At 32.2% G+C, this 139,454-nt stretch overlaps 1 protein-coding gene across 1 annotated transcript; it reads left to right on the top strand.

Annotated features, from left to right (window-relative positions):
- Window positions 1–58,897: 58,897 nt before the first annotated feature.
- Window positions 58,898–103,410, top strand: LOC118197623 (uncharacterized). The gene is made up of 5 exons (XM_035369152.2): window positions 58,898–59,248; window positions 83,012–83,067; window positions 85,890–85,927; window positions 89,629–90,849; window positions 97,849–103,410. Exons 2-5 carry the CDS (start codon window positions 83,025–83,027, stop codon window positions 100,621–100,623), a joined length of 4,077 nt encoding a protein of 1,358 aa, XP_035225043.2. The 5' UTR covers window positions 58,898–59,248; window positions 83,012–83,024; the 3' UTR covers window positions 100,624–103,410.
- Window positions 103,411–139,454: the final 36,044 nt, after the last annotated feature.

The following is a 139,454-nucleotide window of genomic DNA, read 5'->3' as shown; positions in this document are numbered from 1 at the left end:
CGACTTGCACAAAATATCGAAATGCTTTAAGCCCTGAATGGTCTTCTTAGGGATCAGATAGGGTCTTAGGAAGATTGTGCTCAGATATTTCAGCACAATCTACGTTAGCGCTGATTAAATAATTTTGCACTAAGCAGAAGCAAATCATTCCGATAAATTTCCCAAAATAAAGTTATAATCCCTATTTATTGCAAACGTTTATCCCCAGCATGCTTTTGTGTCTTTTTAGCTGTGGGTCATAACTTTTCTTTCCGTTCGTGAGACGCAATCAAAGGTTAAACGGCTTTAAAAAAGTTCAGTTCCCTCCTCACCTAGGGTCGAAAGTATGCCAGGTGAAGACTTTTTTGAAAGGGAAATTATCGCCGGGTGCTATCATCTGGAGTTTCAATATCTAGGTTAAAAAATGTAGACACCCAGGCGCTGTGTCGAAATAGTTGACGAATTTTTCCTTATTTTCAACCCCTCCCTGACATACTTGGCCTCAAAGGTCGAGAAAATTTTAGAGTGATGTAACCACACACTGAATAGATGGTGAGAGAACCATAAAAAATTCTCCCAACTATAAAACTATTTTTGCTGTTATAATACCGAAAGCAAGTTTTCCAGAAATCAACATTATGATTCTTTATTAACAAAATTAATAAAACGGTAGTGCATTTTCTCACTGTAAATTTTGCTAAATTCTTATTCTAAATATGCTTTATTATTAAGAAAAAATTAATTTTTATTTTGTTGTTGTTTAACAAATATTCTTAAATATAAAAAGTAAGGGAGATAACGTAGATTTTGGAACTGTACGTAGATTTTGGAAAATTTAAAAGGGTGTATTTAAAGAATCTTTGAAAATGATAGGTTAATAATCTGTTATTAATCTTTCAAAATCTGTTATTAATCTTTTCAAAATCTGTTATTAATCCTTCACAATAAATAATTTATATAGTTTGAACAAGTTGATGGCTGTAGTTTAAGGAATAATTTACGGTTGGAAATCAGATTACATCCTTTTTGTCAGGTTTAATAAAAATATATATAAAATTTGAGATTCATCCACCAAGAATAGTCCACTGCGAAGAAAGCTCTGATTAATAAGTTGATTTCAGGACATTTATTGTCACATTATCTAAAAAATACTAAAACATGACAAATTAGTCATGATACCGTTGTCAAAATGATATGACTTAATGAAGAGCTTTCATTCGATGAAAAGAAAACGCAGTTCTAGCCATCGTTTAAAATCTGAATTATGCAACTTAAGCACTTCTCAGAATATGAGTTTCAAACTTTTACTTATGTATTAATGCCTTCATGCTCTCTATTTGATAAACGCAAGATATTGTTCGAAAATCTGCATTTGGAAATTTGATAGTAGATGAGTGTTAGCGTTTGTTGTTTAATTATATTTGCATTTCATTACAGAAATTTTAATTAACATGAACGAAATTCCCCTTTTCAGTTGGCCCTACATATGACTGATAAAATGTTTATCTTAAGTTTCCTGCTTCTAAGGTTCATGCCTTGACAATAATAAAAGTGTTTAATGAAGTTATGTTCTTAATACAAAATTTTGTTTTAAGACTTCCTAAGTATTCAAAATTAAAAATATTTATTCTTAGAAGCAATTTTTTCTTATAACTCGATATCTCATAAGAATATGCGAGGGGAATCTAAAGGTTATTATCATGCTGCAAGACTTCTGTTTCGCGGTCAATATCATGACTTCAAGCAGTCTATCAAATCCGATTGTTGATGCTTATAAAAGTTTCGATAATAAAAAATAAGCAATATATAAAATACAATATTTTATATTATTAGAGAATCCGAGAAGACTTCTTTGAATTGTTTATTGTTTTAAGTTCATAGATTTGGCATGCTGGGAGTGAAAAATATTGACTGCAAGCCTCGCAAGCGAAACAGTGGCATAAATGTACAGATATTACTGATATTATTGAATTAAATCTGCTTTGTATTAAAGAAGTGAATGTGTGTGTGTGTATTTAATTATGGCAAAGCACACGAGGGCTATCTGCCTAAGGGGAGGGATGCCTTTCGTGGAGGACTTTCTAAGGGAAACTGGCTCGTATACACGTTACACATGGGGAAAACCACGAAAACGCCCATGCAGCCAGCCCGTTCGCGGGATTCGAACCTCGGACCGAACTACCAGTGTTCAGCGACTTTACCGCTCGGCCGCTGGTGGGCCCCAAAGAAGTGAATGAGTTTCCACTAAAGCGCTTATTTGTGATGAAAGAATTTTTTTTCACCGCAAATCAAAAAATGAAGTAACATTTGAGTCTTTTCTCAGCTCATTATACTCAGCTCATTATTTCTCAGCTCATATAGTATAAATGTTTAGTTTTCTTAGTAAGATGATTTACACATCTTTTTTTGGGGGGGGGGTTCTATAATTAACTTTTTATATTTTTTAACTTTATTCATTAAACATCACTTTCTTCCCTCTTACGTGACAAAAAAAAAAAAAAAAAAAAAAAAAAATGCAACAGCAGCATCATAAAATATTTAAAGATCTTTAGAAGATAGATATTTATAGATATTTACATCTTTAGATATTATCTTTAGAAGTTCTGATAGAGTACTGTTGTAATTTTCTTTAAACTTTTTGTTATATTATTTCTTTAAAAATAATACGGGGCAATAATATCTGATGTCCTTTTATTTTTGTTGCTTACATTTTTTAATATTCATTATATTATTTCTTAAAAAATAATGCATAGCTACAACATTTGGTAGCAGCAATCTTTTATTTGAAAAGTGAGGATCGAGATTAATAGGACTTCTGGCACTTTAAAAAAAATTACATCCGTTAAATTTACACAGATTCAAAAATTTGTCAGTAAACCGCACAAAACATTTCGTCTATATCGAAAAACACTAGCATTTGAACAATGCATATATTATTTTGCGGGAATTTATTTATCTCTGTATACAAAGCGCTTAGTTTTTGAAGTACCGAAATCAGCATTTTCGATAGTTTGCTAATCCTGAAAAAAAAAAAAAAAAAAAAAAAAAAAAAACCAGATATCGCTCTCAATTTACTAGTAATTTTCGCGTGTAGTATATTAAAAAAATAAGCATTTATCTCCTAAACCTTAATTAACTTCCTATTATAAATTAAATGCTAAATTCTCTTCCTAATTTTACACTACTTCTTGTTTATCTGTTTAAATTGTTTCTTTTCTAAGTAATAAGGACAGGTACTATAACTTCCTGTATAAAAATCATAGCAATGAGAATGTTAGGTGTTTTTTTTTTAAAGTAATGGCTGTAATCGTCACAAGTGCAGATAAAAAAATGGCAGAAAATAAAATACATTGATATCTTAAAGAGTTTGTTTCCGGTGGTAAGGTAAAAATTTACCTGTTTTCAAAGAACTCACGTTGTAATAAAAATTGAATGGTATAGTAGGCGCCACTTAATTGGATCCCGTTAATTTTGATAACGGTAACCGAATGATAACATTAAATGATGAAAAAAAAGGTCCAACAAAATAGTAATGGAATACATCTTTTAATATAAATGTAAGCAGAAACATTTAAATAGGCACTTTAAAATGTTTTAATTACAACAAAGCAAATATTTTTTTATGAACTGTTCAAAATGTCTTTAATGCAAAAGCTCATTTATGAAATGTTCATAATGTTTCCGAAAATTATTTGACCGATGCTGAAACCCTAATCTTAATCTTTCAATTACGGCAGACCTGTTGAAAGAGAAAAGGTAAAGGCTACCAAGGTTAAATAAAAAATCTGATGTGTAACGCCACATGCGTTCCTGTACGTAATATTAAATTATACACATTTTTTCATGCATTTAATTTAAACGTATTTCCTCGAATTTCATTAGATATAGTTTTCATTCAATTAATTTAGTTCTCACTTCGCGACAAGGCAAAAATACATAAAACCTCAAAATACTTTTGTTGAAAATTGAAATATATAGAAAAATATAAAACATAAATACAGTTAAAACAATTAAATGAATAACTTTTACAATTAAAACTAGAGTTTCGACGCAAAAACAATCAATTGGGCCAGAGGGCAAGAAGGCAGATTTTTCAATGCACAAAACTGAAAGTTTACTCGGTAAAAAGACACTAAAGGCGTAGAAATGGAATTAATTTGTTGTGGACTATGAGTCAATATATGGGGTAATTTAATAACTTAAATTATAATTCCAGATGGATTAAGCATAATGTAATTCGCAATAATAAAAGAAGACTTACCTTTGTTGTTCCGAAGCTTAGTTTCTCTAGATTGGCAACAAATCCACTATTCTGCTGAGTTTCAAATGTAAAGATATATGGCTACTATAAACAAAAATTAATCTTAGCCACACTTAAATAACTTTTAAACTGTTGGTAATTCTACAGTTATTGCATGTAGGTTAACTAAAGGCATAGAAACCTTAACTGGAAGTAAGAACATAATTCAATTATTTTTAAAGCAAAAAATGCTCAATTTACCAACATAAAGAATAAAAAAAAAAAAAAAAAAGAACTGAGCTCACCGACCCGCGTAACAGAGTGTGTCACCTTGGGTGCGACAGCTTGCAATTGAACAGGGAGGTGCATAACTACATATTATAGCAGTCCTATATACAAAATTTCAACGTTCTGAGACTACTTGTTTTTGAGTTATGCAAGATACATACATACTTATGTACGTAAAGATGCCACAAAAAAATCTCATCAGAATCCATTTTAAATTAGTTTCATAATTCGTTTGGAGAAAAAGAGTCCTTTATTCTGTAAAAACATCGTTAAATTGCATTCGACAGCTGTCAAAATGGATATATTGTTGAAATACGGTACCCGGAATTTTTCGTGATTACAATTATTTCATACAAGCGTAAAATTTAGGCAGAAAAAGCAAACTTAGTAGATTTTTTATTGGATTTTTTTCCAGGAAAAAAGCATAGCGGGCGGGAGGGGGGTGAATTCTCTGGAATTTTTTTCCTTCGGAAAAAGAGGGAGCTATGTGTTACCGTCCTCAAAATCGGTAGAGTAATTCAAAATTTACGCCAAACTATGATTGCCTTTTTTGCTTAATGATTTTAAATTATTAATTAAAATCACAACCAAGCTGTTTGGGGTTTACTTGGCGATATTTCTCTATCACTTGCCAGTTTTTAAAACTTACTATGACCTAATTTGGTGACTTTATTTCAGTTTAAAAAAAAAATTATTCTATAACGTTTTGATCATAGTAACTCAATAGTTGATCTAAAAAAATGAAGTATTTTCCGTGTTTTCGTATACAAAAAGGTAGACTTTGGCAATTGAATAACAGCAAGCGAATGATGACATTAACCGCGACCACATTAAGTGGCAGCCATTGTATTCGTATTGGAAAAATGATTAGTATTAAACAACCTACTTAACAGTGTTTTCACCTTTTTAAAATTCAGCTATGATTTAAAACGCAAAATAAAGGACATTACTGTACAGAAATAGTTTTTAGATTCCAAAAAAAGTCAATAAAAATGAAGTCTATGTTAATAATTAAAGTTAAAAAATTAAAAGGAAAAATAAAATTAAGAAATAGAAAACGAAAAATAAAATATGTAACGGAAAAACTGAGGAAATCTGTTGCAATGAAGGAAATAAACATTCCCAGGAACTGATTAGTAACAGAAAACATTCAGGGGTTGCAAGTCTATGGTGAGAGATGCCTTCATAGAAATCGCTTTGAAAGGATAACTTAAAAATTCTATGAAACTAGAGTTATCTAACTGCATGAAACTAGGTCTCAGGTTTTTGACAAGCCATGAAAGACGATGTTTCGCATGAGAAATTTTGCTAAACCCATGATCTAGGAACTGTAGTATTGGTAGTAACATAAGTATTTAAATTAAATCGTTTAATATGGCAATAAACATAAACTAAATATAATTTTCGTCAAACTAAGATTAGCCTTGGAATACTGTTTATCCAACATGCTTTAATTTCTTTTCTGTAAGCAGACTTTAATTTAGGAAACTGTTTTAGGTACCTTGATGCCTAAATGGAAGATGCGGTTATTTATTGATAAATTCATTAGATTAAATGCAAAAATAACATCAGCTATTGTAAACTGTGAACAACAGAAATTACAAAGACGATGTGGTGTCCTTTTGTGCGTCTGAAGTGTAAAGAATGAATAAAGAAGGTTAAAAGTGTTTTTATTTATAAGTAGCTTTTATTTTGTTCACTCATGGTGTTTGTCACTGTAGTCAAGTTTGTCATCGATTATTTTTTAAATCTTTTCTAATAAACTATCGAACTTAAAAATCTCAGAATCGCACTGTTTGCGCTGTCGGATAGAGCGGAAAAATCTTTCAAATGAAATTTTGAGCGCAATTTCTGACGTTTTGACAAATTTTCGAAATTCATTCGATAAGCCAGCATATACGGGGGAGATGTGATTTTTATTTGAAGGCACGTGATTCGTCTGGTCGAAATTACCATGTTGTTATACGTCACACAGTATTTCTTGCTTTTGTATACAATTCTCTAATATTGATTTTATTCCTTTATTTAATAATCTCTTTCCCTTGAAAGTGTTAGAAAGCATTACTTATAAAGAAATTTAAAAGTGAAGTCTTCTGCGATTGTATAAATGCTATTTCCCCTCTTTCTTTATTGACAGATTTCGTATTTATTCAGTTCCTTTTATTAATCTAAAAACCAATAGAGTTTAACGACTGATTAGCATTTAAAATCATTTACAAAGCAATTTGTTGTGCAGTTTTTAGTTTTCTTCAGTTTATACCTTTCTTCTCAGAATTTCATTTAAAAAAACGATTTTCTTAATTTTATTGTGAAACGTAATATTATATTATTTCATGGAACTTTAAAATGCTAACATGTAAAATTGTGTCTGTTATAAAGATTTGGAATTTTCACCTGCTATAAAAGAAACTCTTTATCCTCTTTCGAAGCAGGAATTGACATTATAGAATTTTTTAGGCCCAATTTGCCCAGAAGGGCTTTTAACTTCGCTTTGGCATTTTGCGTTGATTCACTATAAACGGCGAATCACCTTTTAAATTGTTGCCACCAAATATTAGAGCCTTATATTATATTTAAAGAAATTAAATAATGAAGAACCTACATAAATGTAATTTCTCGCATTGTGATAAAACAACAATACCTAGAGCCATCAAATTTTGAATAACTTACGTCTCCACCCGAATATAGGCATCTGGAAGCCCAAATTTGGAATTTGTTTTATTATCTATTTCATATTTTGTAAAGCATTTATGAGTTTTTGATTAAGAAACTTAGCGATTTCAAAGTGAGCAATGGTAACACTGTACGGGGGGGGGGAATTCGTATCTTCAGCGCACGAGACTGTATATCAGAAATTCTAAAGATATGCTCTCTTTTAAATATTTTGTGGTATTGCTGTTGAATTGAATTTTATGGTTTAAGTGCGAAAAACATGATATTTAATAAATAAAGGTAACACACAAAACATAAAAAAAAAACGCCCCTTAAGGCATAATATAAACTCTGAAAGTTTTTTTTTTTTTTTTTCTTTTACATTTTTTTTTAACAATACGCTTGCGCTGCTAACCATCGGTTTGTCATATGTAACTCGTCAGACCAAATCCATGTCTGATGTCTTAATTTATCCCCCTCCCCAAAGAAAAAGCTTCAAAACAGTCAAGCTTACGTTACTCTTAGCAGAGTATGAAAGACTTAAAATTTGGGAGCTGAGTAGCACAAAGTTGGCTAAAAGAAAACCTCGTATAATAATAATAATAATGCATTAAGAAAATAGACGGAATGTGAGTACAGAGTCTTAGATAAGTCAAAGATCAAAAACACAAATAATTAAAGATTTAAAAAGAGAAAAATTATTTCCCATAAATCTTGATTGGGAAATAAAAATTAAATATTTTTATTTATAAAATTCATCTTAATTAAGTATTACGAAAAGTTAAACGTCGGTGCGCAAACAACGAAATTTAATAATCAAAATACATTGTCAAAAGTATTCAAGTCATTATCTTTCTAAATTTACCAACAGTGCCTCCTGCTGGTTTTGTTATTCGCGATATAAAATACTAGATGAATTGTGTAAAGAGAATTTTGAATCTTTTTTTCCCAGTGCACTACATGATACAAATTTCTTTTTTCTCATTTTAATTTATTAATTATTTTGCGAGTTGGAAATAAAAGCTTAAAACAATTTTGGAACTGTAATTTTAAAAATAAGAATATAAGTTAAAATTATATTCGTGCATATTCTTTTCTTTAAAATATGGACAGTTGATTCAGTGTCATTCAGTATAAACACACTATAGGAAAAACTCATTATAATTATTCGCAAATAAGATAATTTCACTTGAATAAACCCTCTTGTGTACTTGTCTTTCGTACAGATGCATTTTTTGACATGCGTTCTGTTGCAGCAACATCGACATTACGAAATAATAACAGTGTCTGCTAGTACGTAATACTTCATTAAAATTACGCAATAAATAAAGTTTTATTAAAATATGGATTCCTAATTGTTTCCGGATCGGAAGAGCCTTAAAATCCAGTTCTTTGAGAAATTATTTGCGCAAGCTTCATATAACGATATAGGGAAAAAATGCATCACACTTTCCCTCTTGGCTGAAGAAAGTAATTTTTCAATACCTTTCCCCTTTGGCTAACCTTACGTGAGCCCCTAAAGTGACCTTTCAAGGCCTCCTAGGCCTCTTACCTTGCAACTTATAGGTTTTTCCAACAATCTAAATTACATAGATAAGAAAGAAATATTAGCTAGAAGAGACAGTTCCCTTCTCTCGCAATACTTTAGTATTTGGGGCACTAGAAACATAAAGCTCGAGGGCTTTCGGAACGGAAAGTGATGGGGAAGGGGAGGAATAAAGTCAAAGGTTCAGCGGCCTTCGAGAAATATCCTAAAGAGCTATGTCCCATGGTGGACATGGAGAAAGCAGTATGCGCAATCCTTGTGACATAACTTGTTATGACGATAATGTTACAAGCTTTAGAATAGGTAAGGTAAAATCTGAAATTCCTGCGTATTGCAGAAGTAACATCGTTGATTAATGTCTCATAGTCATTAAACCAATGTACTCTGCTTTCACGACTAGGGCTATACTTTGAGGAGGCTTAGATAAGTAACTTGATGAACCTGTAATACGAACATCTGGTGACCTAGATCAATTCGTTCCACAGGGGCATTCGATATCGCTTGTGTTATTATTCAAAATGTAATAATGCATACCAGTTTTTTAAGGGGAAACATATGATTTGTTTATCAAACTGCGTAATATTTTTCAATTTTTATTGCACATTTCAGATGGATATATTTCCATGCGTTTATATTATTAAGAATATATGCAGCTTTATTACACATTAGAAAAGGCGTGAAAAAATAATGCAAGACATTTGTTTTTCTGTTAGCTCAATAAATGTGATTACCTATATACAGAAATCATTTTTCATGTTATTTATAAATATCTTGACACCAGCCTTAGAATACTGCTTATCATTATTTACAATGCTAAAGCATATTCTCGCGAATTTAAGAAAGTGATGATAAGGACTATCTTCTTCCATGTGATGTTATTTTCTTTAAAATCAGTTAAAAGAATATAAAATAAATAAAATATCAATTTCAAGATTGCAGATAGAGCACCCGCTCATTAATCGAAACGTCCTATATAAAAATTTCTGTTCAAGTGATCCAGACGTTATTAATAAATGCAAGCAAAGGAAAACGAAAGTATCGATTTCAGGGCTTGTATTCTTATGACATTATGGATGGTAAACTTCACTTGAACTCTTCCTTCTTCTAATGGCGATCCTAAATTGGTAATTTTTATAGCCTGAGGAAAGATGATAATGACTTGAAACAACAAATCTTTCATTAAAAGCAAATTTCCTGTTAAAACTTTTATATGACTTCATCCACTGGATTTGGTACATTTATGCACTTGTTTTTATTTATTGTATTTTAATTTCAGCAATTGTAATCATCCCATCTTGTGTTTGACGACATATAATCATCTTTGGTTTTGCGCCAATAACCTCACATTTACTCACTCACTCCTGTTAAAGCTAGAGGTAATAACATTTGAAAACGGAAAAATCTTGAGTTACATATCATTTGAAAATGCACTTCAAGTTGTACGTAATATTGATTTTACAAAAAGTGTTTAACATTTAGCAAACATATTAATATATTATTGATTCCTTAAACAATTTATTTTGTAGAGCTATTATCGATTGTGTTGAGATAGCAGGGAAACAAATGTGAGAAATTATGAAGACAAATGTGTAATGCATATTAAGCTTTGAAAATAAACTTTATGAACAGCATAATAAAGAAATACAGATATTTGCGTAAAACTGATTTACACGCAGGGGGTATAATACATTTTCTATTGCAATGTTTGTAATGGCTTTCTAATGCTAATTCCCTGATTAAACGGAAAATTTTAGCAATATTGATTTGGAGTTAAAATTATTAACTGAATTTTTTATAAACATGAAGAGTAATGATATGCATTCAAATAATAATGATTGAAACAGCATTAGTTGCGCCTTTTTAAAATTTCAGTCATTGCTTTCAATTAATGTAGAGGGAATTTCTTGCTTATGAATTTACAATGTAACACAGAAAAAGTTACCAATTTGCTTCTGTTTCCTCATCCGTTTTTTTCAAAAGGTTTCTTGAAACGTCTATGGTTCCTCTAGGATAAGGTCTGTGAAGCGCTATAAAAAAGAAATTACATTGAAATACTTAAATTTAGAGAAGAAATTATTTCATAAGAAACTGCTTTCTTATATCCCTACGACATTAGCAAGCAATTTTTCATGTTGTAGTTTAAGAAAAGTAAAAAGTATTAAAAGTAGTTTAAAATCCCCTATACGATTCATTATTTAAGAAAGTTGTCTAAAATTCCTTATATATTGCGTGATCAAAAAACCTTCTTAAACAGATAAAATTAAAAACATAATCGAAGTCATAAAAACGTAACCGAATAACAAAACATAATGAAATTTAATATTTAAGTGAAGAACTAAATTAAAATTAAAAACATAACAGAAGAATCTTTCGATATATACTTCCTATATATGATATAATAGAAAAATCAAAAAGGTTGTTTAAAATTTCTCCATGTTACGCAGATTTATGTGATAAAGTAAAACAGATGTATCATAAGAAGCATTTAAGCTGTATTTATATAAGTAAAGAGTCAAAATTTAAAGCATAACAGAAGACGCTTTCAGTTATGTAATATATACTTCCTATATATTATATAATTGAAAAATGGAAAAGGTAGTTTAAAATTTCTAAGTGTTACGCAAATATGTATAATAACTATAGCAGATGTAATATAAGAAGCATGTAAGCTGTGTTTAGGCAAGTAAAGAGTCAGCGAGAAATTCCTATAGCTAAAACTGATATTTGTTAGTAAATAGAAAGCACAAGTAAAGAAATAAAAAAGGAAACCCCGTATCTGAAAACTTCATACGACTGTCTAACACCTCAATTATTATTGTTAAATTCACCATTAAAATTTTAAAAACTTAAAAAGAAGCAAGACGTATACAAATCCTAAAATTAAAAAGACATTGTAGTCTGATCTTGATATACAGATTTTAATTTAACTCATGAAACAATGAATGGTTATGATAGGTCTAACAGTTTAAGAAGTGGCTCCTTAAAAGTTAAAGATATCTAACATTATATATTAAATGAGTTGTTCATAATAGCAAAATAAAATGAAGAAAAACTTGCAATGATATGCTTTCATTCTAAATTTTACGTAGATTTATGTACTTACTTAGAAATGAGGAAACTAAATTTTTTAAGGCACAATTGTCAACTTTTTCACGCAGTTGGACCGGTTGGACGAGAGGGTTCCAAGAAATATTTCGGAGAGTTGTGTGCGTACAGGATCGTAACAGATTGAATACACACAGAACCTTCTAGCTTGTTGTATTTGAAACAGTATGTTACATTGCATACTGTTGCAAATACAACAGGTTAGAAGTTACACATTTTTATCAATACAATTTAATTAGGATACCAAGTAGGCTATTTTAATTACCATAAATCACAGTAAATAATCTCACTCTTATTTCACTATTTATCAAATAAAGTAGAAGGCAAGAAGTATAAAATATACGAAGTGGTTAATAAATCAATCCAACTGAGCAATGAATTCGGTATATACTACGTATCAAGTAATATTTAACAAAAATATTAATACAAATGTAAACGTTTTGCAATAGTCCACACATACAATGCTCCCGCGTTATAAGCCACTGTCTCAATCAGTTCATAGCTTTGAAAATACTCCAGTACCTCTCCCAATACCTCCCAGTACCTCTCCAATATCTTTGTCTGTATTATGATTTCGCTAGACTGTAAAATTTCTTTGATAGCAGTTTGGCTCGTTTCATTGTTAAGTTTGTAATTTTGAAATCGTTTTATTTATATGTGTTTTTAAATAACAACTTCGTCACGATACAACATAGTCACGATACATTGAGCTTCTAATACTAGCCTGGGTTGCATTTTGCATATTTAAGCGAAAAAAGCATACATGTTTTAATGACAGTACCGTTTCTCCCTAACCTACAGCCAAATAAAAAGAAATTACCAGCCTATTTAAGGACAAACCGCCGACTAATGAATATACCATTATTCAGAAACGTAACTCCAAGGTTAAGGAAGGAAAGCATTTGAGAAGACTTAAAACGCTTCAGTGAAATATAACATTAAAAATTGAAAATGTTTGTGTTGCGGCAAATGGAAATTAGAAAATTATACCGGGGTTCAAGAGAATGTCTATCACGCGAAATTGGCGTACCAGAGTAACAGCAGGCAATTTTCAGATGATTAATGAAAGTGGAAACATACATGCCAACACAATATTTAAGAAAAACATAATCCAAAAAACTTTCATCTCTGAATTTTATTGTTCACAACAAGCCAAACAGACAAATCTGTAAACCTACCGTTTCGAGAAAATACTTTTGGAGCTCGACTTTCAGAAAAATGAAGTTATGAGGCCTACATAACTCCTTTTATGTAATCATTTCATGGCATAGGCATCTCTATTTTCAGCGCAGCCTAAAACATCGAAAAATGAAATAAAGAAAATTGCAGATTCGTGGCAACCATAATGTTCCGGTAACATCAGTATAACAAATAATTTAAACAAACACCTTTGAAGTTTTTTCTACAAATTTCATATCACAAGACGCTTCGAATCCTGAAAGCCTTATCAAAATTACACTACTTAAATAATGTTCACCTAATTTAAACAGATATGAAGTGATCAGTTTTGAGTGTCGTATAAAATTTAATCACATTAAATTTGAAATTTCGGAATTTAGCATTTCAGCAAACTGGGTTTGAAGGAATCATGTTTTCCTGACGTGTTTAGAAATAACCATTATACGTAAGCATTGGAAACTTTGTATATCTAGATAAACAGTTTTTAGCATTACTACATTGCAAATAATTCCCAGAAATTTTCATAAATCATATCTGAAGTAATTTTTATAGCATAAAAACAACTCTTTTTTTCAGATAATTTGCTGCAAATTAACCTTATTTGATTTGCTTTTCAAACTGGAATAATTTAAATGTGAGGTTAAATTATTTATTTTTAACTAATAGTTCATTTTAAGTTTGACTACTTTTTATTACGCTCTTTTCACCCCCCCGCCTTTTATGCTAGAATGTAAATGAGATAGCTAGAGTTTGTTCAGATTAAGGTAGAGATTAAGGTTAAGCAAGAGTTTCGTAAATTAGTTTTGAGTTATACAGCTTGCAGCTTTGCAAGCTAGATGCGGCGGCAACGGCAAAAGGAACGGAACGAATTAGTTTTGAGCATGTCTGCCTATTCCAGGCCACGTTGTGCTGTGATTATTAGCGATTTGGTATTTCTGTTAAGCCAGAAATGCTGGCTTCTAGTAACCCAAGTTGCGTCATTTGTTAATTTTATGCTTAAATAAAAGGGTCTTATACACCCTTCTTCTGATTTCTGTTTTGTTTCAAAAGGCTAGAAAATAATCCTTCAATAGTCCTTTTAAAAGTTTATGTTCCCAAAGAGACATAGACTTATCACAAATTATTTATAATCTTAATTTATAACCTTATCACAATAATTTATAACCTTACCACAATCACAAATTTCATTTCATCAGTTGATCTTCTAATGGTAATTCATATTCTGAATTTCTTCTAAAAGGATTTCTAACTTTACACTATGAAAGTGGAATCTATGTAATTCAGATGCATTTCATACGCAGTATTGCACCAAGCTCCAAATAAAATTTCATTTTTTTGGGCATTTGTGATCCATATTAATATGTATTTTTTGGTTATAATGGTAAAGCAGCACTCGAAGGCTATCTGTCTAAGGGGATGGATATCTTCGTGGAGGACTTTCTAAGAGAAACTGGCTCGTATACACGTTGCATGGTGAAAGCCACGAAAGCGCCCATGAAGCTAACTCGTTCGCCGAGATTCTAAACCCAAACCGAACTACCAATGTTCAGCGACTAGTGGGCCCTCCATGTTAGCATGATAATGGGACTAATATGAAAGGTAAACATTAGGAAAGTTATTGATATAAATTCTAAAACATTTTTTCGCTCACGTGCGACTTTTACGCTTAATTTCGTAATAATTTGTATAACCAAAATTTTTTCGAAACACTCAATTTTGTTTTGGAGTAATACAAGAACTAACAATTATTTTTCAGAATCTATGAAACCCTGGGCTGCATTAAAAGATGAAATTTCAATTTAAAATTTAAAATAGTGTTGCGTGCGTGTACGGGTTCGTTATGAAATGAATGCACAAGTCCGATGAAAAATGAACAAAAATTTATTATTATCACAACAAAAATGCTTACATTTTCTCAAATTATCATGCAGTATTACAATATCTCACAGTAGTTATCTTTTAACTACTCAAATATCCAATAGAACGTAATTCAAAACAGCTAAAGAACGCTAATCCGCGAACTCGCTACAATCAACAAGAGCAGTTTTCTAAACAACAACAAACTAAGCAAGCAACTACTACGAACTGAGATGTTTTCCTCCTTTTATAAGATTTTAAAATCACGCGCTAGAATTTTCCAGTACTTTCTCGAAATCAAAAAGAGTTATTTATTTATTTAACGCACGCGCTCTTGTATTTTTAATTTTTCCGGCTTAGCTTTCTTTTAATATTCGTCACGCGCTGCACTGCGCGAGAAATAAAACCATTTAATTTATAATTGAACTAACATTAGCTTTTTAAATACCAAATTCGTAACACTGCCCCCTTCCCAAGGACTGCACTTCCCGGGCAGTACAATCCCTGGACAGGAAGCTAAAATTACAACTTTGGCATAAATGCATTAATAAGCATTACATTACTATAATAAACAACATGAACAATAAATGCAATACATAAAACAAATCAAATGCTATCAAATACTAAATACAAAACAAATACTAAATACAAATCAAATACTAAATGCAAATCAAATACTAAATACAAATCAAATACTAAATACACATTTATAAACGAAAAGGACCATGGTCTGATACTATTTACAATTATTTACATTACATACTATGGCCATAGTAATGAGCTAACCTGTCGTAAGAGTTCGAAGACTCACGGATCCGAACCATGACGTCATTTAGCCTGTTTAGGATTGTGTGCGAACCATCCCAAGGTGACTGTAAATCAGGCCTGACTCCTTTTCGTCGAATCGGGTTCCACAACCACACCTTGTCTCCTTCGTTGGATCTATGTCCAGCAGCTCTCGTGTTGTATCTGGTCTTCACTTTCTCCGTCGCCAAGTTCACTCGCTTTCGTGCGGAACGGTGCATCACTTCAAAACGGGCCTTGACATCTTGGATGTGTTCCTCAGGCGATGAAGGCGCATCCGTACGGCGATGAAACAGGCGGTCACAAGGCAGACGAAGGTCTCGACCGAAGAGCATCTGAGATGGAGAGTAGCTGGTAGTCTGGTGTTTCTTTTCGACCCTAGCATGATTTCGGCTGTTTCTCGAGCTGGTTCTTTCGGACAAAGCGTCGGCATTTCCAGGTGAGGATCCCTTCTTAGGATGGATAGTCATGTCTTTAGATCCTGAAAGCAGTTTGTTGTTTTTCAAGTCTAAGGAAAAATTGTATTTCCTTAAAAAGTCCAATCCGAGTATGCATGGATCTGTAATATCCGCCACATATGCCGTGTGATGGTAGGCGGCACTTCCAAACGTGATGTTTACGTTTAACTTCCCAGTTATGTCGATCTTGTCACCAGACGCAGTCTGAAGGGTAACACAGGATGGCGTCCAAATAAGTTTATCTTTGAACTGTTCAGCTAAATCTTTCCTAATGATGGTAACATTAGCTCCTGTGTCAATGATCATACTGCAAGGAACTCCATCGATATTCCCATTGATGGACAGTCCGTTATTGTTGCCACTCACTGTATAAATTTTAAGAGCTTTAAAACAAGGTTTTTCACTATCTGGCAACCTCCGTTCCTCGATATGGTCACTAATTTGTTTACTGCGTTGTTGCTGGGAAATGGTCTTATTTTCCGTACCTCGGGGTGTTCTGCAGTTTCTGCGTATGTGGCCTTCAACTCCGCAGTTACAGCACTTTAGAATTAGTTTCTTTTCACTTCTGTTCCGTCTCAAGCCACTGACTTGTCTGGTAAAATCATCTGCTTTATATTCCGTACCCTGGGGTGTTCTGCAATTCCGTCTTAGGTGACCTTCACTACCACATCTCCAACACCTTAGAGCCACTTTCTTCTCGCTCCTACTCCGTATCAAATCTTCGACTTGTCTGGCTAAATCATCTAAACGAGCCATCAGTTGATCCACTGGCTCATGGACTCGCACAGCTCTAACTGGGTAGCGATCTCTACTAGTTGCTTGCTGGGCTGCCTCGAACTTCATGGCGTACAACAGAGCGCTTTTTATGTCCTTTACATCTGCCATTCGAAGAGCTTTCTGTATTTCAGTATCTCGGATGCCGTCGATAAAGTATTGTAAGGACAGGATTTCCCTTGTTTCTGTCGGGCATTCCGAAAAGGCGAGATGGGACAGCCTTTCAACATCCGCGGCGAGCTCCTGAAGTGTTTCGGTAGGCTTCTGTTGACGAGATTTTAATTGGAGCCTGCTGTAGTCTTTTAAACATTTCTCGCCGAAGCGCAGCTCCAATGCGCCGGATAGAGCTTCGAAATCTAGCCTTTGATTTTCGGGAAGCGTCTGCAGGATATCCGCTGCGTCTGCTCTCAGAGAAGCGGCGAGATGACAGGCCTTAGCTTGGGAATCCCACCCATTGGCATCCGCAACGATAGAAAATTGTGTCCTATACACCTGCCAGGAGGTCTTCCCATCATATGTAGATAGTTTCAGAACGGAACGAGCAGGCATCGATAAAAATTTGAAACCTTCAGAATTGTTTCCTACCGTCGCTATGCACTTCTTTAGGCTGTCAACTTCTTTGGCGACGGCAGCAGAAACCCTATCATCAATTTGTTGTTCGACGGCAGAAACTCTCTCTTCTATATGTCCAACTTTAGTTTCAACAGCGTCTATTTTGCCTTCCATAGCCTCAAATTTATTTTCTATTACGCAGGTAATTTCTCTTTTCATTTCGTCCTGACCTGCTTTCATCTCATTTTAAAGAGATTTCATCTCTTCCTTAACGGATTCCTGGCCCAATTTCATTTCTCCTTTGAGGGATTCCTGGCCCAATTTCATTTCTTCTTTAACGGACCTTTGACCAGCATCCATTTTCTCTTTAATTTCTTCTTTAAAAGATGTTTGGCCAGCTCCCATCTTTTCTTGGAAAGCAGCAAAAGCAGTAATGAGCTGTCTCAATTGTTCTTCCATCCCTCTTGTAATTGGCATTCAAATCCCACTTCTGACACCAAAAATTGTTGCGTGCGTACGGGTTCGTTATGAAATGAATGCACAAGTCCGATGAAAAATGAACAAAAATTTATTATTATCACAACAAAAATGCTTACATTTTCTCAAATTATCATGCAGTATTACAATATCTCACAGTAGTTATCTTTTAACTACTCAAATATCCAATAGAACGTAATTCAAAACAGCTAAAGAACGCTAATCCACGAATTCGCTACAATCAACAAGAGCAGTTTTCTAAACAACAACAAACTAAGCAAGCAACTACTACGAACTGAGATGTTTTCCTCCTTTTATAAGATTTTAAAATCACGCGCTAGAATTTTCCAGTACTTTCTCGAAATCAAAAAGAGATATTTATTTATTTAACGCGCGCGCTCTTGTATTTTTAATTTTTCCGGCTTAGCTTTCTTTTAATATTCGTCACGCGCTGCACTGCGCGAGAAATAAAACCATTTAATTTATAATTGAACTAACATTAGCTTTTTAAATACCAAATTCGTAACAATAGCTTTCTGCTACCAGGTGAGAAACCAGAACTGATATAACTGCTTAATATCAAGGCAATTTACCGTCCGTTTTAGTTATTATGGAAGATGATTTTAAAGCCCGCGATTCCAGAACTCAAATTAGTAAATTTGAGTTTAATTTAAAATTAATTAATTGTTCATTTAAATTTCCTTATTCAGTTAATATTTGCCACCGAAACTGAAGCACTGAAAGTACTGTAAACAAATAATGCAAAACTCGACTTTAAATATACAAGTTGTTGCAGGAAATCTTAGATCCTATTTTAATACAAAGAATTTGAAGACTTGAAAAACTAACCAACATTAGTTCTGCTAAAAAATATATCAAATGACCTCAGCATGAATCCCGTTTTTCCAACAATGAGAAAGCATTAAAAAGAGCATGCTCGACTAAGAAGCATCAAATAAATTTAATAAATGGTGCTAAGCAAACTTTTAAAATCTATTTTTTAAGCGATTTTAGACCCAACTATGTCATCAGTTACAAAGATGATCGGTATTTCTGATACAACACAGTGAAAATTTTAAATTTGTCCATGGCCAAAAGCAAATTAAAAGAATGGGATAAGAATGCTTCCTTATCAACATACATAGACTGGACATATCCAGTCCAAGTAAACTCAATTGATAAAAAACTTGCATTATCTTTTCTATAAACAATCTTTCTTTTCTTTTCAATATTCTTTTCTATAAACAATCTTTCTTCCCTTTCCAATATACTGATAGTAGATGGTCCTGCATCCATCAACTGTAAATCATCACTTTTCCGCTTAGTCAGTTTTAACCACTTTTCAATTTTAAAAATATAGTTTGTTTTATTATTTTTTCACAAATATTTAAATGCAAAATATATTGCTAGTTCCTAAAAAACAAACGACGATACACATAATGATATGCTAATAAATCGATTAACTCTAAAGGAATTAATGAGATACTATTATCTTTTTATAACAACTTATGTCTATCTTCTGTTAACTACAACAACCATTTCTAGTATTACCCCTTTTAAAAACATCATTCATGATAAATTTTATGTATATGACTAAAAGAATATTCGTGAAATAAAAACGGATTATTTTGCTAAAAGTCTATGAGCGGCTATTGATCTTGAAAAACGTCCAGATAGCATAAATTTATGGGTGCACGAGAAAAAAACTTAAGCCGGATGTTGGGGTACTTAATTTTTTAATTTGATAGTTTATTTCTTAGTGCACCACCTATTTTTCTCTTTCGTACCACCAGCGGTACACGTACCACTGGCTGAGAATCGCTGCTGTAGCTTATACTTCAGATCTTTCAGCGTTCCTTTCTATGACATTCTTGCTCTGTATTTTATTTTCAGCGACTCTTTTCTGTGACATTATCCCACGCACCCGGTCAGTTTGACCCTAATTTGTACGCTAGCTTCTCAGTAAGATATGGACATTTTAAACTAAAAATTATATTTAAACAGGTTATTTGAATATCTTTTTAAGCATCAGCGTGTATTATTTGTTTTAACAGTCAATTTTCAAAACGAAAATAATTAATTTTAACTTATCTTTGATTTTGTATCCCTTTTTTAACACTCATTCGTTTTCTACCATGTTAAAGTATTAAAACATTTCCTATATACAGTTGATGAATTTTTTATTGCAGGAAAGTGTTTAAATAATAATGAAATGAATATTTTTAATCATGTTTGTGTTGGAAACTTTGAGTAGAAAATGCTTAAAATTTCACTACTGAGCATTCATATTTTAGTTGGCAGATTTATTTAATGTTCTTGGTTATGCTAAAATTAATTTATTTATTCACCGGAATAGTTTTATCCCTTTTTTTATAAAAAAAAATTCCAGCGTATATGGTATTAAAGGGTTTTGCACAATGGTATATCACATCGTTTCAAAACCTTTCAATCAGATTTCTTTGGACATTCTTCACATCGACGACGAGCTGGCGATTTCTTTTATATTTGTGTTCTCTGATTTATCCAAAAAGATAAAAGATGTTCTTTTACTAAGTCAACGGTAAGTCTCTTCAAATAATTTCGTCGTGGCAAATGATTTGTTTCATTGCTGAATTTATAGATAGTAGTATAAGAACAATACTGTGCAAAAACATTTTATACCATATTTTGCTGGTTTACTCTTGATGCATTGGCGAAACTGGCATCTTCAGACTCATCATCCCGCAAAAAAACTTGTTTTTAAAGTTTCTGTTCTAAGGAATCCCGCTTAGATTATCCAATAAGGTTCCGGAGGTGACAGATGCAAGTTTTGAGAAATTCTCGAAAGTTCTAAGAGCATTAACAGATGTCGAGTCAAAAATACCATGTGCGTATGCTCACCGGTTAATTGATTAATTTGAAGATTGCAAACATAATAATAATGCATATGACAGGATACCTTAAATTAAATGAGCAGCATAATAACATAGAATTCATACAGTATATTAAACACACAGTATGTTAAGTACACTGCATGCACAGCTGATACAAAAATGCATAAGCAAATTGATAAATTATTTTCTTGATTATGTCAGATCGATATATACATATAATATATAACTGTCAGAATATATAATGGTCATTCTGACACATACTGTTAAATCCTAATTACGACTGGCGTTGAATACTAAATATAAGTTGATGCTAATAATGGTGACAAATTTCTAAAGATAAAAATACTGTATAAAATTAGTGTGTGGGAAACGCCATGAGATTTGCTAGTATAGGGTGCTCCGGAAAAGTTCATGCGGGCGACACATACTTTGGTATGCCTTCACTTTATAGGTATAGTAAGGTGCTATATGTGAAATGTCTATTAGAGTACAGTCTGCTTAGGAAGCACGGCTGTGCTACAAAATATATATGCTCTTGTGCTTTGTTTGTGCTTTGAGTTAAACTGTTATGAAGCGTAGTACAACTGATCTTGGTGTTGGGAGAGTACATCCGTTAACTTACAGATTTTCTATATTAGGTGTTTTCCTTAATTAGATACCTACTGAAAACTGTTACCCGGCAACTTAATAATGGAGCTCCTCTGTTTCATTTGGTAGTTTGATAAGTTCTGTGGTGTACTCAGTCCGCCACATATGCAGCGGTCTATATTTGGAATCCTAAAATTATAGATATACTTTTGAAAGGATTCGTGTTTCCTGATGAAATGTGTTAACAGTGAAATAGAGATTTTTTTAAGTATATTTATTTTTAGTATATTATAATGCGTGCATCAACTTTTTTCTTGGGTAGTCTACTTTTCTTGCCATTGAGTGTGTTCTTTGTTGTTGAGTTGAAGCTTTAGATAAGGACTTGGTAGATAAACATTTTGAATAACGGCGTTGTTGTTATTGGCAGCCAATCTGCAAACTTTTCACGTTTTCACTGCCAGTGACGCCTACACGTAATGGATTCTGTCTAATGGAGATTGATGCTTCTGCAGTTTCATAGGTTATGCTGGATTTCTGTTGTTATTGGTGACAGGATGAACTTACTGTCGCCGTGAGGGCACTGCACGTTTTTCACGATCTTGCATCGATATAACCTAATGTTTCTACAAAATAGGTAGAACTTTTGTCCGCACTCATTACTTATTTACTGCAGTTGTAGAGTCTTTTAAGTTTTTCGAAGTTTGTAACAGGAAAAATCGGCGATGTCCTCGCCAGAATTCAAAATCCGGTACATTCGATTGCTACCCTAATGGGCTTCCAACTACATTACGAAAACACGCAGTGAGGTAGAAGAAGTTCCTTTGTATTCTTCCTAACTTAAATGGCTACTGGAGAGGGAAGGGACCCCGTTGTCAAATCAGATAGTGAAGAATTATAGTGGCCAAAATTTTAATCAGGTCACTATAGTCTCTTAGACTTATCGAAACAGAAAACAAGAAAACCTTAGAGATGCCTTCGCCGGGATTTCAAAGTACGATACTTCCATTGCTTCCGACTGCTGTAGCGAGAAGCGCTTTCCAATTACATCACGATGGGAAGCAATGAGAAGGAATAAATTCTTTATATGGTTGCTTACTGCAGTTGTTTTATTACATTTGTTACTGCTATTTACATGGAATATATAAATTGAACGTAATTCCTTTAATTACTATTTTATTATTTCTTATAACTTTCATAAAAGAATTAAAACAAAAGTCGAACCGTATGATCTCTCTCTTGTTACGGGTATGTTATCAGACATGTTTACGCACACAGATAGGGTTCATTTTCGAGTGAAATTCCATCATAAATTTTTAGAATTAGGAGCTTAACAAGTTCACTTCAATTTTCTTTATTTTCTTTTTAAATTAATTCACACTCCGCTTGAATCAAAGTAGGAAAATTCCATCACCGCATCTTTCTCAAATCCTTGTTTACCGCGTTCTTCATAATTCGCAAACACAAGGGGGTGGCGTGGGGAGAAAGCCTATTATGTTGCATCTCAATCTTGATTTGAGATAAAAAGAAGCATAAATCAAACAAGTAGCAGGAAAAGTTTCTTTTTTGTATGGGAAAAAGATGCCACCGCCTGTGGCTGGAATTGTGGATGAAGTGAAGTAAAGAGGAAAGATGGCAGGAATGTGTTTAATGATTGCGTTAGGCTTTAGCAAATGGTTTTTGCTTAAGAGATCCTAATGGATAAAATCTTAAAAGTGTGTTGTAATTTGAAACTAGTTTGCGGATAAGTAATCTCCGAGTAATCTCCGTTTTCTTGAGTAGTTACACCGTGAATTAGGAAATTATTTACGATAAGCTTTCTGCACATTGTTAAGAGACAAACTAAAGCAATTAAAACTCAGTCATCAGCAAAAGACTCGGCCACATGATAACCCGCTGGACTGATTTCCTTATGCTTTTAGCTGAGCTTAATTTAAATTAAAAAAAATTTATTTGGTAAAGTATATGAAAATATCACTGTGCAGCTGAGGTACCATTAATTATGGAATAGGGTGTAGAGTCATTAGGATTTTTGGAAGCCAGAGGGACGAAAAATTAGCAACCGCCTTCGCCGGGAATCGAACCACGGACCTCTGGAATACCGGCTCAGCGTGTTACCGTTACACCACGAAGGCACGCTAGGGAAGTGGGAGAAATACCTTATATACTCCCCTTTTTAAAGGGCGACTAGGGTTTTAGGGGACCTAGTCGCCAAATTCTGGGTGCGGAGAATCATCATCCACAACCCTTTTATTTCGGGCGTCACTTGTAGAGTCAGTAGGATTTTTTGAGAGGCAAGAGAGATGAAAAATTAACAAAGCCTTCGCCGGGAATCGAACCACGGACCTCTGGAGTACCGGCCCAGCGTGCAGTACCGCTACACCACGAAGGACGCTAGGAAAGTGAGAGAAATACCTTATAAGGGTGCTCCGTGAGAGTCTAGAATTAATTAACAGTGTTAAAAGTTCACAGAAATTTGAGAACTATTGCAGTAATAACGTTAAAAATGCTTGGACGTTGTGGAGTTATTGTAGTAATAATGCTAAAAATTCTACGAAATATTTTGGGAGATAGTTGAACTATATAGTTGTTTTGGAGGAAGAATTATGCACCATTATGAGTGCTATGGTATTATGCTTTTAATTAGACTTAAATTTTCATTGAATTGTATGAAATGAATTGCTCGAAGAACAGATGAATCTTGAAAAATAAAAACACATTTTATGTGTAATCAATAAATTTCATGCCTCTCAACAAAATATAAATATTATATGAATGTTACTTGCTAAGCAACTATTTAATTGAGTAAAATAAAGGAAAAATTTAATAATGAAGACAAACAGGAAGTTGGTAATTATATATAAAAGGAGTGCAATAAAATGTTTGAACTGTATAATTAAAAAGGGATTTAAAATACGATGCAACTATAGTTAAAAGAAGAGAAGATTTCAACTACATTTGAATGAATTAACAAATGACCATATAGCTAGTAAAAATTTAATATCTTTATACTAAAAACTAATATTTTAATACTAAATGTAATATTTATTATATTGTGTTAAATAATATCTTTGTAATAAACTGATTAATATGGTTCTTTTAATTAACAGATTAGGGCAGTTCTTAACTGACGAGCTTTATTTTAATTCTTCAATCATTTGTCTCGTTTCCAATTCAGAATCACGTATGAAATGTCTAGCATATATGAGAACGCAGCGAGCGTCAAGAAGATACAGGAAATAATAATCAGGAATGTGACTCTCGCAAACTTTCTGCATCTAAACCCTGTTCATTAATAGATCAATAACACATATGGACAGATAAGATAATTTAAATTTATTAATTTTCACTTCAATTTAAGCCAATCTCTTGGTTGAAAACCGAATGTGCTAGAATAGTACTAATTATTTATTAGTACTTCAGTAGAGTATATATCAGTGAAATTGAAATCTGGATTTTTTTTATTTGCAAGCTGTAGAGTCATTAGGTTCTTTTTTTTTTTTTTTTTTTTTTTTTTTTTAAGCGGAGACGTGATAAGTATGTAGTGCCCTCGACCGGATTCCAACTCCGGATCTCCCGACTACGAGTAGAGCTTCGAGTTACGCTACGAAGGCACGAGGAAAAGAAGGAGAAAATAACTTAAATAACTTAAGAAGCTATAGAAATTTTTTAAAGTTGCTACATAATTTGATTATTTATTGTTTACAAGCATCAGATTTTAATAAATATATTAGCTTTGTCTTCTTCCATGAGTGCCATTTTGCTACATTAAAAATTGGAAATTTCTTTGTTGATCGCAATTTTTACCCAATTAGAGATTCTTGCGAGATAGAACCGAGAATAATGAAAAAGATAACTTAAGGAATTATAAAAATTGCATGCAAAATTTGAGCCCCGTAGCGTGTTAGAAAACAGTTTAAAAATTGATACCAGAGTTTTCACCATAGTGACAAATGGTTACAGCAGAAAACATCGAGGCAAAAACGTCGCGGAGAAAACTACGCAAGGCGAAAACGTTGACACAAAACATCGCGGGAGAAAATAAAGCAAAGAGAAAACATCGCAGTTCTAAAACATCGTGGTACAAAATATCGTCGTCGAAAATAAAGCGGTTCAAAAACTTCACAGTTTAAAATCATTGTCGTCGAAAATATCGTGGTAAAAAAAAATAAAGTTTCAGCGGACACCGGGACAAATACCATGACAGCGTTCAATAAAAGCTTATGAAAATGAAGCTAGTTTAGAAAAAATTCTAGAACGTAAAATAATTAAAATATTGTTATGAAGTTGTACATATACGATAATTTTAGTGAAATTATGTGTGAAATTGTTCTTTTTTTTTTTTTTTTTTTTTTTTTTTTTTTTTTTTTTTTTAATGTAACATGAAAATTTAGAAGGAAGATGCTCTACCAGAAAAATAAGAATACAGAGGCAAGTCTTTTAGCATTAAGTAAATGACTGTCTCACGAAACTGGCAAGAGATCGTCAAGCTGGCAACGGTTTTGGTGATTAATTTTAGTCGTCAGATTTGGCGCGAAATCCTTAGAAGTCGCCTAAACTTGGCGAATATTTGGCGACATTTTCACCCGGTCCCTGTTTCACCATAATAGGTATTGCAATTGAATAAATGTAATTGATCAATGTATTAGCTGTAACCGTAATTCGGCTCTAAAATGCCTTCCAGTAATTTTGAGAAGGATAAAGTACTAGAAATATCTCGGCGGCCGGGTAAAATCTGCACAAGGCTGGGAAGAGAATCTGTCCTTAGTTGTTGTTGAGAGTTATTAGTTGAGAATGACTTTGGAGTATCGACAGCTTAGCCTTTTAGATGCTCTTTGTATTGTATTGTGTTTAACATTCTTAGTAGTTTGAAGCCTAACTACTGATTGTACTCTTCGATATATTAAACACCTGTACGAGTATTTCTGTGGAAAGTTCCAGAACTCTGTTGTGTTTCTGTTGATAAAATAAATTTGAGCTTTATTGTTTGCTCTTAAAAAAGTGCTTTAGTGTACACGAAGAAATTCGAGGTAGACTTAACAAGCAACTCGTACAGACGACACACAATCAGAGCTGCTGAGATTTAGGAGTCAGTGGATCAACTGAGTGTTTCAAGCAAACAAGTCAATGCCTTGACGTGGAATAGAAGTGACAACAAACCGACACTGAAGTGCTGGAACTGCGGTTCTAAAGGCCGCGTCAACTGTAAGGATTCCCAAAGCACGGAAAATAAGGTGGTTTCCCAACAAGGATGCAAGAAAGAAATTAGTGGTCATCTCGCGGAGAAAAGGTTACCAGATATTGAGAAGCCCCATTTTAAAGCACTTCAGATTTCTGTAATAAGTGGCGGCAGAAATGGACTTTTCATCAGGGGACATATCGATGGAATTCCTTGCAATATAAACATCGATACTGGAGCCAATGTTAGTATCATCTGAGAAAATTTATCTCAACAATTGGAAGGTAAACTCATCTGTGTTACTCTCCAGAGCTATTTTAAATTTTTATATTTACATATTTGTGCATTATAAAATTTTATTTATTCTAAATTTAAATTTTAAATTTTAAAAATAATAAATAAATTTAAATTTTAAATTAAAATTTTTATTTAAAATTGCTTTTTTCCCTTTAGTCAACAATATTAGTCAATAAACATCTTTAAAGAAAGTCTATGCATTTGTTTTGTCTTTGGGTAGCGCCAGGATGGAAAGAAGACTTTCGTTGCATTCTGATGCAGCTGTTATTCAGTAGCCAGCAATCCATTCGGCAGACGCAATAATAAATGAAGGAAGTCCAAACAAGTTTTCATTCACTGGCTTTTAGGAAACACTGCTTTGTAATGAAATGACTCCCCCCTCCTTCCTTCTTGGAGCATCCGCCATATTCCAAGCTTTCTCTTTTCATTCATACCATCATTTGGATTTCGTGGTAGTTAGCAAGTTGCGTGCTTGAAATGGAAAAATACAGTAGCTATACAGCGGCTTTTAAACTGAAAGTTATAGAATTTGACAGGAAAATTGCAAAAGAGCAGCAGCAAGAGTATATGTGGTGGACGAAAAGTGTGTGCGCAATTGGAGCAAATAGCGTGATCAACTGGCGGCAACGAACAAAACAAGACGTGCGTTTCGTGGTTCACAATTAAGTTTCCGAACTTAGAAAAAAACGTAGTTGAATATGTTCTTGATATGCGTGCCCAAGGGTACGCAGTAATACGGGAAATGGGCTAAATAAGAGCTCTTGCTTACGAGAAGAAGACATTCCTGGATCGCAATTCAAGGCGAATGAAGGCTGGTTGCGGAGAATGATGAAACGGAATAGATTTTCATACAGTGCGTCAGAACAGATGTTTTTTAAAAATAATGTGTGCAAGATATTAAAAGAAACAACATTTATTTATTTGTGTAAAAGTAAGTATTAAAATTGCAAGTGTTGGTTAATTTGTGTCTTTATATTGTGCTCCTGTGCGAACTAATACGCGCCGAGCGTTGGCAATGCAAACGGGGTAAATTTTATTATATATGTGGATGGGAGAAAGTGAGTGTGTAAATTGTAGGCAGCTATTAAACAACATTAAATTTTATACTTTTATTACTTATGCCCATTTTATTCCACTTGGAACTTAACTTGGCTGTTTGAAATGAAATTTACACCCAAAATTACTCACGAGAAAAAGCGGGACATTTGAACGACCCGTGTAATGTCCGCACCAGCATTTTAGTAATGTAATTTTAGTAAAAAGAATGTGGACATTACGTGAGTGTATAACGGTAATAGCACTATAAATATTGTGCTTATTTTCAAAAATAGAGCTCGGAAGATTTTGCTCTATATTATTTTAAAAATTATTATTTAGTTCAAAATTCCATGACTTTTATTTTTTAAATAATATTTCCTTCATTTTCTAATGCATTAACGTTTTCCTTTTTTTTTTTTTTCCCTAAAAGGCCTTTTTTTTTTTTTTTTTTTTTGTCAGTCATAGCCTTTTTCTCATTTAAAGGGGTGGGGAAGGAATATATGTAACAAAATTAATATTTACATACTTTTTATCAAAAATGGTATCTATCAAAAATACTAACTTTAATTTGAAATAATCCTTTAACACTTCACTTTAATTTGGGTGTTTTTCCTTTCTGTTCTAAAATTAGTAGTTGCTTATAATAAACTTCTCCAAACTGCATCATCCTAAAGGTCATCATGACTTTTAAGATGATGCAGTGCATGCCTGTGCAAAATGATACGCTGATATACTCATGTAATTTATTTTAATAAAAAAATTTCTATGCCGTTCTGGGATTCTGCTAGTCTGAGTATCGTGAAAGTATTAGCAACCTTTCAGATATTCGAAAAGTAAGAATGATGTAAGCAAGCATTTTTTAATTGAAAATTTCAAATCCTTGTGCACCACGTAGTATTTAACAAGGCTTACAGAGGTAAGTAAAAAAAAAAAAAAACCAAGTACAACAAAACAACACAAAATAAAATAAACTTACAAATTCACAGATGACACGTAAGAGATAAATTTACAGAAGAAAGAGAAAGCCATTTTATGTTGGACAAATACGTGAAGAGGGGGAGGAAATATAATATTCACAGAGTTTAACCTAGAAATGAGTTCCTTTCGTCCTTCCTTGAGCTTTGAACAATAGAACAACAAATGTTCGACATTTTGCACTCCCCCGAAACTGCATGAACACAAGTCTGTACTAGATAATCTAAATCTCTTCAGATATGAATTGAATTTACCATGTCCATTTAGAAATTGAGTAACTTCAAAATTGCAGAAAAAATGTTTATTATTCAATCTGTGAGGAATGGAAGGAAAATATAGTTTAGTCAAAGAGGCAGTAGTAGAATTCCTGTATATTTCATTCCACTTGAGTATTGTATCATCCCTACTTTTGTTCTTGTAAAATGACTTGGAAAGTATCATTGGAGTAATTACATGAAGATGTGTAGCTTGTTTTGCCAACCAATCAGTCCTTTCATTTCCTAGATTGCCAGTGTGGCCACGTACATGAGAAAAGATAACACCAACACCTTTATTATTAAGGTCTTTAAGAAGAGCATGGAAAGGGACAATTAATTTATTATATGAGAAGATATTCAAGAGAATATAAGGATGAAAGAGAATCAGTGCGAATAAGAAATTTAGCACTTAGCAAACAGTTGTTAGATATTCACTTAATTGACTCACTAATGCATAGTAATTCGGCTTGGAAAACACTGCATTCATTGGGAATTCTAAGGAGTTTGAATTCCAGTTCAGAACCTTGATGGAAAACGACATAAGCTAAGCCAACTCGATTATTAATTTTACTGCCATCTGTATAACACACAACAGGGAAATTTTCATCAACAGAATTGTCATAAATGATAGTTTGAATTGGCAAACGATTGGCAGGATGAGAAAGATCTTCAAACAACACCTTGGTATCGAACATAAATTTGCTGATGGTATCTTTAAACTTTTTGTCATTCAAAACATGAAGGTCAATCGGAGGAAATCCTGAAATTGCGAAACGGCTTCATAGCTAATTGTTCTGTAGCCACGCACAACTCTTAGTAAAATTCTTCTTTGAATTCTGCGAAGTATACGGGAATTAATCTTCTTTTCTAAAGCTGTTACCCCCACTCTAAAAGCATAGCAAATAAAGGGGTGAATACCCTGCTTATAAATCATATCAATAACAATAGATTTTAAACCAAAAGTATTGCAAGAATTTAAGATACATAAAACTGGGACTTAGATGGTCTCACCATCACTTCACGTAGATGGTTTGAAACTCAATCAGCCAATGATAATTTTAGAGCGCTCTTAATTAGCCATTAAAATGACGTGGAAATAGAAAATAATTATTATACTGTTTTTCTGTTTTTGTTACTAATTAAACGCTGGCGCGCTGCTCATCTTCTTACCACAAAGATATTAAAAATATAAAAGTTCTGTAACAGGCACGTTAAATGTGCGAAATTATTTGTAGTTGCAAGTATCAGCTCAAATAATAAGCAATATTAAAATCTGCTCAGACTTAGAGTTTCTTTTTATTGCATTAATTTTATTTCAGTATTTATCTTCTTTTTATTCCAAACCATCATCATCATGCGTGCGTACGGGTTCGTTATGAAATGAATGCACAAGTCCAATGAAAAATGAACAAAAATTTATTATTATCACAACAAAAATGCTTAAATTTTCTCAAATTATCATGCAGTATTACAATATCTCACAGTAGTTATCTTTTAACTACTCAAATATCCAATAGAACGTAATTCAAAACAGCTAAAGAACGCTAATCCGCGAATTCGCTACAATCAACAAGAGCAGTTTTCTAAACAACAACAAACTAAGCAAGCAACTACTACGAACTGAGATGTTTTCCTCCTTTTATAAGATTTTAAAATCACGCGCTAGAATTTTCCAGTACTTTCTCGAAATCAAAAAGAGATATTTATTTATTTAACGCACGCGCTCTTGTATTTTTAATTTTTCCGGCTTAGCTTTCTTTTAATATTCGTCACGCGCTGCACTGCGCGAGAAATAAAACCATTTAATTTATAATTGAACTAACATTAGCTTTTTAAATAGCAAATTCGTAACAATATATATATGTAATGAAGTAATCCGTACTGAAGATAAAATATTCAATTTTACTTCAATTGACATCTGCAGCCACAATTTACTTGGCATTCTAATCGTGCCTATTCATGAACATTTACATGTTTATGCTTTTGTGATAGGCAGAGAGTAAAGCGAAATAACATCCAAGTAGAAACTAAAGTGCGCAATTATCCAGTATGGAGGCTCACAAAGAAAATGTTTTGGCTTAGGTTGCTTCAAGAAAAAGGTTTCAGTTCTCGAAATTTTGATTTCAATTTCCGAATAAGCTATATGGTCATCGTTATGCAAGTCATGTGACATAAACAGATCTAGAAATGAAAACAGTCCAGAAAAGTTATTACTATTTTTAGAATACAGAGAGGAAATACACAAATTAACAATGAAGTAGTCTGTTGTTAATATATAAATCAGCTTTGCAATTGATTTAACAACAGGCTGTTGTTAAATGCCCGCAGCTGCATTTTAGCTTCGAAAATATATAAATCAGCTCTACTTAAGTAGTTTACAACAAGCATCAGATGAGGTGAAAATCGTAAAAGGGGGGAGGTAGATGAAATCAGTATGAATAATCAAGATTATAAAAGATTATAAATAAAAAGCTTCGCTACTTACGGGGATGATTTTTAAGGTCTTACATGTAATTTTCATTGATCACATATCTCCCGTTGTTTGAGAAGTTGACAAGTTAATAGGTTTTACCTTAGTTGAAATACTTATCATTTGTACAGTTCAAGAAATCTTCGACAGTATTAATTTTCATATCGTTGTGCAGATCTGCTTTCAGGATATAATATGGTGATTAAACGAAGAACTTGCTTTTTCACATCTGGATTCGATATCATTCTTACTTTTTCGATATCTCTTTTGGTAACACTCGCCTGGGACAGAAAGGCATAGATGAGGAGCGGGCGGATTATCGTAGTGTCGATGAGTTTATTTTACTATAGATGTAACGAAGAAGTTTTGTGCAGAATTAGCTTAGGTCTGATGATAAGATCTATAGCCTTATTTCGAAGTTCATTTTAATGAGAAAAACCATGTGACATTCGTATCCAATATAATATTTAAGTATTTCGTCATATTTACGTTAGGAATATTTTTCCAGGAAATATTCGGAAAATGTGATAAAATGTGCGGAAAATGTGATAAATTAAATAAGATTTTTATTTTGTCACACGTCCTTTATCGCCTTATAATTAGAAGGCTAGATTTACCAAAATTAATATTGGTCTTTATTTCCCACACTGGTCCTCAGTGTTGGGAGAGTTCTTGAAGTATTTTAAAAGCAAAGTCTGGATGTCTGGACTTAACGAAAACTCCAGTGTCATTTGCATGACTGGCTAGGAAAGAGTAAAGATTCAGTATGTCATCAGGAAAATTTCACACAAAAAACTTAAATGTGGAACATAGCTCAATACTGAGCCTGGAAACAGTACAGATTAGCAAAGTCCTTGTTTTACTCAGAATTCTCTATTTTTGAAGAAAATGTTGATCATAAGAATATGTTCAGGTTCAAAATTCATCGCAGTGGGCGAGTAAAATATTCCTTCACGACAGACAGATTCCGAGACATAGGCAAAATATTTTCTGCATCTAACAAAATCAGACTAATGCTTTGCTTATAGCATGTAGCCAATTTTATGCATACGAGCTGTATAGTTTTAGAAAGTGCCTTTTGGCAGTTTACCACATGAGCATCTGTGAGGAATGATATGCTGATATGCTCATGTAATTTATTTTAATGTAAAATTTTCTATGCCGTTCTGGGATTCTGCTAGTTTGGGTATCGTGAAAGTATCAACAACCTTTCAGATATCCGAAAAGTAAGAATGATGTAAACAAGCATTTAAGATACTGTTAATTCTGCCAAAATCATTGTTGGAGAGCTGTTTAATCGTTGTGTTGGACATTTTATCCAGTACCTGAGCTTTCTTGGACATTCAATTAAACTAGTACAGTTCCTTATTAACGCGGCCGAAAGCCGATCTTTAATTTGTTAATGTCTTTAATTTGTAATAATAATTAAGTAAGGATGCGAAAGAAAATCATTAAGACTAAAGTAAGGTTGTAGGTGTCAGGCGAAAGCATCTATTTTTTTTCTTGATTTGAATGGGCATAATGATTGCCAGTTTCAATTGAGTAAATACACTGGACTACAGACGATTTTTCATTTTCCTTACAATGTTCCAAAAACGATCCATCTTTCGAAAATTTAATTTAGCCATATTCTTGTTGTATTTTTAATATAACCGTACTATAGATTCACTATTGGGTTCTAAATTTCTGAATTTATTCTTTAATAGCTTTGTTGAAAGTATTTATTTCTGTCCTGAAACTCTGATCCAGTTTTTATTAAATTTCTTCCTTAAACGTCCCCTTTTTTATATTTGTCTGGGTATATTGTGGAAGCTTCCCATGAAGATACTTTAATTTGATAAAGGAATTTACAGTCCTGAAAGCGTTATTAAAACCAGGTGTAATTACTTGGATTGTACGATAAATGCCTGTAGTAAGTTCAGCGAGCCAATATTGAAAGAATGTAGATTTAGAAAGTAGAATACAAGATTACAAGATGTTATGATGTAAGTTCTAGTGGGTGAAATTCCTAAGAGCAAGCGGCCAAGAAACAAAATCGCTGAACACTGGTCGTTTGACCTGGATTTAAATGCGGGGGGAAATAGTAGGTACATGGGAGGTTTCGTGGTTTTCCTATATATAACATGAATAAAACGAGTCAGTTTTCCTTAAAAATTCCTCCATGAAAGTGTCCTTCCTCTTAGCCAGACAGCTCTTGTTTATTATAATTCACATAACCCAACCCATGTTGCTTCCTTTAAGTTGCTAATTGTTTGATCAATTATTACTACAAAACCTGAAATGCAGTCTGCACAAGAAAATTAATATTTGAGACATTTTCACTTATGTTGTAGAGACATTAGGTTAATTGGAAGCAGAAAAGATGAAAAATATGCAACCGCCTTCGCCGGGAATCGAACCACGGAAATACCATCTCAGTGTGCAGAACCAATACACCACGTAGGCTAGCTAGGGAAGTGGGAGAAGTACCTTATAATGTGTTTAAGAAGCAATTATTTGTTTCTTATTGTTTAACTTTTTTCCCCCTCGAGGTAGGAATGTCTAATTTAGAAAACGGTTTTGAATAATCATGTACAATTTCAGAATCTCTTGTTTGCTTTATTGCTTGAACTTTGTTATGTTGCTTTATTGTTTTTGAAACAATTTAAATCGAAGTGTTACTATTAAGTATATAAAAGTCAAACGGTCAAAGACATTTTATTTTGATCTTGATAAATTAAATTTAACACAAAAGACAGCCAGTTTATTGCTTTGAGCTATTCTTGTTTTGGAAAACTTAATTTTACGGTTAAAAGCAAATGTCTCTTTCCTTACTATAATAGCTTTTGAAAGCTTATCTATAATATGAATACTCCTGGTCCTAATTTCTTGTTACTGTAACGACTTCTTTCAATATGCCAAATAAGGATGAGATATATTTTCAGGATTTCTGCTTTTTATTTTAAGGGTAAATGTAATGTAGCACAGTGTTAGGTGTTTTACATCAACTGAGGTTATGACTGGAAAATTTTCAGCACTCGTGACCTTAGCGATGACGAAACTAATGAAAAGGTTGTTTTAACTTTAACCTTTAACCGTGATGAGTATTGAACATCAAAATATTAAAGTTCTCTTCTTTCTTGAAGGGAAAATAAGAGATGGTGAAAGCTTCACATGATTGATGCCCATAATTTAGATACTTCTGTCGATCTGTCTTCATCAGTTCTAACTTAGCAAAGAGCCCTACAGATGTTTTCATGTTTGAGACCCTCAAGCAGGACATTAAAATTAAGATTTGAATAAACGCGGATATAAAATTCAGAATTTTAAATTTTTAGAAAATGAATGAGCGTAAATTATTTTCATAAAAGTGTCATGTCATAACATATAATTTTTTCACATAGTTTGAGAGTTAACAATTCTTGTCAACAATTAATTCTCTCGCTCGTAAAACTCCACAAGCGGTCGAGCGATTCAAACCGCTAAATACTAGTAGTTAGACCTGCTTTGTGATCGAACCTAGGCAAACGGGCTAATGCATGTACTTTTTTTTTTTTTCGTGTTTCTCTGCAAATATGATCTAGGTTTCCTCAAACATTCCTCCAGTAAAGCTTTCCTCTCCTCTTCTTAGGTAAACAGCTCTCGTCGTTTTGCCGTATTTAAATAATCTAACCTATCGTTGAACATAAAAATTTCTACTTAGTCTGGAAGAAACTTTTGTAGAGTTCTTTGGAATAGTTTCCTCTAAATTCGCAGAGGAATGATTTTTTTAGCTTTATTATAGGAACTCTGAGAAGAAATCATTTCCTTGCCCAAATATTCACAATTATACACAAATTTCGGAAAAATCAATTTCTCAGAGTTAGTAATTAAAAGGATTCCTTTCTAAATACCGTATGAAAGAAAATAATTTTAGATAATGTGCTATAGTGTTCTAAAAACAATTCATATAGACGCTTACGAAGCAACAATCATAATGCCCAATTAACTTTTAATTAGTAAAATGCTAAAAAAATCGTTTGCTTTGCAGTAAGTTTTGTAGAGTATTCTAAAATGCAAATTTTATAAGGATTTAAGCCCTAGGCATTGCGTGTTTCGTCATTTATAATTAGAGAATTCCTACACACGATTAAAAAATTTTAAATTCCTGAATGCTTTAATTTTTTATGTTAATATTATTATAAAGTTGATCTGTCTTGCGTGTCTTACGTGTTAAGAATATTTTACAGTTTTGAAAGGCACAAATTAGAAATAGGATGGTATTTCAAATGCTTCTTGAAAGGCACAAATTAGAAATAGGATGGTATTTCAAATGCTTCTTGTACATTTAAAAATTTTGCTCAACTAAGAGGTTCAGGTCCATAATGTTTTAAATAACTCATTTCGTTGCACTGCTATGCATTAAATTGTGAAAGATAAATAAAAGAAATAAAAGGCCTCTCTTAGCACAAGATTAGCTTTCTACTTCGAATATGTTCTGAGGGTCTGAAAACAGTAATTCCGAAAATAGTCTTTTAGATGTTAATAAATAACTTTTATTACTTTTCATCTTTAAAATGTACCTTCGTCTGTTTGGGAAAGTAATTGTCAGCAGGAAAATAAATTACGAGCTTTTAACAAATTCTTATAAAGGCGTATCTGCACGTTTAGAAAAGGCAATTAAATTAATACTGCCTTTCTTTTTTTGCGATGCAGAAGAATATTGTTTTCCTTTATAACGAGATTTTCCGTTACCGTCACAAAAAATAGACTACGGAAATCGCTTTTTTGCAAACTTGACACTATTTTAGTGTGATTGGTGGTGGGTGGGGGGTAGTGAAGTAATTAGTGTTTATTATCATTTTATTTATAATTTTTCTTTCCTTGATTTTACCTATTTTGCTGTATTATTATTGTGTGTATTCCTTTAAAATTTTGTGCCACATATATAAACTTTACCACTACGACCGCTTGCATTGAGCTTTTTGTTTCCAGGTAGATCAGCTTTTTGAATTGTCTCCTCGAACTAATGAATTAACATTTATAATGTTATAAGGTATTTCTCCCACTTTCCTAGCGTGCCTTCGTGGTGTAGTGGTTCTGCACGCTGGGCCGGTATTCCAGAGGTCCGCGGTTCGATTCCCGGGGAACGCGTTTGCTAATTTTTCATCTTGCCTCCTTCCAAAAATCCTAATGTCTCTACAATGTATTTGAAAAACTGTTTTCACTAATGCAAACTTGCTATTTTATTCCTTAACGTATTATTAAATATATTATTTCGAAATTGTTAATCGTTGGATTCAGGGTAGGGCGCTGGGCCCAGGCACTCGAATATCTAACACCGTTCCACATCAGCTGCCAGGAGTAGTGAGTTGTTAGATTAGAGCGACTGCGGAATTAAAATCCTCGCTTTTTAAATGCGCTCTGCTTGCGTTGTGTTTCATAGTCATGGTACTTTGTAATACTGTGAAGACGGGTATGAGTATTTCTGTGGAATGTCTCAGAACTCTAAAGTGTTTATTTTGATGAAATAAATTTTATCAAATAAAATAAATAAAATGAATTTTATCAACCCGTAACCGGAGCTGTGTGCATTCAATCTATTCCGAAATCGTACGCAAGAAAAAGAATTTAATAAATAGTTACTTTCGAATATTTTATTCGGCTATTTTATATTTTATTTTTTATCAAGTATCCTCTGCAGTGATTAAGTCTAGATACCTTGGAGAAGTTTTGAGTATTTTTGGAAAACTAACATGCAGCATGTTCATAACAAGAAATACTTAGGATCACTGTGTTAGTATAATTGTTAATTATTTTACAGGCGATAGTGTTGACAATTTTAAATTTAATTTTAAAGCATGAATAAATTTGTACTGATACCTTTTCAATAAATTTTATTATTTAACATAACTAGTTTAAAAACTTCATTTACAAATCATCATTTTATTGGACGAATAAACCTCATATTTCATTACTCCTCCTTCATATTTAACTATTTGAACATATTTAACTTATGTTATGCTAACAACGCCATATTTAACTGTTTTAACTTATTCAGTTTTCCAATTCTTCTTTGCGTCTTATCTGTACTAAAACCGGGTTCTCCAACAAGACATATTAAATGAACGATATTAAAACGACTCTGAAGAAAATTGTTTTCAACTTTGAAGACTCTCAGAGGCGCAGAAACCTCGTAAAATGTATAGTTTTGCATACGTGTACAAAAGGTATCTGTGGTCAAACTTGTATAAACTTGTCAAGCCTGAACATCTACATTATTATTTGATTATTTTTTTTTAAATTGGAACCATGGGCTTGCAGTTGACGTTGTCAAGATACTTAATTTTTGGAGGATTCTCAAAATTAATTAATTTAGGCATTTTGGAATACTTCCTCAAATATTTAAAAATCTTTTCAGAAGAAGTCTTACACAAATGGTAAGAAAACAACAATGTATGTAATGAATCTAAAATTCTGGATCATGAAAATCCCTAATCGAACATAGGAGCTATCAAACTTTGTGAATTATTCCAATCATCTGGAATCTAATTAACAACAGGTGAAATTCGTAGTCTGAAAGCAATATTTGGTTTTTATAAATTGCATTAAGTTCCTTCCTCTATCGAAAAGTTAATCTTATATTAGATATAACAATCGAATTTATTACTTCCTAGAAATTAAATGAATAATATATGCATCAACCTAAGCAGAGAAACTTCTCTCTATCTTGTGATGATCACTTGCGAAATTAATTTCCTTTTCACTTTATAAACTATCATTTTTTTAATTGAGAGATCGATGAGGAAGTTTCGAAATTTTACCTTAACTAAAAATATTTCAGCAGTTATGAAAATTAAGAAAGATGAGGAAGATCATGTAAAAGATGCCCAAACGGAAGCATTGAGTAATTAGGATTATTGTAACTGTCTGAGGTTTTCTTTATTAAGATAAACCGATGAATTAGCTTTCCGGAAATTAAGACGGAAATTGAAATTTTATTGCGTTAATATCTCTGTTTCGAAACTGAATTATAAAAGACTGAAATATTTATAATTAATTTATAGATAAACTCTTAGAAAATTTTAAATCTTAATTAATTTATTTATTTTTTAATTAGAAAATAATGGATTGTTTTGTAATTTATATTGAATTTCTAAAGAGAAAAAAAATGAATTTTTTATTGACTGTAGAGCCTTACTTATTAGTAAGCCAAAAAACAAGAATTTTTAAAGCAGCGCTGACTGGCTAGAAAAGCCCTGAAGTAAACTTAAAAGAAGATCATAGCTAGATCTGAAGTATCATAAAAGCGTGACATTGATAACTTTGAAAATTTATTTCTCTACCATCTGTGCAAAGAATTTTGGACTAATTGAGCGCAGTACTTGACCTTTCTTAAAATAGTTTTCCTTCTTCTGGTATTTTCGTACTTACGAACAGACACTGGAATTAAAATAATGCTTTCGAGTCCCGAGAATGTTGAAGAAATTAATGAATAATACGTAGGAAATAAATACTTTACGGTCATGTGACTAACTACTGTCTTAATTTTAAAAGAAGAAGATATAAATAAACGAAAGCACACTTATAAAAATAAAATAGATTTCTTTAAAAAATGCTAATACTATAGAGCAGCGGTATTCAAACTTTATGACAGCGAGACTCCATGAAAATGCGAAAGAACTCATAGCGTCGACCCTTAATTATTTACCAGCAATACCATCCATTCTTAGGATTTTTTTAATATATATATATAAATATATATATATATATTTATATTCGATATATATATTACCGACTATAAATATTCGATAACAAAGAGAAAAAATATCATTTTGCTGTGTTACACAATTTGACGATTTTTAAAATATCGTTTGTTGCGTTCCGATTCAAAATAGCGCCATAAATGCACATTCTGCATTTAGTATAGGTGAATGCTACTTTAGTGATATGATGTTTTCAATCTCTAGATAAAATATTAATTTTTGAGCTGAATATTTTATCTTTAAAAAATATTAATTGTGAGCGAAAGACTATACGAACACTCCAAATTATATTTTATAAATGCAGTTTAAAGCAATTAAGGTTTTTGCTATTAATTTTAGGAATCGCAAGTGTCTCATTACTTTTATGAGATATTATCTATAATAATAAAATCTGTGCACGTCTGTCTGTCTGTCTGTTTGTTTGGGGCATTATCTACTGCGGAACGGCGAGGAGTTGAATTTCGAGACAGTCCCCCCCTTCCGGATTCCAGAAATACGTGGGAAGCCATTTCGACCATTCTCATCCTCGTACGACTTTAATCAGCCGAGATATTAATTACAAACTGTCAAAATGCTAATTTTCGCACTCATTTTCCTGAGTGTCTGTGCATAAGTATTCGCGCGCTGGCGATAAAAATGCCTTATTTCCAGAAGTGTTGCTACTGCTTCCTTTCAAATGGTAGAAAATTGTATACAGTCACATTGTGACTTTGAACAAAGCAAGCGATTGCATGTGACGCCATTGTATGTCGAAAATGTTTCGTTAAATGTAAGCATTTTAAATAAATAGCTGTATTGGCACCTTTTTTGTTTCAGTTTAGTATAACTGACATGATGTGTTATTGCCAAGTTAATTCTTTTATTGATATTGAGAAAAAGTTGTTATATTATATTAAATTTAAATGACATCATACGTATTAACCTGAAACGTCAAACGATTTTGTTTCCTGCAGGAATTAAAATGTAATTTGCTGTCAACATCTAAAGCTACTGCAAATAATCGTTCAGTGATTTTTACAGAACGACATGCTAGAATAATAGAACCAAATGGATCTATACTAGTGCAGGCTATTCGTCATGGTGATCTTTATTATATACATCCAAGCACTGAAACAGCTGCAATAGCACAGGTAAGTGATTTTGTAAAGTGGCATCTTAAATTAGGTCATTTAAATGAGTCTGATTTGAAAAGACTTAAGTCTGATAACATGGTTAGAAATTTAAATTTTAATAACACTGAATCTCTAAAAGACTGCAAAGTCTGTATCCGAGGTAAACAAACTGTGCAACCTTTTCAAAAAGAATCAAAATTTCAAAGTGATGAATTACTGAACTTGATTCACTCAGATTTGTGTGGACCTATGAGAGTCCCATCCCATGCTGGTTAACGTTATTTTGTTACTTTCATAGACGACAAATCGCGTTATGTCGAAGTCAGTTTTCTTAAAACTAAAGATGAAGTGAAAAATGCATTCATTAAATACAAAGCTGCGGTCGAAAATCGTCTAGGAAAGAAAATAAAAATCTTTCGGACTGATAACGGTCTCGAATATCGCGGAGAAGAATTTAATAAATATATTCAAGAATGCGGGATTAAACGAGAATTCTCTGCACCAATGACTCCTCAACAGAATTCGAGAGCTGAACGCATGAACCGCACTTTAACTGAAATGGCCAGATGTTTGTTACTACAAAGTAATCTTCCCCAATCCTTTTGGGCTGAAACCTTGAACTGTGCTGTTTATATTCGTAATCGTTGCCCGAATCGAAACCTGGGAGTAAACAAAACACCTTATGAATTATTTTTTGGCATCAAGCCAACTGTATCTCACTTCAAAGTATTCGGACAAAGGGGAAATTCGATCTCGTTCAGAAGAACATATATTTGTAGGATACTCAAATGAATCGAAAGCATACAGGCTGTGGAATAAAAATTCCAGAAAAATCGTTATAAGCCGAGATGCTAGATTCATTGATGAATTTGAAAACTGTACTAATTATGATAAAGATTTAGAAGTTTTATTTCTGGAAAATATTCCTGATAAAAAGAAGGAAGAACCTCTGAATGTAAAGCAAATATCGGCTGATGAAATAACAGAAAACCCCTCAAATGTGGCAGAATCATCTGCTGAATCATCTGATAATGAAGATTCTGATTCCGAAGCACTACCTGAAATGCAGATTAAAAGGGGGCCAGGTCGTCCAAAGAAAGTCAAGACTGGGAAGCCAGGAAGACCAAAAAAGGAGTACCACAATATAAACATAGAAAAGGAAGAAGCACAAATTGCTGAAGAAGATACAAATCCGACATTAGAAGAAGCATTAAATGGAAGTTATGCTGAAGAATGGCATAAGGCTATGCAAATTGAGCATGAAGCACTTGTTAAAAATGGTGCATGGAAATTGGTAAAGCGACCACAGAACAAAAAGGTAATAGGATGTCGCTGGGTTCTTAGAACGAAATATAATGCAGATGGAACAGTTCAAAAGAGAAAAGCTCGATTGGTTGCTAAAGGATTTGCACAGGGACCTGGAATTGATTTTAATGAAACCTTTGCTTCAGTAGCCAGAGCAAGTTCTATAAGAACTGTGATTACATACAATGCTGAACAAGACCTTATGTTATATCAACTAGATTTTGTTATGGCTTATGTTAACGGTGATTTAAAAGAAGAAATTTTCATGGAACAAGCTAAAGGTTTTGAAGACCAAAATAATCCTGATTATGTTTATGCTTTGCAAAAGTCTCTTTATGGTTTGAAAGAAAGTGGACGACAGTGGTATGAAAAATTAGACAAAAAACTCAAAAACTTTGGATTACAACCATTACAATCAGATAAGTGTGTATACAGGATGAAAACATCTCAAGGTGAGTTAATTCTAATTTTATATGTGGATGACTTAATAATAGCAACAAATAGCTGTGATTTATATGCTGAACTTAAAGGTTGTCTTTCTAAAGAATTTCATGTTAAAGATTTAGGCAAACTTCATTATTGTCTTGGAATAGAATTTAATCAAGATGTAAATAATAATTCTATTAGTTTATCTCAGCAGAAATATGTTGATAGTATTCTACGAAGGTTTAATATGCAAAATGCAAAACCAGTAGCAACTCCTTTAGATCCTAGTGTAAAATTAAGTAAAGAAATGTGTCCTTCTGAAACTGAAAAGGAAGAAATGAACAATGTACCTTATCGCCGTCTAATTGGTTCGCTTATGTATCTTTCTGTGTTTACTAGGCCGGATATTACATATGCCGTCAGTCACCTGAGCCAATTTAATAACAATCCTGGAAAATTACACTGGTTGGCTGCAAAGCGCGTTCTTCGATACTTAAAAGGAACTAAAAATTATTGTTTAAAATTTCGAAAGACTGGAAAAGCACTTATTGGATGTACCGATGCCGACTGGGCGTCTGATGTTAATACTAGAAAATCGTATACAGGTTACCTATTCAAGCTAGCTGGAAATCCGATAACATGGGAATCACGAAAGCAACAAACTGTTGCATTATCAAGTACTGAAGCAGAGTACATCAGTCTTTCAGAAAGTGCCAAAGAAGCAGTTTATTTACGTCGTTTTCTTAAAGAATTAAATTTTACTGCTGATTATCCAAACATTATATATTGTGATAATCAAGGTGCACAGAAGCTTATGAAAAATGCTGTTTATCACTCACGCACTAAACACATAGATATTAGACATCATTTCATTCGTGAAATTTATGAAAGAAATGAAATAGACGTTAAATATGTGCCAACAGAGAAAATGCCTGCTGATGTACTGACAAAAACATTGACTGCTTCGAAACATTCTAAGTGCTGTAAATTAATTGGAATAACTGTAAATGATTAATGTTTATTTTTTTTCAGCCGCCAAACGTCGAAAGGGGGATTGTTGTATTATAAATTATAATACGACGTTTAGCTTAAGAGAGCTTCTCCTGACGCATGCGCCGTTCGCGTTTATCCGCACGGTGATGATGACGTAACTGTTTATTACGTATGTATGTATATGTATATCATTCTTACTTCTTCGCCTTTTTTCTCTGCTGTACGCAACTATGTTTAAGTTAATCTCTGTCATTAAAAATGTTCATTGATATTACAATCTATTTAGGCTCATTTATTTCTTCAATATATATATATTTATTTATTTAAGAACTGGCTGCTGCTTGGAAAGAATGAACTGATTTCATGCACATTGAAATGTTTTTATACATTTGATTTTCAGGGGTACATAAGACTTATAAATTTTGCTTTGGTTGCAGCCTGTTCATCTGGCGGGCTTGTCCGCTAGTGTATTATAAGCTTTGAACATTTTTACATGTTCCTAATTCATGTACTAGTCTCTTGAGCATCAGATCAATTTGAAACTTAGTTTAAATTAAAAACATAAATTAGGATGAGAGTGCAGGAAAATTTTATGCTTTCTTTTTGACTTTAAAATAAAATAAAAATCATATGCTATAATTTAGTAACTTTAGATTGGAGGAAACTTTACAACGTCAGAAAACTTGAATCTAAGCAGCAACTGTTCGTTAATCTATAACAAGAAAATTAAAAAAAATTATTTTGTTCATAGTATAGGTCTATAAAATATTATACGTAGACTTTACCCAGGCGTTAAGGCTTCAAAAAGGCATAACTAAATAACATTCACTGAAATATCAATTGATTATTTATCATAGTTTTAACATAATCCTTTAATACTTAATATTGTTCTAAATCTATGCATGATAACTTGATGATTAGTTAAATATACTGTTGTTATCTTTGGAACAAAAGATTAAGCGATCAAGGCGCAAATCTTCTTAATAACTTATATAGTGCAAGTAGAATTGTAGAACTGATAAAATTCCACAACTTCACTCAATTAAGACACCTCATATTAATTTAAGTCTCTTTATTTAGTTAAACCCTCTAAGATACCTCAAGTTAATTTAAGTTTCTTTATTTAATTAAACCTTCTGTAAATTAAAATTGTGCTGAAGCATTCATTTGCTTTTAAAAGAGTTAAAATTTGAAAAGCTCATAAAAGTCATTAACTATGTTTTACACAATACATTTTTTATGCTCGCACCAAACTTGTACCTACTGATCAATCTTCACATTGTAGTGATGAACGATGACATGATGACCTGGTAGAGATTCAGGAACTTCCATTAAGGTTTTGTAAATTAGAATAAGATAATTAGTAAATATATTTGCTCATTATTATTTTTTCTTTCTTTCATTCATTTGCTTTGCTACTGTAAAAGAAGTTCCAAAAATAACGAATGGAAAGGCGAGAAATTAGCTTCCTCTTTCCCCATTTGGAGCATAACTTCAGCGAACGGATAGAAAGTGACTCCATTCACCTCATTCTGACCTCTCGATGTCAGGGCGCCTTTGTTTCTGCAACTAGTCATATAACGTAATGACAGCGAAGGGGGGGCATATATAAATTAAACTGTGGTAAATGAAGAAGGCTTGAATTGATCGAGGGACTTCTTGTCTTTCTTAAACAATGACCTTGGATTTTGTGGCTCATCTGTGAATATGTCAACTGCTTAAATCACTCGGAGTCAATCGCATACCATGCAGATAGCCACAGCACTTTCTATTTTAAATTTTCTGACCTGATAACACTTTATTGCTGAAAGATTTTATTTTTAGTTATTTTTTTATTGAATTTATTGCAGCTGGGGAAAGTAAAAGAGTTTAATAAAAGCTCATACAAAATAATAAATATTATAAATTATATTATAAAATAATATATTAATTTTACATCGAAAAAGAATGCGATTCTTGTCTTTGATAATAACTAATGATATACATAATTGAATGCACATGATTTTTTGATACTGGTTTTAAATTTTTAATTATTATTATTATTATTATATTAACGTCAACGTACTACTGCAAAGTTTATACTTAAAGTAATGTACAGAAGACGTCAAGATGTGTTTTTATGGTTCTATTTATCTGTTCAAATTTATTTATTTTCTTTTTAGAAAATAATTGTTTCATACAAGTACGTCGTCCAAACGGAAGAAATAATTTTTAAATACGCATTTAAATCTGTAAATATCACATTATATCGGGACACACGTAATATGTGTCATTATAGAATGTCCACATATTCGCGACATACTGCTTTGGAATCACTGACTTATGGATTGAGTTACTTTGAAACATTTTGCCAGGAAGCTTTTCATTAACCAAAAGGGAGATGTGAAAAACACATCGCTACCAGATATTTTCTAGCCTCTAATCGTAAATTGTTTAATTCAGTAATATATTTATTCAATTTAAAGTTAAAGAAATTAAATTCGTCTTTTATGATGCGTATATTTAAATAGATGGTCAGTACCGAAAGCGATAAATTTCTGGTACTTACGTATTAGCGCAACCAACGTAGTTAGATGTCGCCACTTTTCCGAAAGAGAAAACTCTGAAAATTGTGAATATAGCAACCTTATGGTAAGAGTTTTTACGTTTTATCAGGTAACTTTTCATTTTCGTACGCATTCTTTTTATTTATTCATTCGAAATTCTAAAGGTTTTTATATATAAATCTTTTTTTTTTTTTTTTTTTTTTTTTTTTTTTTTTTTTTACATTAAACGCAATTTTAAAGTATGCACTTGTGAAATCTGTCTGCTTTCGAAGAAATTACGGTAAAAATTTTGCTAGAATACAGTAGTTCGCAGCAAAATCGCTAACTGGATTAATTGTTTAAATCTATTCTTAACGATTGCAACAAAATTTCTACCAGAATAAAAGAAACAAAACCGCCTATAAGTAGATTATTGATTGATTTTCAGAATAAATATATAATTATAAAGTAAAATATGTTTGTGATAAATAATTTTTTAACAGTTACAAGTCGTAATTATTTTTCTTCAATAAAAATTCTTCAACCTACATTAGATGGTTTGAACTAATACGTAAAGTACCTTAGTTTCTCCCTTGAATTCGGCATATGCAACGTTTCTCAAACTTTTCTAAACTTTCTTTGGACCACTTTTGTAAATTAGAATGTTCTGCAAATTACCTAACTCTTGTCCGTTTCGAAAGTAATTATTTTAACATGAGTTACTTCCAGTAGAAGATAATTTTTAATTGTTTTCAATAATTCAAGTTTATTAGAATTTCAATAATCTTTCTCTTATTAATTCAAAATTAAATAAATGCTAGTACTCACAATAATGAGATTCCTGCCAATTTTTTCATAGTTCTTCATTTGGATTTATGCTTTCAAGAAGCACCTCAATAATAGTTCTACAAGTCCCTCATTTGTTGCTAAAATTAGGGTGGAAAATTCGTAGGTAGGGTAATAGGTAATAAATTTCATAAAAATGTCAGTCTTCAGAAACAAAATGATGAACGATTATCATTTATAATTTCAAAACTCTGAGATTTTCTGTTACAGTATGGTATACGCAATAAATTTGAATTTGATTTTTTTGTCTTTCTTGGAAATTTAAGAGGACCACAAGGGTAAGTTTCGAGGGCTATAAAGGGGAAATGCTACTAAATATGATTACATTCAGTGAATCCTGCCAAGATGAACGCTCACGGTCCTAGTTAATTTCGGTCTTCTGTGAAGTTGGTTGAAATAGACTATTGATAATTATTGATTTGCATAATGGAATTATACTCTTCAAAGTTCTTCAAAGTCTGTTAAAGAAAAGTATTTAAGCAAAAATACGCTATATTGGTACATTATTAAAACACGCAAAGAACGTAGTAGCAAAGGTCACAAAGAATAATGTAGCAAAATAAAATAAAACAAAACTTAGCAAATGATTTAATTTCTACTAATTTTCTTGAGCACAATAAATCAATAATATTTTTAAATACAGGAAACTTATCTTAATACATATCTTCGGAGAAAATATTGAAAAAAACTTACATAATAAATTTTGTTTAGTATTTCAAAATTATTCACTTTTCATGTAATACAATTTGTATTTTCTATTCTTTTCCTTTTTTTAATTGCTTCCTTTCTTAAACGATTTAAACTTCGTAAATAATCTTATTATTTTTCTTTTTTCATAAATAGTCTCATTATTCTATAATAGTCTAAAAATAATCTTATAATTTTTTAAATTATGACCTACGTTCGTGTTTAGAAATTGAGTGATAATTTGAAAACTTATTTTCCAAGAGCTAAATGTAACGAAAAAGATTCTTGATTGTTTCGATTATGGTTTTGAAAATAACAAACTGTCATTGAGTGAAATAGAGCAGTTAATATAACTGTCTTATAACACCGGACTTAAAATTGAATTCCAAACAGAAAGTATGATTAATTTATGGACCTCATTACCCATGCAAACAGAATATGAAATACAGTGAACAGCAAAATGGTGCTTTAAGTTATAATCGAATTTGCTTGTGCTTAAGAAAGGTTTTTCATCACTAACTCAAATGAAAACAAACGCTTGAAATCGATTTGATGTATGTGCAGATCTCAAACTTAATCTTACCAGCATGCATACAAAAATGAACATCTGTGTAAGAACCGGCAGGTTCATTCATCTCTTTGTTTTGAGCACCAACATTTATTTAATTTTCAGGTAAGATAAAGATTATCTAAATTCTAATAGCTTTGAATTACTCAAAACAAATATATCTTTTTTTTTCTATTAATTTAATTTATTACAAATGAATTTTAACTAATTGTATTTTAAAAACATAAGGTTATCAGAACAACATGCTAAACATATGGTAAATTTATTTTTGAATGGCACAAGAATAAGGTGGTCCGCAGAATATTCTAATTTATAAAAGTGGTCCTCACTAGAAAAAAGTTTGAGAAATACTAGTGTAAGTAACTGAGAAGTATAATGAATCATTTAAAGTGTAGTGTCACAAACAAGATTGCAAGATATATTACATTACACTGAGATAAGAAAAAAATATGTTTTAAAAGGGAACAAATCTTCATGTTCCTTTCTAAATAGTTTGTTTAGCTTGAATAGATAGTTACAGAAAGTTTCTCTCTTGAGATATGTTTAATTTATAAAGCAGTTGGAAACATTAGGCTGGCACGGGAATGAAGATGTGTTTAGTGGTTGAGGAAAAATATATTTGATGGTCTCGTTTATGTTACGCAGTGGTCTCCTTTACAAAATTTTTATAAGATTTATTGTTTATTTATGCTGTCAAAAACTCTGGTCACTTTTAAAAAATATCATCTGCAGGAGATAGTGCCACAAGGAAGTTCACTGTAGTTTTATTTTATTGCATTAATAGTACAAGTAATCAAATAATTTTATGATTCCAAAATGATTTTTAAATTAGGCTAGTGCGTGTAAAATTTAATATCATGTTAAATAATAAATTTATAAAATATTCTTTGAGGTTTATATAAACTACATATTACCAGATGTCATTCAGTAGTAGAGACTTTTGCACAAGTCCTTTAAAATGTAAAATGTTATTCTCTATACTCGAATTTTAAAAAAGATGGTTTATTAATTTTATTAAATCTACTAGAAATTTTAAAATCTATTAAAAATATTGATAACTGTTGTATTATTCGAGCAGTATATAATGATTGTCATGCTGTGTTATGATTAACGTTAACAAATTAAAGCAATGGTTCTCAACCTGTTTTGCTTCATACATCCCTTTCATTGTTGCTAGGAAATCCCCTAACTCTCTGAAGAAACTCGAAAAATGCATGCATACCATTTATTTAAACTTAAATTAATTATGTTTAGCACGTTTTATAAATTAAACAAAAAAGTATAGGAAATGTTTATAAACACTGAAACTTGAATAAAAGTTTGTTTAAAAATTCATAACTAAAATTAACTTGTTTCTAAATTCATAAACTAAAATTAAATGCTTAACAGCTAAATAAAAGTCTGACCGTATTATAAAATATAAAATTATAAAATTCCCTCGTGCTTGAAAACCTGATATTATAGTTAATAATAAGTATCTAATATTAATAAAATATATCTAATAACAATATTATGATCAGTGCAATATAATTTATAACAAATAAAAAATAGAAAAGAAAGCATCTCTGAAATGTGTTTAGCGATTTCTGACTTTTGAGAAAATCGACTTGAGTTTAAATCATAGTTATAAAACATAGATATTCCTGTGTGTTTTTAAGAATGCAAGCGTTTAAATCCGTAGATATATATAAATTATATCGAGTTGATAGTGGTAGGGAAAGATGAGTAATTTTTTCACAGGGTGTTCATGATGAGAACAGAGATGCAAGTGTTCAAAGTTATAATGTCTCTTCTGTAGCTGCTAAAGAAAAAAAAATGGTAAGGAGACAGGCCTCAGCTATATAGTAAAAGGCAGACAGACAGATAGAGAAGCACGTATATAATAAATTAACGTTTTTGTGATTATCTAAGGAGTACCTCAGAAGTTAAAATCTGTCACCATTGTTTAATGAAAAATTGAACGAATAGCTCATTCTGACCTGCGTATCATGAGACGATCCACACAGTGAATTTATAATTAACCGAAACCAGATAGACTGGGAATAAGAATAATAATTTTACTAAAAATATTTGCCTTGAAAATGATAATAAATAAAATTAAAGGGTAAATAATAAAAACATTATTCTGATTTCTAACAAACATTTTGACTTGCTGTTAAGTAACCCACTACTGTTTTACATTGTTATACATTTGAATTGAATTTAACATGCAAAATATTCAAATAACACGCTATTAGCGTTAAAGAGAAGAAATCAAGAGACAAAATGAAACTTGCTCACGCAAAATGCGAATAATAATTTGGAGAAAGAAATGATTTGATGTCAGTGCTTTTAAAATCTAATCTTAAACTTAACAGACAATCTAATCTTAAACTAAAGCAGCAAACTAAGTGCAAGTATACACATCATTGAAGGATACCGTCCTCATAAGTATTGCTATGGGCTGGCCTTTGCAACTTTCACTTTTCGTTAAACCACACTGGATGAACACACAGATTTTAAGTAGCTGGCATATAAATTAAAGTAAATGAAATTTAACTTAAATTAAACGTTTGACTTCCCCGTTACAGAGGTTATCAAAATTATCAAAGGCTTTGTTACTTTTTTTGCTATGCAAACCTACTATGGTCACGAAAGTGATGGACGATAAAGTCTTTGTAGCTCCACGCTTAAGAGTTTATCTCTTCCTTGACAGCTTATAGCAAGCAGACAGCAATTTAAAGGGAAAGTAGATGGCAATCAGGGATTTTAGAATTTATATATAAAAATACTGAGTTGTAATTTTAGATAACTTGAGGTATCCATACGTATAAAATACCAATGGTAAATTTAGGCTGGGCAGTTCCTAGATTATTCATTAATGGATCATTGCAAATCTGCTCTCGAAACAATAAACTATTGCGGGAAAAAATGTTGTTTTTAACAAATTATAGGGAGGAATAAAAGCATTCTGTTTTGATAATCTTAAAAATATTTTTTTAAATTTATAATTATAAATACTTTTCATTACACCATATGGAGTACAGTCATTATTAAACGCACGTTATCAGATGATAAAGCTGAAGCAAAAAATAATTTAATATTTGCCTTTTTCACTTTCATTTTTCACTTGCTTAAACCCTCACTTCAGAGCTGAAAAATCACGCTTTTAACATTAACATCCAACTCCTTCGATTTAGAAGCCATTTTATCACGGTATTAGCAAAATAACGTTTTAAAAGTTTTGAATTAGCACTGCAAACTTTACTAACAGGGTTTCTTATCAGTCTAAACACGTGACCTCAACATAACAAGATTTGTATAGCAGTTAGAACTTTGCCAATACTTTTTTGACATGCAACTTTACGTTTTTGTTGAATATTTTGTGTAAAAGGAATATTAAAATGAAAGATTCATTAAGATTTGTGATTTATTACCTCCTGTGTTTGTTATGTTCAGTTAATATTGCCAAGCATTTTCTTTGCTAGATAATATGATAAATTATAGGAAATTGTCAATGTTTTTCTTTATCCACTATATGTATATGTACAAGCTATCATCCAAATCATCTGTACTCCATTTGTCTCCATATCATTAATATGCATTTTTAATGCATATTAAATGATAATACTCGAAGCTGATGGAAATAAATTTAAGTTTCTTTAAAGTATTTTAAAACTCTCTCTGCATTTACTTGAACTGTTTAATATCTGTGGCGTATTTTGCTTATAGCATTCAGATGTCGCCGTTGTTAATTACCTGAATAATTTACCCACTGCTCTTCATTCTGTCTGAATAATTGAGCCATTACGAAATCACATTTAAATCCTGTTTCCAAATATATTACAGTTAGATTTTAATTGTCAAAATGTTTTTAAATCAGTACATTGTTTTCAACATCTTAATTCTAATGAAGAACTACTTACATACACTTATGATAAAATATTCTATTGTTCTCGATATGGAAAAGGGATAAAAAATTTAAAAGCCCTTTCTTCAACATCTTCTGTTGAATAGAAATGACTAAATTATCGGCATTTCATAAAGTATAGTACCATCCATGAAGACAAGTTCCGTTAACAACACCGCTAAATGAAAGACTTCGCATTTCTTTGCTGTTACAATTATAATAATTTTAAAAAAAGAAAGGAAAAGAAAAACAGTTTTCCTCTTGATATAATAATGGATGCTTTGGAATACATAAACTACCTCATGAATCGTGCAAGCGAAATTTATTTTCATGTATAAATATCATGTTTATAAAACGTAAGTTTTAGTTTAGGATTTTTTGATAACTTTAAGTAGCATTTCATGAAAATAAATTTTTTAAAAATGCTTTATTTATCACATATTAATGCTTCTTTAATTTATGAAATGTTTTCAAACACTAATGTTTATTTAAAACACCAATCACATATTTCATATCATTTATAAATTTTTTTATATATTTTAATCATTTATATCCATTTCTTCTATGACCAGCAACGATCCTTCATGAATATCGGCTCTCATCTCTCTCAGCATCATTATTCTATAATTAGGATAAAATTGGAGGTTAGTAATATTAACCTCCTTGTAATTAGGTCAAAATTGGAGCTCTGTAAATCAATTTAGACAAAACATATCTCTACAATCATGGAATATCTTAAAACTCTTACTAACTGAATTCAGAACCAGGTTCAGAATCATTGTTTAATGAAATATGATGACTCCCAATACTGAAAATTAAAGTAAAAATTTAGTCCCAATGGTCACACTAAAAGCAAAACTGAATACAAATTTAATGAATCACCTGAACTGGCAAAAATTCTTTATGTCAGAAGATGTTAAACCAGATGCGCAATTATGCAGCGAAACTTGATAATTATTTACTTACCCCAGTATGAAAACTTTAGCAAAGTGAATAAATGAAAGTATATTGATCAAATTTTAAAATATAAAGCTTAATAATAAAATTTTAAAACTTTATTTTGAGCAATAAATTGCTACTAAGATTCGGTAAAATGTGGTAACAAAATTTATATTTCTTCAAACATCATATTCTCAAGATTTCTTTACCTTTTTGTGTTAAATATTTTTAAACCATCTATTCTGGACGTGGTTTTCAGCACTATCTCATTCTCAGCTTCGGACTTAATGCTTGCTTCGCTAATAGCCCCTGTACCTTGAAGACGGATAAACGAATAACGAGAAATTCTCAGTCTGAAAATCAGCTGGTACGTGAAATTTCTTTTGACCTTTATCACAATTTCCAGCATTCCCCATTCTTTGTTTATACGAATACTATCAGAGGAAGATGGCTAGAAACAGACTTTTCTTGACCGGTTTTTGAAAGGAAGATAATTACAAACACACATAATCTAAATTATGTGTTTTAAGGCAAAATATTGTAAAAACTTCAAAAATGAAAAATTTTGGAAATTTCATAAAGCAGGATAATACATTTATTTTATCGAGGTAGTTTTATTTAATCCTATTTAACTAACTCTGTAAAGTATATATTCCGCTTTTCAGAATTAAAACAGGAAAATTTTGTACTCAAATGCTGGGAAAAAAAAGAGTGGTGAAAAATTCAGAACCAAATGAATTTTAAAATTTCCATGAAAGATTTAAGTAAATTCGTTTAGTATTGTTACGAATTTGGTATTTAAAAAGCTAATGTTAGTTCAATTATAAATTAAATGGTTTTATTTCTCGAGCAGTGCAGCGCGTGACGAATATTAAAAGAAAGCTAAGCCGGAAAATTGAACATACAAGAGCGCGTGCATTAAATAAATAAATATCTCTTTTTGATTTCGAGAAAGTACTGGAAAATTCTAGCGCGTGATTTTAAAATCTTATAAAAGGAGGAAAACATCTCAGTTTGTAGTTGCTGCTTAGTTTGTTGTTGTTTAGAAAACTACTGTTGTTGATTGTAGCGAATTCGCGGATTAGCGTTCTTTAGCTGTTTTGAATTACGTTCTATTGGACATTTGAGTAGTTAAAAGATAAGTACTGTGAGATATTGTAATACTGCATGACAATTTGAGAAAATTTAAGCATTTTTGTTGTGATAATAATAAATTTTTGTTCATTTTTCATCGGACTTGTGCATTCATTTCATAACGAACCCGTACGCACGCAACAATTTTTGGTGTCAGGAGTGGGGTTTGAATGCCAATAACAAGAGCGATGGAAGAACAATTGAGACAGCTCATTAGTGCTTTTGCTGCATTCCAAGAAAAGATGGAAGCTGGCCAAGCATCATTTAAGGAAGAAATGAAATTGGGCCAGGAATCCGTTAAGGAAGAAATGAAATTGGGCCAGGAATCCGTTAAGGACGAAATGAAAGCCGTTCAAGCTGGTCAAGAAGAAATGAAAAGAGAAATTACTTGCATAATAGAAAATAAATTTGAAGCTATGGAAGGCAGAATTGACGCAGTTGAAAATAAAGTTGGACATATTGAAGAAAGAGTTTCTTCGGTGAAAGAAGAAATAGAAGAAAGAGTTTCTTCTGTAAAAGAACAAATTGATGAGAGAGTTTCTGCAGTTGCCAAAGAAATGGATACTTTAAAGAAATTCGTAGCGTCGGCAGGGAGCAGGAGTGATGATTTTAAATTCTTACCAATGCCTGCTCGTCCACCTCTGAAGCTATCCACATATGATGGGAAGACCTCCTGGCAGGTGTATAAGACACAATTTTCTATCGTGGCGGATGCGAATGGATGGGATTCCCAAGCTAAGGCCTGTCATCTCGCCGCTTCTCTAAGAGCCGACGCAGCGGATATCCTTCAGACTCTTCCCGAAAACAAAAGGTTAGATTTCGAAGCTCTGTCCGGCGCCTTGGAGTTGCGCTTTGGGGAGAAGTGTTTAAAAGACTACAGCAGGCTCCAATTAAAATCTCGTCAACAGAAGCCTACCGAAACACTTCAGGAGCTCGCCGCGGATGTTGAAAGGCTGTCCCATCTCGCCTTTTCGGAATGCCCGACAGAAACAACGGAAATCCTGTCCTTGCAATACTTTATCGACGGCATCCGAGATACTGAAATACAGAAAGCTCTTCGAATGGCAGATGTAAAGGACATAAAAAGCGCTCTGTTGTACGCCATGAAGTTCGAGGCAGCCCAGCAAGCAACTAGTAGAGACCGCTACCCAGTTAGAGCTGTGCGAGTCCATGAGCCAGTGGATCAACTGATGGCTCGTTTAGATGATTTAGCCAGACAAGTCGAAGATTTGATACGGAGTAGCAGTGAGAACAAAGTGGCTGTAAGATGTTGGAGATGTGGTTCTGAAGGTCACCTACGACGGCATTGCAGAACACCCCAGGGCACGGATAATGAAACGGATGAGTTGACAAGACCAGTGAATGCTTTAAGACGGAATAGTGGTGAAACAAAACCGACCCTAAAGTGCTGGAATTGCGGTGTTGAAGGCCACCTACGAAGGAACTGCAGAACTCCCCAGAGCACGGAAAATAAGGCATACGATTTAAACAGACAATTAAATGCCACGGGAAGGAAAAGGACTGACAAGAAACCAAAGTGCTGGAACTGTGGAGCTGAAGGCCACGTACGAAAGAATTGCAGAACACCCCAGGGTACGAAAATTGAGACAATTTCTGAGCAACGACGCAGGAAAGAAATTAATGACCATATCAAGGAACGGAGGTTGCCAGATAATGAAAAACCCTGTTTTAAAGCGCTTAAGATCTCTATAGTGAGTGGCAACAATAACGGACTGTCCATCAATGGGAATATCGATGGAGTTCATTGCAATATGATCATTGACACAGGAGCTAATGTTACCATCATTAGGAAAGATTTAGCTGAACAGTTTAAAGATAAACTTATTTGGACGCCATCCTGTGTTACCCTTCAGACTGCGTCTGGTGACAAGATCGACATAACTGGGAAGTTAAACGTAAACATCACGTTTGGAAGTGCCGCCTACCATCACACGGCATATGTGGCGGATATTACAGATCCATGCATACTCGGATTGGACTTTTTAAGGAAATACAATTTTTCCTTAGATTTCAAAAACAATAAGCTGCTTTCAGCATCTGATGGCATGACTATCCATCCTCAAAAGGGATCCTCGCCTGGAAATGTCGACGCCTTGTCCGAAAGATCGAGCTTGGGAAGCTGCCGAAATCATACCAGGGTCGAAAAGAAACTCAAGACTACCAGCTATTCTCCATCCCAGAAGCTCTTCGGTCGAGACCTTCGTCTGCCTTGTGACCGCCTGTTTAGTCGCCCTACGGATGCTCCTTCATCGCCTGAGGAACACATCCAAGATGCCCAGGCCCGGTTTGAGGGGATGCACCGTTCTGCACGAAAGCGAGTCAACTTGGCGACGGAGAAAATGAAGACCAGATGCGACACAAGAGCTACTAGACATAGATCCAACAAAGGAGACAAGGTATGGTTGTGGAACCCGATTCAACGAAAAGGACTGAGTCCTAAATTACAGTCACCTTCGGATGGTCCATATACAGTACTGAACACGAATGACGCCGTGGTTCGGATCCGTGAGTCTTCGAACTCTTACGACAGGTTAGCTCATTACTATGGCCATAGTACGTAATGTAAATAATTGTAAATAGTATCAGACCATGGTACTTTTTGTTTTTAAATGTGTATTTGATTTGATTTGTATTTAGTATTTGATTTGCATTTAGTATTTTATTTGTATTTAGTATTTGTTTTGTATTTAGTATTTGATAGCATTTGATTTGTTTAAGTTAGTTATTGCATTTATTGTTTATGTTGTTTGATATTGTAATGTAATGTTTATGCCTCAGTTGCAATTATGCCACAGTTGTAAGTTTAGCTTCCTGTCCAGGGATTGTACTGCCCGGGACGTGCAGTCCTTGGGAAGGGGGCAGTGTTACGAATTTGGTATTTAAAAAGCTAATGTTAGTTCAATTATAAATTAAATGGTTTTATTTCTCGCGCAGTGCAGCGCGTGACGAATATTAAAAGAAAGCTAAGCCGGAAAAATTAAAAATACAAGAGCGCGTGCGTTAAATAAATAAATATCTCTTTTTGATTTCGAGAAAGTACTGGAAAATTCTAGCGCGTGATTTTAAAATCTTATAAAAGGAGGAAAACATCTCAGTTTGTAGTTGCTGCTTAGTTTGTTGTTGTTTAGAAAACTACTGTTGTTGATTGTAGCGAATTCGCAGATTAGCGTTCTTTAGCTGTTTTGAATTACGTTCTATTGGACATTTGAGTAGTTAAAAGATAAGTACTGTGAGATATTGTAATACTGCATGATAATTTGAGAAAATTTAAGCATTTTTGTTGTGATAATAATAAATTTTTGTTCATTTTTCATCGGACTTGTGCATTCATTTCATAACGAACCCGTACGCACGCAACAGTATTAATTTCATCTTACGAAATATGGAAATGACAACAAATAAACATATTATTATGTTCACACTATTAAATTACACAAATCACAATAAATAAATATATTATTATGTTCATACTATTAAGCTATATTATTTAATTCATTCTATTTCATATTTTAAAGTAAAAGTATTTAAACATTCCAGTTACCAACAATTTTGTTCACCTTTATTTGAAATGATCCTTGAGTGTCTGAAATAGAATTCATGATTTTCACACTCAGTTTGGTAGTTATAAATATTAATAAACAATTTAAAATCAAATTTCTATAAATAAATATCTGTAAATTTAATTTTAGATAACTTAAAGTCAGTTATTATAAAAAATTGACAGAAATTTATTATGTAGAGAAGCTAACCATAAAAATACGATAATTCAGCCAAAAAATTTGCTATTAATTTTGAGGTTTTATGGAAAAATATTGAAAATAAAGCTTTCACCGAATTATCATTTGAAGTTTGTGCAAGTAATAAACTACCACCACCCTGAGTAGATATAAATTTTTATTACAGCGTTTACTAGATTGTCATCAGCAATTAAAACTTAGAGGAAGCAAAATAAAATATACATGCTTTAAAAGCAACCTATAAAATGCGAAATAACCAAATAAAATATCCTTTATTAAAAGTAATTAAATTAATGAAATAAAACGACGAAAATGCTTCATAAAATGATTCGTAATAAATTTCATAAAATGATTCTGCAATAACATTATGCATAACCAAAAATGCCCTGCTCTAAAATTACTTAATATGTATTTTTTAAAGAAGATTTTTTTATATTAATTGATCTCTTATTTTCTCTTATATGTTTATTTAAATTCTTCGAACAAAAGAGCCATTTGAGTAAATTTACCCATTGAAAAATGGGTGCGAATGCCTATAATTGTAATTAAAAATTGTTATTGGTTAAGTTAAAAACGTGTACAGTTTATCAATAACGATGACTGCTTGAAGTTTATTACAGTTGATTGAAAATAAATTTATTGATAAAAAGTACAGTATGATCTCTAAAGAGAACTAATTGAAGACTGGAAACATGTTATAATTAAAATAATGGAAAACCTTTCTAGATTATTTACAGATTAATTAAAATAATTATTAATTTAAATCTGTAAATTTGAATGTGTTTCAGAAAATACGTGAATAATTTGAGTCGATAAATTTAAACCTCAAAATATGAAACTGGAAGCAAACATTGAGTTGCATACTGCCTCAAATTCTTCTATTCTGAAATTAATTAATGGAAATCCATTAATTAATTTCAGAGTAATGTTCTAAAAAGAAAACCTTTTCAATAAATAAATCTATCACTTGAAAAAATAATATTTCAAAAGGTATAAAGCGAGGTGTATTAAATTTCAAATAGAAAATTTTTCATGAAAATTGAATAAGAAGTAGAAAGGCAGCTAAGTGTAGTTTAAAGCAGTCTAATATGTTAAGGAATATTTAGATAATAAGTTGGTCGTTTCCTAAACATAGTTTATAAAAAAAAGAGCGAAAAATAAAAATGGATTGTTTAAAAGAATTTAATTTCCTAAATTACACCAAGACCGTGACAGAAGCATCCTAAAAAGTTAAACTATTTCTATCCCTTTCCCGAAAGAGAGATGAATAGTCTGATGCTTAACGAAACCTCATAGTGCAGAACAAAGCGATAATCATTTTGATCTTGATAAGCACAATTTTCAGCACACGCGCTGAACCATTGTTCTCTTCACTTTCCCGCCTTAAACTTTCCACGAGCTCACGCCCACGTGCATCATGGAAACATCGCTGTGAATTCACTTCACTCACTGGTCTAAAATAGGGGACCGTTATCGCCATTAGATGTCTCAAATTTTCTTTTTATTACTTTTATTCTTTTGGGACGGAACTCGATGGTGAATTTCATCCCCCAATAAAAGTAGCTCTGTGAGTGACAGTGGCCTACATGAAAAACGGGCAGGTATAAAAGTGGGTCGGTTGCAGTTACGTGGTCACTAACTATAAAGGGAAGCAGATGCTCTAATGATGGTTCTGAGTTAGAGGAAATCACTCACGTCTGCTTTTATCGAAGAGGATTATATTCTGATCAAACAAGTCTTGACATTTCCTTAGATAGGTGAGAAAACTTTCATTTTCTATCATGTCTTTTTTATTCTCAAAATAAGTAATATAAAGCAAATTTGGGGGCTTATAATTTTTTAAAATACTTAATAGTTATATAATATACTCATTTAAAATTTCTAATCATTTTATTTTAATAACTCTTTAAAAGTTTATAAATCGAATTAATCCTTATTAGTTTCGAATATAATCAAAATAGAGAGATTAAAAATTCTTATAATGGATTTTATTTCAATGACAATTTATTCATTTAACCTATTATTAAAATCTGATATATCCATACATGATAAGTTTTATAATTTGATAAATTTTCTTGTTTTGCTATTTAAATAAGAAAATAAAGTTTTATAATACTAATTAATACATAGAGTCTGTAATTAAAACTCTATAAATACAAATCTGCAATTAAAGGTATTATGCGCTGAAGGCATCTAAGCTTCGTTATGTTCATAATTTTTAGATGCTATCATTTTAATAAATATAGCCTTCTACCATTTTTTAGTCCAAAGGGGCTTTGTCCCTGAAGGACTATTGTTTTCGTTTTGCGATTTTGCGTCGGACTCATAAACGTCGGTTCACTTTTCAAACTGTTGCCACAAAATGTTAGGGTCCTGCATTATATTTGAAGAAATTAAATAATGAAAAATCTGCATAAATGATTGTCTATTTCTCGCATTGTGATAAAACAATGGTACATAGAGCCATCGAATTTTGAATGACGAAATCCTACTGCAAATATGGGCATCTGAAATCCCAAATTTGGAATTTGTTTTATTAAAAATTTTATATTTTGTAAAACTTTAACGAATTTTTGATTTACAAACTCAATGCTTTAAAAGCGAGAAATGGCAACGTTATATATAAAAAAAAAATACTTTTATCTCCAGCTCGCGAGACTGTGTATATCGGAAATTCTAAAGATATGCTTAATTTAACATTATTTTGCGATATTGCTCTTGAACTGAATTTTATGGTTTAAGTGCAAAGAACATGATATTTAATAAATAAAGGTAACACTCAAAACGTTAAAAAACGCCCCTTTGGACGTAATTTAAAATCTGAAACATTTCAGATTTTTTTTTTTTTTATTTTTATTATTTCATATATTTTTTATATATACTGTGCATCTAATATGCACTTTACAAATAAAATGGAATCTATTTTAGGAGCTACTTGATATTTATTTATTTTATTTTTTGCTCGAAATAATTACCTTAAAAAGTATAACGAATGAAAGATATCTACGTGATTTAATATTACTTTTAATTTTATTTTTAATACACTATTAAACTTTTAGTCATTTATCTCAATTTAACAACATATCTGTCATGCACAAAAGTTCATGTTTGTTCAGGTTATTAATAAATAATTGTATTAATTTAATTATTAAGCAAAATTATATACTCGTTCTTTTCCATTTTTTATTTATATCAGCCACATGATGCTTTAGTAATGTTAACCAAATTATTAGATGAAATTGATTGAATTATCAAAATAGTTAAAAACTGAATATAAACATAAAAATTATCCTAGTAATAAACAAAGGGAAAAAATTGCCATTGACAAATAAAAAATAGTATTATTACCAACTGATGCTTTCCTTTTATTATGCTGTTAACCTTTAGGTAAATCGAATAGCGTGATAAGAAAATTAAGATTTTTACTTATTATCAGTATTACCCTTATTTTGAAATATTTGGTCAGCATTTTGAACACTAAAGTACATTATTTGAATTTTTAAGCTAATAAATGCTTAGCATTGTGTTAAAAATGCAGTGCCAACGAAATTTCAAATCCTGGGAAAAAGTAACTGTTAATACGTAGAAATTCTCTGACTCGTTTACTAGACGTGATCAGTTTACGCCAACTAAGCGACGACTCAAAGGTTTCATGAGCAACAGTAAGCAATTTTGTGTTCATGTCAGTAGAATCATTTAATTTCATTGTCGTAAAATGTACGTTCAAGGTCCTTTCTAGTGCTTCATAGTTGGGATTTAAAATTACTGTTCATCTCTTTTTTCGTAGTTTTCTCTTGTTTAAGCATCTTTAATGGTAGAGTCTAATTTGTTCACCCAGCTGCTTCAAACTTTAGTTTATAACAAAAAAGAAAAAATGCAAGACATCGAAATATGAACTGTTGACGATTCTCCTAACTGATATGCTGGATCTGGATCTGGATCGTAAATTTAAAGTCTGGCCTCTACTACAAAGAGTAATCACCAGTAGATATCTTGGCTCTTGGGTTCTTACTTTATTATTTTGTTTTCAATCAAAGGCACACTGTCTTGTGTGCCTTTGATTGAAAACATTCGTAAATACATGAGTAGGTGCGGCTGAAGTCCTACACACAGTTAGCAGCTACGCGAGCGTGCATAGAGCAGGAGAAACAAGTACATCGTAAAGTCCATGACATAAAGTCATATTCAGATTGATCCTTTATTTAAGCAGAGCGGTTATGATGATGAGACGCAAAAAGCTGATATCTAAAATACATGTAATTTTTAAAAAAAATTAGCTGGGATTATTCTAACTGAACTTCAGAGAGTAAGTAATTTCCAAGTTCATAAATATTTAAATTACACAGTTCAATGGCTTTGCAAAATCAAAGTCCGTTGAAGAATTACGAAAAGCACATTTTAAAATAATACCAAACTTGGCTATACACAAAAACGGTGCACAGTTCGCTTTGTCAAGATGATTTATAAAAATCACAAAGTCCTTGGTGCAAAACACTAAACACAAACTAGGCAAAAAAAGTGAGTAAATAAGATACGAAAAAAATACGAAATATTTACATTATGCACATCATCACCACCGTGGTTGTGGTGGATTGAACGTGGGAGATTTACAACACTCTCCTGAGTGGGATCGTAACTAGTAAGATTTCTTATGTTAGAGTATGGAGAATTTTGCATACTTGTGAAAAAATTGTGCTGTGATCAGAATCTGTTCCTGAATTGGTAGAATTTTTAACTCTTCATAGAGCTGCAAGTTTCTTATGAACCAGGGAGCGTTTGTAATAGATCGAAGTATCTTGTTTTGTAACACATTCATCGTCTGTCTGTCTGTTTTCGTTGCTGTAGCCCAGGCCGGTACGGCATACAATAAAACTGGGCGAATTAAGATGATATAAAGTGTTCTTTTAATCTTTAAATCCAATTTAGAATTTCGTCCTAATAACGGGTAGATGGCCATGAATGCTGCGTTAACTTTATTGGTTGCGTAAGTCACAGGATCATGAAAAGAGAGAGTTCTATCAATATGCACTCCAAGATATTTGTAAGAATTTACAACAGGAATTGGGATATTGTCAATTTTTACGTCAATAGTAAGCTGGAACAATTTTTTATACCGTCTGTAAATCACTATGTTACATTTAGAAGGGTTCACTTTAATCTTCCATAGCTTGCACCATGCATCTATTTCATTAATTTGGTACTTCAGCTTGTCTACAGCATTTTGAGGGTTCAGGGATTAGTTAAAACCACGATGTCATCAGCATACTTTAAAACAGTTGAAGAGAAAGGCTAAGGCATGTCATTGACAAAAATGCAAAATAATTTTGGCGAAAGTACGCTTCCCTGTGGGAGGCCTTTGTACATTACTTTCTTGCTGGAGAGTAACTGATATGCCTTTGATCGATTTCAGATAGTAAAGGAGCGACCAAACTAAAGGACCTCCAATCAAATATTTTTCAAACTTTCTTTTTAATCAAATGGCCGCACACTTGCAACTTCTCCCATTTGTCGGAACCCACTGGTTATTTAACCGTCTTGTCATCAAGAATCGAGAGCGCTGCCCAGAATCCCTCATAAAGTGCGATGGATATAAAAGGCGAAAAGCGAAGAATTTAGGACATACATAAATAACCAGTCTTAGCGGTTTTCGAGCCCACAAAATGGGATTCAGAGCATCCTTCTTTAACCATTAGACTGCCCAGACAGACTTCTGTTTAAAACTAGCATGTTTGTTACTGTCACGTCTGGGAGGAATATGTGGACTGAAAATTAACTCAAAACTTATCCTGTCTTATTGGTAACAGAGAAGAGGAACCTGGTAATCTCGAAAACTGTTTATTGGCATGTATTCTGTCAAACGTGGAATGACATTTGAGGCACTGCAGATTATTTCACTAGAACTGTTAATCTATCATACAGATCAATCTCCACGGTCTGTTCTCATTTGTTATCCTTTCTGCACAGTACTTCTAATCCATACACTTGGTCTTATAATTTTATTTAGAGATAGAAAAGGAATTGAGAAAGCAAAATAATTTATAGTGGAAAATGTTTCATCCGTCACTTTAAATAACGAGTTTCTGTTACCCGTGAGCCAGCGACGCATCTCTGTAGATATAGCAGATATACTAAAAGTAAACTAATAAAACAGAAACTAATCCAAATCAAAATTAAAGAAAAAATAATAATGGTAAACAATGTGTAAATTCAAATGGAACATATTGCAGGATTTTGTAAAGAAAATTTAAAAAAAAAAACTTATGTGAAGAAAATTATAAAAAATTATGATATGCTCCGTCCATGCATGATTTCATAATGTAACTGGTAGTTCGTCTAGCTGCCAACTAGATGGTCTGTGTTTGGAATTCCGTCCGAAAGTATATCTGATTATACAAGTTTCATGCTCCCCAAAAACTTAATGACCTCTGCAGTGGCGCCCCAACTCAAAATAAGGTGATTGATAATTCGTCGCCTCCTGGGTTTGGTTGACCGGGTCTTGCACTCAACTCAGTGAAGTAGTAGCGTTCTTTAAGTAAAAGAGAATATACGGAATCATCGCATTCGCATTCTCCCCATGCGTGCTCCGGCAATGTAAATGGTAGCAAAGTTGACAATTGGCAGATCCGTGGTTATAATCACAGAGAAGGCACAGATTATAATACACATTTTAAGCTTCCCAAAAACCAAATGGTATCTCTAAGCTGAAAGACTTATTTAAAGAAAATGGGGCTTTATTATCAAACAAAATTACGCAGAAAACTTTCCCACTAAAAATTACCGCATAAACTCTATAAGCATGAAATATCAGTCTTTTTTTATGAGTTTATAACAGTTCCTTCGACAGAATATTTTGTCTGCGCATAACAATTAAAAAATGTTATTGAACTTAAGTACTGTAGAATAGTCGTTTTAAAGTAACTTTCTATTTATCATGACGTAGCTAGAGACGGTTTTCGATTTAATTATTTTTCTTTGTGCACAATAGAGTGCAAACTAAAGAAATATGTGAACAGTTTTCAATTGCAATCTCGATTCTTATCCATGCTAAGTTTTGAAATATGATAAAAAATGTATCTTCGTTATCGATTGTTCGTACATGTAAGGATGGTGGTGGCGGCAGGAGTATCTATTCTCGCATCCGTCGCGAAGAGGCCCCGGAAACTGAAGGATAATCAGAATTGCACTGTAACTGTTGACATGTAACAAGTACTAATTCAAAAGTCAAGCAACAAAATTCAGCGTTATATTTTTAAATTTTCGCAGGACTAGTTTCGGTGGTTTTACCGAGCCACCATCTTCAGCTGCAAAAGCGGAAATCATTTTCGCTTTTGACTTTTAAATTAGTATTTGTTCGGGGTGTTATTGTGTTTTAATGTAACAAGTATTCATAGCCTGTTCAGAAAAGGTATCAGTAACTTAAAATCTGATATTTTAAATTAAATTTTTATTAATGAAAAGAAAATTGAATAAATAAGTAAATACTAGAAATACTATTGTTTTGCACTATATAAAATTAAGTTTTATACGAAATTTGAAAGTAAATTATGTAATCTTTTAAGGAGTGCAACTGGCGCATTAATAATGATTAAAAATATTAGGAAATTCAAAAACAAATATAGTATTTCAAAAATAAAAAAAACAATATTTTTTATAAAAGCTAAAATTATTCGCATTATAGTGGAAGGATACGTAACAATGAGTCTTTCCAAACAAAATAGGTAACATAAAAATGTTTGCATTTATCAGGTTCTAGATTAAGGTCATTATTTTCAGAGTGATAAATTCTTTTGAAATAAAAGTAAGAAGAAAAGGTTATATCTGTTCTTTCTTGGATGAATAGTATTGTTAGGAACTGAGTAAGTAATGTTTTATTATTTCATTATTTTTTTAAATCTGTTCTCAAATTTTCTTCCATTTAAATTTTTTTTCCTGTCAAGAATTATAAGGTTCCATTAAAGGATAATAAATAAATAATAGTTTCGTACATCAAAGGAAAAAAATTAATTTGCGATACTGTAAACTTGCAACTCTGCATATAGCGAGGTATAGGGATAAGAACAGTTTTAGGGTTGCCAGTTAATTGCTAATTTCTTTCACGAAAATATAAACTAAGTAGATCACAAACGTTTTTGGTTATGGATGAAATGAATATTTTCTTGATTAATTGTTTCCATACTAAAATTAAAAATAAAAATATTAAATATGTAGTAAAATAACTTTAATAGCATTTTGACATTTTAAGCACTTAAAAAGAGCGTTCATGTTTTTTCAACACCTAAAAAAGAGCTTATTTTCTTAATTTTCTTACACTTGTTAGAAAAAACAAAGCATGCATGGATACTTAGAACATAGAGCATGCATAGATGATTGTAAGCACACTCGTTCGCATTAATACGAGAACTGATATGTTTTTTCTCATATGTCGGCTAAAAAATTTAGTATCATGGTTGTACTATCTTTGTTCTAGTAGAGTTTAATATTTTTTTATAACTTCAAAACTTTATTAAAATTTTTCCTTAGGATATTCTTAACTGTTGATACCAATTCTTTAGATGATATTTTTGCAATCTGGTTTAAAATATTCTTGAAAAATTCATACTCTTTATTTATTTCAATAATTTGCCTTTTTATCATTAGAAAATTTTTATAGGACTATCAATAGTGCTGATATTGCATATAAGCAAAGGGACTCGGTATAAAAGTTTCTATACCTCGGCTATAAACTTATATTTTTTAATATTTGGACTCATTTTAAGAGGTGAAAGCGACCACGAACTGTATGAATAATGCACGAAAGTATTCTATAAGCTATTCAAAATATTTTACTCATTTAGAATCTTAGCATTTAAAAAAATTATAATTAAAGAATATCGTTTAAGAAATGAAAATGGCTAACAAAAAACTTTTTTATTTGCTATCTCATTTGGTTATCATATTATTAAACATCCGGTTTCAGCAACATAGCCCGAGCATTTCAAGGGCGACAATCGTGTACGATAAGTTACGGTTATGAAAGTTATTTCCTTTTTCTTCTTTTTGAAATTAAAAGAATGTTGCTTCGGCATTGTTATGAAATGTAGTTATGAACACTTGATGATTGGCAGAGGCGTTAATCATTTCATTATGACTACGTATGGAAGATGACACATAAAAAGAAGACCAAAGAAAATCAACATACACCGAAACCGTGTCCTACTTACTATTTAGTTGAGCCTAAGGTTTCTTTAATAGTTTTAAGAAAGTAAAGTGTAAACTGAGGATTTGGCAGTCATGCATTTTTATCTTTAAGTGAGCTGAAATCACAAAAAGTATGAAAAGGAATTCAGTGTACAGAAGCCTGAACATAAACCTGTAGTTAACAACAATAATTACAAGAATAACAAGAAAATCAGGTAGTCAAGCATTTAACAATGAGTAAATTACCATCAACAGTGTTGAGATCACTCATAGAGGCCATGTAATAGCTCTAAGCTAAGTGTAAAGACAGCACTAATTCAGAAGTCAAACAACAAAAATCAGTGTTAATTTTCAAAATTTTCGCAGAACTAGTTTCGATGGTTTTACCGAACCACCATCCTCAGCTGCAAAACCGCAAATGAACAAGATAGGAAATAATGATTAGATAAGATAAGAAAGCCTGGACAAGAATAAGCAAGTGGCGCCATCTGTTGGTGAAACCAGAACTAAAACATAATTTCTTTGAAGGCCAAAGGCAAAGATGGATTGGAATTAGGATAGTTAACAAGAACAGAAAGATTTTTTTGAATGTGAAATGCCTCTAGAAAATCCACTTCTCCAATGGAAGATGTTTTTTGAATAATTTTGGCAGCAGAAAAATTGAAAGTGTGATTTGCGGACCAACAATGTTGAGCAACAGAAGACTTCTGTGTTCCCTTTTTTCTAACATATGCCTCATGTTCCTAGACGCGAAATTTTAAGGCTCTCTTAGTTTGGCCAATGTAAATTAAACCACACTGGCAAGGAATCCTATAAATACCCCAACAATTCATATCCGGAATGGGGTCCTTGAGTATGGAACTCGGAATTTTATTGATGGGAGAATAAAAAACCCGGAAGTTAAATTTCTGCAAAATATGGGCAACTTTATAGCTAATTGATGGAAAGAAGGGAATGACAACAGAATTTTTATAATCTCCTAAAATAAGAGTGTGCCTTTCAATGTGTTGAGATGACAATTTTTTAACTGCTTGATTAATAATGTTGGCTGAAAAGCCCCTGTCAATAGCTATCGCTTTTAAATAATTTAGTTCTTCATCAAGAGCTAGTTTGGAGGAGCAAACTTGAAGAGCACGGAAAAAATATGAATAAAATGAAGCTAACTTTTGTTTAGTCGGATGACATGATTTAAAGTGTGGTGGAAGGCAAACCGATGAAGGTTTACGGTAAACCGTAGTACTGAAGCTGGATGTGTTACGTGTGACCAGAATGTCGAGAAACGGAAGAGAATTGCAAGTCTCAAGTTGAAAAGTGAACTGAATAGCAGGATCAATAGAATTCATTGTTGAAAGAACTTTATTTAAATCATCTTTATTACTTTCAAACAGCGTAAAAGTATCGTCTACGTAGCGGAACCATGCCGGGAAGTTTAAAGTTTCAAACAATTTTGATTCATAATAATGCATGTAGATATCAGCCAGGATGGGACTGAGGGGGCTTCCCATGGCTAATCCCTCAGTTTCCTTGTAATATTTATACATATGCTTGTAATATCCTTTCACCCTGTTTGAAAGTAATAAAGATGATTTAAATAAAGTTCTTTCAACAATGAATTCTATTGATCCTGCTCAGTTCACTTTTGAACTTGAGACTTGCACTTCTCTTCCGTTTCTCGACATTCTGGTAATACGTATCACATCCAACTTCAGTACTACGGTTTACCGTAAACCTTCATCGGTTTGCCTTCCACCACACTTTAATTCATGTTCACCGACTGAACAAAAGTTAGCTTCATTTTATTCCTATATTTCCCGTGCTCTTCAAGTTTGCTCCTCCAAACTAGCTCTTGATGAAGAACTAAATTATTTAAAAGCGATAGCTATTGACAGGGGCTTTTCACTCAACATTATTAATCAAGCAGTTAAAAAATTCTCATCTCAACAGACAAAAAGGCACACTCTTGTTTTAGGAGATTATAAAATTTCTGTTGTCATTCCCTTCTTTCCATCAATTAGCTATAAAGTTGCCCATATTTTGCAGAAATTTAACTTTCGGGTTGTTTATACTCCCATCAATAAAATTCCGAGTTCCGTACTCAAGGACCTTATTCCGGATATGAATTCTTGGGGTATTTATAGGATTCCTTGCCAGTGTGGTTTAATTTACATTGGCCAAACTAAGAGAGCCTTAAAATTTCGCGGCAAGGAACATGAGGCATATGTTAGAAAAAAGGAAACACAGAAGTCTTCTGTTGCTCAACATTGTTGGTCTGAAAATTACACTTTCAATTTTTTTGCTGCCAAAATTATTCGAAAAACATCTTCCATTGGAGAACTGGATTTTCTAGAGGCATTTTACATTCAAAATAATCTTTCTGTTCTTGTTAACGATCCTAATTCCAATCCATCTTTGCCTTTGGCCTTTAAAGAAATTATGTTTTAGTTCTGGTTTCACCAACAGATGGCACCACTTGCTTATTCTTGTCCAGGCTTTCTTATCTTATCTAATCATTATTTCCTATCTTGTTCATTTGCGGTTTTGCAGCTGAGGATGGTGGTTCGGTAAAAACCATCCAAACTAGTCCTGCGAAAATTGTGAAAATTAACGCTGATTTTCGTTGTTTGACTTCTAAATTAGTACTTATTCAGCTTGTTATTGTGTCTTAATAGTAAAGAAAGCAGTTTGGTAAATGCTTGAGTCGGTGAAGGGTTAGAGAAATAATGTAAGTTAGGTGTAATAGATGGTACTATGTATTATAGTTTGTGTATAGTTAATTAAAGAGTTAGAGTTTAAAATTTGTTGAGTTTTTTCCATGAGTGTACTTCGCAAAGAGTGAATTATGAGTCAGTGGCTTATTACTTCCTTGTACCATGTGAAAAGAAAGTATTGTAATTTCGAAAAATTTCGGGTATCATATTTCAACGAAAATATCCTTTTTGACCGCTATCGAATGCAATTTAACGATGTTTTTGCTTGACATCTGTAAGTAAGGACAGAAAAAGACTCCGTTTCCCCCAAAAAATTATAAAACTGATTTAAAATTAATTCTGAAGAGATTTTTTTCCGTGGCGTTTGTACGTATGTATGTATGTATCTCGCATAACTCAAAAACGAGTAGCTTCAGAACGTTGAAATTTTGTATACAGAACTGCTATAACATGTAGATGTGCACCTCCCCTTTTTGGTTGCAATTGACCGCACCAAAAGTATATAAATATATGTATATATATATATATATATATATATATATATATATATCCTCTGTTACTCCGCTGGGTGAGCTCAGTTTCTTTATTCTTATATATTTGTAAATTGTGCATTTTTTGCTTTAAAAAGGATTTAATTTTGTTGTTCTTATTTTTCGGTTAAAGTTTTTATGCCTTTAGTTAACCTGCATGCAATAATTGTGGACTTATTTAAAAGTTTTTTAAGTGCGGCTAAGCCTAATTTTCGTTTACCATAGCAGCCATATTTTGCTTACATTTGAAACTTAGCAGAATAGTTTATTTGTTGCCAATCTAGAGCAACTAAACTTCGCAATAACAAAGTAAGGTCTTCTTTTATTTGTGAATTAAATTATGCTTAATTCATTCTGGAATTATCATTTAAGTTATTAGCTTGTTTTTGCGTAGAAAGTATAATGTTAATGTAAATTTTTTTAAAAAAAAATTATTTGAACTTCCTTGGTGTTTTACGTTTTTCTATATATTTCAATTTTTAATGAAAATATTTTGAATTCTTCTGTATTTTTGCCTTACCGGGAAATGAGAACTGAATTAATTAGTAGCGCATGCGCATTTAAGCGGCGCTGAATCGTCTGTGAAAAACTGTTTCTTTTTTATTTATTTGATTTCTTTTATACATCGTTTTAAATTTATTATAGTATTTGAATAGAATATGTGGTGATTCTTCAGATGATATAGTTTTTGCACATTCTGAGTTATAAAATGAATGAGATGTAACGCTGTTAAGTGAATCTAGCGCCGAAGTGTCGCTATGGTAAATAAATATAGTGAATTTTAACCTTTTAACTGTCATGCCCGAGATCACTGGTGTTCAAAAATGTCACGCCCGAGTATTTCTCGGGGTAATTTTTTTTTTTTTTTTGAGTGCATTGTATTGTCATACCCGATTATATATCGGGAGATGTTTATTTCGGCTACATTTGGTTTTTCCAATAAAAAAATTTGACAATTTGTGTACCCAAATCATCAAAATAACTTGACAGTTAAAGGGTTAAAGAGGGCGTTAATTGTGGTTTATGCGCTTTCGACGATTTTCGAGGAAGTAGATTTAATTCTAAATTCGTTTACTGTTAATTCAGTAAGTTTAAATGAAATGCAGGAAAATTGCGTATAACTTAATATTCTGTACAAGGACATCATGTGGTGTACACATCAGATTTTTATTATTTTAAAGGTCGTAAAATAGATTCTGCGATGAAACCCAACAAAAGAGTGATATATCTACTAGCGGAAGCTGCCGATGCCAGTTAAGTTAGATTGAGAGTGATTGCATATAACAACAGAGAGAATTATACCGCTGTAATCATTCTCTAATAACTATGCAAAAAATACTATTCATAGTCATACATTTTTCAGTCTGATGCGATATGGAACCCACATAAAAAATTTCGATAGAATAATAAGCTAATTGTCTCTCATTATATCAGCAATAACGGCATGCAGTTTTTAATGATTTTCGTCTTTTCAATCAAGTGGTCGTAAAGCTCAAGTTCCATCCAATATTTCACCTATATTCAATTTTAGTGGATTCAATGTAGCCAAAAATTGATCATAATTGATCAGAAATCAATAACGCGAACAAACAAACACAGTAACAGACATTCTTCTTTATATGTATAAATTTCGTAAAATTTGCAAATTTTTGATTAACAAACTCTACGATTTGAAAAGCGAGCAGTAGCGACACTGCTGCCACTCAGAAAGATGAATGCGAAACTTAGGGTTTTCAGAGTTTTAAATTAATATCTCGGCTGATTAAAGTCGTACGAAGATGGCAACGGTCGAAATGGCTTCCTACGAAATTTTGGAATCGGGAATAATGTATTTAATTATGTGTTTGGCTTTAAACTCATTTTGACATATAGTCTCTCACGATTTTCAGTTTCTTTTCTTCTAACTTGATCCCGTTGCTGCAAACTGGAAGACAAAACGACTTTAATGTCAATATTACAGTTTTTTTTTTTCTGTGTTCTTATTTTGAATCTAGAAATATTTGTGAAGTGTTTACGAAATTTTTCAAAAATGATTAACCCTTTATCACGCTGAAAATTGAAGCTACTTTTTAAAATGAGTTCAGCTGCTTACAATGCAAAGTTATACTAGTGAAATTTTTATACCTTTAAAATTCTGTTTTCTCCATATTTGACTGGTTTTTTGGTGAAGTTTCTGTAAAATAAAATTATATTTCAAATTTTTATATATAACTTTTATTCATTTATATAAGTTTTTGATTCTCATTAATTTATGAAGGTAATTTAACATCGGTCCAGATTCATAGGCGACGCAGGCAGCCGCCTAGAGCAGCAAAATTTAGAGGGCGCCGGCTAAGATCTTCTCAAGAGCTTAAATTAAATAATTTGTATATTCTCTTGAAAAATTAACAGATTTAATTGTAAAAGGTGATAACTGTACTAATCACTTACAGCACTTTTCAAATTGGTTATAAGCGCGCCTATTTTTCAATAAATGTTTTACATTTTTAATATCAGAAGAATGAAAATACAGCAGAGGACAGCAAGCTTACAGGTGAAAGAAACAAACAAAAAAAAAAAAAAAAAAAAAAAAAAAAAAAACGCGTCATGTTTAAAATGAAAACTTGGCTTCAAATGAGTTAGTTTTGGTTCAACTTCAATCTGATTATTGTAACGCCCCTAAGGACATAATTTAAAATCTGTAACCTTTCAGATTTTCTTTTTTTTTTTTTTTTTTTTTTTGTAATTTTATTTTAAATAAATAATAACATATCAACTATAAAAAAGTTCTTTGAATGGATGAATGCCAATTTACTAGAGCTGGCATAGTAAAATTACAACATAATCATGTCTGGGCCTTGCAAAATGCATATTTTATATATCGCAATAAACATGTAATGCACTGGAATGTAAATGTTTGGTGTAGATCACATACCAAAAGTTGATTGGGCCATTCATTAATCGATTTGTTAACTGACGATAAGCAGGTACATATTTTAATTGAATCGTTATCTAACTTTTTAGAAAATAACATCTCACTGAGCTCAAAAATAACATCACAAAATCGCAATAATTACATCTCAAAATAACATCACACACACATTTTTCTATGTGTTTCAGCACAAAGGTGCTTCAAGCACATTTATCCACAGTGCCACCCAATTACCTGAAAAGAACGTTTGGAAATTAATTATTAATGAGCATGGGAGTCCATTGGTATGGCCATCACATTTATCAGACTTATCACAAGAAGATTCACTGCTAAAATTTTTCCTCTGCGGTTTTTGAAAAATATGTTTATGAAAAGGAGTTAACAAGTCGCATAACCCTGCTCAATCACACATTAGCAAGTGCAATCGTGACACTGTAACATGAATATTAAAATGAGTTAAAAGATATTTTAGTTTTTAGGAACACTATTATATGTAGCAAAAAAGGACAGACATAAAGGCAGCAAATTTCACTAGAATTGTTCAGTCAGTGGAACCTTTATTTTCTCAAGGAATTTCTCATTTTGTAATTTTCTTATGAACTATAACGATGTCTATATCTAAATATTAGCATAAAATATGTTTTTCAGTTTCTTGAATTATTTTTATATTGATTTTGTTATTGCATATTACTAAACATAGAAATTGATAGACTGATCTTTTTTGTTCTTTTTAATATCTGATCTTACAGTAGCTAAGATAGTTATCTCCTTTAATTTCTGAAATGCAATTTTTTGATTATCAATTATTAAAAACGTCCCATCTTTAATTTTTCTTCCTGTTCAAAATAATATGCAAAATAAATTTTCCTTTGAAGAACTGTTTTGCAGCGGACGCTTGTCATATACATTTTTAGCATAAAATCAAGATATATTTTTCAAACAATTTGTTTGTAGTAATCAAAACTATTCACGACAATCTACATGTCACTATCATTATTTAATCTTTTAACATTAGAAATCTTTTCCTAAGTTGATATTTTTGTAGTTACATACAAATTCATATCCCGCTGTCTTCAATTTGTGTACGATGTCTGAATTTTCAAGAAAAGTAATCTTAAATTTTAAAATTTGTAGAAACATTAGGTTATTTTGAAGCACGGCATGTGAAAATGTGGAAAGCTTTCACCGAGACTCGGACCTCTGAAATACGCGCTGAGTGTGCTACTGTTACGCCATAAAAGCATGCAGAAAAGAAGTAGAAAATACTTTATATACTCCCTCATTTAAACGGCGACTGGAGATTAGAAGACCCAATCTTCAAATCCTGGTGGTTGATGTATCATCATCCACCTTTTAGTTCGGGCGCCACTGTAGAGTCATTAGGTTTTTTTATACGGAATACGTGTAAAATGAGCAATGCCCTCGCCGGGACTCGAACTTGGACCTATCGAATGCGCGCCCAGTGTGCTAACCGTTATACCAAGAAGACATGCTGGAAGGAGGGAGAAAATAGCTTATAAATTAGATACCTCAGATAATTTTTGTCATACTTTTGGTATTTTATTTTATTTTTTATAATAAATGTAAAATTTTTTAAACATAAGCATAAGGACCGGAGAACATATTCAAAATTATATTCCGTGATTTTTGCAAAGCGTATTTATTTTAATTTAAACATCTCAGAATATGAATATTTGTGTAATTAAATAATTTTGTAACTGGAAGTAGTATATGTCTGCGACCAATGACTGTAAAAATAAAGGCCGGGTAAGGATTTTGCGGACATAATGTATATATTTTACACTTGCATACTGGCAGCTAAGTGTTGAGTGGAGAAAGAATATGAATACTGTTATTTAAGCAACAACAAAGTCTTACATAGTTTCTGATTAGAAGGCTACAAACTTGAATGAGAACTTTTTCCCTTTCTCTATTGTAGTAAATTTAAATTACATAATTTTAATTCCTGGGATATAGTTAGCTTCAGGCTTTTCTATATTTTTATTTATCGTCACTTTTTAAAAATTATATAAATATTTTGAACCTTTTTCAAGCTTTGATGTATTTTATCATCTATGATTTATCATTTAAATGTGTAGATTTGAATGAATAGAATTTCAATGCATAGAATGTCATCTATTACTTGAATGTATTGATTGACTCGTAATAAATGTGACATATTTCGTCATATTACTGTTCTTTAAATAAATATCTCTACAGTATGCTTTTGATATGAGCATCATTACTATTGCAAATTGTATATAAATGCTTTGTTAAGCCAACAAAGGGGTATTGAATTGTACTTTTCGGGATCATTTTGGAAATTTTTTAGATTCTTCTTTTTGTGCTTCTCGGTTGTATTTCTTGGTTGTTTTGAAGTATCACTGTAAGAAATAATCGTTAAAAGTAACTTAAATTAGCAGTTCTTCTTGAAGAAGAATTTTATTGTATTGTGATAAAGCCATTTTATAGTGGACTATGATGCAAGAAGGAATACGGAGTCTTTGTAGAACATAGTCTCCTGCCTGAGCTAATGTTTTTGAAATTTTATAATTATGTGAAAGAAATGCTTATTTATCAAAGCAAAATACCAGTTTTACATTTCGCTTTTAAAACCAGGAGTTTGAGACCTAATTTCATGCCATACCAAGTCATCAGGTAGCACACCTAAAAGTACTAATTTTTTTGCCTCTTGCGTATTCTACTATAATTTTCTGGATAACATCATATATTTAAAATTAAGGATTCATCAGACGATGTAAAGTTTTTGTCTGCTACTAATGGTATTTGAAATTTTGCTTTTCAGAAAGTACTGCTATTGAAAAATGTTTTTTGAAAATGTTTTTAGTCTCAATCATTTTATGTATCGATGTGTGTTTGACGGATTTATAATAAATCACTTGGCGTGACAAAACTAAAGCACCATAGAGATTTGAATATATCTAGATAAAATAAATAAGTATATAAATATAATTAAATACGCATAAACTGAATTCGCATATTCAATAATAAAAACATAATCTTTATGCTTTACATACTACCTGGAATACTGATTACGTAGGTCCTTTTATTTCGCAAACTTTACTTCAGCTGTGGGCTGCACCAATGGCCGAGGGACTTAAGACACCTAAATGCTGGCAGTTAGACCCAAGCTCGATTCCAGGCAAACAAATCAGCTGCATAGTTGTTATTCGTTGTTTTCTGCATGTGTAATGTGACTGCGAGCCGATTTCCCTGAATGTCTTCACAGAGGCATCCCACCTCCTAAGAAGACAGACCACGCGTGTTTTACCATATTCAGATAACTTGAACTAACCATACTTTATCCATATTTCACTGAGGTAAGACGTTTCTCACGCTTAACGTAATAAGAATTCAACTGAGTCTTGGTTTCTGTTTTATTTCACAAATGTTTTCGTCTTTGATTTTGAACTGATGATAAAACATATTGTTGACTTATTTGTGACAAGTAGCCAATAGCAAACAAAGTGTTTCCGATTTTTAAAAGATTTCAAGAATAATTTGAAAATCTTAAGTTCGAAGTTTTTTGACTTTCCGTTTTCAGAATTTTAGTACTATGATCGGTTTGGGAACCTCTATATTATCTCATTCGAAAATAGTGGTTTCTGTGATAAAATTGCATGTGACATGTTTTCATCTTTTTATCAAGGAAGTGCAGCCGCCAAAACTGGTAACATACATTAAAAATAAACATGTTTACCAATATTTCCATTCTTATGTGAGAATGTTTAAGAGTTTACGAGACAGGATCTTTAACACCTACCTAGACGCTTTAGACTTTCGTCCTCTTGCTGGAACAAATAGCGAAATACACTCATGTCCATAAATTAAGGATAATGCAAAATCAGGCAAAGGAAGAGTTAGAAGCAAAACAAATTTGACTTTTTTGTAAAGCTTATTTATTAAACAAAAGGTAAAGAGCAAAAAAAGATGCTATATGTATGATATTATTAAAAAAATTAGCGATTTTTTCTCCCTGGAGCAAATTACAAAAAAAAAAAAAAAAAAAAAACCTATTTACAAAAAACCAATTGTAATGACCTTGCGGATTAATAAGGCACCATAAGGAAAACGACACCAACATTTATTAAAAATTAACTTTCAAAGAATAATGAAAAAAAAATTAACATTTAAAGAATAAAGGCAAACTCGGAGCACTACCTCGCTCCTACAACATAATTAACCTACAACCTGCCTCCTCTGAGGCTAACATGCAACTGTTCTCTCTCTCACTTGCTGGGCTCTGCCAGGCAGCTGATTGGCTCACCGCTGCCAGATACATGACACCAATATTACATGGTTGGTATGATTGTTAATACATTGCATGTCTCCCAGACAACGCAATACAATCCGTACAACGCCTAGGCATGCTGAGTATCAAATTATCGATCTGATCTTGAGGGATATTACACCGTTCAAAAAGCAATGCTCTCCGAAGTTCTGGTAGACATGTAGGAGGAGGTTGACGGGCTACAACTCGTCGGCCAAGCATGTCCCACACGTGCTCTACTGGATTCAAGTCCGGTGAGAATGCTGGCAAGTCCATACGGGTGATATCCTTCGATTGAAGGCATTCGCTTACGATGTTTGCATGGTGAGGACGGGAGTTGTCATCCATAAACACAAACTGTGCGCCCATGGCGCCCCGAAACAAACGTACATGTCGTTCCAGAATGACGTCCCGATAGATTTGGCTTGTCATGGCTCCAATTTGAACATGCAGGTCAGTTCTGGAACCCAGAATAATTCTACCCCCAACGAGCACTCCTGCACCACCGTAACGGTGTCGTTCAATGATGTTTTCTTGATGGTAACGGGTACCTGGAGCTCTCCATATGAAAGATTGCAAGCTAAACCTGGACTCGTCGGAAAACATCACACAAGCCCACTGTTGCGGTGTCCACAATGCATGCTCTCTATTCCAGGCTAACCGCAGGCGACAGTGAGTTGCAGTAAGTGGAACGCATCTGACAGATCTACGAGAATATAGACCAATCTGCCCTAAGCGTCTGTACACGGTCTGCCTCGAAATTGTCGTACCAGTGGCTGAAGAGAGCTGACGAGACAGGTCTGAGGCTGTGCTCCGCCTGTTTCTTTTGGCAGTAACTGCCAAATACCGGTCCTCATTCGGCGTTGTAACGCTGGGGAGACCTGTGCTGTAACGTCTACTTACATTACCATCATCTTGGAATCGTTGCCAAAGCCTGGAGATCACACTCTGGGCAATTCCAAGTTCGTCTGATACTTCCAGTTTTGTGTCATAACTACTCGGTTATTGCACTGAAATGCTTATAAAGCGCCTGCGAACAATTTTACTTCTTTGCCTGTATTCCTTATATATCACACTCTTGCACTCTCGTCATTGTGATGTACCATCGATGTCATCTGGTTACTTCCTGAAATTTGCATATGATTCTTGAAGATGTGTGTAGTGATTTTATAGGTGATACATTTATTTTAGAGTTCGATTTCCGCGTGACTCCGAATTATCCTTAATTTATGAACATGAGTGTATAATAAAAAAAGATAGTCAAAAAGGGCCAAATACTGTGATGAGATTATTATTTTATTAATATACGTAATTTATCATGTGACTAAACATAAAAATTAATATCATTACTTGATTATATTTTAAACTGTCAACACTATGTAAATTATTTCACACATGTAGATATTTACAGATACTACAATGTTTGGAAAATTGAAGCTACGGACGTTGTTTCTTCAAATATCTGTTCTAGACACATACTTCTGTTTACAGCTTTTCCCAAAATACGATACAGAATTTTATATGCACAGTTACAGCAATAGGAATAAAAAGATTTTATTTACACAAACTTTAGATTTGATACGATCCTTGTAGAATAAGACGTTCAGTTACTAAAATATCCATGATGTTCTTATAAGTTAAATGGAAAAATTTGCGCAACCGTGCCTTCCAAAATCCAGTCTGATACTGGTAATTAATATTTCTCGCAGCCAACACTAAATAAGCACTTTTATTTTATGCACTACCATAAATTAATGAAGCAAACTTCTCTAGTTCGTAACTAAGACATAATGCATATTTTATTACTTAGAGGTTTTATACGACATTGCCCGCATAAAAAGTTTAATCTTGTATCTTCATAAACGATCTACTCTCCTCCTATTGCTGAAACTATTCTCATAAAATTCTTCTCCATATTTTAGAAATTTTGTTAATGAAAGCATACCTATGGAATCAATATTTGAGAAAAGAAAGCTTGTAACAGCCAATCACTAAATACTCTGTTAAATAGATATACGAATACAAATACAGATCTAGTACATATGTAAAAGAATCAAAATTAGATTGGATATATTTTTATGAATGGAATATTCTTGCAGCTAATGTCTTTAGTAGAGTTTATTTGTATATTTGATGAAGATACGCATACCCAAGTGTCTTCTATATTCCTTTTACATTCTTCAATGAACATTTATCAATTTATCGCCATCAGTATCATCTAATAAAATTATTGCTTTCTGTTTCTCTTCGTGCACTCTTCCAAATAGGCAGTTATGCTTTCTGACGTCATATTTCCATTAAGGCAACGGTTATACGTTTTATAGCGTCTCAAACTGAAGGTTATGACTTATCTGGAGTGCACACAATTGCTGTTAGATTTTGACTTTTATTGCTATTTTAACATTACTTTTGAATTTTTTTCGTTTCATACCGGTAAAATTTTAAACAGAAAAATAATCTGAATGAAATATGGGGTAAAGGAAACGACAGAGTTTTCAACGTTAGCCTTTGCGTCCTTTGTTCCGTCTAAATAAAGCTTTTGCCGTAATATCTTGACTTTTCTGACTGATTATAATAACTACATTTCTTTGTGATTTTGTTTACCTGCCAATTTTTCCGTCTTTCCGATAGCTAGTTTAGCAGTAACTCTGAATACAACCATTGAATTTAATTAAGTGGAAGCCATAAACTTTTATAGGTGACAAAAATACGAAAATAAGAAGTTAAATAGAAGATAGAGTATAAACAATAAACTTATATCATTATGATTTCGAAACAGTACATGCGAGAAATTATACCGAGTAAACTGCGAACTTAAAATTCAATATTGTTAAAATAAAGGACAGCAAAATATAAAGACATTTTATAAAGAGTTTCATAGTTGGTGCAAGAGAAGAAATGTATTCAATAAATACTTCAAAGAATGTTGTTACTAACTGTTTTAACTAGTTTCAAAAAATGTCACTAGATATTCTTATAACAGTAACTTGTGATAAGAACTAATAATAATATAATTTGAGACCGAAATTATCCTATGACAGTACTTGCTATTGAGCTCTAAATCAGGAAAGTAGTCTCATTTCGTTCAAATATTCTGCCTATATCAACAAAGCTGTGAACAAGAAAAAAGGAAATTGAAGAATTGAGAATTTCGAAAGGAAAGTACACAACCGCAAACTGATTCATAAACGAGGACTCTTTCCTCGAAGATGTCGATCATCATGGATTTATTCAAATATACCTCCACGAAAGAGCGTAAATTAAAAAAAAATCACGAACAGTTGTTGCTTGAGAATTATGCCTTCCATATTCCCATGCAAGTCTGAAGATGCGTGGTGTAATGCGATAGCATATTTAAGAAGTTTCAGAATGCCGCAGTATACCAAATCATGGGAACACAGGTAATTTGTGTTATATTCCCACTTTATTTTCTGATGCGAATGATAGAGAATATTTCTTAGCTATCCTTCGGAGAAATCAGCTCAGCTTATGCTTAAATGAAAAAGGAAATGTTTGCAATCACTGCATTTGAACTCCAGAAAACCTATAAGTTTTCCATGAGATCCTCCAGAGTGAAGGTGTGTCGTATGAACTTATGATTGTTTTCATTAATGGTATAACCTGTTTTGAAAAACCAGCATCTATTGTATCCACACTTGTCAGAAACGGCATTGTGAAAATTTGGCAAATTCCTCAAAATCAAAGGACATGAGAGGCTTCAGAATTATGTGTTAATGGGGGATGATATACAATGCCACGGTTATCATTATCTCCTGTTCATTTAGGCTACCATTCAGTTCATTTAGGCTTTAAAGCAACGATCGTCAACCCTTAAAATTTCGCGGACCACTACATATATAATTTTCTATTTGACGGATCACTAATATGAATTAAGAAAAAAAATGTAAATACATTTATACAGTAATAATCAGCAAACTACACATATTTCGTTCACGTTGAAAAATTACATGAAAAGTACAAAAATCTTACCTTCTTGTACAGAAAGCTTCATATTTCCATATCACTGAAAAGGAACTTCACGAAAAGCAAAAATAAATCGGCAAACGCAAAGTAATACCGATAAACTGATAGTGTCATGCCGCCAATTTTTAATTATTGTAAACATAATAATCATCGCTTACTCAGCAATGACGCCATCGATCAACAGTTAGACAAAATAAAAACGGAAACTTCCAGTGATAGAATTATAAACAAGAACGAAGATGGTTCTAATAAAAATTCATCAGGTTGCCTATTGACATAGAGAAAAACTGTATTATTAACGACTATAATAGCATATGTATAGAGACATTAGGATTTTTAGGAAGCCAGAGAGATGAATAATTAGCAATCGCCTTCACCGGGAATCGAACCACGGACCTCTGGATTACCGACCTAGCGTGCAGAACCACTACACCACGAAGGAATCTTAGAAAGGGGGAGAAATATCTTATATACTCATCTTTTTAAAGGGCTACTAGGGTTTTAGGGGACCTAGTTGCCAAATCCTTGGTGTGGAGAATCATCATCCACAACCCTTTTTAGTTCGGGCGCCACTGTAGAGACATTAGGATTTTTCGGAAGCCAGAGAGATGAAAAATTAGCAATCGCCTTCGCCGGGAATCGAACCACGGACCTCTGGAATACCGGTCCAGCGTGCAGAACCACTACACCACGAAGGACGCTTGGAAAGTGGGAGAAATACCAAATATATGTTTGTAATTCAAGAGGAAAGAGAATTCCAGTTCGCGCAAATATTGATAGCAGCATATCCATGGATGCCAACTCTCACTTTCAAATGCCGCTAGATACACCTGCAAAAGTAGCTAAATTCAGTAGGAATTTCGATAAAAGTAGTAGCTAAAATTTAAAAAAAGGACAATCCATATTTTATAATAGGTTTTGTTAGTAGCCAATTTTTAAACTGAATCTTCATAAAAATATAAATAATGTCCCAAATTTTCTGCGGACCAGCAAAAAAGTTACCACGGACCACCGGTTGGCGACCGCTGCTTTAGGAAGCTCTCCAAACTGAAATACCAACCGACTTGCGACACTCCGAACACTCTATCAAACCAGCGCTATGATTTGTTTTTTAAAGCGAAATGAGTTGGGAAATATATCAGATTCTATTCGATTTGATAAACATTATTGGACATCATGTGTAAAGCTGCTAAATAGTGGCTAGATCTGCTGGATACCATATCGTGAGGCCCAGGATCGAATCCCGGAGAAGGCTTGATATTTCTGATCGTGTAGGTATATCGTATGTATGCGGCATGGGGCACTTAAAGTACTGTCGAACCAACAGTCTTGTCCAGACACCTGATAGTGGAAGAGGAATGACAGACCTTTGCATTCATCCCTCGGGTATTCTTTATCAAAATTAGGATGGGTTGTTGCGGGTTTAAAGTCGGTCGGCCTATGCGGTGTAGCTTGAGAATATCCTAGGTATTGAGATGGTTAAATGACAGATAGGAGTTGACCATTCCCGATGAAAGCATTGAGTTTCATGTCTAATTTGAAACAATAGCATTTCATTTGTTATATTTTTCATTTGAAATATTATGTGCTTCTCTAAATAATGTTTAACAGAAATTGTTTTTGATACAAGTGTATGATATACACAACGTTTGTAGCATTTTACAAGTGACTTTTATTACCATAGTGATATGTAGTTGATAATATGAAGGCAATTTTATTTCTGATATGACAAACTCATTCTTGAATAAATTGTTGCTCAAAGTTCTCTTCTTTAAAAGATAAGTAACTTGCTATACGACCTTAATGAGAGAATCAAGCAACAAACGTCCGCCAGTTATTTAGTATATTAGAATTTTAGAAACATACAGCAATATGATTTTTACGACATTAATATGACATCCTTTTTTTCTTTTCTGTAGATAGAATCGTCAAATGATGGGTGCACAGAAGACGTTTTTGAAATTGCTTCTGTGTGGTAAGTTATATTTACTTTAATAATTTTTTGCAGATGTAGTTAAAGTTTGAAAATTTTATTTCTGAAAAATTACGTATCTATTAAAAAGTTATAATGTATTTTCTCATTCCATCCAGCATAACTTTGTCGTGTAACGGTAGCTCGGCGCGTATTCGAGAAATCCAGGTTCGAATCCTGACGGGGGCATTTTTCATGTCTTCTGCTTCAAAATAATCAAATTACTTTACTGTGGTGCCCGAACTAAAAGATGGTGGACAGTAATTCGTCACCACCGAGGCTTGACGATTGGGTGTCCTAAAGGAACAGTATATATTCTCTCTCCTTTCAGCATGCCTTCGCGGTTTAACAGTAGCGAGGTCCAGGTTCAAGTACTGGCGAGGGCATTGCTCATTTTTCATGTCTCTTGCTTCAAAATAATGACTTTACAAAGTTGTTAAGAAGACATATTAAGGAACACAGAACATTTCGCTTTCCATTCCAAACATTGTGTACAAAGTCTTCAGTGCGATTGAATGATTTTGTTAAAATATTACATTATTTATCTGATCAATGCTTACTACGTTTTTTGTCAAACTATAAAAAAAATTACTTAAAAATGTTTTAAATTTGGTAGAAATTAGACAGTACAAAACCTTTTCTTGAGCATGGTTCTTTCTTGATGGATATGCATTTTAATCCGTTTTAAAGCAGGGAAATGTTATTAAAATGACTTTGATTTTTTTTCAAAAAATGAGATTCTTAAATTCTATGTTCTAAAGACGCATTTAAATGTATTGCATTTACAATACAAACAAATATACTCTTTTTATTAGTAATCGCACTGAAGTACTTCACTGCCTTATTCTACATTCCGTTTAAATGGGAAAAAAGCAAACTTCAAAAAGAAAATATTAACTAAAATTGAATTTGAAAAAAACTGAATTAATTTAAATCATAGCTATTGAAAGTTTTTGGAAAGCAATGAAAGCGTAACCACTGTTGTTTCCTTGGACTGGACCCGGGCTGCCTCAAACAGAAATTTCTAATAGAAAGATTGTATTAATATCATTTCGATCACTTAATTATGTGAAAATAATCCGATTTTGATTGTTAAGATTCTTGTTAGCTCTTGATCTAATCTCCACGATGTTAATTCAATTTCAGTTAAATCAATAACTCGCTAATTCTAGAAGAAAAACAACAATTACTTTATTTTTAAACTAGCAGTAGAAGTTTTTCTTAATATAATAGTAATACTTTTTAAGTATTGAATAAGAATTAATAAATTCAAATTTTACCTTTCACTAAAGTTTCATTTTTAAACAAAAAAAAAAAAAAAAAATACTGGGAAATGAGAAATATAGTCGCTAAGAACGAAAGCATTCTTTTCTAGGTTTTACGCTTATACGAATGAGGCACTCAAGAATTTGTTTATTTCAGTTTTCCATGCCGCTCCTTTTCATTGGTAGAATGCTATTTAAAGATTTCTGGCAAAAAATTCTAATCTTGCAATAATTGCTTTCAAAAGGTTAATACGATTGTTTATGTTGCAAAGCGTTTTTTATGTTGCGTAATAATAAGAACTTCGTTTCCTAATTTTATTATGCAAAAATTCAATCTTCGCTTTAAAAGGAATGGGCATTCTCTCATTGGCAAAAATAGTGCACTTTCCTTAAATCGTGAACTGATTCTCGACCATTCTTCCTGTGTCTTTGTAAAGTTTCTGTGAAGTGGAAATTCTCAAACCTTCACGAAATTAACAATGCAGCATGGTTCATTTCAAATTATTATATCTTAGTTTGAAAAAGCTTATAATCTTAGCGAAAAAAATAGCCCCTTTGCGAAATTTTCATTTTACAGTGACTCTGAGCAATTGTATCCATAATGGAATAAATATCAGCACCATTTTTGGCTACATTAACAAGCTTTATCTTGAATTACGTTTCTCAATTAACAGCAGCTTACATAATTTTTCATATCGGCAGCTTTTTCGTGTGCTTTACTTTTATGAAAAATTTAGTATTTTAAGTCAATGGTAAGAACAATATTAATGGCAATTCTAGTGTACGCCTGTGCATTTAATCTAATTTATTAAAATTATTTCTTATCATAATTTAATTGCTACTGCAGACTTGCATCCATGAAGGAAGGATCAGGGAATTCCACATCATATAAACATGAATTCTTACTCTTTAGTCTTTCTTCTTTTCAGTTTTTCTGATAGCATTCAGTGCAGAAGCTCTTTTCATTGCCTAATCCGTTTTCTAGCATTCAGGCAATAGCAAAAAAGACTTTTATAGACTTGAAATGATATTTTATTACTGCATAGAGAAGTAGGTAACCAGAAAACAGGAATTTGCTAACATTTTATGTCTTTCCTGTTCCGTATTGATAGAAGGAAATGGAATAAAAGAAATTATTTTTTCTAATCTGCTACTTAAAAATCCTCCTGATCTTATCAAAAAGGAATTCGTTTAATTTTTATAAAAAATAGTTTTGTTAAAATAAAATTTTAAATTAGCAGGAATTGTAGTGAAATTTCCAAGAAACAATCATCTATGATTCTCAACAGATTCAATCTTCTACAAAATATGATTGCATATGATATTAAATGTCGTTGTTTAGGTATTTCATAGGTGGTCGTCTTAGGAACATAATACTATTTACCGTGAGAGGTTCTCTGTATATTCATGCATTGTAAAAACAGTTGCTGTTTATTCGAAGCAATATGCTACTAAATGTTCTTTATACAAATATTAAAAACTTTTAAATATCTTAATAAGGCTTAAAAATAGTTTTCATGCAATTTAATTTTACTAAGATGAGTTTCGTTTCTTTTCCAGGACTTTTAGCTTCACTTGTGTCTTCCTCAGCAATAAAGGTAAATCAGAATTTATTATACAGTAATGAATTTTTGAATCGTAGATCTTATAAAGTTTGGGGTTTTATTATGTAAATAGCAAATTCAGGGAAAGAGCTTTCATAAAAGATTTTTTACTTATATTTATTTTATAAGTTATTCCCTTTAACAAATATACGGAAACTTGCCTTGATATGAATCTACATTTAGTGTGAAAACAATGAGACTGCAACTTAACATTTTTGGCTCTAGTCGTTAACGAAATAAATATTATTCTCATATGCTGCAATTGATTTTTGGGGCTTGTAGTGGTGTGCACTACTATAAGGCGTTGTAATGTGACAATCTAACCAAATATCTCTCTAGAAATCCTTAATTAAATTTACATGTGCCCAATATTTACTGGCCTAAATTCTTAGTGGTAGTACATTGCAAATTAAACCCTAGTGACAAGAATAATTAAATATTTGAATTACCCAATAAACCACATGCATGAGACTTGCGGAGACAAATTTCTTTTTCTAATCTCACATTTATTTTATCAAACACATTTTCTGGATTAAATATGGAACATTTATCACACACATATAAAATATCAAAATATCATAACTTAGAACACAAAACGTGATAAAATAAAATGGAATAGTAGGCTAATGCCGAAACGTGACTATTCGGAGATAAATTATAATCCTGTCTCATCGAACATATATGCAGTCACAATTTTTTCATATTAATTTCGTGCAGTGCCCACAATATTGTTGTACATGTGCAAGATCTTTTTTTTTTCCTTTCACATTCTTTAACACACTTAAAATAATCACGTGGTCACACATCGCTAGTAATGCACATTCTGGAGTCGAATACCTAGAGGTAATCTGCTTGAGATGTTTTTGAACGGTATCGTGGCAGATGGATTTTAACACTGAGCATTTTCATCTAAATCAATCGCAACCTTTAGTTCTGATTCTTTTTATGCAAAAATACGGCGACACTTCATGTGAAAATATCAGGAACGATGAAACTCCATTAGCGCGACATGCAGGAACACGAAACCGCACAACGTGGGGCGTCGCTAATTGCCAAGCGACTGCAGGTAGGACAAGGGCGAAGAAGGGAAGAAAACAGTCTGACCGGTGCTTATATACACACGTGCAGTTCCGCAATTAAGATTAAAGTTTGTGATGCTGGCAAACTGCGTGGTGTGAGAAGACTATTCTCACAGGGCTTTATTTGTTTGGCTCGTGACCAATGCCATTAACGCAGTGTGTAGTAATGACACTAACTTTACTTGGAAAATCATCTATACAAAGACTAAATCAAGCTGAATCCAGGATGGATTCCTTCTAATTCTTGCCAGTACCTTATTTATAACAGTATTGCCTCTCATAATTTATTAAAGTGCTACAGGCATCTAGTACCCCAATAAATGGGAACCACCTGCCTCATATTTATTCATTTACTAAAAACTGTCCCATTCAAAGTTCTGCATATCTAATTTTCGCATTCTGAAGCAAAGTAAACAATTGTGTTTTTGAGGATATGTAACCTAATTGAACCCATTGCCTATTTACATAGAAACCTACATACCGTGGACATCTGTCAAGTGATCCTTGTGTGATTGAGAGCAAGTATACAGATATTTTTTTTTTTAATTTTATTTTTCAATAACTGATTTACTACTGAGTATTTAGAAATCAGTAAGAGTCTTGATTTATTCTTGCTGCTGTGCGCATGATGATCAGTTAATTCATTCCCTTCGTTTTTTGTGTTTGGATTTTTATTATATTTATATTTTTATATTCACTTATTGGAATTTTCTATATAGTATCCATCAGTCTTTATACAGCCTCCATTTCTGCAGCCGTTGGTCATAGGCATATACTTCATATTACAAACATATTTTAAATGATCGAAATTTTTATGTTTTGGCATCTTCAGATGTTAAAAAGTTCAGTTTTTAAAATTTTGGAAATCTAACTTTTCATACGATCCCCCGATTCCTATAATAATATTTAGTAAACGTTTATACTCATTATAAAAAATAACGTATAGGCAGTTTGACTCCGTATGACAAATATTAACGGAATTATATTTAATTTATAAAACGTTTTTAACCGGATATTTCGGTTTTTCTTGCGGAACCGGTAACTAGAATAATTGGAGGCTTTTTTTTTTTTTTTTGTTCTTTTTAATATAGTGATATTAGTGCAACAAATAATTATTATTTGGTTATATATGGTATGCCAAAAGAATTTGTACTAGCTTGCAAGTAATTTACAAGTTTTCAAAAGCTAAAATATATTTCTAATATTTTCAAAATTTTAGACTTTTAAACCACAATCTAGTTATTACACAAAAAACTCATTCAACTAGAAACACGTTGAGTTTTTAATTTATGGAAAGGAGTTGGTTGTGGGCCAGTTATTGTTTTGTAGAATACGAATTCTGTAAGATTATGTGAATAATATATACTTCTTGAAATAAAAATTATATTGATTACTGCTTTTCTTTACAGCCTGCATAGAAATCCACGTCATTTGTTCTATTAATATCACAAACCTTTTTCTAAACTAATATTTTGATTTAGTTTTGTAGAAATGGAATTTAATTCGTTCACGACATCAGAATGATCTCAACATTTGAAACTAAATATCTTAATTGATTATGTATTTTACAGGAATCAAACATTTCATGTTTTATTTTTTAGAACATATATAAACCTTTACTGTACTTAACTGCATAGATTAGAGATCATATAAAAAGTTAAATTACTTAATTTTTGCAAATTACTCATTTTTAAATTAAAACCTAAGTATTTTGTTCATTTAAAGCATTTCTCTGGCTAGAAGTATGTATCTGTGGCCAACGGCTGCAAAAGCAAGTGGCCACAGTGTATAAATATATATGCATAATATAATTGTACCTCAAAATAACCAGGAATAAAAGTTGCAAATGGTACTTTGCTTAATCATAAGAACAGTCCTAATTATCCGACATAATCGTGCCAAAAATGTTTATTATTCATCATCTAAGAAATACATTTATATATACAATTTTAATATACATTCATCTCAGCATATTTCTATCCCATTGCTCAGCCTTCTTGGTGAATTGTGTATTACAATGGATTTACTTTAATCCTCAAATGAATTAAGTTCACTATTGCAGGTATAAAAAGTTATAATTATAGATAGATTTCATTGTATGAGGACCGTCATTTGCTTAATTATTGTTCCAAGTTTACAATAAAATGTTTTTTCATTCTCAGCTTTTTTAGTTTAATAATCAGTCTTTGGCAATTCTATGTTATCTAACGTTTTTGGTTATGCGACCAATTTTTAGTATTGTTAAAGACGAATAATTACACTCTATTGCATTTACAAATAAATTAGTAAAGTAATGTTCTCGTGAATTTTTCCGAAAACGAATATAAAGACTAAAATTACTGTTTATTGATTTATAGAGAAATAGGTAATTAAACCATTCGAAAATGACAATAATATGGTAAATGAATTCAAAATAATGCAAAAAAAGCCAAGAATTCATCAAATTTAAATTCTTTAAACGTAAATCCATAGTTTGAAAGAAGTCAAATTTTTAAGTCTGTTTTACTTCTTAGTTCTCTGAAACCAACTGTCATAATACAATTTACCATGTAAATTAAAGTTGAAAATTTTTACTTCATTTGTGTAAATATTAATATGAATAAATTTGCATTTTAGGGTAAAAATGTAAATAGTGGAAGTGACAATAATCGCCCATTCTGGACTAAAACCTCTCCAGTAAGCCAGGAGTTAACAGACCATAGCGAAGGTGAAAACCATGAGGGTAGGATTATTGCGGAGCAGCAAGCACAGAACATGGATGCTCATACAGGTTATCTGGATGATAATAGGCATAGTTCTGTTTCGCTTGATCAACAAAAAGTTAAGCTAGAGAACCAGCCTGCTGAAGTGTCTCCAGACTTGCAAGGGAATCAACAAGAAGCAATTGTTACAAATCAAGAAGAATACCCCTCGACTGGCCTATTACCAGCTGATGAGATTACATATACTAGAGATCAGTCTCAACAGCAGTTCAACCCGTCTTCAAAAGATTCGTCTTTTGGAGTTCGGATTCATGAGAATAGTGATTTTTCATCAGCATCTTGCAGCGTGAAAGGGGGCTGTGTACAGCTAACAGATGAAAGTGCTTCCAAAATCAATTATGGCAGCAGTGATGTCAGCTATTCTAATGAAGGAAATGGTAATCAAGCGCAAGATGAGCGATTTGGTCAACAACAGCAATTTGATACATTCTCACGTTCAGAAGAGCATTCGCAAGAACAAATTGAAATTTCTGTACCAGAAAAGGATAATGGGTTCAGCTCATCATTTGGCAGCCAACATATCTCTAATAGTTTTCCAGGTGAGGATCGCATTGTTAGTATCAATAAGGATAAAAATGAAGATAAGCAATCAGAATTCTTCAGGGATGAACAAACCCAAACACACACTGGCAATCTAGACTTGGCTGCACCATATGATGAAACTGGTAGGCAACAGGAATACGTACCTCCAGAACAAAGGTCTTACCAAAACACTTACCCAACTTCTCAGAGTATAGATGAGACTAATACTAATTTTAATGATAGAAGTAATTTCCCTCCAAGATCTGAGCAATTTGGAGATCAAAATAGAAATGATGGGTATAACTCCCCAAACAGTCCTCCTTTGTTTAATGGTCAATCCGTTATTCCAGATGAAGAGAATTTTAATCATCAGAATGGACATGATGGCCAGTATCATTATTTAGGAAATCCTATAGATTGGCTCAAAGAATCTGTACCTGGTAATCCTGGTGTAGATTATCCTATATTTTATAAGGTTCCAGAAACCTCGTTCAGTTGCAACCAGCAGCAGTTTGAAGCTGGAATATATGGTGATATGGATGCATCATGCCAGGTAAGAGACATTTATCTAATTTCTATAAGTTTTAATTTCATAGTAGCAACTATATCAAAATATAATAAAATTGTCAGTCTCTATAAATATGATTCATTCATACCTTTTATCATGTTTCCAAATTAATTTTTTTCTTTACAGCAGTTTAAATATGCACATAAATTATTTAAAAAATAAATTGAAATTATAAAGAACTAAGGTTTGTTTAAATTTTGTGCAGAAAAGTTCGAAGTAAAACTTCGTAATATCCTCCCACACCTCATCGTATACAACTGTCCTTCCAAAGAAAGGAAAGGAAAATGAGGTTAGAGAATATAAATTCATAGATATTTGAATATTATTATTTGTAAACGTTTCTTTCGATATGCAGCATTTTTTAGCAATAATTTTGTCCGGCACGAGAAGCACATGAACACAGAAGCATTCGTTTCATCCAAACTACCGTTAATTACAGAGAACATTAAAGGCAACCCATTTGTTAAAAATGATAGTTTTTCTATCTCGTCCTTAATAAGTAAGAAAATCGGGTATTAAGTTTTTTTGTCCATTTATCGAAGTCTTTAATTGGTTAGTATGATATTTGTCCTTTGTATGTATAAAGAATCCTAATTTCGAATCACTTGCTTATTTTGACGTTAGAGTAGTTTATAACAGAATGTTTCGAACTTTGAAGTTTTCTTGAATTCAGACAGGTTCCAGATGAAGAATGCCAGAATTTATCACCCATGCATGCTGCCAAATGCTACTATTCCTAGAAACATAAGATCTCTAACTTAACTTATTTGTGTCCGGGGAAAACAGCCATTTGTCAACGTGTTGCTATTCGCCTGTCAATAATATCTTTAATATATATATAAATTTGTAACTACAGTTACTTAATTAGGTGAATTAAAAGCATTAAAAATTATTCTTAATTTAAATTTTTTTAAATTAGACATTTGAATTATAATTTTTGCAATATATTTAAATAGTACATTCTAAGTTATAGTAATTTTATGACATTTGCACCGTTATTCTAGTTATTAATAATATCCTTAACAGCATACATTATGTCATGATGTCACATTTCAGCCTTTTCTCACTTTAAGTTTTCTGAAGATATAAAAAAATATCGTGTCAATTTAAACTTCTTTAAATATGCAGGTGTTCGGTAAAAAAGAATCGGTGAAAACATCACAGTGCCACTTCAGCTTTTATTTTACCTCAAGGAAAAATTCTTTACTTATAATAACAAACAATAATTATTTTAACAAATTATAATTAACAATTATAATTTAGAATTATTATAATAAACAAAATTAATTAATATTATAATTAAAATAATTTCTTTTGTTTATAATCAGAAGTGCTTGTTTTTATTCCGAGAAAGCAAAGAAATGCATACGATGACACGATCATGCACATTTTTCTCATTGAACTCCTGAGGTACCCATTTGGAATATTTAAAAACCAATCCTAGTTTACGAGTATATTTTAAAATGGTTTGTTGAGCTGAATTAAGATTTTTTTGCAATCGCCAATATTTTCAAAAAAGGAGCTTGCTCTATCAAGATCTTAAAAATATCGTCATCGATTTAAAATGTACGCCTAGAGCTTGGCTTTTATATAAGGTCGAAATCACCTGCTTCACGTTTTTCGAAACATCTCTTAGACGTTCTATCCAAAACTGCATTTCCACCAAAAATTTTCATTAAATTTTGACATGCTTCAGCAATATCTCTTCTTTGTTGAAATTCGTGCAAAATATAGTGTCGTAAAGGATCTACATCGGTAGCTAAGTTTATATGATTTCATTTCACTTAATACTGACGTGAGACACTTATGTTTCAATTAATTTGGAAGAGCACACATGTATAAATACAGTGATAAAGAGAGACAGTCATATGTGTCTCAAATGAACACGTACGTAATTGATGCTTGATGAAACTTGAATTATATTAATATGGGAAAGAAATTTCTGATAGACCTTCTATTACAACATATAATTCGGTAATTTTTTTTATAAAAGAAATTATTATGCTTGTTATTATGGTAATTATAATAATTTATTTTGCTTATAATTAAAACAAACCAAAGCACATTACTGTTTAAAATTGTATTGTGAGCGTATCAGACTGATTTTTTGGATTCCGCATTACATACTTTCTTGGCCATCGAGTTTTCTTCAGCGAGAAAATTCTCCCAATGTTTGCTTTAGAAGCAGAAATTAAAATTAAAACTCATATATTTTAAATAATTGATGGCAAGGAAAGCCGGAAAAGAAAAAGAAAAGCTTTCTAAGGCAGACTGAAAAAATATATTTCTGCTATAAAATTAGGACATATATTCTATACGAATCCCATACTGTTACTCTGTTTGGAAGATAATTATAAAAAGTCTATTTACTTGTCTATGGCTCAATATGTGTCTTCACAGTACATCCCACATTTTTAAAACATTAGTCAAACAATAAACCATTTTTATTAAAAAATATGATAGCAGCATTACTTTTTTTTAATCAAATTCTGAAAGTATTTTAGCCGTGAATGTTCTTTAATAATCACTGTGGTCATATAGCAAGTTAGCAATACGGAAATGCTTTCAAATCACTTTTTTTTGCTTACTGTAGTGCATACCACTATCATGCACTGTACAGTAATATATAAATATTGTCTGAATTCAAAGGCGTGGAACGTTACTGTGACATCATTTCATACATATTTTACACTCATGTGTACCCTAAATGAAAAAGCTAAAAAGAAAACTGCCGCACAGAAAGAGGCTGAAAGGGGATGATTTTCTAAAACGGCCTGGTCTGGTAAAGTATGAAGTAGGACATAACCACATTTACATGCCTTTGTATTGAACAAACGTTTGCTTGTTATATTCTTATTGCTGTTTAATGGGTTTTTAATCTTTTTAATTTTTATTTATATTTTGAGAAAATGTATTCATAAAAAGTAGTTCAAAGGAAAGTTGTGAAAATAAGATGGCACAAAAGTTTTATTTCATTTGAGCTAATTCATTTTACTAAAATTCCTGTATCTTTTGTTTAGATTCGTAGGAAATAACTTAAAAGGAAAATATTGATAAATAAAATTTTAAAATTTATCAATTTATTTATGTTTATAAATAATATTTATAAATAAAAGCATAAAATATTTCGGAAATCTGCTGATCAAATAATGACGACTTATTATAGTTTTCAGTCAGTTAACACTCCTAAACTTTTCTCTGCATTTAGCTAATAGTAGTCCAGGGTTAACTATAACGGCTTTAACATTGGTTCGAGAGTTAGAACATTCATTTGATGATTTATCAAAGAAAAAATCAGAAAGTATATTCTTGTCAGTAGTAAAATATTATAATACATATATCTTTGATAAAAGCTTTGATTTACCTTTAGAAATGTATAATGTCACAAGAATAGCAAAGGGACAAAAGTTAATTTCTATGTTTCTCTTCTTTTTTTAAATTACTGAAAATCAGTTTAATTTTTCACAGTATTCCTTTAAAGATATTTTCATGAAAACATTTTTTAAGTAAAATAAAATAAAAAATTAAGAGAATTTAATCATAATAATCTAAAAGTAACTCATGTTTCGATATTTGAACTCAAGATTCTTCCTGAACAATTACCGTTAAGCATTGTCAACACATTGAAAATACCAAAAATAGATTGTTTTTTAACATTTCTTACATAGGAGTACATTAACGTTTTGTTAAAACATGGTCTCTAAGCTCTATATGAATTTTTCAGTGCTTCAAATTGAATGGATGTTTTTTAAAGTTCTGAAAAAATGATTTTTATTTGTTCATAAGTGAAATATCTGACACTTTCCAGATTCTGATTTTTTTTTTTTTTTTTTGTAAAATATTCACTTTTTGTATAGAATTCTATGATTTTATACAGAAAAGAAGCGTTGTTAATATTTTTATCCTCCGTTGCTTCTGCCGAATGAAACTGTATCTTATAAAACTGCTTCATGATTCAGTTTGTAAGACAAACAAATAAACCATATAATATCGAACTCTCTCCCTGTTCGTTCACATTCTGCATGATTCTAAAGTAAATATGTTTTCAAATTCTCAATGCATTTTCGCAAACAAACAAAAAAATCTTAGCTTAAATTAAAAGTGACATTCATATAATGCAATTCTTTCTGCAGTACATGGAAGCTTAGATGGTAACGAGTGGCTTTACGGGCTTACGGACAGTTTGAATTCAACCGCTCGCAAAGCGTTTTTGGTGCTTTTAAAATTTTCAGTCCTTCAAGATAACGCTTGATAAAGTTTTCAGAAAGGAAATTTATTCACGTAAAATGTTTTAGGGAGTAAAACAGAACATGTATTATAGCATAAAAATTTAACAATAAGAAAAAGCAATTTTTTTTTTTGTTTTATTCAAACTTACCGCACGTTTTCCCTAATTTATTTGTATTTTAGTATATTTATCATAAAAACTTACAAAACCTAAACTATCGAAAGCAGACATCTTGAATAAATGATGGTATATCAAAACTGCTCGGAGAAGGATTGCAAAGAACAACGCTTTTTTCAAATTATTGGAGGAAAATTCACTTCATGGCTATTGATAAAAACCTCTGACTTACATATTTCGGATATTAAGATAGATCCTTATTTCTCCATTTTGTATTTATGCTTTACAAGTGCGTAATCATTTTAGAAAATTGGCGAAATATTTTCATTAATTATCCTTGTTATTTACTACATTCTGAGAGATGAAAGTCAAGAATAAGGTCTTGCACGTTTATACATAATACATTTATGCATAAAAGTTCAAGAGAAATGCTTGGAAGTTATAAGGGAGGGCTACTAGGAGGTTATTCCATTTATGCGAACTTCCTAGTTTCAGGAGGGAATGCTGTCGGCCTCTTATTTAATTGTTAAGTATTCCGAAAATAAGGGAATGGTCTTCTGGCAATGTTGAAAAAGGGTGTATGGAGCAAAATAGCTTGAGAAGCACTTTGTAAAGAAAAGAAGCTGGTTGAGACATTAGCAGGAAATGGTGATGATGACATGTCACAGGCGGCACAATTTCTCAATACTATCCTTCGTGAGACATTTTGTAGTGTAGAAACTATGTAGAGCTACCAAAATGAGGAAATTAAAATTTTTCGATACTTAAAATTGCTTAGAAAAGCCTTAAAAATGGGACCTTTCCTTCATAAATATTAAAATCCGTTTTTCGAGTTATTTCTTTGAAAATATTTTTCGGGAATAAGTGTACTTTCAGAATAAATGTTGACGGAATTACTAATATTGATTAAAAAGAAGGCTTTACCAGCGGGTTGATTTCGTCTGAGGATTCCTCGTCGGCACTGTCGTTCATTAACAACAAACAACCGATAATTACACTAAATGAAGGAGCTGAAATAATGTGAATACTGATTAGGACTTAGATTTTCTTGCTGGTTTCACAAAGATGCGCGCCAAATTCAAATATCTTGGGTTTAATGTTTCGATATTTATGCAGATTTGATGCGAAATCCATAATTCTGAGGTCACCAGCTTCTCTCGTAAGCAATCGTGTTAAAAGCAATTCCCAAGTTCTTTTACAAATATCTGTATGTTGTGAAACATTGTATAATATACAGTTAACTGCAATGCACATGTATGTGAGATACATGTGTATTGCAGTTAACACATTCTTTTTTCGTGATAGAATAATTCATTTCAAATGTATAAGTCGAAATATATTATAAATATTTATAAATGTTACAAATATTTTATAAAATGTACTTAGCAAATGCAAGAGATTTAAATTTCCTGGAGAGGCTAAATTCAGCTTTAATTCAATAGGGAAATTGGGCTTCTGTAGCACCATTTGTCTCTGGAAATGCATCGTGATATTTTACTCTAGAATGTGGACAAAAATCTTCAATTTTAAGAACTAAATAGTAAACCGCATATAGTGCTCGTAAAATTTGCAAATGGATGTAAAGATGGTGGCAAACAGGTGTGATGCATGTAAGTAGTTGATGCAGCTTAAAAACTGCCACAATAAAAGATGTAAGGAGTTTCGGAATTTAAGTACAAAACTGAATGGGGTCCAAAGATTCAAAAATAATATAAACAAGACTCTCATTGGTGTAAATTTTGGTGAAATAAAACTCTGTACCAAAAACTTTTTTCTCTTTTCTTACCTTTGTAAATAATCAATGGGAGAATTAGAGCAGGGAAATTTCTTTACTTCCTATTTAGAATGGTAGTTAATGATTAAAGGACTAAAATATTTATGCTGAATGGCTAAAATAATTAATTTCAGTACGATTGTTAATTGAGAATAGAATAATCGGTTTCTTTAGCTTTACATATTTAGACTGAATGCTTATAATCATTTATTTCAACATGAGCTGATGAATGGAATATCAATGTTCTTTATATAGAAAAAAAATCTTCTCTAAAGCTTCCATTAATAGCAAGCAAAAATACGTCAATACGTCAATATTCCATTAATAGCAAGCAAAAATACGTCAATAAAATTGTGCTTTAAAACTAAGATTCACGAAGATTTTCTCTTCAAGAAATTTCATTAATGTGGCACTAAAATTTTAAAGGGTTTCCTTCGCATTAATATTGGCATTATGAAGTTGAATACAAACTGTACTGAAGACGTATATTACTTAACTTGTAGAGTCATTAGGTATTTTTGCTGTTAGAAACGTGAAAAATGTGCATTGCCCTCGTCGGAGCTCGAATCCTGGACCTCTCGAATACGCGCCAAGTATGTACCGTTGTACCACGAAGGTATGCTGGAAGGAGAGAGAAAATACCTTAAGTAAGAAACTGGAAGAAGTGAAGCTGATTTTTCAGTGTTTTATAATAAACATTTAACAATTCAAAATGTGCTGATATATCACATTGAATGCGCTTAGTTATGAAATTTTCGAACTGCACAATGAATGGGCTTCATTTTCAAAGTTCTATAATGTATCTTCTGTATTCACAACTTTAAACTTTTTATTAAAACTTAAATTCGTGTTTCCTTAATTTCAGGTTTTCCATGTTTGCAAAGCAAATGGTGGTCAAGATTCTTTCCTTTGTCCAAATGGCACTGTTTTTAATCAACAGTATTTCGTATGTGACTGGTGGTACAACTTCAACTGTGCGGATACCCCAGCATTCTACAATTTAAATGCTCAGCTTTACTGGGATATAGATAATTTCACACCGTCAAGCATTTTAGCTGGAAGTGCAGGTGTGGATGCATCATCTTTTGGACAGGTCGGTACAACTAACGGCGGTAATATTGCTTATGGTGATGGACAGTATTTCCAGGACGATATTACAAATAATGGTCAGCAAAATGCATTTCAAAAGAATCAAGAAGATTATAGTGTTATTTCTGACCAAAGAAGAAGTAATTCAGAAACTGGAGGAAATGGTCAGTCACAGCAGACTGCGAATGATCAAATTTCTCAGCATGATGAACTCAGCTATGATACGCAGTCTGCCTTAGATTCTCAAAAACCTTTCGAAGATACATCATTTTCTGGATTAGAAGGAAACTATGCTCAGGTTCAAATAAATGAACAAATTGATAACCCAGCTGCTCAGTTGAGACCGATAGACGCAGTTACAACAAACGACAAAAATTTAGATAACTCAATACCTTCGCAAACTCAAATAACAGATATATCAAGTGAAAATGTGCAAGAAATTAATATTCCTTCTACAGGCTCAGATCTAAGGAGAGGAACTGCATCAGCAAATAATGATGAGTCTAGGCTGAATGGAAATGGCTATGTACAACAGTTTATTAATGATGAAAACTACTTTCAACTAAACCCAGAAATAGGCAGAAAAGACGGAGAATCAATTAATACAAATCTACCTGCAAAAGAAGTACATGAAACATTTCAAACAACAATTCAGCCCTCACCTGAAGTCCAAGATGCTGAATATGCTAGGCGTACAATACCAAATCAAGAAAATGATCTATCTCCAGAAACAGTGAATAAACAACCAGTAGAAAATGTTATTTTTCCAGACCAAAGAGGCCAGTACCCTGAAATAGAACAAAGTGCTTTTGAAAAATTTGGGTCCATAGATCGTGTGTCCGATAACAATGGATTAAATGGAAGCCCCCTTGATAGTTCACGAAATACTTATCCGGTACAGCAGCAAGTAAAAGATATTTCCTTTTCAAAAGGTGGCGAAAGTGCTAAAAATATCAAAGAAGAAATAACTCACTTCGATTCTTCAGGCAATATAAACCCAAAGCATGAAGCAGGTGAAAGCTCCTTCCAACAACAACAGGAACGTGTTATTTTCCCATCTGAATTTTCCCAAGAAAATATTGATAGTACCAAACCAAGTAGATCTGGAGGTCCTGTGGTTGCTTCATTTGATAATAGAGACCTAACTGGTATTGATAATAATCCTGTGCAACACTTTCCGCAAAAGTCTATAGATGATGTATATACCGTGCGCTCAGTACAACAAGCCCCGGAACAAGTGCAGACTAATAGTGATGAAGTTCGAAAGGAAATCGTAGTAAATACAGATAAAATTTTTAGAGGGAGTGCAAGTAAGGAAAATGGTGAAACCCCAAACTTTTACGAACAACAACGGTTTGTTGAAATACCAGACATTTCGCCTCCTACAGTAGCCAATCACAATGCTTTGGAAGATTTTCAAAAAAGGAACGTAGCATTTATGGCAACTGGAGACATAACGCTTACTCCACACACGTCTTCAAGTACTGCAGCTCCCGAAGGCTTAGCTGTAGATAATTCTAAACTGATTCAACAGAACATAGATGAAACATCTCGTACACAGATAGCTAACGAGGTTAAAAATGCAGATAGTTTTACAGAAAATGGAAATATTGAACCTCAGACTCAAAACTTTCGTGTTGAAGACATACATAGCATGGTTAGAGGACCTCAGAGAATTCGGCAAACAGAGCAACAGGGAAACAGAGACAGTATCAATCAACGTTTCATTTTCAAACCCAATCAGCGACAAATTTCAAACATTGATGCCAATTCATTTGGGTCAAATACTCAAGAACTAATTCAAACAGATGAGATCCAACAAACTAAATTACCACAAGGTTATGAAAACCAACAAATCCACCATCAACAACAAAATATTCCATCTCAAAGAAACAGGTTTGTCCCGCATGTAAATGAAGATGAGGATAGTGGGAGAAATCATGGTACATTCATAAACCGTCCTGAAGTGAAAGGAACAGCGTCTAACCAGCCGCTAGTAACTCCCGTTAACTCTGTTAACTGGTGGAACCAAATGCCACAGAGAGGCCCAGGATCATCACATTCCAGACCTTCAGTACAGAGACAAAAATCTAATTTTGAATTCCAACAGAGAGATATTTCATATGATGAACGTGCTCCTGTGCAAGTATTTCAAGAAAGCTTCAGCAACAGTGGACTGCCACAAAGAAATTTTGATCTACCTCAGCAAGTAAGATTGCAAAACAGGCAGCAAAATGCCTTCGGTAGTGAAAGCAGGGATTTTAGACCTCAAAGTCAAGAAATATCAAGGCAGCCTCAGTTGAGCCCATACCCACTGCGTGAACAATATGGAACGGATGATCAAACGCATAACCAGAATTCTGAGCCGCATTCCCAGAGTAAGTTTCATGTAACTTCTGGTGTTCAGAATTTTCAAGAGAACTCCAGAAATATAAAAAGTTTAAATGCTTTATCGGCACAAAATAATGGACCCGGATATAGTCAAGCCGTGCCTTCTTCGTCAGAAATAACTCAAAGTTATAATGGCTGGAAACCGATTGTTCGACAGTAATCTGAAGTGCCAAAATGGACAGAATAGAAAATGTGTAATAGTAATGTTGTTTTATGTGCTCAAGAAATGAGGTGATTGTTCCTTTTCTGAAAGAAAATGTATGTATCCTATTTCGTATTCGTATTATTTTCAAAGCTGTTACAAATTTCAGCTTATTTAAAAATGTAAATATGTTTGGTATGGTTGTGGTTGGATTAATGTAAAGTGTCTGAGAGATTTAAGTTTCAAATGAACGAAATATTTCCTTTTCATAAGGATTATTTTTGCTACTTTGTTTTCTACAAACTGAATAGGAATGTGCAATTATAAATAATACCATTGACTAATGAAGAAGTGCTTTATTTTTTTAATATATTTGCAATTTAAAATATATCACTGAGAACAGTTTAAGAATTTATTACGAAAAATCACTAGAGTTCTGTGCTTTAAGGGAGATTGTAGATAAAAGATATTGCTCATTTCTGAAGAAAACATGGGGGTAAAATTTGAGATAAAGCTTTAAAATTTGTGAAGGATAAATTGGAAAAAAATATTTTACTTGTATGGAATCATTTATTTAAAGTTACGTAGTTTTATTATCATTTTACATACATTTTTCAGTAATAGTCAATTTACTACAAGAATAAGAAGTAAACCAGAAAATAAATTTAATGCCATTACAGTTAATTGCTCAAACCAGATGAGCCCTAATATAATAACCATGTAAAAAATTAACTTGAAAAACTGTAAAATGTTAATAATGAAACGCACATTTCCATAGTTAAAAAACTGCATACATGGAAAAAGATAGCTTCATGTGTCCTAAAATTCAAACCTTTAATTCAAACCTTTTAATTAATGCCGCTGATATATAAAAATTCAAAAAGTCTTACGCATATTTTAGCATTATGTCAGGAATGAGACGCATAGAAAGTCGAGCCCCAACCGTTTCTTAGCATAATAAAGTGCAGGAAGAATAAGAAAGCAGGGCAGGAAATACAAAATGTTCATTTAGATATATAGTATGACATAGACTTTTGATACTATATGCTTATAGTATCAGAAGACTGACTTTACATTCATCCCTTCTGTACCAGTAAATGCCTCGCAATTTCGATACACAGGTTGGCGAACTGACAATCTTCTCTAGACTGTTTTGCAAAAGCATTTCAATGAAATCAATCTTAGAAATAGTCTACGAGACTGTCGTATTCAAGGCTTTTAAAGGTGCATGCTAAGAGACTGTAAGTTTCATTGTATAATACTCGCTTTATAGAGAATTGAGGAACCTCCTTGTAGTAATACAAAACAGCTCGTGTACTTTTGTGTGAATTCTGTTCAATTCTGTATATTCTGCTCCTACAACGAGAAATAAGCGTTTTGTTCGTTCTCGAACACAATGTTGTTTATCTCAAAGTGTCTACTTCTCAAAACATATTGTGCAAATTACGTAAATGCTTGATAATGTTGCGTGCGTCTGTTTAAGAACCCTGCGTCTGTTACATAGTATGTTCATGTGTTCTGTTCTTAGATTGGCAAAGACCGATTATGCCAAAAAGCGATTGTGTTTTACGTAGCTAATATGTGCTTATGGGTTATTTTATTTTCTCTTTTGCATGTCTAACAGGAGCTTATTCTTTATTTTACCTAGTTAATATGCGTTTATAAGAGAGCATTTTTATTCTGTCCCATAAGTGCGTATTAACCAGTTCAGTTTTACTACAATGATGCAACCTATTCCAGCAACAACAAGGCTTTAAATGAGAATGACCCTACTCTTATTTAATAGCTATTAAATCAAAAGTCCTATAACATGCGCGTTTGGGGTACTTAGCTACTCGTTTCCGTGTAAAAATAATTTATTTTTTGCATTGCTAACCTACTTTCAAAATAGTCTAAAACTTTTTGAATTGTCCTATATATCTGGAAAAATAACAGCCGACTAGTAGGTTAGGGCAAAGTTAAAAATAATCGTTATTACTATCATTATTAAAAACTGACCGCAGATATTTTGATACATGAATATTTTCATGCTGTTTCTAATAATAAAAAATGTATAGGCGAATACAGATGCACAGTGAACGTGTTAATTTCTGATGTTTCATAGAGTAGAACTTTTGCGAATTTGTTACTTTGTACAATGTTGTTATTTAAAGACAAATATTTTGAGAAACGTTTTTTTCAAAATTGCATTTTGAATTTGGGTATAATTTCACGTTTTGTTTTGACACTGTTCTATTTGTAAATCTGTTTACAAAAATGATCTGAAATAAAAACAGCTAATGTTTTGCAGTGTTAGACTTATTATAGAAAAACAGAGGCAAAGATAATGCCGGTTGCATTATCCATTTGTAAGAGGTTAAACGTCAGGCCATCTTTTTATTAGTTTGAATGTTAGAGGAATTGTCTGTTGCCATATAGTATCCAACAAGCCAAATAATTAATCCTTTTTAATTTTTAATATTTGAAAAGAAGTGCTTTACCTCTGTGTTGAAAAGGAACTATTTCGAAAGGTCTGTTAACCATAAATATTCGTGTGAACGAAATATGCATTAGCAGAATAGAAGAAAAGGAATTGCGTTTACTCTACGAGTATTTAAATCTGAAAAATGTTGGGCCTCTACTTTACGAATTAAACAAGGACTTTCTTGCAAGGACTTCAAAAATTTTGAACATTAAACATATTCAGTATTTTGTAAAATAACTAATGTATTTTCGCTTGTGAATATTTTGTTTATTTTTTTGTTGTTTTATGTCCAGTTTTATGTCAGTTTTGTTAAGTTCATTAAAAATCTGTGAAAGAAGAAATTGTGTAATTAATTTTAGTTCTTATCAAATGCATAAGTTTATAATATTACAGAAAATCCCACGATATTGCGTGGGTTTTAATTCCACTCCATTTATAAATGCGAAGTAGATACTCATTTTATTTATTTATTTACTTATAATGTATTTAAGCGTTAGGCAATATAATTGTTTTTCACACAATTACTCTTTTACGCACCTTAATCTTTTTTATTTGTAATATCAAGAAGTGCAGTAATTCTAGTATATTTTAAACTGAAGAGTTTAACCTACTTTCAAAATAGAAACTGCATTTTTCAACCATCTCTAAATCTTTTTGAATAGCTGTTAGAGAAAATGATGTTACTCTCAGGCTTCCATACTTAGCGTTTTCACTAAAATCTGTCTGAAAAGTGTAATACTCTTTAAAAACATTTTAAGAAGTCGTTTGATTTTGCCTAAAATTAATGGCAGAAGATATTATTTTATGAAACAATTTCCATATTATTTCAGAAATGGATTTTAAGAAACGTACGTGGGTAAATCCGTTTTTTTTTTTTTTTTTTTTTTTTTTTTTTTTTTTTTCAAAATTTATATTTGGTTACCAATAGCGCAAGAGCTGAAATTTACTGCAGTCATGAACTTAATATAAAACCTTCGAGTTTTAAATCCATTAATATTGAAATAATAAATGTTCTTTCGTCTAACGTAAAGCCCGGAGACAACATTTCCCCACTATTGTTTATTATTCAACGTCCGAAAACATAAGATCATGAATTGGAATAGGTTTTTTAAAGTTTTCTATTTTCAGAAATCCTTTGTTTTGTAAAACTTTTAGTTCATAATTAGCTTGCAGTCGAAATGATAATTTTCCTTCAAATAGTTATCTTATTCAGCAATATTTTAAAAGGATTTCATTGCAGATAAAATATTATATACTAAATATATTTAGTATATCCTTCTTTAATGTTTCAAAAACTATTATTCAGTAATGGGTTGTCATCTCTTTTGCATCCAACAGCTGATTCCACAACTAGGTATAATGTTTGATATAAAGCTTATGTTCAATGGCAAGTGAATAGATAAGAAAATAAATTCTAAAATTTATTACCTCTTATTTTAATTTTAAAAAACAGACGCTTTCAACCTCATTAATCTATTAAAAAAACATAATTTGTTTCTCGTTTTCTCCCCATTGGAATTGCTTTCTAGTTTAAGAAAGCCTATTATAATTTCTATTAATATAATAGCCTATTATAATTTCAGCATTTTTAAGCTTACCTAAAAATGCTGAAAATCTGTAGTGAAAATGATGAAAATATTTGTTAATAACATCTGTTATAAATTGCTGGAACCAGAAAAGAAATGGCTTGATTTTTTTTAAAGAAAGGTTTGATCTTAAAATCAAACTTCCGCTTAGCTTATCAAAAGAGTACAGAAAGAGGGAAAAAAGACCCAATTCATCACATCCTAAATAATTATTTTAATCATTTAAAGGGAGGAAAAAAATATACACGTGCAGTTGCTTCATCTGTTTTTAACCATTGAGTACACATTTAACGTCGAGCTATATTTTTATTAGTTTGATTGTTAGAGTAATATCTATTGCCATACAGTATCTTTAGAGTAAAACATTTGAATTTTGAGTAAATTCTAAATCATTCGCAAAGTTCATATTTTAAATCGTAATTAACGAAACTAGCTCTTTATAATTATGATAGTTTACTGTTTAGAAGTACACATTCTGAGGGTTTTACATGCGTACTCTCCAGGCGTAAAAAGCACGATTTATATAAACACCTAAAACATAAATGAATTATTTAGAAATTATGTTTATATATTTCACAACAGGGAAAATCTAAATGCATCTAAAAACGCAGAATTTAAATTTCTTTCATAATAATAAAATTAACAAATTTTATGTAAAATTATTAACAGTTTCCAAATTAATCTTTCTTCTGCAAGTGTGTAGCGAAGTTTGAAAAAGAGAAAAGCCTAAGTTGAAGAACTATAATGCAAAGAAACAATAGAAACAATACATTATCGTGCAAGAAACAAGATACTGCGAAATTACAATTTTAATAATTGAAAACTTCAGAATATGATAAAATAAACTAATGTATCTTGACCGCAACTTTGTGAAAACGATAAGAATTTAAAAAAATATTAAGCTTCAGACTCAAAACTAAAGTAAGCTTCATAAATAACTTGAGTTATATACATACTAATAAATTCAACTGAAACGATACAATATTCAGTGTACATAAGCAGAAATAGTAGATTTTATTAATTTTAACTGATGTTTTGAAAAATGTTTCTTGTATTTTCCATTAGTTATATAGAAACACAATTTTTTTTTACGTTTTGCAGCTGACTACATACGTTTCAAAAAATTCAAAGCATTTATCTTACTACTACAATCGCCTTGATAGTATTTAATTCTTCACAAATGCCTTAAATATGTCGAAACAGGAAACATCCTGTAGTAATTAATTATAAAGAAAAAAAACTGTCTTGATATGTTTATTCTCCTTTCCTTTATTCAAATATTACTACTAAAACTAAATACCGCTAATTCTAGTTTTCCTCCGAATATGGTGCTTATGAGTCAAAACAGAAACATTATTCTTATCCATGATCAAATTTCAAAACCAACCATGACCGTAACCGATAAACAAAGGCCTCCAGAATTTCTTGACAACTGACGGCAATGACGCGAGCGGAATGATATGGCATTAGATTAACGAAAAGAACTGATCATTGCTATTCACGAACAAGCGAAACAAAGGTATGGAAGAGTGCTGATCTCAACCGACCTTTTAAGTTATTCTAGGTCAAAGAGAGAGTAAGAAATTTTTGTGGGAATAGAAACTGGTTGTAAAGTATTTTCGATACTGTTACGTCAACTGTATCTACAAATCATCAGTAAGGCAGGTTATTCAACTATGTATGAGGTCTGAGTTCAAGAGTTTAAATTTAATCTCACATCAAGTCTGAGTGAAAAGACTATTTTTAGGTTTTTCACGAAACATATCTTTTAAAGAATAGGTTGGCTTTAACAATAAAACGTTTAATCCATCAAGGAAATGAGTATATGTTAACAGAAGAAAAATATCATTTGTTGAGAATACTAAGCGTAAATTTAGACGCTCTTTAAACACCATTAAGGTTGTCAGCATTGCAAAACTATATTGCAGAAAAAAGAAGTGTTTTATGAAAAGGAAAATTCATTCAAACATTTTTAAAATGCGTTTTCATTATTAGATGAATGTTTACAGTCTCTTATTCCTTGCTAAATGAAATAAATCAGAATTAAATGTAAGCTTTTCGTCAAATCTGCATTGAACTAGACGTATAAAAAATAGAGTTTAGACTCAGATCAAGAAATATTTTCATGTTAGGTTTTAGTCATTGTTTTCTTTCATGCGAAATAAATACAATTAGAAATGTTTAATTTCTATTTTTAGGTATAAAAGAGTTGCTGAATTTATCATTAAGTTGTTGCTTTTACTACCGATCTTTCTGAATTTGTTTTTTAGTTTCTCTGACGGCAATGAAATATTATATAATTAGCCATAGAGTACCTGACACACAAATTTTGTCTTAACAAGTTTTAAATGCTTTAACATTAAATTTCTCTAACTCAGTGCAATTTGAAAATTTGTTACTACACCTCAAAAAGAGTTTACTATTAAAAATATTTAAAAATAAATTTTAAAGTTTTAAATTATAAAAAATTTAAAAACTGTAATCTGATCTTTGAATTTTTTTCTTGTTTAATAACTGAAATAGTTCCAAACTGGACAGCTGCGATAAGCTAATTTAAAAATTAATCTCCAGAAATGTATGGTATCTGCCTAAGTTCGGAATATTTTTTTTAAAAAGCATAGAATACTGGTTAAACATATATTGATTTAATCCCAGTTTGATTAAAATTACGAAAATAAGTAAATGTTTAGGAACTATTTCATAAATTTTTGAAAACAGACAATTATGTGCAAAATTCTTGGAAAAACTGCATATATTTTAATTTCCTTAATACAGTATACTATTAAAATACGCACCTCTATTTTCAGTTAAAAGTTTTTCAATATTGCAAAAATTAACTGAAATATGTTTACTTGTAGGATTTTCCTTATTTTGCATAATAAGTTTATTTTAAGTTTGATACCTGTACTAGATTTCTCAACTTCCCCTCACATTCTCTCGCCAGGATATAAATTTAAAGTTAAGTGAAATGCTTGTTTAAATGGGTGAATCTCTCAGATTATTCAGAGCGTGTTTCGCTAGCTAAGCGCACGTTTCTTTGTTATTTCGCTGTTACGCTAGTAAGCCTTTTGGCATTATCAGATTTAGCATCACGCCGGTTAGGTTCTTGTGAGTTCACCTATTAGGCGTACTTAAGTGCTATCTTGCACTATTTATTTTAGGTTTGACTTCCATTATATTCTACCATTCTATTTTCACCGCAAGTTGATGGTGTTTTTGTAACGCACGAAGACCGTGCCTTTCTGTTAACTATTTTGAATTAATAAAGGATTATTTTTACCCTTCGTCTGAGTCAGTAGTTTTATTCATGCTTGTGCGAGAATTCGCTAGGTCATTACAGGGTCTATTCTAGTGTATGTAGAAAAGAAGAGAAAGACTACAGTGGCGCCCGAACTAAAAGGGTGTTGGATGATGTTTCTCCACACCCAGGATTTGGCGATTGGGTTCCCTAAAATCTGCAGTTGCCCTTTAAAAGCCTTCTTGGCGTGCCTTCGTGGTGTGCTGGTCTGTACGCTGGGCACATATTCCAGAGGTCCGCGGTTCGATTCCCGGTGAAGGCGTTGCTAATTTTTCATCTTGCCTGCTTTAAAAAAAAAAAAAAAAAAAAAAAAAAACTAATGTCTCAACAAACTGACATGAAAAAAACACAGCTTTTTTTAAAGATTTCTTATTATATTTCACAGAAATGCCAATTAAATGATCAAATTATTACAAAGAGCTTGGCTTTCAGCTCAAAACCTAATCAACAATATATAAAACACTGGAGTGAAATTTCATAGAAATATCTTTAAATCATTTTGAGCAGTTATATTTCTTGTATGTAAAACTATAAAAAAAAGTGTTAATAAGAAAACGCGTTTTGAGATTCTGCATTAGCAGAAAAGCTATTTTGTTGTGTTTACACACTTAAAATTCCCCACATTTGTGCATCAAAGGCCTCCTTATTTTCATATTTAAGTAATTTTAATTTTTTTTTCTTTGTTTTACGAGTAAGAATGAAGTTTCCAGTTCTTTATTTCGTTCGTTGTCGATTTTAAAGTAATTTTTAATCATTTCTTGCTTAATTGATATGCCTACTGCAAAATATCCCAAAATAACGGAAATTAAAAATTAAAACCACTATTAATGCACCCAGTAGCGTATTTTTCCCTCTTACAAAAGTTTCTTTAGGCGAAATTGTCCATAGCACATTATTCAAACTCTAGTTACAAATTCGAGTTCACTCCGTGTAAACATTTTGAGAGTAATGTTTTATCATATAGACTCATTTCGCAGGCTTCAAAACAGATTCTAGAATACCAGACGTTTTAAATTCAAAAAACAGATTCTAGAATATCAGGAGATTTATCTGAAATTTTTAATTGGCTTTGTACTGCTGTTTGATATCTACACCAAATGTCTGCTCCTAATAGGTACTGTCCGTATATTTCTGTCTTCTTGCTACAGCAGCGATGAAAAAATGCTGCTTAACTGCTGACTGTATATTCTGTAAATTTCCTACTAATTTGTATTTTCTACCTAACCTTTTTTTATGTTTTCGCAAAAGATAAAATAATTAATGCCAGGGACAGTAAAAAGGTCTGGAATTAAAATAAAATAGCTTAGTAGAACTTCCACACAAATAGGTAAAATTAAAACTTGGGTAACACCAACGTTTATCTTTATGTTGCACCATTTAGACGGTATATCCAGTCTTTCTGTTTCCATTTCCGGTGCAGTAATTTGGCTCTATCTTATCTTCAAATTTTAAGCATAAAAACAAACCATTTTGAGAACTCTAGGAAACTATTCCTTCAAATGGATCAATAAAAAATAATTCGAATTCTTTTAGTGAAATTTGTTTTAGCGTACGCAGATACTTTAAGTTATAAAATATGAAATCATTCTTCATTTCAAACTATTCAAAATAACTGGTAGGGGGATAAATGAAAATAGAAACAAAAATAAATAAATGAAACTAAGTAAATAAGGAAAATAATTTTGAAATTTTACATTATTAGTAATCTGAAACGTTTACCCTTAAAAGGACTTTATCAAAGATTTACCATTAAAAATTTCAAAAAATTTAAATAAAATTAAAAATATAAATCCTTACAAAAATGACATTGCGCAATTTACATAACGTACGAATATCTTTTAGACAAAATTGCAAATATTCATAAAAATTTTAGTTGGGAATTTTTATAAATTAAATGCAAGTTAAGTCTATGAATTGTTTAAAAGTCCACAACAATGAGCTACTCAATCTACACAAAATTTTATTACACTAAAATCCGTAAAATTCATGAAGGCTTTTTTTTTCATATTTCACAAATATTCAATGCCTCCATCTTTGCTTATGCAGGAGACATCTTTGTGATAATTCTCTTAGTCACTGCCGGCAGAAGCAAAAAAAAAAAAAAAAAAAATAGTATCTCGGAAGAACTCCATGTGAACACGTTACATAGGGTTTAGTGGCCATCGCATTGAGCTGTACCTAACACTATTTTTCCACGGAACGTTAACTTTGAAAAACTTAATTTTGCATAAATTTCACTGATTGAATAATTAAGTACATCTTCCCTTCTGTCTTCTACTGAAAACATTTTCTTCACTACATTAAGTGTATTTTGCAGTATCATTTGTTGTCCGTTTACTTATTCATACCTTGAGGCATCGTTAGTCATCCAAGATACTTTTCATTTGAAATTTTTGTTCGCAATACAAGATATTTGTGAACCGAGGTTCCATTGTAATACATATCTCGGCAAAGATTCATTCTCATATGCACTCCGCTTATGCATTTGCGCTCAGCCTATGTCACAGAGTCATTTTAAACACGCCTTTATGCCTTCAAGTGATTACACGATTGTCAGGAAAAACATATTTACATACGTTACATATATATACAATCTCGCAGTTCTTTTTAAATTTCAATTTTATCTGAGTCTTCCACTGTAGGTTAAAGATTCAGTTGTCCTTAACATTATTGCATATCTACTTTTAGTTTTATGAGAGGTTCACTGTTTACGATATTATCTAAAAAGTTCTTCTTCTTCCTTAGAATTTACTGTAGTTACAGATTTATGCGTTCCATTGTTCGAGACAGAGTAATACATGCTATTGCCAAAAACCAGATCAGCTAATGTACTCAGCTCAATTTACTTTTAATGGTACAGCTTTGTCGGTGACCTACATCTCCTCCCATTTCTTGCTAAATAAATTTTCACAAAAAATGTGAAATCAGTCTAATTTCAATTTCTGCAGAAAATCCTTGAGAGTTGCAGTTTACATGGACTATACGCGTTGTTCTTTTTTACATAAGCAGAAAATTTCCCTTAGTCCTCCTCATGTATCCGACAAAGGAAGCCTTGCAGTTATTCACTAGTATAATATTATTAAGAAATATATCTACTTACCAGCCCCGCAGCTAGTTGTCATTTTCTAAACATATAACTTGTTAGTAATGGAGTGCTATTAAAGAAGAAAAGCAAATTTATTACTACTCATTTAATGTGTAATAAATTAACTTGTGGTTTGTAATGCAACACATGTTTCTGCCAAAGCAGCTTGCATTGTGGGAGGTATTCGTTATGCGAGGTATCACTCTACTAGCATTGCTAACTGGATGATAATAAGCAAAACGAGTATATTGTTATTAATTGAAAATATGCTAAGGGTCTTGACGCGGCTTTAATCTGCAACATCTTCAGAAAGATAAGAATTATTTGACTACAGGTTGTAAGGATTATTTAATTTTATTAACAGTTAAATTTTGAGTTAAAGTTCCTTTCCTATCAATTCTTAACTTCAACTTACCACTTCCGGCCAGAACGTAGTTTTAGAATCACGTCTGAATACATTATGAGAGAGAGCGGTATTTAACCGCGAAGTTCTTCGGTCTCGGGGAGAGAGATATCAGGTATTCTGGCTGCACGCGTCCTCCTTTGTTAGGCTACTCTCTCGTAAGCTATTATCACGTTCGGCCGTACTTTACGCCCTTGATAGCTTCGCAGTCTATTAATGTTAAAAGAATGAATGTTTCCCGAAATTTCTTATATAAATCCATTAGTGCTAAGATTATAGATTTACTCTGAAAGAAGTAATAGAAAGTAAATTAAAGAGAGGTGCATGCATACATACATATATACATACAGATATGCATACATATGAAAATCATTTTTTAGTTTGTTAAAATGCGTAGCCTCTATCGATTAGAGAGGTCGTATGGTGAAATGCAACCCTGAACTACTGACGAATGATTTAATTCCGTTTCATTTCGTAGACCATACAAGACGATGAAAATTTGTACGAATGCTCTTGTCGAATATTGTACGACCTACTTGTGCTAACTGTTCATTTCATTAATTTACTTCTGAAGAAAAGGCTAGCAATTCAGAACTCGTGCGACCTGGATTCAGAGCAAAACGAGACCACCACAACTGTTTCGAAAATGTCCAACTCACCTTCACCAGCATAACAAGTTGTATACACGCGTTATAGTCAAGGAAGAAGAAAGGAAAAATCACTTTCGATTTTTTTCATATTTTGTTTCTCGACAAATGTGGCTATCATTATTACTATCCTTATTCTTTGTATTCTGCCCATGTGATTGAGTATTTGATTGGTGTTTTCATTTTTAATGTTGTAAGGTGTAAACTTACAACATTTCGTTTTTTTATTTAAGACATCTGAACAGGAAGAAAATTTGAAGAACATGGAACAAAAATAAATTCTGAAAAGAGGGTAATAATATAACGTAGACTGTGTTATTATTTCTAGACATAACATAATTGGCAAACGAGCTACACATTTCTCCTCATGCCATTATTTAAAGTTTAATATTATCTACTTGAAATACCTTTTACGCAAACAAATGTAAACAAGAGTGAAAAGAATTGTGCTGCCAAATTAATTTGCTAAAGTTAAGATCGTAAAAAACATATTAGAGATATTTTGCTAGTGCAAAAGTTCCTAAGAAGTGAAAATTCATCTAAAGAAATGGCTACTGATTAATTACTGTATAAGGTATTTCTCCCGCTTTCTTAGCATGCCTTCGCGGTGTAGTGGTCAGCACACTCGGCGCGTATTCGAGAGATCCGTGGTTCGAGTCCCGACGAGAGCATTGCTCATTTTTCACATCTCCTGTTTCCGAAATAAACCTAATGTCTCTACAACTGTTATAAGATAATTTCATGCAGACAATTACTTTCTTAAACCTAAGAAAAGTGCATTATAATTTTGATACTCAAGTACTCATAGAAATTTCGAATCTTATTCACCCTAAATTTAAATGTAATTATACAGTACTTCTGTCTAGCTAGTAATTTTTCTGCAGATTTCTAATAGTATGTTAATGATATATGTATAAAGGGAGCCTTTGAGGATAATCTGCAAAGAGATAGAAAAGTCGGCAGTCTGTTTAAGAATTGTTCGTAGACATAGGTTAATACAAAAGAACATTTTTAACCATAAAAACCTACGACATACATTAAGTACGTGAAGAATTTTCAATACCTAGCTGTAAAATTAAATATTTTTTTATCCCGAAGTTGTTGAACATTGGATGGCTTATAAATTGGAATTTAAAAAAAAAATTGCTCCTTTTTATCCGTATTTGTTTGTCTATCTTAAAATAGTGAAATTTTCGTTTTACTGTATTCTAAGCGGTTACTTTATTGCACTTTAGACAATGTTTTGAATGAGAGTTAAATTGGATTTAAATGTTAAAAAAAAAAAACTAAATCCTAAATTAACTGCCTGGCTATTTGACTACCAATTCGAAAGTGCTTGAATAATTTAACGAAAACCTAATAACCTCTTATGGGCAAATATAGATAGACCTAAAATGAAAAAAATAATTAAATTTATGTGGAAGAAAAGAAAGCATTTTCATGGAGAAGAGTTCTACAGATATTCTAGATGTATTTCAAAAATTATTAAAGATAACTACATTTTAGGAAAAAACGAGTTTTGATATACTCCTTGCATCAAAGTAGAGATAAATAATATCGAAGAAAGCATCATTCTTATAGAAATTACAAAAGGTCATCATTTTTTCATCCCACTTGAAAACGCACTTACCTAAACGCAGACAAAGATATGCTGAAGAACATTCCTAAGGCAGACAGCTTAGATGATAGTTAAAGTTTCAGAAATTTCGAGCATTATTTCTTGAGATTCATTTTGATAAGAGTGGTAAAACGTATAGCGTGTGGGGCCCTATGTTTTAATTTCTTTTTAGTTACTTGTGAGAGATTTATGAAAGAAAATTTTAGGAGAGTAGACAAATTCCTTGATAGTTTTTTAAGTATTAATAAAGAATTTTGTTCTTTTCTTTCTTTGCTTTTGAGAAAACGCCTAAAAAATTATATCATACATTAGTTTGGAAGATCGTAAAAATTATTTCAATAATTCTCTATTGTATAGAAATAGACTGCTAACTAATATCAATTTAAAAAGATACATTCGTAGACTTTGTGCAATTCTAAGTTAATGTAATCTAAGTTTAATGTCACAAGTTACATCATTACATTTAAAACTTAGCAAAATTTAATTCATTCTGCTGTTGTCAGCTATAAGATCAGATGTCCAGCAAATCAACAAGAAATACAAGTGAATACTTATCTTTAACGCAACATTCACATTTCTAGCCCATCACGTGTTAGGCTTCTCTGCTACCGCGTTTCTTCAAGTAAGACCCTGTCTTAAGTGAGTTTTTGCCTTTAAAGTCACATTAGGTCTTCTTTTCAGGGGATGCCTCATTTTTTCATTCCCAAAAATTGCACTTTTTTCATTTATTACAAGCAACATTTAATCATCTATTCATATATAAGAATCTATATTCATTCGCGTATTCAAGCACAAAAATTTACATTTATTTAAGTGCAGTTTTATCATTTTCTTTGGAATATCTAATAAACCACCAAACCCTAAATTACGGTCTGAATTTCTTTCGAACTCCATTTCATGTTAAACCATGGGCTTTGATCTATCATGTCTAGCAAGAGTTGTACTTAAATGAGCACTTTCGAATCCATATAACCTACTCGTAGTGCGTTGGCAACTCAACTGTCAGTAATTTTGTACAATGAATTCTTTACAAGTCACGAACCCTTGAAGCTAAAGTTTAACATTGACTCTCCATGCAGATTTGACTCCATTTTATTTTTATTGTAGTTATTAATTTCCATGAATAAGGATTCTTGAATAGCTTGCTTTTCTCTGCACTAAAGATTTCGATGGTAGTCATTCCTGCGAGAATCATACCTGTGAGAATTCCTGCGAGTATTTGAACAATTTTTCTTTCGTAATTAGCTATGATAATCAGTAATGATAACGTAATACAAAATATCGTAACGTAACATTCGTAACCTTACACAACATTGCATAAATTTTGGTGTGACTTCGTTAGGAAATTTCTAGCGTCAAATTACATAAAAATGTTAAGATATACATTATTTATTTTTATATGATTTTCAGCAAAACATGCTCCTTTGCAAAACAAACTCCTGTTTATTTATTTTCATTCTGTTTCATTTCATTTTTCTTGTGTGTGTGGCACAAGGTAATAGTTATATGGATTTCGAAGTGTAATATAGTATTTTAATGATAAAATAACTTTTAGGAGCCATATTATGAAATAACAACTATACGTCTCTTCCAATAAGCACACTGGTTCCGTGAATAATTATTAATAGCGAAATATATCTAATTTTGGCCAGTTTTTCTGGCTAGATTTAGAAGTTAACACACAGCCAAAGCCCGAAATAAAGATAAATTGATGTAGTTTCTGGCTTTGGACTCATCATTGAGAAGTATCAGAAGTGTGACCAAAACTATAAAATTTACTTACACAGGGATTTAAAGTACACAATGGTAAACTCATATGATCGTTATGATGGATATTGTATGGTGGTTGTGCAAGATAAAAGTTGGAGATTCACATAACCATAACATGTCACTTGCAGGAAATTAATCCTTTGAAAACATTAACTACAAGTTACTATAGGCGAACCATTTTGCTTAACAAAAAATTTTTGAATATGAGGTTATAATTAAAATTATTTCTGGAACTTCCATTATCAATATAACCTAAAAACATTAAAACTGCACTCATTATTTCTCAAGAATATCATTATGGAAAAATCTGATATGGACTGACTGCCTTGTACGGGCTATTAAATTATACGCTTTGTTGGTGCATTTCATTTAAACTTATATCCTCGAATTCCATTAGTGATATATTTCTCATTCAATTAATTCAGTTGTCCCTTCGGCAGGGTAAAAATACATAAAAATTCAAAATGTCTTCATTAAAAACTGTAAATTACAGAATAAATAGTAAATTCTGATTGTAAATTACAGAATAAATTGTAAATTGTACTGATAAAATTGTAAATTACCGAAAAACATAAAACACAAAATACAGTTAAAACTGTTCAAAAAAAATTTTACGATTTAAATTAGATTTTCTAAGCGAAATCAAGCAATTCAGCCAGCGAGCAAGAAGGCAGATTTTTTTCGATACACGAAGCTGAAAATTTATTTTTAGTCCCACTCGGCAAAAAGATACTGAAGGTGTAGAAAATGATTTAATTCAATATTCTACTAAAGAGTTTCAAATATAAACAAATGACGGCTACGTTAGGCCTAGTATCAGTTAAACAACTCTTAAATTGTAGATTTTACAACTACTACTTGCACATTAAATAAAGGCATAAACACCTTAATCGGACACATAAGAACAATACAATCCAATTACGTTTAAAGCAAAAAAAAAATGCACAATTTACCAACATATAAGGATAAAAATACTCAGCTCGCTGAGCCGGGTAACATAGTTAGTATCTATATACTTTTGGTACTACCAATTGCAACCAAAAAGGAGGGTGCACAACTGCATGTTATAGCAGTCTCGTGTACAAAATTTCAACATTCTGAGGCTACTCGTTTTCTCGTTTAAGCGAGATACATACATACGGACGTACGTATGTACAGACGTCGCAAAAAAATTCTCTTTTGAATCCATTTTATCAACTTTTACAATCCATTTTCAGAAAAAGCGTCCTTTATTATTTCCGTGCGAACAGATGTCATGAAAAGGCATTGCTCATACGAATTCAAGAGCGGTCAAAATAGTATTTTCGTTGAAATATGATACCCGAAAATTTTTCGCGATTACAATATTTCCTTTACTTCGCACAAGGAAGTAATAAAGCAGCAATAAACCAAATAGTTCGCTAATATTATAATCAGTAATTTAAGAAGCTAGCTTAGCAGCACATTTTAACAGGCTCTTATTTGATAAAGTAATAAAAGCGCAGTTTCGGTACAATAAATATATAGCTTTACAAAACTTACTGTAAAGAAAATTGGAAATACATTTATAATATTAATATACAATACTAACTTTTTAAATTAAATAATAAACTGTGCATTCTCTTAAATTATAATAAATAATTTTTATTTATGAGACCATTAATTAATTTTGGTGCGTATTCAATGTCCTTTTATCGCAGCAGCGATATGTCGCTACTTGCAGTCCCCTTATACAGTATTGCTCATTGTTGCTATGGAAGAAGATTGTAAAGTGCCCCAGATATATTAATCGGATTAAGATCTTACCATTTTGATGGCTAATTCATGACATTAAGTCTTCCTTTTTGTAATCACATGTTGCACATCGCCCTCAATGGCATGAGACATCCTGCTGAAAATTTCAGTCATTGCTGTCATTGAAGTCTTAAATGGAATTAAAATGTGATTCCATGCATTGATCGACTATGACAGAGGCCGAGTTTTCTTCATATTCAAAACAAGCTCTTATCATCGTTACACACCAATGTTTTTTCAAAAGTTTTATTAGTCAGGACGATTATTCTGATTATTCTGAATTTTCGTTTTGACAGAAATGAACTTTTCTTCAGTTATCTTATAAGGATTGTGTTAATTTTATTAACAGTTAAATTTTTGAGTTAAACTTCCTTTCCTGTCGATTCTTACTTCAACTTACCACTTCCGGCCAGAACGTAGTTTTAGAATCACATCTGAATGCTAATGAGGAAGAGCGGTATTTAACCGCGAAGTTCTACAATCTTAGGAAGAGAGATACTAGATATTATGGCTGCACGCGTCCGCCTTTGTAGGCTGCTCTCTCGTAAGCTATTATTACGATCGGCCGTACTTTAGGCTCTTGATAACTTCAGCGTTAAGGGGCCAACTCTGTTAGAATTTTGATAGCTTCGGCTATATCTCTTTAGTTAAGATTAGTTTAGTTTAATTCTTAGTTTCTTAAGTTCAAGCCCAAGTGTCTGCTTTATGGTACAAGTCCAAGAGAGTTTTGTTAAACTTTAGTTGAAATAATAGAGGGTTATTTCACCTTTCTTTCTTGTTGTTGTCTATCTCACGAACTCAAGCGATTATTCGCTTACTATTATTCGCTTCACTTTCAACTGTAACTTAGGAATACACAGTGGAGAAACCTACAATCTATTTTTTTTTTCACTTTCATCTTAATTTTCAGTATTACATTTTTCTATAATAGAATTAGATTTACATTCATTTAACGCATTTATTTAGCCTTAAATTTTTGCCAATTATTTATTACAAAGGTATATTTGCTGGCCACAGAATGAACAGTTTGCTTTGTCGCCATATATTTTACTATTCCTAGATGGGAAACTGTTATTTCATTCAAAAATGACTTCCTTACCCTCGTCTTTCATTTTTATTGCAGCTATATATAATTTATGCTGAGTTTTGTTTTTCGAAATTAAAAAGTCTGTTAATTGACTCAGCAATTTATTTTTAATATTTTACTTCCTTGTCCGAAGTAAAGGAAGTATTGTAACCATGAAATATTTTGGGTTTCACATATCAACAGAAATATCCATTTTGATCCTTTCCGAAATCTATTTCGTTGATTCTTTTGCTTGGCATCTGTACGCATGAACAAAATAAAGGATACCTTTTAGAAAACATATTGTAAAATGGATTTAAAATAGATTCAAAATGGGTATTTCCTTGACTTACGTACAGATGCAATAAGCAATGAATTAGCAATGCAAAAGAAATACATATGATGTTGTTTATGTATGTTCTGATGTAATATGCGCTTTCTGCATTTATACGTAAGTGCATATACATGCATGTATCTCGCGCAACTTAAAACGATTAGTCGCAGAACGTTTAAATTTTGTTTGTACATGGAACTATAGGAATGCTACAACATCTAGTCGTGCACCTCCCTTTTTCATTGCAATCAGCAGGATCAAAAGTACATATATACATATATATATGTATACATATACATATATAATATTGTAATTTTAGCGGGGGGAAAAAGATTCACTTTCAAGTCATGGCCTAAACACTGCTGCGTAGATGACTGGAAATTGCGACGTAGAGTATGACCGGATGGAATTTTGGTAGAAGCACGACCCGGCTTGATAGTTAAACATAATTTAATTTTGGATGACGAATTTCTTAGCACATATCTTCATACTTGGTAGAAGACTAGGTCTGCTAAACGCGTCCCACAGTTTTAGACATGCCTTTACATCTTAAATAATGGAGAATAGCTAGCGGAAGATAAGCCACAAGTTGTCAGAGGGAAAGCGAAGAATACGCAGTTAATAGCTGTTTATATTAGAAGTTTTGTTTATGTCTGATTGGCCGAGAAATTATGCGCTATGCGGAGGTTGCAGGATTAATTTCCAGCAAAGAGTCTCCAAATTAAAAAAAAAAAAAAGAATTACGAGAATTAGAAGCTAATTTAGGGTAGAATCTAAAGTTACGTATTTTTTGAACATATATATCCACCAACTCATTACTCGGTTTAAAATTCGTTACCCGACCTTTATGTTCTCAAGCGTTTGATCGCTGGTTGTAGACATATGCTTCAAATTACAGAAGCGACGAAAATACTCAAGTTTGGCCAGTTTCAAATTTAAAAAAAAAAAAAAAAAAAAAATGATTTTCGACAAATGGCGAAATGTATCTTTTAATGCGGTCTCTGGTTCTTATGCTTATATTTGAGAAAGTTTTATACTCGTTATGAAAAACTAATATTGTAAGAAGTTTGACTCCCACACGTCAAAAATTTAATTTCAAATTTCGCAATTTTGGATCTCATTTTCAACTTGCCTTGAGGAATCGGTTAATTAAGTTAGAATAATTCGAAAAAATAATAAAAATAAATGAAGTGTAGCAAAAAAAATGTCTATAGCTAAATAGACCATACAAGGAACTCATGGTATCCACATCAGATTTTTTATTAAAGCAAAAAAGCGTATTTTTCCACTATTTCATTATACTTTTTCTGTAAACTTCAACACCTTTTCACGTATATTACAGGTCTCGAATGATTCTATCAGTCTTCTTCTTTTAAACTGAAACTAAGCAATAAATAATGGATTAATAACGTAAAAAAATTCATATGATACTATTTATGTATGTTCTGTTGTGATACGTACTTCCTGTAGTTATAATTTTTAAGACTTTACTCTTTTTACTTCCTTGTATGAAGTAAAGGAGAAATTCTAATCGCGAAAACTTTCAAGTGTGTATAATTTAATAAGCAGTTTAAGAAAGTTATATAATATCCAGAAATTTTTTAAAGTACGTAAGTTAGATTAGTTTATTCTAGTTTACATAGAATGCCTTTGTTTATTGTAAAATAATTGATGTTTTAATTTTTACCTTTATTGATGTCAACAAATCAGACATAAAGTGAAGTAATGATATGTGATTTATCATATTTTTTATAAAATTCTGCAAATCAGTTTAGAAGTTCCAAACAAACTTCATTCTGAATTTTATTTTTCAATGTACCTGGAATTAAAATTAAAATTCTGCAATGAAAGTTTTTGACTGTTAGACAAGGATTTGAAAGAAAGATAAAGAAATTAAATAAAAATATATCTACATCTGATTTTGAAAACAATCTGAAGTAATTTTTATAGACATCTTAAGTAAATCATTTTAAGTACATAAATTTTTGCGATACATTTCAAGAAACTCGGGTCAGTAGAAGAGGGTCAGAAATTAATTTCAAGATTTGACCTAAACAAATAAGCAAGCAAAAAACACAAGTTAAGTAAAATCATGTACTAAATTCACTTTCTGTAATTTGCGACTTAGTCGTTTGTTCAGGTTAAGAAAGCGTTTTGAAAAGAAACTTAAGCATTTAAATTAACAATGCAGAATCTCTATTGAGAAAATAAATTTTAGGAAGCCTTCATGTTTCCAGTTTAAAGGAATGATTTAAAAATAGGAAGTTAAACATTTAGATTATTAACGCAAAGGTTTGATTAGACACACACTTTGCAGTTAAGTTTTAATACCAAACCTTTATTTTAGAATCTTGTTTGTTGCAATAGTTTTTGAAATTCGAAAATTGGAGAAGAACGTTCGATTTGCCATTCAATCATCTTGATTTATTGAAACAATTACCAGTCATTTGTCCACTCTAAGTTTTCATATTAAATAATAGAATAAGAATAAACTCACATAAAATCTCTAAAAACAGTACAATGAGATCAGAAAATGAGCCTTCTGTCATAAAGTACTTTAATTCAATTGACGGGAAAGTTTTATTTGGGTCAATGATATTACATTAAGAATCAACATGCATAAAACATATCAGTTTTCTCCCGGCGTTATGGGAAATCGTTATATATTGTCCGCCTTTTTTAACTTATTTTGTTGTAACATCAAACCCATAAAGAGCAGTCCCATAAAAATTAAATAAAAATAGACAATAAATGCTTGGTAAGATGAATTGTATAAATCATTTCAGGAAATTGTCTAAGGAAAGCAATTTAAAAAAGAACATCCTTTGGTTTTTTTTTCATCATCTTCACTTCCTGGTCTCACTACTAGGAAAATGATTTAAGAAAATTCACTTTAACAGGTGAAAATAGCGCTGAAATTCTCATGTTATATCAAACAATAAGAAAAATTACCTAAGAATATTAAGAATTTAAATTGCGAAAGGTTTTGTTTTGACAGATTTATTCATTCATTGGTAATAAGAACTAAGTGAAAATTTTTTTCAGCACAGAAATCAGAGAAATTTATTTTCTCTGTTTAATCTTTTTAAAATGAAACGTTGCTAGGTGGAAAAAAAAGCAATATAACTTTTCTTTGAGTATTAGTTAACTTATCTAAGAAACTAAATTCATCGAAGAAAGAATAAGTTTGTATAAGAGATGGATTTTTCATTTTCCTAAAATGGTTTACACTGAGATATTACTTGACATGGGAAGATTTAACCACGTATAAAGAAATTTTTAACTTATTTGAATAATTATAATTATCGATATTAATAGCTACTTTCCGATCTACCACACTTTCTCTTCTTCTCCTCTCTATGTATTTCTGGAATTATTGAATTAAAGTACAACAATGAATTATATTTTATGAGCTATATTTACTTAAAGATAATTTCATTAGTTAGAAGGGAGATAAGAATCCTTATTTTTAATGAATAATTTTATTTTTAGCTTTATTTGTAAATTAAGATTTACATTTCATGAAAATCCAGAATTCTGTGTTACATACGATTGTTCCTAAGGCAACTACATTCTAAAAGAACAATCTTATATGTGTTATTAAAAATATCACGAAATATACCCAATTTCTAAATTATTCCTTCATTTTCGTATAATATTTCAATGTGTAATGCCAGTAGATGAAATAACTAACAATTTCAGATAGCAGTACACAGCAAACATAATTATACCAAGCGAATTTATAATTTTTAAGCCAGTATGTATAAAAAAAAACCTGAATTTCAAGACTGAGAAGCTGATATCGAGTCAAAAGCCAGAAAGATATTGTTACCGGTAGGTTTTGACAGAATCATTTCCGGAACTATAGATGTAGATTTTGAAGTGTTTCCAAGGGCAAAACAAACAAAAAAAAATAGTAGAATTTCTTCCTGTTATTAATTTGTATAACAATATAAGTGAAATTATGATACCATTACACGCCGAACAAGTACTAATTTAGAAGTCAAACAAAAAAAATCAGCGCTATATTTTCAAATTTTCACAGGACTAGTTTCGATGGTTTTACCGAACCATCATCCTCAGCTGCAAAAGCGCAAAATAATATTTGCGCTTTTGCAGCTGAAAATGATAGTTCGGTAAAACCATCGAAACTAGTCCTGTAAAAATTTGAAAATATAACGCTAATTTTTAGACTAGAAGAGAAACACGCTAATGTGACAATCAAAATCGTAAAAACAACCTTGTATTTAGCGTAGGTATAATGAAACACTCAATCGATTTCGAGGGCAGCTAAAGGTCCCTCCTCATCAGCAGAAAGAAATACCTAGAAAGAAGAAAATAAAGGAGAAGGAGTCACAGAAACACGTGGTCCTTATCAGCACTGCACGTGGTTATAACTAGATTTTTAATCAGAGTTGCACTGGCCGCCTACTTTTACTGAGGCAGGCTATCTGATCAAGCATAAAGGACAAGAACAATTAGCAAAGTTAAAATAGGGAGCGAGGGGCAAATGCATCTTACCCTCTCAGAGGGTATAAAAATCCGTTCAGTGGTTGCTTTCCATTATTTGAAGTTCAGATTTTGAGCGTAAGGTGCATTTGCCCCTCGCTCCCTATTTTAACTTCGCTAATTCTTCTTGTCCTTTATGCTTGATCAGATAGCCTGGCTCAGTAAAAGTAGGTGGCCAGTGCAACTCTGATTAAAAATCTAGTTATAACCACGTGCAGTGCTGATAAGGACCACGTGTTTCTGTGACTCCTTCTCCTTTATTTTCTTCTTTCTAGGTATTTTTTTCTCCTGAGGAGGGACCTTTAGCTGCCCTCGAAATCGATTGAGTGTTTCATTATACCTACGCTAAATACAAGGTTGTATTTACGATTTTGATTTACGCTATTTTTTGTTGTTTGAATAAATTAATATAAGGGAAATTCCTAAATTAATATAAGAAAATTTGAAGTATTTTCTATCATCATTATGAAATGTGCTTTGTAAAGTTTTATGGTTTTTAGACTTTAATTGATAAAATGATCAAAATTTAATGTACTTAAAAAATGCTTAAAGTAACCCAGAATTAAAATCTAAAGAATTTATATAGATTAACTTAAACATTTTCAGCTAAAATATTAACAAAAAAGTGTTTATTAAGGTCAATATACTGTAAACATTACAGAATTCTCAACGTCTGATATTATGCTTGTACTATCTGCCCATTTTAAAGTTATTTATATGAAATCTAAATTTTTTTTGATTACTTAATAATGAAAGAAGAGAAATTTCCGTTGTACATATATTCTTTTAGATTTATGGAAAATTTAAGTTTGCAAAAATGAATCAGTCAGACTTTAAGCAAAGTAAATATTTAGTTTTATTTTCGTTTACAAATAAATTAATTCCTTTAGCATTTTCTTCCAATGCCACAAATGCCTGTTTGAGAGCTGGTGCGGTTCGGGAAATAATGCTAATGTCATCAGCATAATCCAGTATTTGAAGCTAATAAAAATATTTCCTCTAATATCGATCTTTGAGTCTCTAATAACTTTTTCGAGCGCTACATTAAACAGGGAGCATGACAATGCATTCTCCTGTCGCACTCCATTTTTTACTTCAAACTGTTTTGTGTATCACCCTGTATTCGTACTTCAAATATGTTTATTTATTTATTTATTTATTTATTTATTTATTTTTTTTTTTTAGAGTCAAGGCTACAAGTACAAGTTTTTCTGGAATTTTCATCTCATGCATAGCTTTTATGAGAAGTTCTCTGTCAATACAATCTGTCAATATACTGTTCTAAAATCTATAAAAAGATTGTGAGTCTGAATTCCAAATTCTCTACATTTTTCAAGAATTTTTCAAGTTGAAAATTTGCTCAGTTGTAGATCTACTCCTAAATCCACATTGATAGTCGCCTATAAAGTTATCAACAAACTTCAAAAGTCTGTCAAAACGAATGGTAGACAGAATTTTATAGGATGTGCAAAGAAGACTGATTCCTCTATCATTACTACAGTCTAGAACGTCACCTTTTCTGTGTATCATGCAAATGGTACTAGGTTTCCATTTCGTTGGGAGTATCTCACGCTCCCAAATATCTTGAATTAGTTCCTTTATAAGCTGTACACAGTTAGGTCCCACAACTTTTAAAAATTCTGACGGTATATTGCCAGGTCCAGGAGATTTATTGTTCTTAGTTTTTCTATAGTATTATTCACTTCTATCAACGAGGGGGATTAATAAGCTCTAAATTTCTGATTGTTGATCCACTAACTTCTGAAGGCAGGTCGGAATTCAGCAGCTCATTCAAGTGCTCCCTCCATCTTTGAAGAATGTCACCTTTTGCACTTAAAATATTGCCATCTCTTCCTCTGCACAGTGTAGTTTTTGGCTTAGAACTTCTGCTACGGGCCCACCAGCGGCCGAGCGGTAAAATCGCTGAACACTGGTAGTTCGGTCCGAGGCTCGAATCCCGCGAACGAGCTGGTTGCATGGGCGTTTTCGTGGTTTTACCCATGTGTAACGTGTATACGAGCCAGTTTCCTTAGAAAGTCCTCCACAAAGGCATCCCTTCCCTTAGGCAGATAGCACTCGTGTGCTTTGCCGTATTCTCAATACACCAATACACCAATCTTCTGCTACGATTAATCTCATGAAAGAAAGCTCTGCTTTCCCCTAATCCCTTAAGATGTTCAACCTCCTTTAAGAGATTTTCATGAAAGTTCGTCTTTTTAGTGTGGTGGATCTTTTTTTTTTTTCCTTTTTTCCTGGCACATTTGTATTCGTCAACGACTATTCCAGTATGTTTTCTTTGTATCATGTTCTTATATGCCTTATTTTTTAAGATTTGCACTCCTTTAACTACAACAAAAACGAAACCTTGTGATCACTATAAAATGCTATAGCAAGAAAAATATATGAAAATCATTAGATACATATATAATTTTAATATATATATATATATATATATATATATGACTATTGCATTCACCCCGCAAGTATCTTTTTCATACTTTCGTGCAACAAGAGATAAATCAGATCGCATTCGAGTCATCTTTACAAAATACCTTTTGTTTTATAAAACAATTTCTGATCGTATTTAATGATTTTTCATTCCATGAATTCAAATTCATTTCATCGAAAACGTTAACACTGTTAGTGTTCTTCTAATATTTCATTTCAATTAATAACATAAAGTTGTGCCAATAATTTGTTCAGTACAAAGTCGCTAGTTTGATGGGGGGACATATTGAAAAAATGTCCCCCAAATGAATCAATGAAACGGTAATGTCTCAGATGAAAGCAAATAATTTCTTTTAAATTGAATTTTATAGGAATTTTTATAAAGAATTACGCTTTCTAATGTACAAAGAACACTAATTCTCGAAAATCAGAATTCGAAATTTTATTGTAAATCCGGAGGTTTCACGCGACAGAATTCTCGAAAACGGTGCTATGTGCTATGAAAAATTATTTTCTGAATCTGCAGTCTGCAAATACTTTCATCTTCTAGAAAGCATTCTATAATATGATACACAGATAGAAATAAATACACAAAAATTTCCCCCAAAAATATTTTGAAGCTGTTTTAAATGGAAAGATATTTTAATTTGTAACGAAATGTATATCTTTGATCATATATGAAAGTGTTAGTTTTATCCTTCTTTTTAACTTTAGATTCCTATTCACAAAAATTGCGCATTTTTACTTTGTAGAGATATTAGGTTTCTTTCGAAAGCAGGATATGTGAAAATGAGCAATGCCCTCGCCGGGACTCGAACCACGGACCCTCGAATACGCGACGAACGTGCTGACCACTACACCACGAAAGCATGCTAAAAAGGCGGGAGAAATACCTTATATACTGCCCTTTTTAAAGGGCGACTGGGGATTAGGCGAGCCAATCGCCAAATCCTGGTGGTGGAGATTCATCATCCACCACCTTTTTTAGTTCGGGCCCACTGTAGAGACATTAGGATATTTCGAAGCAGGAGACATGAAAAATGTGCAATGCTCTCGCTGGAACTCGAACCTCGGACCTCTCGAATACGCCCCGAGATAGCTGACCATTATACCACGAAGGCATGCTAAGAAGAGGAAAAAATACCTTATAACTTAATCAAAATCATGAAATTAGAGTACCATTTAGTTATTTTATTAATAAACCAGTTTCAGTTAATGAGTGATTTGAAGATTTGACTTCGGACGATGCTACGGGTGAAACGGGAGTAACATGATCAGATATTGTGTAATACATAAAACTATAGTCTAATCTATAACAAATAAGAAAAAAATCAAAAAGAAAGAACACAACTGTATAGCTCAGTAACCGATTATTTGACGGCAGTTCTAGAAGTTGTCCTTTAATTCTTACGTAAAAGATGTCCATTGTATTTAGACACATTTTAAAAGTCACATAAAGTCAACTATCTGACGCTTTAAGAGCACGATTTTCATCGAAAGACTTAGCTCAGCGGTGGACATTTCAGGGTGGAAAGGGAAGAATAAAAATACATTTAGTTTATATTTTCACCGGTAAATAGATCCGTGGTGTTAATATCACCGCATTATTCATATTTAAGTCCTTCGAAATAAATTGTGCAACTGAGAGTTTATGATGGACAGATACATTACTGTTATGTGCTACTGATTCATTAGATCTCCTTAGTAACTACACCAGATGAGGATAAAAGAAATTATTGACTTTTATTGAAATAAATAACACAAGGTAAACAATTATAAATAGTCTAAGACGGAAAAAGAGGTAAGGCAGCTCTCCTCAACAAGGAACATCAGTGATCAACATAATTTTTTACAGATACTGATCTAAAGCAATAACTACTGAGCAATAGTTCATCACAGTCGCACGACGTTTGAAAGAATAACTAGACTGCCTAACTTCTGGTTTTAACACAGCTGAAATAAATAGTAGTTCTGAAAGCTCCGTAAAATCTGCTCCAGGGGTTTTCAAAAATGGCCTATCTGAAAAAATTCAGAATGTCTGGTAAAATATAATCAAATTTCCACAGCTTGGCAAACGAAATTATCGCTAAACCAGATAGAGTTTTTTGCTAATCCGGTTCTAATTTAGCTATCTCTACAAACTGAACATCGATGGATTTAAAATTACAAGACTGCAAAAAAGTACACGGAATAAATGCTTACCAACATAATAAATAGCCTCCAGTTTGCTCAAACAAATAAAAAATTTAATTGCATAAATAATAATACACTTTGCTTACATTCATACTATTACACAATAAAATAGTGTCACGTATAGTGTTATGCTAATAGCAATATTTATCAGTGAAACTTTTAACTGAAACGTGTTTATTTCATGCCTCTAGCCCAAAACATTCTCGTTATGATAAGTCTGGCTGAAAACCACTCTCTCATACGCTAATGTTACGATATTTAAATAACTTTCTATAACAATGTGCAAATTTATGGGTAATGTGCATCTATTTTTTTTTAATCGTAAACAGGAACTGATTAAGACTGTTCGAGGATCTAAAATACCTAATATTAATATTTGTCGCTTGTGGATGATTCTGGGCCCCTCCAAAATGTGGAGGTTTAAACCTAAGTTTTCTATGCCTACACAATAAACAGAGTCTGATAATAAGTGTTTCTCTCAAAAACCAAAGCAAAACCCTGCTCATTTTAGGGCATTATTTCACAATCGTTAACACTGCTAGAATTATTACCATTGCAGATAAAACTGTGTGAAAAGTGTTTAATGACATGAATGTCTCCCCACAATGATTAAACAGAAAACTAAAATAAGTACGTTATTTCAACGAAAGGAGATCATCTTTTTTTTTTCCCAATAGGAAACCTTATGCAAGGTTTTCTGAAAGAAACTGACAGATGTTTACAAAACAGAAAAGTTCTGTGATGGATATTATTACACAGAACCCTTTATCCCATGTTTAAATGATCTATCGAATTAGTATCCAATTAATTTTCGAGCTCGCAAAACTGTGAGAAATGTATATTTATGGCAACAGGTTAATTAATTAAAATAATTGCAAGAAAAAGAAGAAGAAGGAAATACAGATGCCACAAAATGATTGCTTTTACATTAATAAAAGTCTGATGTGTACACCGCATGGCTTCCTTATACGGAATATAAAATTATACGCATTTTTTCTTGCATTTCATTTAAACTTATTGCATTGAATTAAATCTACTTCGTCGATAGCGCATAAACCACAATAGAATAAATGCATTCATTAAAATGCACTATACTATATTTATTTGCAATAGCGATCCTCTGGCGCTAGGTTCGCTTAACAGCTGTATATTTCATTTATTTTATAACTAATTCTAATCTTCATAGTCTCTGGTATACTGGTACACAATCGCATTACGATTTTAAATAGCTCGTTTTGCATAGGCCAATCAAGGTTATTTTATAACTCCGAATGGACAAATATTTAAATCATCTGAAGAATTACCTAATCGTTGCCATATGTTCTATTCAAATACTATTATAAATCTAAAACGATTTGTAAAAGAAATTAAACAAACAAAAAAAGAAATAGTTTTTCACAGACGATTCAGTATTTCTATTTTTCATTCAATTAATTCAGTTCTCAGTTCGCGACAAGGCAAAAATACACAAAAACTCAAAATATCTATATTAAAAATTATGAAGTAAATCTTAAACACTTATTTACTCGAATAAATTCCAGAATGAATTAAGCATGATTTAATTCGAAATAATAAAAGAAGACGTTATCTTTGTTGTTGCGAAGTTTAGTTTCTCTAGACTGGCAACAAATCCACTATTCTGCTAAGTTTCAAATACAAACAAACATGGCTGCTATAGTAAAATAATTAGGCTTAGCCCCACTTGAACAGCTTTTAAATTGTTGATAATTCTATAAATATCGCATGCAGATTTACTAAAGGCATAACATAACAACTTTAACCGAAAGTTAAGAGAAACATAATTCAATCATTTTTAAAGCAAAAAACGCACAACTTAAAAGCATATAAGAATAAAGAAACTGAGATCACTGAGCCGAGTAACAGAGTGGATATGCATATATATATATATACCTTTGGTGCAGCCAATTGCTATCAAAATATACAATTTTTGGTTGAAAAAGAGTCATTAATTCTGTCCTTACGTACAAATGTCACGCAAAAGCATCGGCAAATTGCATTCGATGACGGTCAAAATGCATATTTTCGTTGAAATGTGATACCCGGAATTTTTCGCGATTTCAATACTTCCTTTTCACTTCATATAAGGAAGTATTGTAATCGCGAATAGAAAAAGGACCGTTCATAAAGAGAAATTAAAAATAAAAAAATATCATAAACAATGCTTTAAAAATTATATAAAAACCAAAAACTGAGTGAGGAAGAAAAACATTGGCTCAATTTGTTCTCATCGTCTGATTTATTGCTTTTTGCACAAACAAAACTTATTAAAATATTAAAGTAACGGAATATCGACAAAAAAGATCAAAACTTTAAAACCAATAAGCTATAAATTGTGTCTATGAAACACAATTTAAAATATGTATGCGGACAAAGGTTAAAAAATTAACGTTTTTCAAGGATTTATGTATAAATAAAGTGTCAAAGAAATTTTTGCTATTGAAAATTTTAAATTTTCTTTATGTATTTCCATGTTATGAAAGTGGAGAGTTTATTTAGAATAGTATATCAAATCAGAAAATAATGAAATGCAACATAGTATATCATTCACGATAACAGTTGTATTATAAAATGAGTTTTAATATAAAACCTTGCCTAATATCACAAAATTCAGTACAGGTGGAGACGAACGAAAAATGCGTTAAGTAAGGATCTTTTTTCTAACTTTGCATTTGCTTCTATTTTAATTAAATAGGTTGAAAGGGCTGAAATACATTTGTTGAGAAGAAAACTATGCAAAGAGGATGTAGAATTCGTACATAACAATGCGAAATAGTATTTGAATAAATATACTGCATATATGTAAAAACCGGAGGGGTCTATTTCGATGCCTGTGGGCTTTATAAAATTTAACCAGATCCTCTGACGACTCAGTTCATAAGAAAAAATGCAAAGAATATGGAATTCCGTTTACTGATTTTATTTTGTGCCAAACTGCAATCAGTATAATCGGTACTGCAATCAATAACACTATGGTTTATATAAACTTAGAACTGCAACATTGCCTGTGCACACAATTATTATGTAATTTACTAGACAAATATAACTTAAATGCAGTCTATATATACAGACAGAGTAATGCTTTGTTTATCAATATTGTCTAAATTACTAACAATTTCAAATGCAAATTACAAGCATTACGTTTTCCAATAAGACTTTTAAAAAAATTATTTCATAAGCGTGTGACTTTAAAAGACAGGAAGATAAGATACTCTAATTTCAGTTCTTTTTTACCTTTCCTTGAAAACTGAGGTTTCCAAATTTATTGAGAACCAAAAAAATAAATAAATAAATAAATAAATAATAATAATAAATAAATAAATGAATACATTCTTGATCCCTACTATTTTTATTGCTTTGTATGTCTATGTTAATTATATTTGAAAAATTTGAAAAAAACTTTGTTTTTCGGATATCATTCAGACAAAGCAGAATATTAAGCTTCTTTTGTTCAATCATAAACATACATAGATACTACAATTATATTAACAGCGAGCAACATAAATAGTACTATTCAAGCTCGTAAAGTCATTAAGATTTTTTGATACGGGAGACGGGAAAAACGATGAATGCCTTCGCCGAGACACGAACCTGGACCTTTCAACAAACGCGCCGAGTGTGCTACCGTTACATCATGAAGTCATACTGAAAGGAGGGAGAAAATATCTTATATACTCCGCCTTTCAAAGAGCACATGGGGATTAGGAGACCCAATCGCCAAATCCTGGGGGTGACGAATTATCGTACACCCTCTTTTAGTTCAGGCGCCACGGTACAGTCAATAGGATTCTTTTGATGCGAGAGACATAAAAATAAGCAATGCTTCTCCGGGAATCGAACATGGAACTCTCGAATACGCGCTGCCGTTACACTACGAAGGCATGCTGTAAGGAGAGAGAAAATACTTTATAAGCTTTTGTTGCTTAAACAGAAACAATGGATCCACCTATGTTTTACAATAATCAACATTATTGTTATTATTTTATGTTTTGGTCGGGATAATCGTAATCTTCTTCCGTCTGAGACCTACCTGTATCATTTAAATTATATTATTAGAACAAATGTGTAATATGTATATTAGAAGGTAATAGCAATATATGAGCTTAATTACTTTCTGCTTCTAGAGTTAGAAATGTCCTGTATTGATGGCAATGGCACGGGGGGGGGAACATTTTTCTCGTGCTTGAAACTCTCTCTTACTTGCATTATTTATTTAAATAGGATTGATTCATAATGTATGCAAACAAATTTAGACTAAAACTTCATTCAAGTTCTGCCGCTTTCTTGTGTATTCCCGCCCCCCTTTTTCTAATAAATTTTATCATCCGAAAATCGGATGTGGAAAACTTTTTTGGAGTAATTTAATTTTCGAAGAACGCGATTGCAGTAAAAACATAACAAATAAAAGGTAGTCATGGATAAATATATTGTAATCGTTACAATATTATTTCTTTAAAAGAAACCTACATTTCAGTAAGAATGCAGAATAATATTTACATTACAATATCGGATGGATACTGAGCTGATCTAATGGATATCTAATGGGGATTGAGCGAATATGCCGCGTTAGCCGAAGGCTACCTCGCATGAATAAATCTTGACCGCAGTTCTCAACAGGTACATCAGAGAAAACAAAGGAGGATGGAGGCGACAAAAAAAGTCTCGGAATTCGAAAGATCGAGCATATTTCAGTATTTGACAAAGTTACAATTAACTGGAGCGCAAATAACAGATTTTGCAACTTTTGAAGCAAGTGTTTTTGAACTGTGTTTTACGCAAAGGTTTTTAAAACTTGGAAACGAAATTTCCCAACACTTACTTGCCAAAATCAAGAGATTAAAACATCATCTGCGTTTTACGAAAACAAGGATGAAAGTTGGACAAAAGCGAATGCTGAATTGAAACTCAAAAGCTCAATCGAATTCTACAGAATGAAAACATTCCCTGCCTCTAAGAGAACTCTTTAAATTATATATTGTTATACCAGAAATTCTTTTATTATACCATTTTTGTAGTGTTTGTATTCACTCTTGTTAATAAAACTTTTAAGTAATGTTATTTAAGATTTCTTTAGTAGCAGCTTATATAAATGAGGCCCTAAATTAAATTTTGTCTAGAAATAGCTAAAGGTTTCATCCGCCACCATTTCGTAAACTTATTTGCTGGAAATATCTTTAACATATTAGACAAATTACAAGGGAAAGTTCTAACAGGTTTTCAAAATGCAATAAAATCAGAGATCTAGAAAATAATCGAGCGAATAACTGAAAGAGCTCTTGCTGCTTGGCCGAAGCATTTATGTATCTTGTATATGATTATAAGGCAATCATGCTTAACATTTTACATGAAAATATTCATTTAATAAAAAGTAATTTGCCTTTAAATTCGGTCTCATGCATTAAGCTCTATGCAAGTAATTTATTTTCTAAAACTGATATTGTCATTTGCATAAATTAATTTTTAGTCCGAAGGGGCTTTGTCCCGACTATTGTTTTCGTTTTGCAATTTTGCGCTGCAAACTTTAAAAGGCTGTATCATTTTTCAAATCGTTGCCACGAAATACTATCGGCCTGTATTAAATTGAAGAAATTAAATAATGAAGAATCTGCATAAATGTATGTATGTTTCTCGCATTGCGATAAAACAACGGTACCTAGAGCCATCCAATTTTGAATGACGTAATCCTACTGCGAATATGGGCATCTGAAAGCTCAAATTTGAAATTTGGAATTTTATTATCGATTTTATATTTTGTAAAACTTTAACAAATTTTTGATTAACAAACTCAAGGATTTAAAAGCGAGCAATGGCAACACTACAGGGAAAAAACCTTTTTATCTCCAGCGGCGCAGAACTGTGTATCAGAAATTCGAAAGACATGATCATTTTTAAATTATTTTGCGACATTGCTGTTGAACTGAATTTTATGATTTAAGTGCGAATCTGAAACCTTTCAGATTTTTGTCAATTTTTATATTTCATTTTTATTTAAAACATTTTTAAATTAATAGTGTATTTGTTATCGAACTACAATTTTTATTAAGGTTCATGAGAATTTTTTCTTTTTCGAGATATGAGTTCATGCGATTCAAATTTTACATGCTCATCGTGTCCTGAAATTTGCGACTAATTTAACTTATGTTCGATTTCTTTTTCAAACATTACAAAATTTAAGACATTATTGATGCTTTTAGCAGAATACTTCTTACGATTTACTAAATATAAGAATGATCTCCCGCTTTTGTTACACTATCCTTTACTTAACATGTTCGTATCTTCATTTAACGTAAATAATGTTGCTGCAGCCCCTCTAAAAATGATGGAATTTTCTGGAAACATTGATTTCATTTACATATTTTAAAAAATTCAACTATAAACAAGTCTCTCATTATATTTTCAAATGAATAGGGAGGTTAATATAAAACATTATGTGTACATAATCCATAAATTCCGTAACACTCGGCAGATTTTTTCAAAGCAGAAAACATGAAAAGTCAAGTCAGCTAATATTTCATCGAGAGTGGTGCCTTCACATTTTTCATTCTGAATTCCATTTCAACTATGGCAACGTATATTGCATAAAAAGACTATAAATAGACGGGTTTTGAAGTTCGTTCTCCCTGGTAAATCCCTCTTTTCCGGGTATTTGGAAGACAGCAAAGGTCATCTTCATGCCAAAATTTGGAAAAGATCATTCAAATCCCGACGGTTATATACCTATCGGTCTATTAATTGAGAAAAATTATGAACGCAATATTCTATGAAGAATGAAATCATACCATCAACTTTTTCCTCCGGAACAGTTCGGCTTTAAAGAAAACTTATTCACTGCTAAGTAGTTAGTTCGCATCGCAGAATTCGCTAAGACCCTGTTAAATACTTCTCTCCTCAGGATAGATGGGGCGAAAGCCTACATTTGCGTTTGGCATGAGGGCACGTCTTCAAATTAACTGACTTAAACCTTGAAAATAACTTATACTTTTTTTCCACGAACAGAACGTTCAAAGTTTCAGTGGAAATGCCCTTTTCTCTGAAAGGATTATCCAAGATGGTGGGCAGCAGCGCAATATTATTGGACCTTTATTGTAGTATCTTTTCTATGTGGCTGACATTCCGAAGACTATCTGCATTTCCAATTCCATATTGGCGCGCTATGCAACGACACTGCACTAGCAATGAAATTTCCTACCATTAATCAACGCTCTAATACCATATCCCTCCCACTGAAGATTGATGCAGAAAATAGGAAATCTATATAAATCTTCCAAAGTCCCAGCTTCTGATTATTAAAATCCGGAAAAGAGCTATATCAAGAAAAATTTACTACGTTTCAATGAACCCGTCTCAATTGTAAAGCAAACGAAGAATTTAGAATTAATTCTGAGTGAAAGACTAACTTGAACTCACGACATACATCATGTTACAACCAAAGATAACAAAGAGAATTAATTTTGAGTGAAAGACTAACTTGAACTCACCACATACAGCATGTTACAATCAAAGCTAACAAAGTGATCAGCTGTCTGTTCCCAATCATAGGCAAATAATCAAACTGGACTTGAACAAGAAGCGTCTACGTATCTGTGGTTCGGATTATCTTGACTCATGCTTCACCAGCTTGGGCAGCATTTATTTTGAGAAAATTACAAATTGCTAAAGCCGATACCTTCGTATAATCACTAACGCTCACTATTACTTGAGGAATAAACGCCTACTTAAAGACTTAAATATTAACTATTTAGATGAATTCCTCAGAAAATGTCTTTAAAAATGCTAAGAACTTTCAGTACTTGAATTATTTTTAACACATTTCAGTATGAAATGGTTAATGAGGATAAGTATCTGCGCCCTTTGGCCGCACTTACACTGAAATGGCAAAAGTCATGAGATACCTCCTAATATTTTGTCGGTCCTCCTTTTGCTCGGAGAAGTGCAGCAACTCGACGTGGCATGGACTCAACAAGTCGTTGGAAGTCCCCTGCAGAAGTATTGAGCCATGCTGCCTCTATAGACGTCCATAATTGTGAAAGTGTTGACGGTGCAGGGTTTCGGGCACGAACTGACCTCTCCATGATGTCCCATAAATGTTCGATGGGATTCATGTCGGGCAATCTAGGTGGCCAGATCATTCGCTGGAATTGTCCAGAATGTTCTTCTAACCAATCGCGAACAATTGTGGCCCGGTGACATGGCGCATTGTCATCCATAAAAATCCCATCGTTGTTTGAGTACGTGAAGTCCATGAATGGCTGTAAGTGAAGTAGCTGAAGGTATCCATTTCCAGTCAATGATTGGTTCAGTTGCACCAGAGGACCGAGTCCATGCCATGTAAAAACAGCCCAGACCATTATGGAACCACCACCAGCTTGAACAGTGCCTTGTTGACAACTTGGGTCCATGGCTTCGTGGGGCCTGCGCCACACTCGAACCCTACCATCAGCTCTTACCAACTGAAATCGTGACTCATCTGACCAAGCCACGGTTTTCCATTCGTTTATGGACCAACCGATATGCTCACGAGCCCACGAGAGTCGCTGCAGGCGATGTCGTTCTGTCAGTAAAGGCACTCGAGTCGGTCTTCTGCTGGCATAGCCCAAGGAAGACAAATTTCGCCGTACTGTCCTATCGGACACGTCCCTCGTACGTCCCACATTGATTTCTGCGGTTATTTGACGCAGTGTTGCTTGTCTGTGAACATTGACAACTCTACGCGGATGTCGCTGGTCTCGGTCGTTAAGTGCAGGTGGTCGGCCACTGCGCTGTCCATGGTGGGATGTCATGCCTGAAATTAGATACTCTCGGCACACTTTTGACACTGTGGATCTCGGAATGTTGAATTCCCTAACGATATCCGAAATGGAATGACCCATGCGTCTAGCTCCAACTACCATTCCGCGTTCAAAGTCTGTTAATTCTCGCGTGCGGCCATAATCACGTCAAAGCCTCTTCACATGAATAACTTGAACACAAATGAAAGCCCTGCCAAAGCATTTCGCATTTATACATTTTCTACGCGATACTACTGCCATCTGTATATTTTCATATTGCTATCCCATGACTTTTGTCACTTCAGTGTATAATTAATCACAACTTCCCTATATAGTATTGCAGTACCTGAATAGTAAACATGCTGTTGTACCTGTGCACGTAAGCCTGTGACGTACCCATACATCATATTTATTTTCTTTTTTTCTGTTATTTTCATGTATTTTGGACTTTTGTTTGTATTTTGAACCAGCCGATGTATTTATATATTCTCTGAGAGACACTCCCACTTGAGTAGAAGACAATTTTCTCTGACCTGTCACTAGACTGAGGATTGTGAGTAACCAATAGCAATGCTACTACTTCTGCAATAACTACATTCGGATTGACTCAACCGCATCACGTGATCACGGCTATTGCTTGCAACTCTAAGCCTCAAATTTATCTCTATGCCTGTAGTGTCCTAGATTTTCCCCTTACAACATTTACAAGTCTCTTAGGAGAAACTCCGTGTCATAAATGAACCTATTATTATGCTCGCTCTACGACATCTACCTGCAAAAGCCGGAAAATATTGAGCAATTCACTTGATAACGGCGGCATATAGAGGAAGCTGAAGTTAGAATTCGCCGCTCTTTGTCTTCTCTCTTACTCATCCCTTTTACTGTTACGCTCCCATGTGTGAATGAAAGCTGCAAGACATGTTTGGTGACTTTTTCTGATGCCGATTAAGGGTCATATTTTTCTCTAGCAAGTCCTCATTCTTTACTAATCTAGTACTTTTCATTAGCAAATCTTTTCTACAATTATTTATTTTTATGCCTCTGAACGTCTTTAATATTCGTCCGTCAATCTATTTTTTCCTCTTCGCACACACTGCTTAGATGAAGAATTCTTAAATTCAAAATTGAATCCAGTGAAAAATACATTATGCCATTTTTCATTCCTGGCAAGTCCTATAATATTCTGTAAGCATTATGCCGAAATGTAATTAGTGACTTTCGGGATGTTTTAAGATTGTCCTTCCTTCGATGTCCTGTTCTACCACTCGTGAATTTCATTATATGATTGGTGCTACCTAGTTTCTAATGACCAAATATATCTAAATTTCTGCTACAATATTAGTATTCCGAATAAATACATGCCATACAGGTGAAGCTATTACACATTCTTTTTGGTACTATGCATGGGTAATTCAACATTTATCTTTTATACAATTTTAGGTTATTAGAGCACACTAGAATCAAAACCTTAATATTTTCTTCTTTTCGGGTTATTGTCGGTCTTAACGCAAACATGTCAAAAATAAAATTCAAATTATCTCTTCATTCTGAATTATTGCGTCAGCAATTCAAAAGGTAATTAAAATATCTATCTCTTCATAATTTACAAAAAAATTGATACTGTGAGCACATAATTTCCTAACACACTGATCTACCAGTTCATACTTGGACGTGAAGTTAGAGTCTGTTAATTTTTTGAATAATTAGATTTATAGCCATGAAGTAGATAGTCAGCTCTCCCAGTAGATTATTTTAAAGTCTCAATATCTTTCTTTATACTAGTGTGAAGAACTGAAAGTAAGCTACGACGCTATAAGTAAGTTAACGAGTCTAGTGTGAAGAATTGAAAAATTCGATGTGCTCAAATTATTTTACAATATTGATAGAAATAACTTTATCGAAATAAGCAACATGAAGCAGTATTGCATCAAGACTACCAGGACTTCGACATAGTTATGAGGCATTAACATAATGCAAAATAAATTCCCTTATCGGGAGTTGGATCACGAGTTAGCAGACCATATACTCATCTTCAGATGAAAATAAATCAGAGAACTGACCTAGAATGCTTCAAATAATGTCTGATTGAAGCAATTTATAAGCACGAATAACCTGATCACGAACATGAATATTGGAAATTAAATACATGTAGTAAGACGTGAGAAAAATAAAATAAATAACTAAAAAATTAATTTAACATTATTTCCCCCTCAATCCATCTTTATTTCCTTTTCTTTTTATCATTATTCTTTGAGTTATTTAAGTTTATTGTTTTATTTTTCATCCTCTCTTCCTTCCTTCATTACTTTTTCAAAATCATATTTTTTTTTTAACTTAAAGAATAAGTTATTTACGTATTTATTTTTCCTTTTCACAGATTTCACAGAACATGAAATAATATTCCCGTTTTGAACCGCCATAATGTGCTTTGTATGTATAATTAGTTTAATTAAAATGAAAATGAATAAAGAGGTAAAAACGCATTGAGTAACTGTAAATTCGAAAAAACGAATGCTCCTAAAAAATACCTAAGATTTTGCATAGGTGTGCATATGATGTAGTTAACAAAGCAAGATAAAGATTGTAGCGATGACAGACAGTGAAGCATTAATAATAAAAACTGATTTGCTACATAAACCTTTTTGAAACGTGATTAATTTTTAAATAAATCAATTTTTTAGCCACAAGTGGATTTTTAACTCAGAGACAATTCATTCCAGAAGACGGTTCTGTTTTCCGATTTCTAAAATACATTTTCCCATAAGAAATAACGTAAATTAAGTTCAAACTGTTCTGGATTCCGACAATTTATGCAAAGTAAAACATTTTTAAAGTTTTTGCTGAAAGATCATACTGGTATTTTCAATGA

This window comes from Stegodyphus dumicola, chromosome 10, assembly GCF_044657685.1.
Source record: "Stegodyphus dumicola isolate Sdum_Otavi_A_Nest chromosome 10, ASM4465768v1".
Lineage (NCBI taxonomy): Eukaryota > Metazoa > Arthropoda > Arachnida > Araneae > Eresidae > Stegodyphus > Stegodyphus dumicola.
The sequence above is the reverse complement of the archived record's forward strand: the minus strand, read 5'-3'. Positions and strand labels throughout refer to the sequence as shown.

Coding starts and splice junctions, on each gene's coding strand:
- LOC118197623 (XM_035369152.2), top strand. CDS start 83,025: ATGATGGGTGCACAGAAGACGTTTTTGAAATTGCTTCTGTGTG. Junction 83,068..85,889: donor TTTGAAATTGCTTCTGTGTG/GTAAGTTATATT, acceptor TTTCTTTTCCAG/GACTTTTAGCTTCACTTGTG. Junction 90,850..97,848: donor ATATGGATGCATCATGCCAG/GTAAGAGACATT, acceptor CCTTAATTTCAG/GTTTTCCATGTTTGCAAAGC.